The 144179-nt window shown below is 47.2% G+C and overlaps 3 protein-coding genes, 1 non-coding gene and 2 pseudogenes across 4 annotated transcripts; 2 read left to right on the forward strand and 4 right to left on the reverse strand.

Moving 5' to 3' along the window:
• Positions 1-668: 668 nt before the first annotated feature.
• On the reverse strand, positions 669-5512 carry LOC115311551 (annotated as a pseudogene).
• Positions 5513-23362: 17850 nt separating this feature from the next.
• On the forward strand, positions 23363-26007 carry LOC115311565 (annotated as a pseudogene).
• A 7754-nt stretch (positions 26008-33761) lies between these two features.
• On the reverse strand, positions 33762-103499 carry LOC120849505. The gene is made up of 9 exons (XR_006077710.1): positions 103445-103499; positions 90074-90247; positions 89872-89920; positions 87518-87544; positions 51343-51356; positions 47735-47827; positions 47363-47410; positions 47147-47265; positions 33762-34019 (listed from the first exon to the last, which is right to left on the reverse strand). It is a non-coding gene; the product is annotated as an uncharacterized LOC120849505 (transcript).
• LOC115326758 lies at positions 59839-64306 on the reverse strand. Its single transcript, XM_040221752.3, has 4 exons — positions 64136-64306; positions 63983-64054; positions 61148-61275; positions 59839-59877 (listed from the first exon to the last, which is right to left on the reverse strand). The coding sequence occupies exons 1-4, from the start codon at positions 64271-64273 to the stop codon at positions 59847-59849; spliced, it is 369 nt and encodes a 122-aa protein (XP_040077686.1). The 5' UTR covers positions 64274-64306; the 3' UTR covers positions 59839-59846.
• Positions 103500-114415: 10916 nt separating the features above from the next.
• LOC115322192 lies at positions 114416-116638 on the reverse strand. The gene has a single exon (XM_040221748.1). The coding sequence runs from the start codon at positions 116636-116638 to the stop codon at positions 114416-114418; it is 2223 nt and encodes a 740-aa protein (XP_040077682.1).
• Positions 116639-122711: 6073 nt separating this feature from the next.
• LOC120849507 (uncharacterized protein K02A2.6) lies at positions 122712-124855 on the forward strand. Its single transcript, XM_040221749.3, has one exon. The coding sequence runs from the start codon at positions 122736-122738 to the stop codon at positions 124845-124847; it is 2112 nt and encodes a 703-aa protein (XP_040077683.2). The 5' UTR covers positions 122712-122735; the 3' UTR covers positions 124848-124855.
• The last annotated feature ends 19324 nt before the right edge of the window (positions 124856-144179 follow it).

A 144179-nucleotide genomic window follows, 5' to 3' on the forward strand; every position in this document is an offset into this window, starting at 1 on the left:
TTGCCCCAGTCTCACTCACTTGGCCCTGTGTGGCGTGCCTGCCGCGTATTTGGAGATTCCCCACGGCGAAGCCTCACGAGAGAGGAAAGAAAAAAGAAAGGGAGAGGAGGAAATGGAGGAGGGAAGAACACGGCGCTTGGCTGATGTTGTCACGTGGTCCGCACGCTCGTGTCCACTTTGGGCTCTTCTCGGCTGCCCCCTAACCCCACTCGCTACTGCTGTGGAGCAGACTCTTGGTGCTTTGGAATACTGATTATTCACAAATTGTCTGCATCTTTGCTCTCCTCTTACAGAAAGAAAATAAAATTATCTGGCCGATAAGTCAGTCTATCTTTGGTACACAGTGGCAACCAGAAGCTGTAGAGGTATGAATGCCTTGACAATCTTACAGGAACCGAGAGAAAGCAACTCGAAGTAAAACAGATGGCTGCTGACTTTACCTTGTTTGAGATAAGGGGGTTCCTTCTCGGCCAGCTTTATCAGTGGATCCACTGCATCTCCAAAGGCATTCTTGCACCACACCCTGAACCAATGGTATTTAGTGTTTCCAGACGGATTCACGGCACCACTGGTCTGCAGTGTGATCTTATGCTGCCACCTTCTGGGCATGGGGTGCGATGGCTTCTGCTGGCGTGAGGCCATCTTTATAGTAGGTGTAGAAAGCAGGCTCAAATGTCGGGGGTGCTCTGCAGAAAGAGCAGACCGTGGGCACAGTTGAGCACGTGATTGTGTTCTTCTCTGAGCCTGATCACCGCAGACAGAGGGAACGCCCTCTTCAGGAACGCTTCACTCTTCTTGGTGCCTTTGGTGACCTTTATCTTGATTTCTACAAGTGAGGGACAGTGTCGAGCGCAAACCAAGATGCTGGTTGAGGTTGCTGTGTTGGCACCGCCACTTTTTGTGGCACACCACCCTGTTAGAAACAAAAACAAATCATAAATGCAACTGAAATCCCTAAATGCAACTGAAATTCGGTCCTTGGCATGCTTGCCTCCTGTGCAAGCTTGCCCCTTAAAAACAAGGGTCTTGTTTGGCAGAAGCTCAGAGTAACGCAGACTCATCCAGGTTAAAGACATTGTAAAGAGCATTCCATCAAAATTTGCTGCAGCTGCCCGTTCTGCCACCCTTCTGCGCAATCCGTGTCTGCTGCTGCACCTTCTCCAGAAATGACTCTGTTGGCGATGTTGCGTGCCCTCGATTTCGACAGCCAGCCGTTGCTGCAAACAAAGTCGTGGTGCAGCTGCGTAGCGAAGAACCGCGCTTTCTCGAGGAGAAGGGGACCACTGACTGGCAAGTTTTTTGTCCTTGCTTTCTTGAGCCTCAGCACCAACGCCTCCTTTATGTCGGGAAAAATCTATCCTTGCACGCAATACCTTTTGACATTGGTCGCTGCCACACTCCTCAGCTTCTCTCGTGCGTTCCATACACCGCAAACGGTCATTAATGGTACTCCCCTCTCGCGTGCAAGCGCCAACTTCTCTGTTCCACGCTCGATGGACTTGATAATATCCAGCTTCTCCTTGATGCTGAGAATGTGGAGCTTTTGACGTCTCGACATCGTCCCGTCTTTGCACACACAATGCACTCTGCACACTTAGATATCAAATGGCTGACGGTTTCCAGAATACAAGTGTCAAAATCTGAGTGCTTTTAGCCTGAGCACCAAGAGAAATCCCGGTCAGAAAACCGCAACTATGTGCAACCAATCGCAAGTTTGCAACCCCCTGCGCAGTCCATTAAGCGGCCAAGCCTGCGACCGTGACAAGGTCAACAACTTAATTTTGGTTCACCGCTCCTCCACTTTTCCGCTCCTCCTCTCCCCCCAGCCGGGCAAAATTGATGATTTTCGTTGGTTCGCTACTCACCAGCATCGAGACGCGGCACCACTTCGCCAAACCCTCGCCCTCGCGCTGGGTCGGCTCCCATCACCAGGATGTGTCGCTCCCATCAACACCTTTGCTCCCATCATCCCCTAGTCTTACCCGAACGGTGTGAACTTCGCGTGTTCGCTCCCTCGCTATTCTCGTGCTTAGCGGCTGGCGTGGCCGTGGTTGTTGCTGCGGGTGTGCGGCTTTAGGACTGCTGCGCGCCGCAAGCGTGGCAGCAACTTCGAACTTAGTGTGTACCAGGAAGTGAAAGCGGTGCGCGTTGACCGGTAGGTACGTGATAAGCGACTACGCATTAAGCGGACATTGAATGCATTAGGTTTAACGGGAGACTTGTCGGGGATCTGACAGCTACTTTTAAAGCGGAACTACGGCTTATGGGGGTTTGTGGTACTGAGGTTTTTCTGTAGTAAGTTAGAGCTCAAGAAGTTAGGGCGAGGGAAATAAAGGCTGGGGAGGGAAAAAGTGGATGGAACGCTGGAGAGGAGATTCGGAGGCAGCAAGATTTGTGGTCAGCTAAAGTATTTCATGTGTGTATTGTCACTCGCATCTCGGATTATTTCCACTTTTTAGCATGGATGCTAAGTTTTGCTGTGTGGTACCAACTGTGCAGTGAAGGCTACCACAGGCCATGGCCTTTAATTCTTGTTAGGATATGTTTTATCAATCATGGGAATAATCCTAAAGACACATAAAATCTGTGTCTGTCGTGGCAGTAAAGAAAAAGAAAAGTCGTGGCAATCGAAAGTTTTCTCGTCCCCCTCCCTTTTTGTTTCTATCCGATACATTACCTTTATCGACACGCTCCTCTTGGAGGAAAAGATGTTATAAAAATAAAATAAGGCAGACCTTGCTGTTTAAGAAAGCTTGTTGGTTTGAAGACTTCGAAGGAGGAAAAATAAGGCCACATTTTTTTCACGCCTACAGTATAAGACACTTCTCTACACAAATGCTTAAAGACCAACCTTGCATCTTGGAAACTATTCCCAAGTGGATAGGAATAATTTATTCATGATTTACCTCCATTCCACAAATATGCACACAAAAACTGAAGCTGGAACACTGGAAATTTCCAAGCAGTTTATTACATATTCAGATGATATCTGTTAAAATATATGCACACAAAAAAATCATATTTAGTGCAACATAATGGTGCAAAAACATTTCACTTTCAAATTGCCCCAAGGGTCGACCTGAATAAATGAGAAGTAACATCAGCATGTGCAGCATGATCCTCACAGTTGAAAATCGATAACTGGACATTACGCCATTTCGACCAGCAGGGAAAGAGCAAGTGAATAGACCTTAGTTCATTGTCCTTCACTGACGATATTGCACAGAAAAAACAAACATAACATTCAATCTCAAAAGAGGCTGCATATGAAAACTTGTACACAGCTTTGGAGCTTAAAACCGTAATCGCATATCGGAGATAAAAAATAAGCTACGGGAACAATTTTTATCAACACATCCATATGCGTGGGCAACATCACAGCAGAACAACACACAGGAGAAGAGTAGGGAATACACAGAACACTGTAGTAGCGTAGCGATAGTAGGAAGAAGGACGCGCAGCTGGTGTCTGGGTGAGGTGGATGGCCGCTGGGTGGAAACAGTTCCTCTGCCCTCCTAGGGGTGTTGCCCTGCATACCCGCATGCCCTCCTAGGGGTGTTGCTTGAACCGGCCGGTGACCTTGGAACGAGGTTTTCTTTTGACAGTATTTCTTTTGGTTGCGTCAAGTATCGTTGGTCTAATGTTTCATTCAAATTGTGCGAGTTGGAGTCTGTTCATCAGTTGTCACATCTTGTTTCTTTGTTCGCTTCTTTTTCTCTCATTCCTTCTGAAAAGTGTATTAAATAGATTCGATTGTATTTGAACGAAGTGCTGTCCAACCGTGTCAGCAGGAGGTAGTGCATCTTGCGTACCTGTGGCTCCTCGTTCCACTGCTTCACACACAGCACAAACATAAGCATTAAGAGCACGTCCCGACTTGATAACATGCACGCGTTCATGGGTTGTAGAAAACATGTAAAAAAATATAGCACAGCAAGTACTATGCAAGCATACGCTGTATGCTACACGGTCATGAAGTGCAATGTCCATTAAAACTACTTGTTTCCAGATGTGTAACAAAACATATTTTCAAATAACATATTTTGACTGCTGCCAACTTTGTTCTCACCAAGTCGACTCTGTTCTACAAAAAAAAAAAAAACATTTATTTCCGTATGTATTGATTTAAGCAATCTGAAATGAAGAAACTTTGAGTTCATCATATGAATAATTACATGGTCTCTTGAATTTCTTGCACGACTTAAAACTGTTCTGAAACACGCACGCACGCGCGCACGCACGCACGCGCGCGCGCGCGAAAAAGCAGCTTATGAGGAACGGAAGTGGTTGAGTAGGTCGCGCAGAGAAAGCTGGTGGGAGATTCCATCGAGATGCATGCGCTTGCACTGTCATCTATCTCTTGCAACTTCTGGGGTGAGCATCTGTTCACCTTCCTGATATGCTTGCTACCAAATACCAAGGAAGTCACATACACTTCGGTGACCGCAAACACTCTCGTTGTCCCATTGGGATCTTCGACAGGATTTAAGTTTCAGTTTGCAATCGGAGTGCTTCTCTGCAGTCTGCACCGACGAAGCCTCATGGCTGTGCAATCGGTTTTCTCTGGCTTCTTATGCTGTTCGTTGTGGAAGACCGGTCCAGAGGTCCGGGCTCTGTCATGCTCCACAACAGTGCACGTAGTGCATGACCGACGAGTGGGTCATGCACTACGTGCCACTTTCCCAGTAGGGCTCCTGGCTCCAGATTTGTTGTAGTGCACTGCAAGAACTTTTGCACATGGGGGCCTTGCATGCATTTACCTAGTGCCCCATCATCACTCGCGTCATCACTTGATGAGGTACATCATTCGCTGAGGTAACAAAGTTCTTCAGTCTACCCGTACTCTCCTTAAAGCAAAAGCACGAGTGCGCCCACAAAGACCCTTGTAACACCGCGCTCCTTGAGAGGTTAAGCGTTGGTGCACACTCAATGTCATTTCCTTTTCCGAGCACAAAAATTTAATGCCAACAACAAGTCGGACCAGACAGTCCGTGCTTTTGGCTACATCGGAAGGTGTAATCTTGTCCTGGAGCAGCAGGAAGACACCCCTCACAAGCAAAGCGAAGTGATCCAAGAATTACTCTGGCAAAATGCCCTTTAGACACACGAGGCTGAAATACAGAAGCCATTGCTCTCACTCAACAGCCTTCCAGTATTTCCTCAACTTAATCGATCTTGGCAGATAAGGAAGGCGATGTGGCAGCTCTCCTAGTAGTTGTGGCGATCCAATGTTATAGCTTTCACCAACACTTGGAAGCCGGAACTCCAACAGCTGCCGTGAAACACCAAGCAGAACACAATGCATATAGTCTGGAGTGAAGCTCCAAGCAATATCGCATCCCGGCAAGTTGACGAGTGCCGAGGGTTCCTTTGCGCCACGATCGTGTTGGCTTGTCCGGAGTGCCTCCACCATGTTGTCTTCAGTGTCCTCCTTTGTCCGGTTGTGCACAGTAGCTTCTCCAGTGAAGTACCAGACTGTCCCGGTCTCATATTTAAAGTGAAACATATGCATTGGCATAAACATCAGTGGTACTAAATAATAAAATATTTTACACGATGTCTTCACCACCTTAGAGACACGTATCCAAATAGTGATAATTAGGTAATCTTGCAGTGCTCACCATATTTGAATTTGAAGGTTCAAGTAGGATATAACTATGATCAGATCTGAAATGCTGTCTGTAAACCAGCAGAATGCTGTTTGGCAACTATGAATCTAAAGAGCTAGATGGCGTCTACTCGTGCATGAATCCGCAGAAATGCCGTCCCATGACTTCATTGGTGTCTTTGTTTCACATGACATAAGTTACCCTAATGACTTTGGTGCACACTCCACATGAGAACCTTTTGCACTGGTGTGTGTGCACATGTGACGCTCCACGACTCTTGGCCAGTCGAAGCATTTTGTACGCAGCTGGCATCAGTTGGAGTGGTATGTGAGATTCAAAAGGTGCTTGGGCTGATCCAGGCTGAACTAGGCACTTTGCCTTAAAGTAACTGCATAAGCTACTTTTTCTATTCGTGCTGTTTGACCAGTCCTTGAATTGAAGGCCATGAAGGCTTTTTTGTGGCCATTGGACGCAGCCACGAAGCCGGTATCACACAAGCAAAACATAACACAAAATTGAGGAAAATAAGTATTTAAAATTATGTAATATTCATCTATGCGACAGATAACCTATCGAGCATGCATTTGTTCTTTGGTGAGGCACATGGCTGCACATGATGCGAAATTTTGAGCTGCAAACCAGGACATTTTCAATGTAAATATGGACTCGACATAGGGGGCTGGTATGTGCGGGCGATGATCCTTTGACGTCGTATCTGGCATTATGTGTCATTTTGTGTTACCAAACCATTGAATAAAAGGGTATGGTACTAGACTTCTTTTTATGGCTGACATGCATCTTACAAGAGCAGCTTAGCATGCAAATCTAAAGTTTGAGTGGCCTTTCTAGTTCTCGGTTTCTGTGTTTTGTCTGTCTTTCCAAGGACATCCTTTGTTTATGATTGTGCTGCGGACAAAGTATGATGATTACACTTCTTACACTTTTAGGCACAAGTGGTAGAGGAGGTAGGCACAGTTGTCGAGGCGACGCCAGGGTTAGAAGCAGAAGAGGCCTATCAGAGCGAAGAGAAGTGGTGATTGAAGAGACAGGCTATGTCACGAGTGAGGACAGAGGAGACTCCGCTGAGCTTGAAGCAGCACTCAGCAGAGGAGCACCGCCATTGGCAGTTAACACAACTCTAGAAGAGTTTTGGATCCTTCGTCGCCTGGGCAGATATCTCTTCTATGCATTACTTGTGAGCCAGGTGGACAGCAGGACCTCCCTGGGTGTTGCTGTTAAGATTTGCCCGACTCTTTGCTGCCTCTCTTTATTGCTACCTCAGACGTGTCTTGGGCACTGCACAACACCTGTCACTCGATCTAATTTAGGGCTCCAGGTCATTTTGTTTCTCTGGAGCTGGGGGAGCTGCCAATGCACGCCCTTGTGCAGGAGTTGCTGCAGACTCTTTTGTGGCCACTTGTTGACCGCTGCTTGTGCAAAGAATCTCTGTCGAGGGCTGTTTCCAGTTGTAAGATGGTCTGGCATGGTTGTTGATTGGGCTGGCGCATGACTCCCTCTGAGACCCTCTCTACTGGTGGTTGGCAGCACTCCTTGGCCCCCACTTGAACTGGGTCCTGGGCCTCCAATTGGATAGGGCTGGACAGCGGGGAGCACTGTCATGCTGCGATTTTCTGGAAGCTAGGGCAACTTCTTTCTCAAGAGGCATTGGTGGAACAAGAGCTCAGCCTCATTGATTATGTCCTTGGGTGGTCTGGCCCCCATCAGACACTCCAAAGAGTCCATAGGGTTGTAAGCAGGGTCAAACCCATGCCTGTCCCTTTTTAATTTCGAAACATATCCAGGGGATCACCCGAACCTACCCGAGAACTAGGCTCAAGGAGAAGGTGTGGTGTACGTTGCCACACCCTCTTCTTCACAGTGCCGTCTCTGGCTTCTTGGTGTCTCTCAACGTTGTACTTGTCAACTGGTAGCTGCACAATCCACACAAAAAACTTTTACACTGGTGTGTGTGCTCATGGTGACTCGACGATTTCTGGCCTGTAGAAGCGTTTCGGACTGCTGGCATCGGTTGGAGCGGCCTGCGAAATTCAGGATGCACTTGTGCTGATCCAGGCTGAACTGATCCCTGAAGCCCTGACTACAGCATTGCTGTCTGTCGTTGGCGAAGGGCTCATATTTTGCCGTGCGGCGTCGCTGGACGTTTGTCACGACGCAGCGATGTGTGGTCATAGCAGGGGTTCAGACCGTAGCTATCCTACAAGACTTGGAATATCGGTGGCATAATGACTATGCTTAATTTGGCCTCATCGACCTTAAGCAACCCCAGTTATCCATCTTGTGGTCCTGAATGAGGTTTGAAAATATAATACAGATGTGCATATAGCTCGATTGCCCTCTTTTAATGTGTATTGAAATTACATGGTAAGATATATCTGCATTGGATGTTAGAATTAGTGTTCAAAAGTGAATAGTGTGGCTAACACCCCGAGAAAATTTTCATTGTCTTCGTTTCCTGGTTGTACTGAGCACATAAATTCTGGAGTCGGCATTCCATCTTAACCAATGCTGACTTTATCCTCTTTTTCAGCGTTGCTCCGGCCGACTCTCGAGTGGTTTTCACTAGGGTTGTTGCGAACCACCCCCAGTTCGAATTTGACAGTTTTCATACTTTTTGAAGCTCCCAGGGGTTCGATTTGGCAAGTTTCGGAACTTTCGAAACTGCCCGGATTCCAATTCGTAAAGTTTAAAGTCATTGAGGTTTTTAAAAACTTAAATTCAATGGTTTCAACTTTTTTTTTAAGATTGAGGTTCGCGAAATTCGATGGTTTATATTGTAGGATTCAGGTTCACAAGATTCAATAATTTCAAATTTTTTTTAGCTTCAGGTTCGCAAAATTTAATCAATTTGAATTTTTTTAAGCTTCAGGTTCGAAAACTTCGATAAGATCGCATTTTTCCCGAGCCTAGGCTTGCGAAGTTCGAAGTTTTCGAACCTCGCGAAGACCGGAGTTTTCGAAAATATCGTAAGCTGAGCTCCAGAAATTTTACTGCGAATCTTACACGTGTCGTAAAGTTCATTTAGTGTTCGCTACTTCGATACTACTCGATACTGTCCACAACTTCTGGGTTGTGTGAAAGATTCTCATGTTAATGCAGGCTATTTCTCTGGAGGTCCATGGATCGCGGGACAGAGAAAAATCTGGGCCACAGGCAAGAATAGAATCAACACAGAACTCGACACAGCGAGAGCGCAAGGAGCACTTAACGACTAAACCCCAAAAAATGTGTTCAACAGGCTCCCCAGAAGCATCCAGAACTTGTTTATCTTTAAGGCACTGCTTGAAACATAAAAAAGGCTTTGTATGTACACTGAATGGCATACAATCAGCCTAAATGGACATATCCAAACATTGGTTATGAAGTTCGGTTCTAAACTCGAGCCAACTTTTTTAGATTCTAAAAACTCCTAATCTAAAAACGTTGACTCGAGGTGTCTCTGCTGCTGTCTGTGCGCGTTTTCTGAGCGCCGATGGACAGCGGACTAGGCTCGAGAGTTGAAAGCCTTCTCCACAGTGTGGCTCGCGCATCGTTCATTCGGGAGAAGGGCGCCCCAGACATCTTCCATTCACCGATCCGCCTTCAGCCAATTGCTTCTGTACAATTTTTCTGCCCTTGATAACACGGACATGCACGCAGAATTAAAGCACCGCGGAAGGCAGTGAACTGGCGCTGAAGGCAGAACTTCTCAGAAGCCGTGTGACCTCCTCAAACGGCTCCAGCACTGACTATGGTACTGAGCAGCACCCACTGTTCGGGCCCAAGATGGTGACTGCTTGAGTCGTTAAAACACTGTAATGGCATGTCGCTGTTCAGTCTCTTTGCCATATAAAATTTGCTGTTCCAATGCCTGGCCACGTCCTGATTCAGCTTGTGCTGGAAAAGATTGTGTCTTCTCTGGATGTCCTTTAGCTTCATTTGGGCACTAGCCAGGTGATGGAAATGGCCACAAATGGCTCTGGCCATTCTTAATGTTTCCTCAACAAGGTCACCAGCCTTGCGCAATCAAACTTTAACTACTAGATTGAGGCAGTGGGGCACACACGGAATATGCTTGTTCTTCAACTCCCTGAGGGCCCGTGCGACATTCTGAGCATTGTCTGTTGCATTGTATCCTGTCCTCAAGCCAAAAGGTGACAGCCATTCTTCGCACACTTCTTGAAGCTTGTAGCAATGTTTGCCGTAGTATGGCTTTGTCCAAAGCCGGACATGTCCAGCACTGTGTGCACAACTCTTAAGTGCCCTCAGGCTTTTGGACGATCCAATGTCCAGTCATTGACATATAGTCATTCACCTGGCAACTTGTCCAAATGTCTTTCCTCAAATGAACCTCTTTCCCCACATAAATTGTCAGGCTCCAGGAGGTGCTCCTTGATTGTTGCTTGAAAGGCGGGAATCGCGGTGCGGGCAAAATATGTCTTTCCAGGGATAAGCCACCTTGGAACGCAGAATTTCATAAATTCTATGAAGGCAGGCTCGTCAACTATTGAAAAGGGCTTCATGCCCGTTGCAATCAGTTCAGCCAGATATCAATTGTGAGCTACTGCTTTAGATTGGCCTGGTTCCCACGTGTTACTGCGGCTCATTGCCTGCATTAGGGTCAGCTGGCTGCCTGGAGGTCTAAGATGTGTTTGGGGGGTCACTCTTGGCATTCCCTCTGGTCTTGGCAGTGGCATCCCATAATCCTTTTGCAGATGCTAGGGGGGGTTTCTTGCCATGTGCTTTTGGAGTGTAGTAATGCCAGGCCTTGCAGAGCCTCCCCTTTTAGCCATTTGCATACTTTGGTGGCAATTGTTGCACTGTGCTGCCAGCTTGGTGGTTGACTCTTTGAAATGATCCCAGACAAACGATTTCTTTCTGGGCTTGGGCAGCAAAGCACCAGAACTGTCCACTGAGCTCTCCGTTGCCATCGGACTGGAACTGTGAGACACTGCTCCTGTAGATATGGCTGATGGCCCTGTGCTCGAGCTTGTATACCAACAGGAACTGTACCAAGGATGGTGTGAAAATACGATGAAGACACAAGGAATATTTACAATTCAGGGCATACTTTAGAACTTCATAAAATGTAGCTATTATCAACTGAAAGCCCATTAAAAAATGCATATTGTTAAAACAAGCAATAAAATCTCTAAGAGTCCTTACTTAAGAAATAGAAAATTGACATACTTAGATACACCTGTAATAAATAAAAAAAAAAGTTCAACACTTGCTTTACTTTTTTAACTGCTTCCTGTCCTAGCAATGTCTTCTCTCTATTGAATATCCAGGTTCAACAACATGTCTCGGAGATATATTTTTCGCATATTTTAGTGCTTTTATTTATAACAATTATGCAGTTAATAGCCACCATCAACACTGATCATCACGGCTCTGAAAATCTTGGTCCACATTTGCAAAAAAAACTTTAAATATACAATACAATAATAAATCTTGGAAGCATGCCATGTCGGCGAAGGTGAGGAAACCACACACATGCATGGCAGGAGGCACGCCCTGTACGAAAATGTCAGATCGGAGCGGTTCCAGTTCGGATCCGGATGGGGCCGTGCAGTTCTGAACTTGTGGACAGTTCCGGTCAGCGCGAACTCGATCTCGTACTGTGCGGTTCTGGGTGTAACCAGTGGGATCCAGTGAGACGCAACGCACTGGAACCACACAGTGATAGGAGGATCCGATCCGTTCCTTTTGGTTCCAGTAGGGTCTGCTCCCAGCCAGCGGGCGCATACATGCGTGACTGGAAGAGGAGGGGGTGGGGGGGTTGGCGGGGAACTCCCGCTCTCTTCCCCGCGGTCTCTCGCAGGTCACGTGTTGGGGACAGGTGCGTCTGGTACGTAGGTGCTGCGAGCGGCGTTTTCTGCGGCCGCGCCTTGCTTTGTCTGTTGCGGTTGGCGGCAGTGCTTTGAGAGTTTGGTTCTTCTCCGCTGTGGTCGGACTGTCAGCCAGCACTCGCCCGGCGGCGACGTTCGCGCTGTGGGCGCACGGATACTGACGCGCCCATCGTTTCCCTGGATGGATACCCACCGACCTCGGTTTTATATAGTAGGAAGCTGCCGATCCAGTGCACTTTGGCTCGGCATCGGGATGCACTTGGCGCTGGTGTGCTTAATGACAATACTTGGACAACTCGGATACCGTTTTCTTGCCGGAACTTCCCGGAAATCGGGGCACCAGTTTGTGTCTCGGTTGGGACTACGCGGTACCAGTGGTTCTGCAGAACCACTGGAAACAGTTGGTTTGGCCTGTATCTTAAATTAAGGCACCAGTTTGTATCCCGTCTGGAACTGCGCAGTTCCAGGCGGGATACAAACTGATGCCCAAATTTCAGATCCAGGCGGAACCTGCAATCCATTTGACGTTCCCTCCCCTGGTGAGCGAAAAAGGCCTAGGACCTCAACCGGGTAAACTCCTGTCTTGATGGCGTAGGCGCAATGCCTTGCCTTGACCTTGGCCACCGCAATGGTGTTAATGTAGTAGATGTCCTGGTGATGACACGGCGAACATACAAAAGAGCCCCATTTAGAAGAAAGGAACTGTAGGAGCGTAGAAATCTGCGCGAGTTGGTGACTCATTGGAACGAGAAAACAGCACAAACAAACGACGGACCAGTAGAAGGGTATACACACAGACAAGGCACTGACTTACAACTGAAATTTAAGAGGAAAGACATGAAGGCCGCAAAATACCCAAACAATCCACCACACCCACTTCATCACACACCACGTTCCCATTGGCCGAGATATTCTCTCTTTTTAGTAGAGGGCCACAGAGGGAGCACTGACACACGTGCTGTCCCTACATCGTGATATATAAAATGCTTCCATTACCTACCTCGTCCTTTGGTTGTTGTGTCGCATCATTTTTGTTGTCTCTTCAAACTTAGGGGCACACCCTCACCTGTCGCAATTAATCGCCAAATGACTGGCAGGGGACGATCTCGCAGATAATGCATGCTTCCTTAGTCTATCGTTGACACATCGACCACACTGTCCAATATACTGCTTACCACACGAAAGCGGTATTCTACACAATTCCCACTTCGCACTTTACGAACAGCTTTTTTTGCTTATTTTCGCATTGCATTGCGTGTGCTGCTCCCCTATCAATTCTATCACACAGTTTTTACAGTTTGTTGGGAGCAGAGAAAAGAACCGGGACTTAGTATCTCTCCGCCACCTTCTTAATCCTGTGGCTGACCTTGTGTACGTAGGGCTGTTACGTATGCTTGTGTACGTGGGGCTGTTTCACGACAAGTCCCCGCGAAGAAGGAAGTTCCAAGAGCTTGATGAATGCTTTCAGCTGACTTACTAAGTACACTTGCACGTGGAATGAAAGCGTTGCTTAAGGTGACACCCCTCTGCTTGTAGTATCGCTTCGTGCGGGCTTACGTTGCGAATGGGCGAAAGGCGCTACAGCCGGAACAATTGGAGTTATCTTTAGTTTTTTAACTTTTTTTTGGCTTCCCTACCCACGAGGCTGGTATATGTCATGTTTGTTTCTCATTCCTAGTATAAGGTTCAGCCGAGTGGGTGGACTATCTGATGCAAGGCGCATTATGTTGAGATCTGCAACCTTATATTGGATCAAAACATCCAAGCAGTCTTTTTACTCGCAAAACTTTTTGTCGTAGCATCATCCCACTAGGGCTACGAACACCGCATTTCGTCCGATGACACCACGAAGTTTCGTTTGGCTGATTCTACCCCACTGGACCTCTCCGGACTCGCCACACAGCGCCGGAGCTGCCTCAGTCGACCGCAGCGACAAATGCTCTAAGTGCAGGCGACCGAGAACTGTTGGCGAGGTCAGACGAACGAGGACTGTTCCATTCCTTAGTTTGTGGGTGGCGAACATAACATTTGAGTCAGGCTCGAACACATCATTCCCAAATGGTGTAACCAGTCAATGGGGCAATGAACTGCAAAGTCAGCCTTTTTTTTAAATTTATGCGAGGAAATTTTTGCAGTGTCCAGCATCGTGGCCGTTTGACTGGCACACTTTGCAGCACCAAATAAAGGGGTTCCGGAGAATTCCCAGGTGCTTTTTTTACCCAAGGTCCCAGTGCTTTGCTCAGGGCACCCACCAGGATGCCCGCCAAGGCTGCCATGCCGGCACTACCGGACATATGGTACCCGTCGGCCGCCAGAAGCCCTGTCTTGACCTTCCTCTGGTGGTGGAAAAACTTGTGCTGAAAAAGAGCAAAAGAAAACAAAGACATATCTTCGGACGGAAACGCAACCGTTGCAGTGTAGAACTGAGAGGTTTGTTACTTTTTGTTAATCTTAGCTGACGGTATTTTTTAAAATAAGTGAAACGAAATAATTGAATGTTATTTCATTTTTAGCTTGCACGACCAGTTTTGTTTTTACTGGAGGAATTTCGCTACAGGCTAAACATTTAATTATCTGATGGACAGCAGATAATGGCCATAGAGGATAGTATATGGTATGCTCTGTCTATGCTGGCTGAAATAGATAAGGTAACACTAAAAAACAAAGGAGGTTCAAGCTAGCAATACACATTAACTGAAATGTGATCTGGTTTTCAACTCCCGGTTTACGCAGCCAATTCGTGAAAATTAGTGCTGGCACTACCTTTTCCTTTCGTTCAATAAAAACAATACATGTTTGCAAGTCCGGCTTCAGGGCGCTGCCATCTTGCTTGGCTGGGGTGCGCTCGGACGAGTCGTAATCCAATTACGAAGCCTTGCTAAGGCGTCGTAATCTGATTATGGCCGCGCCAAGAGCGCACCCCACTGAAGAAGATGGCGGCGCCCTGGGACCGGACTTGCAAACGTGTATACTTGCTAAAATGCAGCCGCTGCAAGTTGCAGGCAAAGTTCGAAGGAGGCCGCTTACCGCCGCAGAAGTAGTCTCGGATAGTGTTATCCTTTTTTTACTGTCTTTGATTTATGCCATAAACAAATAATAGGAAAAGAAAGGTACTGGCTTACATCCACAGTCAGGGAGATCACATTGTGGTCCGCATGGCGTTTTAGGGCACGAGGGAGTGCCCTAATGAAGTAGCGCGATTCGGGGTCTACTGCCTTGTTCTGACGTTGGGGCATTAGTTTAGATCAAAACACACACTGCGCCTGCTGCCTAAAACGCAGGAGCAGTTCCTGAAAGGCAAATTCCAGATGGTCGATGTACTCTGCAAAAACAAGCGCACTATGTTAGGCATAAAAAAGCGTATACACACAGACACTAATAGCATTTCTCGGAAATAATAGTAATAGCAAAATAATAGATCTTACTGCCAGCCTACGGATCACCACTTGGTAGGTTGTTCAAACGTTTGCTGAAAGGGTACTCACCACAGCGTCTTGGACAACTGCTGACCCCCTGCCGCCGTTCTGGAGATCGTTTCCACCTATGTAAACTACCACAAAGTCCAACTTCTTCAGCGGCAGGAGGTCTATGTTTCCTTTCCCACAGCGTGCGGACCGTTGCTCCTGAGTAGCTGAAAGTGCATACTTCAATGCTCTTTTCTAAAAACAACGGGTCTCGAGAAAGCCTCTTCAGCTGTCTACTACTGAGGATTGCTCCATGCATCTTGAAGCGTCAGGGTAGCCTCCTCGATTCAAACTCCTTCTCTAGCAAGTCACAAGCACACAGTGTTTCGAGGACCCAGTCCGAATATGCAACAAGGAAAGAGAAATCTGGACGTGTAGACAGTTTCTATCCCAAGCAGTTGGGGAGAAGGGGAAGGAAGAACTACACACCTTCCTTTGTGTATCCCAAATGGGAGTTCTTCCCTTTCTTTCTCTCTCTTGCTCTTGACTCCCACTACGCTGTGCAGAGTGGATGACACACTTTGCGCTCAGGTATAAAAAAAAAAAAAAGCTTTGTTGTGTTATCTATTTATTTCCCTGGCTAGTGCTACGAACCTCCCTAGACCTTACTTTCCGCGGGAATCTTCGTGACGACTGGGTGTTCCACAACCTCGTGTTGTGGAACACCCAGTGTTCCACAACAAACTCCGTAACTGCATTGTGCTTGTTTGTACACTTTTTTTTCTTTTAAAAATGAATTTCCATTTTTCTTTTGGATGCAATGTTTTGTTTTTGTATCTTTATTGTTATCTTTCACACAAACGTCCTTCGGCCTTGGGGTCGTGGAAATCGGGGATGAAACGTGCGCAGAGTAGATTGTTCTTTGTCAAACATCCAAAAAACGGGAACGCCGCTCGCCTTCCCGATCCTTTACGCCGTAGAAGTACACCTGGATGATCGCGTCCACCTCCGTGTCAGCCGCCTTCGTTTTTTTTTTTTTGGACTGCAGCTAGAACACCAAATACAAAACGCAGTAATGACACTAGTGAGACTAAAATTGCTGTCTCCACCATTACGCCATCCCATTAACAAAATAGCCTGTATGTTATCTGATGAAATGGTGCAATAACATGCTTGAAAAACTGGAAGATGGTTTAGTGCAAAATATGTTTGTGCTCTTATTTTCTATCTGTGACAGCAATATTCACACAAATATGGTCACTCTTCATCCAAGGACGTGCAATCACGAGGATTACAGCATAACAAAAGATGCTCATACACACTGTATGCAGTGCTTTTGCTGGTTTTTGTGCACTGCAATTCGCTTCACTGTATGAATGCCTCATAAATGTTTGCGCTAGTAAAAAAAAAATAATTGCACATTTTTACCATAGCAAATTAAACACAAAATTAGCCATCTATAAACAAAAGCTATTGAGTTCATTTTAACACATAAAATATTGGATTTGTTTCTGAGCCAACGTTACTAAAAACTCAGTTGGGAAACTCCCATAGACAGCTTTGAAAAAGTGGCCCCAATCTGTCTCCGAGCACCGAGCTAATGACGAACACGACGCCACCATTTCTCCCACAGTGGCCACTCGAGGAACTGCACGTGACTTCTATTTTGGCTTTAAGAACAGATACAGCGGAAGAGGTTACGGGGGTGCCACCCCCGTCTCCCCGGCGGACGCGCCGCGTTGAGCTAACAAAGTTAAAATGCACCTAGCGCGGGACGTGCTACCTGAAAGGCCCGCTGAGGCATGGTTGTATAAAAACAATATTAATTGTGCGGCAAAACCCTGCAAACTACAGATTTTAAAAACAACGCGCCCCTCTTTTGGTACTAAACTCCAATAAATTTCATACAAAAAGAGTCTTTTTCGTTTGTTTTTACGCAAAAACAGGCTTTCAAAAAGCTCAAGGTGAACACAGTACAGACAAATGATAAAGAGTGGCGCTGTTGTCGCATTTAGCTCGGTCTCAGTGGACGCCAGCGGCCCAGGTTTCGACGGCGAGTTTTCCAACTGAGTGTTTTAGTAACGTTGTTCTGAGCTTACCAAAGGGCTTGCATTTGTATCACAAAAAATGTACATGAACAAAAACATTATGGAGTAAGAGGTGTGGGTATAGACCAGTGTCTGCGCCAATTCCAGGGTGCCGCCATGTTTATCTACGCTCGCGCCACCACGCGGAAAGAACTGGCAGGCAGAAGGGGGGGGGGGGGGGGGGGGCTGTGTTGGCGGCAATGCTTTGGGGAGCTGGATGCGGCAGGCTGTCCGAGTGCACCGACACATTGTGAAAGATGTCTTCACCAGAAGCCTCCACAGCCAGTTCTTCGACAGGACAGGACAAGGTTATGGTTTGCACGCAAGTAGAGAGGATTGATGGTGCATATTTAATGTTCAACCTGAGCCTCCACTTGTTTTCCTGCAGTACCTGCTGTTCGTTCGTTCACAATCGACTAAACCGAAACGAAGGTACCATTCATAGCTAGCATACGTACACGACGTAAACGACCTGCCGACTGATCACGGAGAAGTGACCACCTCTGTTGTATTCATCACGCACGCCAAACGTATGCATAGAATAAAATTGTTGCTACACTGGCACTCACTCTTGAGTTCTTGCTCGGAGTGAAGTTTTTTCTTCTGAGTGCGGCTGTCCATTCTTGCCGAGAAGCTGCATGGGACGGAAACTTGTGGAAGCCGTAGACGTTCCATCCGCACTCGCTAATATCGATAATCCTGCTAGAAGTGTACTGATTTTCGCCTGGGTTCTCAAATGCTTCCCCAATCTTGGCTCTCCAAGTCGGTTTGATAAATTATTTCCACCGTTGGTGCCAATGATTGACTTCCTTGTCTCACTCTTGAATATAGCAAAAGAGAACACACAGGTACAAGAGTAAGGACAGAATTCAAAAGCGTTTATGAAAATACTCTCTTATACAAACTACTATGCCCCACCCAAAATGCTTCCCGTGCCAGCAAGGTATGAAAATGTCCTTACCTGCCATCGCGGGTTTCTGGAGAGCCAAGATCTAAGAAGCATCGAAGAAGTAGCCGAGACATGTCCTATCTCTCTTGCGGTCACCGGACAAGTCCCCGCTTCCGAAAGCGGGAAAAGAGGAGGCGAAAATTCCTCGCCTGACATTCGTGAGCTGCATCCGAGCTTGGGGCCAGGAAGAGGTCCACCCGGGAGAGTGAGAGGAGCGTCCTCCAAGACCGAGGACCCTCCGCTTCACGAGTAGGTCGGAGCTTGCGGCAAAGGAGGCAGAGCGTTCCAACCTGTGGCCTGTATCACAGCCATCAAGGAAGGGAGACCACAGGAATCCCCACAAAGCATAGAGCGACATGCTTTTCTACCTTTACCAACTTACTCTACTAATTTAATTTTTTTTAATTCTTAGTTTTTCCTCAGACAATTATAAAATTAAATGGAATTCCTTATGACAGTCATAATCACTATTCTGTAAGTGCATTTGTTTCCATTTTGTGTTCTGAATGGGTAACTCATATTTTGATGCTTCGAGTTGTAATACTTTGCCTTGCCATGACCCTGCAGATAGGATCAGTGTTGCTTGTAAATAAAGAAATACTGGATCAGCAAAGAAATAAACAAAATATCTAACTTTATGCCTACTGACCTTGAGTACTCTAGCTGAAGCTAAAAATTAAGCAATTACAGATCCAAATACATCCCTGAGACCAAAGTATGGTGCAAAATAGGAGCATCTTTTTACATTGAAAAATGGGGCACACTGCATGTTCTAGAGTAGAGGCTTTTTCTAAATGTTTGCTTTGTGTCAAAACATAAAATTCATTGGCTATAGAAAAAATGACTAGATATCTGTGTTCAATAAATAAAGCTGTAAATGACAAAAGTCATACCTTTAATGACAGAAAACAGCTTAGTTACTTGAAATGGCTGCTTTCCCTGCCGCCCCACGAACGTGAAATGCGTCTGAACTTCTTTTTTCAGGGTTCGTTCCATAATGCAGTGAACCGCGTCCTTTACTTCGGTTCCTCCCATTAGGAGAAACCGAGCTCTCTGCAATAGAAACAAAACACATAATTAAAGTTGTGCGTGCTATTTTTTCTCTATCATTTTAAGGAGCTTCACGTGCACAGTATAGCAGTAGCATAATGTAGAATCTGGCTAACAAAGTCCTAGACAAATGCTGAGATAAATTATGTTTTTTGTTTTCACTGATTTCGAGCACGTTAGTTATCCTGAGCCAGTCCACTAAAAGTGCTTTATGAACACTCACATTATAAGTGGGCTTTTATGGTGAACACAGCCCACGTCTCTACATTACCATCTAGTTTAAGAATAGAGGGCCACTGATGTTTACAAAAAGAGGCCAGCGAATAGCGAGGCGCCGGTCGCATATGATATTGCGCAGTTTGAGAACCATCAGCACTTCATCATTCACTGGTGTCTTTTTATAAATGATAATTATTTTTCTCCGTATGCCCTGGGGCAGTGGTTCTCAAACTTTTGGCCATCATGAACCCTATGACCTACTTGAAGGCTATTTGGGGACCTTCAATGCATTCTGCGTCGGAGGTCTTGTGCAATGCCATAAGATGGCTTTTTCATATAGAGTAATTTTTTTTTATTCGGCACAGACCTTTATGAACATTTTTGAGGACCCCTGGGGGTCCGCAGATTACAGCTTGAGAACCGCTGCCCTGGGTGAAAGTATACAGACAGAATAGCTCATACTATCTGTGGGAAGTGAGAGCATGGCATTACACCAATCGGAGTGGTACCACTCCCACTCATCACCTTGTTTTAAAGGCAGCTGTGGGCCAAATGAAAACTTCTCGGGGGCCAGTCATAGTTAAATTACGCGCGGCATACAAGCCTTAGGCCTCAGCTGAATGTAATGCATGTAGTTGTGATGACATAAAAGATAAAAGAAGTTTGGATTTAATTAAACTACCTCATTCAAAGTCTGACATCTCCCAACATTATATGTAAAATTATGGTGTTAATTTCTGTACAAAAATGCCACTCATATCCATGCACCCATGAACTCCAGCGGCCTCCACCTTCTCACTTTGAAATTTTATAATGTGTTATACTGTTGAAACTGCTAACATGCAATCTTCCAAGCTAATTTCATCTTATTCCAACTGCCAGCATTATGTTGGGTAGTCTGAGAACTTCAGAATGTAGTTCATTTACGCAGTGCAGAAACTGTTTGGCACTTCTCAGAAATACCCTGTGGAAATAAGGCAACATGGTTGTTGCTCCCCTTTTGCCAGATCATTTTCCATGATTTGACAAACTTCCTTAACCTGGGAAAGGGTGGAAGTAGAGGAGTTTTATACTACAATCAACATTTCACATGTTTTGTGTGGTTTAGGAATGCTCAGGCATACAATATAAAGCATACAATACCTCCGCTAAAAGAACCCAGGCGAAAATCGGTCCACTTTGAGCTGGATTATGGAACTGGTCCCAGCTGGAAATGAGGCAGTCCAGCTGGATTCCAGTTGGACTGCAATCCATCCATACCAAAGCTTTCCTTGAGGCAGCATCTTGGAGGACCTCTTCTGCAGCCTGGAATTCTTCCAGGGAGAAGAGAGACAACTGAATCGGCTCTCCAGCTGGCCTGGTCCTCGCATGTTGGCCCTCCAGCTGTGGAAGTGAAAGGGGGGGGGTTTGATTGCCTCCCTTCGCCGTATTGTTTACTGGTAGACTAGAATGTAGAAGAGCGCGGTGCCCCTCCATCGCCGACACCACTCTCCGTGCTTGCGTGCGGAGAGCTGGACCCGAAAAAAGCAGCGATTGATTGATTGAGCAAGCCCATAGCTTCTGCCGCCCAATCGTCTGCAAACGACTTCATTTTCGCGACTCGTAATCAGAAAAGAATGGCCTAAAATTGATGCCGCGGTGAATTCACCCCATGGTGAATAATGCATAGTAACCACTTCCGATCGCAAAAATTTGTGCCCTCGAAATAATATTTGACGCCGGCACTTATTCCTCGTGAAATGTCGAGCTCTAAAGATCATTTGCTGTACACGTGTTTCGTATGATCCAACGCACGTGCAACAAATTTCACGCCTCCAGAAGCATTCAGGCTGCTTCAAATGGTGAAGCATTTATTCTCTTCCTACTGGTGTTTTTTACAAGCTTCTGGGGAAATTTACAAGCAAGTCCTGAATTAAGGCAGTGTCTCGCCAGTTCTTGGTATCTATATTTTGGTAAGTGCGAGTAATACATGTTAGACGTACCTCACCCAATCCCTGTTTTTTCGTTTGGTACTTCCTTTAGCGTATGGTGTAGGTTGTAATTGTTTTTTGTTGTTGCATGATTGTAGTAAGGTGGTGAGCTGGTACTAATTAAACGCCTTCAAAAATAATTTGCAAAAAGTCAAGGAGACAAGGACGGTAACACGTAGACCTCATTCAAGCGCAGACTAAACTTGCATATATCAGAGAAGAAGGAAGAAATAAACAATGCGGAAGGAGTGGAATATGCTGATTTACCTGTTAGCAAGAGCAGATTTAAAAAGACATAATTTATATGTCAGTTAAGGTAACAGATCGATGGCTAATACATAAAGACAACTCAATCTCTCTCAAATCTACGATGGATTGTCAGCTACCTATGCACTGTTTACACTGCTCGTGTATGTCATCCTTAAGGGGGGACACTGGCTAGAGGTCAAACTTTTGAACTACTCAAGTGATTGGAATGAAATTTGCAGGGGAGATTTAGCTTCAGATGTAGGTGTACTGTGCAAACTTTCAGCTCTCTAGGACAAATTTACATACCTGCATAACATGATGTGTCACTTTTCGTTAAGAAATCTATGATATGCAAATCAAGCTATTAAGCACCATTTTGACTGCTTGAATATAAAGTGGGGGATATGGGACCTCGGGCTACCTAGTTTTAATAACTTAAATGTAAATATTTCAGGAAGAGTTATTACCTCAAACTATGAGATGCATATCTGTCATCTGTCAATTTTTGAAAACTTAGTTTTTTCTCACTGAGGACTTTAACTTAAAACAAAATAAAGTAGATGGCCCGATTCCTGAGTAAATTTCAGTTAAGAAACATCTTGATTGTGGTAACAGAATACTTTCACCTTCGAACAAAAGATTCCTTCGTATGAAATTTGCAGCAAAAAGTGGAACTGAGAAAAATGCATTCAAACATTGAACTCCTTTACTTTGCTACTGCCTCACAATGTGTTGAAAATATTTTATATCAACGTAACTATTTGGCGTATGATCATCAAATTTGGTGTAAGGGTGTATAATTAGTTTCTAAAACTGAAAACCTCAAAATTAAAAAATGAATTTTTTCGGAAAAATTTAAAATTTAGGCCCATGTCCCCCCTTAAGAAAAACATGAATAATTGGCAGATGCTATAAAAAACATACAAGAGAATTATTTTAGGCCTTTATTATTCGTAGTGTGGGCGACCAATGTGTCCGCACATCCGTCTTTTACCTGAGCTGCCAAGGGAATCGTTTTTACAGTCTTATGCAGTTTTGGGAAGTACTTAAAGTACATTGTACTTAAAGTACTACTTCAAGTAGGTTTAGAAAACTGGTACCTTACTTGAAGTATATTATATGAGTATGTACTTGTACTTAAAGTATTTTTTTCTGGTTATTTCTGAGGAAAGTACAATTCTCGACTTTAAAGTACATTCCCCAAATATAATTTTGTTAAATTAGTATTACGAAATGATGCTTTGTTAACTCCAAAGAAATACTGGGAGGGATATTCTACTTTTTCCAGAAACGTGAGTAGACGATGCATCGCTTCGTGTGTTCTGGGAGCGGCTTTCCCATAGGTTTTTGAACTCTCGCTACTTCTCGGTCGGTCAGTGCAAGCGAGAAAATTTAAAATTTTAGGGAGCAAAATCAATCATAATGTAGCACCTGAGACTGTGGTGCGGGAATATTAAACTTTCGAGTCGAAGAAAAAGACAACAGAGGAGAACGTTTAAATGTTTTGAGACATTCTCTTTTGTCTTTTCCTTCGACTTGAAAATTTCTTAATTTTTTTCGCACCCCAATCTCGGGTGTCTTATTATGATTAATTATCACCAGCTCGCTTGCACACTCACTGTTTTGTTTTTTTTTGTCATTAAAGAGAGGACACTTCTCTGTGAGAGAATTGCTTGCGGAAGCTACAGGGCTGACGTCATGCTCTCTCCTAGTACATTTAACTCCCTTGGGTTCAAAAATCCAGTGAAAGAAAATCGAGTGATTTTCAGGAACTTGGCTCAATCCACGTTTTGCGACATATGTGCTGCCACCTCTCAGAAAAAATTGGAAGCTTCCTAGAAAGCTGGGGGGCTGGGTTCGAGGCTTTTCCGGATATTCACACACAGACCCGGCAGGCGTGTTTTTCACGTTACGGCACGCTGGTTTTCTTTCCTTTGTTTAGTTTATTTCGTTCCGCGGCTATCTAGACGGTAGCGATGACTGAAGACGAGAACATCCCGTTCTCATTTCCTCCCGACGCTTGGGTCGAGAGGCCTCCGTCATGTGTGAACTTCTCGCAAGACGAAGTGTGGCGGTACATGCAAGCCAAGCCCAACACCCTGCTTCAGGCCCATCGCGGTTGGGCTTTCAAGGAGGAAGGCTACGTACGCAATGTTCGGTGGAACCTGTCGGACGATTCTCGGACGTGCCTTGTCCGATGCGTGTGCCTGCCTTCCATGAAGAAGGCACCGTATACTGTCTCCGCGTGGTTTACGAGGGACACCGTCACAGGCGGCATTTGCAGTTGTGTTGCTGGGTGAGTAATACCCCGTTACGTTTCTGAATAATAATTTATGTCTATGTAGCCCCGCACCACGTGAGAGAGCACGAACGCTTCGGTTAAGTGCTCCAGTGCCCACATAAAACGTGCGCCACAGCACTAAATAACGTTCTTATCGAACGTTTTATTGTGTGATCGATACAACTATTTCCACTCAGATTAGTTACTCGTTTTCGTAAACATCCACACACAGCTTGTAGAAGTCTCTTTGCTTTCACTTCTCGTGCACGCTGTTCGCACGCTAGCGCCCCATTAGCATAGCAACCTATCTAGTCATAAGAAGTTCATTTTGTATTTTATCGTTTTGTAGGAAAAGCGGGTGCTGCCAGCACATCGTAGCGCTACTTCTCTGTGCAGAGGAGAGCTGCAACACGACCACGGCAACCTCTTGCACCGATGTTCCCTGTTCTTGGATTGTTCCAGCTCAAGCTGTGTATGGAACAAATGCTTCCGTAAAATATGTTGCACTTGCACATTACGTATGTTTGAGTACTACATCATTAATGTTGTATTATACGAAGATTGTTTCTCTCACTGTCTCATTCAAGATATGCCTTTCTACATCATAATTTTTAAGTCAACTCTGGCCATTTTTCAGTTAATAGAGAGCCAATTCTGGTTCAGATTGAGGGTCTCTAGTGGCTTCAGAGGCCTGCAACTTCTCACATTCAGGTGTTATTTTGCATTTAATAACATGGAAGCCACAAAGAGCTGCATTGACAAAGTGTTTGTCAACACATCTTTGAAACCACATGGTACATGAATAATAAAAATGAGGGAAACTGGTACAATTATTAATACGTAACGCCTCCCCCCTCTCCTCCCAATCTCCTATTTCTCTTCCATTGCACCCAAGAAGCCCGCAGCTCCTGCACCGCTTGCAGATATTACGTTCAGCAAGTTCCTCATCAACAAGCCGACTCATCAGAAGAAAAGCCGTTCGTATGACCCTTGTGAAGGAGTGCCTGGCCCATTGCCTGAGGTATGGCAACGTCGTGCCAGTGAAAGAAGCGAGGCACACAGGAGCGATCCCTCAAATCGACGACTAACAGGATCTGTGGAGCCAGGAGGCCCGGAAGGTTGTACAGCACCACATGCAGACACTGCCACAACTGACTGCCGAGGAAAGGGCTGACATTGTGACCTCAACGATCGGTCAAGCCTGCAACCAAAGGTGGCACAGTGAGCGACTTGGGAGGATAACGGCATCACAGTTTTCTGCTGTGATTAAGTGCAGAGAGCCTGACTATCTTGTGAAACGGATCATGTATCCTAGCCCAGAAGCAAAGAGTGAGGCACTGCATTATGGAAGGATGAAGGAGCCCGTTGCTGTTGCCGCCTACGTCGCGCTCATGAACTGCAGGGACGACCCAGTACAGGTGTATGAGACCGGGCTACACATACATCCGCGCTACAGCTTCCTCGGAGCGTCGCCCAACGGGATCATCGTCAAGAACGGCGGAGTAGGGGTTCTTGAGGTGAAGTGTCCCATCTCGAAAATTGGGTTAACACCCGAGGAGGCCTGCGGCGACGAGAAGTTCTGCTGCGAGTTGATCGACGGAACCGTGCAACTGAAGCACAAGCACGCGTTTTACTACCAGGTGCAAGGACAAATGATGGTGACTGGGCACAGGTGGTGCGATTTTGTTTTCTGGACAAACAACACCACTGACGCCAATTCGACGCACATTGAGACAGTCACCCTAGACGAGGAGTTTGTCAGTAAGGAGCTGCTACCTGGCTTGCTGTATTTTGCCGAGCATGCTCTGTTCCCCGAGGTGATCACTAAACGCATCCAGCGACACAAGGACCTGGCTAGGGGAAAGTATGTCTCCTTCAAGAAGTTTCGTGAGGGAACCTACAGGGTGGAGTGCGGTCCTGGCTTAAAGAAAACATTCAGAAAACTGAAGTGAAGTGGAGACTGAATGACCACAAATGCAAAACGGCTCTTGTGTGTGTCGGAATTGTCGCGAGAGCCACAGCACGAAGAGGGCGCCACAAGCCAGACGACAAACAAGCCAGCGAGAGGGCTGAGTGCGAGAGTCTGGGTCGGAGAACGCCAACACGACGGATGCACGGAGGCTGACGTGCGGGCTCACTGCTCATGTGACCATGTAACGTATCATTAATTCGAATTAAACGCTTCGTTTACGCCAACCTCGTCCCGACATGGTGGCAGCGGTGGGATGCTGTGGAAGACAAGTCAACTAGCTACAACAGCAACCGCTCCGGGGAGGCAAGGCACGGGAACGCTCGGAATCCGAAACTTTGCACCGCCACGCCCGGAATCCGAAACTTTGCGTCGCCACGGCAAGGTACGTCGGCGGAACGCTCAGAATCCGAAACTTTGCATCGCCACGCGAAGGTACGTCTGCAACGACCACGCCGACCGGTAAGCGATGGCCACTGGGCAACAAGCTGCGCAACAACCAACGTCGCTAAATCCTTTCGTCGTTGAGTTGCCAGAAAAGTTGGATTTTCGACGTCCCGATGATTGGAAGCGTTGGTTCACCCGATGGGAGAGATACCGGGTCATTTCTGGGTTGAAAAAACAAGACGGGGAAACCCAAGTGAACACGTTAGTTTACGCTATGGGACGCGAAGCAGAAGATGTCCTGGCGTCGCTGAAACTGACTGGTGCCCAGAAACACGACTACGATGCAGTGACAACCGCCTTCGGCAGACACTTTGTCCCTCGGACGAATGTCATCTACGAACGTTCAAAGTTCAACAGGCGTGTGCAGGAAGCGCACGAAACGGTCGACGCCTTTGTGACAGATCTCCACAAGCTGGCAGAGGTATGTGCATACGGCGACTTAGAAGAAGAGCTAATAAGAGACCGACTCGTCGTGGGACTCGTCGACGTCAAGCTGAGTGAGCAGCTTCAGCTCAACCCTGAAGTAATGTTGGAGACGGCGATCTCCAAGGCTCGAAATTTGGAAACTGTGAAACAGCAACTCAAGGAACTGTGACCACATGCACAGCCGAACGCAATCTTAGACGAGCTTCACTTCTCCGCGCAGCGGGCCAAAAACAAGAAGCAGCTACCAGTCTGGAACAAAGAGCAGAACCAAGCTTGCAGATGGTGTGGTTCCACGCGCCCACACTTGCGTGCCAAGTGTCCTGCTGCCGACAAGACATGCAATGGGTGTGGTAAAAAAGGACACTTCGTGTCAGTGTGCCTGTCCACAAAGAAGAAAACTCAAGACGGCCAGAGTCAGCGCCACGCCGCACTCGAAGAGGTTTACCTGGTTAAAGTATCAAGTCAACTCGGATCAGAACCATGGAGGATCACAGCTTGCGTCAACGGCTCTCCCGTAGAGGTCAAGGTGGACACGGGAGCTGACGTCACGGCCATCCCGTCCAGGGTCTACAACAAGTCACTCATAGGACCACTCAGCAGACCTACGAAGGCACTCCTGGGGCCCGGCCGAGCCAAGATTCCCACCGTGGGACAGTTCAAGGCGACCCTGAGTTGGAATGGACGATCGTGCCAGGAGCAGGTGTTCGTAGTGGACAACCTTCACGACGCGCTTCTTGGCTGTCCAGCAATCAAGTCTCTGCAAGTCCAGTGCAGCCTGTCTATCGTCGAGGGATCCGAGGTAGACGAAGGCGACACAGCAGACATCTTCAGTGACTACCCCAAGCTGACTGCGGGTCTCGGACTACTAAACACCGAGTACAAGGTAGCTCTGCTCCCCAACGCCAAACCGTATGCGGTAACGTACCCGAGGCGCGTCCCTCTTCCAATGCTTCCAAGTGTCAAGCAGGAGCTGGAGCGGATGGCGAGGAGTCATCGCAAAGATAGACCACGCAACTGAGTGGTGTGCACCGATGGTTGTGGCCAGAAAGAAAAACCGAGAACTATGCATCTGTGTCGATTACAGTGGCCTGAACAGCTGCATCCTGAGGGAATGAGTCTTAACGCCAACTGTCGACGAATGCCTTGGAAAACTGGCTGGAGCAACCTGGTTCAGCAAACTCGATGCCAGAGCGGGCTACTGGCAAGCCCCACTGGCAGCAGAATCACGGGAGTATACAACCTTCTTGACGCCATGTGGTAGATTTCAGTTCCTCTGACTACCATTCGGTATCTCCGCTGCACCCAAGTTCTTTCAACGTGAGATGCTAAGAGTACTCGAAGGTCTCGAAGGTCAAGCTTGCCTTCAAGACGACATCATCGTGTTTGGAAGAACGAGAGAAGAATGTGACTCACACTTGCATCGGGTACTCAAGCGCCTGCAAGATGCGGGCATAACTCTCAACAAGGACAAATGCGTTCTTCGCAAACAGTCTGTAGAATTCCTCGGACATGTCGTCTCGGCCTACGGGGTCAGTGTGGATCCAGTAAAGATCAAGGCTCTCGTTCAACTGACACCGTCAGGAGATGTATCGGAGGTCAGGTCGTCCCTGGGTATGGCAAACCACCTGGCTAAATTTCTCCCTGGACTCACTCAACTCACGAAACCGCTTCGCGATTTGCTTCACCATGACGCTGATTGGTGCTGGGGAGAGCCTCAACAAAAAAGTTTCGACTCCGTCAAAGAAGCACTGACGACCACACCGGTGCTGGTGCACTACGATCCTCGAAGTCATCTCACAGTCTCAGCGGATGCATCCTCGTACGGCCTTGGGGCTGTCCTCCTTCAGGAGATGTCCGGAAAACGACTCCCTGTTGCCTATGCATCACGGTCACTCACAGAAACTGAACAACGCTACGCCCAGATAGAAAAGGAGACGCTGGGAATCGCATGGGCATGCGAGCATTTCCGCCAGTACTTGCTCAGTCTGCAATTCCACATAGAGACCGACCATAAGCCGCTCGTGCCTCTGTTGTCATCAAAGCGCATAGACGAGCTGAGTCCACGATTGCAGCGTCTGCGAATGAGACTGCTGGAATTTGACTACACAATCTCCCACATTCCCGGAAAGGAGATCCATACAGCTGACATACTCTCACGGAAGCCGCAAGCAACAACGGACAGCAGCAGTCAAAGAAGTCTCGAAGTAGCTTTGACAGAATACGAGCTACTTAGCGTAGAACTCCTACCGGCCTCCACCAACATGCTGGAGAGGATCAAAGAAGAACAAAAGCGGGATCCAACTATCGCGACTGTTGGGAACTATTGTTGAACGACGTGGCCCAAGGGCGTGTCACTGCCACTAGCAGTACAGAAATATGCTAATGTGTCCCAAGAGCTCACGGTAGTTGAAGAACTTCTCAAGGGAAGTCGCATCGTCATCCCGCCAAGCATGCAGGACGAGGTGCTGGAAAGCCTGCACACGGGTCATCAGGGCGTAGGTCGTTGCAGAGCTCGGGCCAATCAATCAGTTTGGTGGCCTGGCATCAGCAGGAGTGTTGAAGACTATGTTTCAAGATGTCCAGTGTGTCAGACACACCGAAAGCCTGGCGCAGAGCCCCTGCTACACACTCCACTCCCGAATCACCCATGAGAAGTTGTAGGCGCAGACCTCTTTTACGAAAATGGAGAGAACTACCTTGTAGTTGTAGATTATTTCTCGAGGTTCTTTGAACTTGAGAAATTAAGAAAGACAACAACCCAAGACATCACACGGAAACTCAGCGAGATGTTTGCCCGTTTTGGAGCCCCCGCCATCATTCGGTCAGACAATGGGCCCCAATTCGCTTCTGCCAAATTCGAAAGGTTTGCGAAGGAGTGGGGATCACGCCATGTAACAAGTAGCCCATATTATCCTCAGAGCAATGGGGCGGTGGAAAGGACCGTACAGACGGCGAAGCAGCTGCTTAAGAAGTCGCCGAACATCCACAAGGTGCTGCTTGCTCATCGGGATACCCCTGCAACTGAAGGATACTCCCCTGCGGAACTCATGATGGGAAGAAAGATACGGACAAATGTTCCAGCTGTGTCCAAAGTGTTCCAGCCTCGGTGGAACAGCGAGCCCTTTCGGAAAAAGAATCGTGCATACAAAGCCAAGCTGAGTGCACATTACGATGCCCGTCATAGGGTCAAAGAACGAGACCCTATACCTCCACATACAGCTGTGCGAATTCTGTCAGGAGCAGCCACAAGTGGGACAGTGCTGCAATCAACGCAGTCTCCTAGGTCATATGCGGTGAACACAGCCAATGGCATCACTCATCGCACGAGCAGACATCTGCAACCTTGGCAGCCTGGAATAACCGTTACGAGAGGTGGACGAAAATCAAGACCTCCAAGCCGCCTCAACCTGTAGGTGCTGGGAGTCTTCAAAGAAAGGGGTGTGTCGTGAGAGCCACAGCACGAAGAGGGCGCCACAAGCCAGACGACAAAGAAGCCAGCGAGAAAGCTGAGTGCGAGAGTCTGGGTCGGAGAACGCCAACACGACGGACGCACGGAGACTTGACGTGCGGGCTCGCTGCTCATGTAACCATGTAATGCATCGTTAACTCGAATTAAACGCTTCGTTTACGCCAACCTCGTCCCGACAGGAATCTGCCATGTCTTGAGGAATACGCAATAAAAGAAAACCAGGTCTCGAAGCTAGTGCTCGTATTTTATTAAAATCAACAGCCCCTAATGTGCTGGCAAACATGTATACAAGGTTAGTTGGAACAGGCTATCATACATATTTACATTTCTTTCAACTGTTTATACAACAAAAAATCACATGCCTGCTCAAGGCCAAGCTGTCCAAGTCTAGGGAACTTCCAACTCTGGCAATCAGTAACCTATTCCAACAAAGCACACATCTCCAGATAACTTCAGGCTTACATATAATCAACAATCACTTGTTAATGAGAAATATATTTGCAACAATGAGAGACCTGTAACAGTGAGCGAAATTTCGGAGAGGATAAAGCTGTTTGAGGTACGCCACGCGAGTCGGCTACTTCTACCAAGCACACAGATGCAAAGTGGTGAAGCTTTATGTGTGCGCAGAGCAGTGGTAGGAAGCTTGATGTGGCCAAACTGTCCGTTTATATTTAATTAGTTTGTTTTTCGCCTCAGATATTTCTTTTTCTTTAATACAAGGGTCGGCCTACATTCAGAAATTATGTACGTTCTAGTAAATATGATTGCTAAAATCGGGAAAGTGCCACAAGCAATAGGTCTAACGTGGTTGGACAGCAGTGATGAAGTTACAATGTAAGCAGCCAATTGATTGCCTCATAACATGATTAAGAAAAGATAAATACATCATACCGGATGGGCCTGGTGCAAAGTTGTGAAAAACTCGCACGGTAGTCGTAGATTAATGTTTAGAGAGTGGTCGGACTGGCTTTGCTGTGGTGACACTGGTCCACATCATAGAGGAACAATTTAGTGATTGCACAATGACTACTAACACGGGGTCTTTCAAGGAATGCTGAACCAAAATTCGGATTTAACAAAATAAGGCCGCAGAAGTGTTCACAGGATGCTACGAACGCCAAAACATCACTCATACAGCAATATCTCGAACCGATGGCCGTGTTTTTGGACGAAAAGGGAAGGACTGAGCAAAGAATGTGACGTAGCCATTCTCTGGGAACGGTTGAGAACGAAAGAAAACGGACGTCCTTCTCTGCTCCTCGGTTCGGTTTACCTCCTCGAGGGGGCAAAGGGGGGAGGGGGAATGAGAATCTGAACATGACAGGCCTTGCCTGCCTTCGTCGTTCAATCGCTCTCTTCTTTCCTAAAAATACGGCCATCCGTTCGAAATATTGCGGTACGAGTGATGTTATGGGGGTTTGTAGTGTCCCCGCCTATTGCACCTGGCTTGTTTTACGAGATCCAAAATCTTTTTTCGCATCCATTTAACATGCATCATTCAGCGTGCATGCTAAATAAGTCGTGCAAGTGATTTGTTTTTTCGCAAAATTTTTTATTGCCTTAAAGTGTTTACACAGGGAAGTTTACATGTTTTGACTGTGACACTACTAATCCCTAGTCAGTGGCTCGCGGAAATTGTTTAAGAAACAACAAACTTGAAAGACCTGGTTAGCAATGCCCATCATTGTGATGGGGAACGGACGATCCAAAATGTGAAACTGTTTTACCCTCCCAATCACACGCTGAACAATTACTCTGGCACTAGCCACCCGGCGGGAGTGCGCAACGTCCTCCTCTGGCATTTACGGCTCTTGCGGCTTTCTGAAAGCAGGGATGTGCACCTGAACCCCTGCTGGTATCTTATTAAGCTTGAAACCCTTATCCACCTTAATGGCGTCACCTGATTCCAATAGCCCTAACAACCCACTCTCCTCTACAATCAGCCTGTCTGAAACTGACTCTCCCCACAACTTGGAAACATGTGAAACGTAGCCATCAGCGGTTCAGCCAATGACCGCCTTATAAGTATTAAAATGCTTATAAGGTGAAAAAGTATGCCTCTGGGCAGCCAGGGAAGAGGGCCTCTGAATGCGCACCTCCGTTCCGTCGAGAACTATTCTTGTGTTTAAGAAGTAGCGAAAGGCATGAGGCAGATACATCTGAATTTCGTGCAGAGATGGAAGCCGTGTCAGTGTACTCAACTCTCGCTGCAGGAAGTTTATCCAGGTTGTAAACAGCCTGCTCACCGTCGCTTCATGTACTCCAAAATTGCGGGCCATTTCCCTGCCAGCCATTCCCGTTCTCAGCCTAGTAAGTACCATGAAGAATTCCTCAATGAGCTCCAACTCCCGAAGGCGGCCTTTCATCCCGTTACTCTTTCGACCGCTGGACCAGTATTGCATCTGGGATGCCCGAGGTGCAAAAAAATCGTATACTGCTTCAAATACAGCGAACTCGGGCAGCCCAGTGTAATAAATGCACTGCTTGGGGTCATGTCTGATAAAGTCAACCGATAGCCGCCGTGTCTCGTGGTGCTGTAGCTCCACTAGAGGCGCATGTTGTTAGCTTCCAAACTCAAGATCCGCTGCTGCATCTGTGCAATCTTGAGTCTGCTCTGCACCCGTCATGCGTCCCAGACATCACCGACTGACCAAGATTGTCCTCCCGCTCGATCTCTGTAAAATGGAAGTATGCATAAATGAATTCATAATTATAATTACAATGCAATTAAATGCAAAGGTGCAAGCGAGCTGGACAAGAATGACGAAAGTAATCCCTGGAGAAGGGGAACAAGAGGGACAAAGGACAAACATAAATCTCCAAACACAGCTAGGTGACTGGTGAGCGACCGAAAAAATCCGCCTGGTCCGGGTATCGAACCCGGGACCTCTCCATTACAAGTGGAGCGCTCTACCAACTGAGCTAACCAGGGGTTAGACGTCGGTAGAGCAAACGGGTTTTATCAGCTGCCACCAGTCGAACACCAACAAGGGTGAAGCTTGCAATTTAAGGTTATAATTACAACGCAATTAAATGCAAAGGTGCAAGCGAGCTGGACAAGAATGACGAAAGTAATCCCTGGAGAAGGGGAACAAGAGGGACAAAGGACAAACATAAATCTCCAAACACAGCTAGGTGACTGGTGAGCGACCGAAAAAATCCGCCTGGTCCGGGTATCGAACCCGGGACCTCTCCATTACAAGTGGAGCGCTCTACCAACTGAGCTAACCAGGGGTTAGACGTCGGTAGAGCAAACGGGTTTTATCAGCTGCCACCAGTCGAACACCAACAAGGGTGAAGCTTGCAATTTAAGGTTATAATTACAATGCAATTAAATGCAAAGGTGCAAGCGAGCTGGACAAGAATGACGAAAGTAATCCCTGGAGAAGGGGAACAAGAGGGACAAAGGACAAACATAAATCTCCAAACACAGCTAGGTGACTGGTGAGCGACCGAAAAAATCCGCCTGGTGACGGATACGTGAAGACGTGGATACGCGAAAACAAAATGCTAAGTCGGCAAGAAGGGATCCCATCCGTAGCCGCATCAGAGTCAACATAATTTGGTCTTCAACTGGCATCAGAAACGACGCCTTTGCGAGAGAAGTCACCAGTGATACATATTCCTCAAACACAGGCTTCGTAAGGCCTGTAAAAAACGATGGCTGTCGGGAACACTCTCATGCACTGTGGAGCTTGTTTGTGTTGCCCTGTCAGTGGCTTCAGGGGGCATGACCACAGCTGTCGAGCTGTATGTGTGATCAGGGGCAGCTGTGTCGTACTACACGCCCTGCTCTTTCATGGTTCTCTTGCAGTCGCAGGTTGAGCACATGGCCTCTACGTGGCGCAGCACACTGTATGTCACCGGTGAGGTGGCAGTGATGGAAGCCTCGGCAGTGCTTTCGTCGTCCGAGACAGCAGGTGGTGGTCCCACAGGAGACACCCCGGCACCTTGGTTCACTGCAGGAGCAGATGATGGCTTTGTGGTGAACTTGGCAGCGCTTTTGGGCACCGTCCTCCTGCCCTTGTGTGGCACCCTCTGTTTTGACAAAAAAAGTATGCATGGTTTGAAAATCACGGCGACGAGACTCTTTTCTGGGCACAAACGCTGAACAATGCACACAGAGGTAGGAAACGACGCTGGTACCGTCTTCTTGCAGAGAGACATAGCAGAATGTGAGATGCGGCTTTCCTCGGGGAGGCTTCCCTTAAATCTTTTGACGTCCAACCCCTCACACAGCGCCTTCCTGCAATAAGCCTACATAGCGTTTCGTTTTCGCATGTCCACCGCTCTGGCCAGCCAAATACATGGTTTTCACGTGTCGTCATTGTGGTCGCCATACGTCTCATGAATGAGGTGGAAGGTATGTTGCCACACTGCTCTGCGAGCACTTCATGAAGCTGGGTGGCACATGCCAAGGATGCCATTTCTGGTTACTGAGTTTCGTCAGCGAAACCTGTGTATATTTTACAGCGGTATTCGCGACTCCAGGCACATGCTTTTAGGCCCTAAAACTTCAGTTTTATGCGTTGTCTGCCATGCAATTGAAGGTTTTGATGCTGAAGTGGAAGTTAGCGCGAGACCCTCAACGATCAGGTTCGGATTGAGAATGTTTGGTGCTGTTTGCCCGTCTGCATCTGCGAATAGCTGTTATGGGCTCTTCCCACGCCCTGAAATGATGGCGTTGGGCATAGGGTATCTGTCATCAATAAACCCGAGTGCTGTAAAAAGATTTGTTACATTTGGCCGCGGTCAGTAGTAGATTCTGGGTCTGCTGGTTGTGAGGCGAGCGCTTTATTACAGAACTACTGTCACCTTAAAGGGAAGCTGAAGCGGTTTTAAATATGGGAAAAAACACGAGCCTAGATAATGAGACCTCATTCATCACGAATATCGTATTCGTTTGGTCGTGTTCCGCGCGGATTAACCGGAAAAGCGCCTTCAAAGTAGCGCTGAAGCCACGCCTCTCCGAAGCAGAGGGAAAGGGGAGGAAGGAGAAATCCCGCCTGCCGGCATCACAAAAGGACCGGCTGGGGAACCCCACCGCGGCTGGCCGCGCTTTCCTCGTAGGCTGCTCTAGTGCCTTTTCGAGCCGTCGTCGTTCTCCCGCTGCATAGCGCTTGCTTTTATCCCTTGACCGATCATGCTATTGACTCAATCGCCTGACGTGTCGATTTTTCTCGTTTGTTCACGTGTTTGTGAAATTCTCGTGGCACCGAACTAACTGACTCGTGCTGTTGCACGATGCCGTACTCATGTGTAGCCGCCAGCTTTCACGAACAGCGCTCGTCGCAGTTTTTCTTCCCACTTACCGTCTTTTCCACTTCGTCGCCGATATTTTAAAGGGGTGGGTGGGTTTAAGCAAGTACACCGGTTTTTGTTCGAAACGTCTTCGGACGTATGGGTTTGGGTCTGTAGAAGGCTCGCCTGAACCCGACGCTCTGGCGACCATCTTTGTAGGTAAGAAGACAATTCAGCGCATTAAAAGTCACATGCAAAAGGGAAACGTAACTAGGTAGGAATTGTAGGTTGACTGCTCTAGAAAAAAGCTATTACGTTATAAAAAGTGTGCAGTGTGCTAGAAAAGCCGCGATCATTTAGCCAAATAGCGGGTTTCCACGGGCTCTCTTGTGCTAAGCGCCTTATATTGGTGTTTTAGTGTTAGTTTCTTATATTGTTGAAGTGACCATATTTTCAATACCGACTCTGGTCCGGAAAATCTTGGAAAAAAAAACAATCTTGGGTAGCCCAAGGTTATTTTCTTTTGCCTTTAATCTACTCGGCTACCCAGTCACTTGGGAGAGGAGGGCTTGCTCTAGTAAGTGGCCATGCAATTCATAATGCGACTTTCATGGTGCAACTTGTTTTAGCATAAACGTTTTTACAGTTGCTGACAATATTTGAGGTGTCATATTTTTTAAACGTAAACATAAATTTTGTTAAATTTTCCTTCCAAAGGTTCATATTCTGTTCAGGAGAACTTTTTGGAAATACAAAGCCTGGGACTTTCTGTTCTGAATTGAGTTCTTTTTCTACAAGTTACGCAGTGTTTTCCGTATAAAGTTTGTGTCATGCAACAAATCTTTATGCCGTAGAAATGCGATCGGACGATGATAATGATTGGTGGTTGTGTGATGCAGTCAACAAATCTTGGTAGAAGTATGCGAATGAAGAGGCCCAGGAAGCTTTCGTGATTTCGACATCAAATTAAGGGCGGCCGGGCACATATCTCCGCTTTTCCTAAAGCTATAATGGCGTAATAGTTTGTGGCAAACAAACTAAACGCAGCAGAGGGTACCGCTATCACAAAGATGGACCTTCTGCGCAGTTATTCGCATAGTGCGCAAGGACATGGCGGTGGCAGAACGGCGACCCTGTCTTATCACCCGTCTCATCTCGGGGGAAGCTCTCCCGTCGCCCGAAGCCGATTATGCTATCCCTTCAAACCACTTCAGCCTTGATGAAGAATGCAGCCTGCACGCTCACGCGTCCAGCAGCTGGCAAATACGAAGGCCGATCTGTGTAGAATTCTTGTCCTCTGACAACCTTTTTGGGGAGGGTCACGCTAATCGGGCTTGAGGCGTCCCGTCAATAGCTCTCCGTTTATTGGCAACATTTTAGGTTACAATAAGTAGGAGTCGGTGCGTTCCTGAACGTATGAAGCCGGCCCTGTCGCGTCCGCGCAAGCGGTTCCTCGAGTCTGCGTTTATTACTGCGGGGGTCATTTTCCTACTTTGCCAACGGCTGGAATGCATACTTTGTCATGTAGACTGTAGATCAAAGGTATTTGCAAGATACCAAGATACTTCAAAAAGTATTTAAGATACAGTATCTTGAGTAGAGTATTTAAGATAGGCACAAGTCTGCCTACAGCCCATTCCACTGGTGGGAAGTGGTAGGCAAAGAAAAGTATAAGACCCTCGCATGTGCACTGCGACACTATCTGGCAATTCTTGGAACCCAGTTTGCAAGCGAGAGACTGTTCTCAACGTGCTTCAACACTGTGACAAGCCGACGAGTGTCTCTTGCTTCAGAACACGTGGAAAAGCTTATTTTATTTTTTTTTTGCATGGGAACTGTAAGTATTTTAAGGTGACGTAACAAGCTTCCTCACTTTCTTCTCTGAGAAAATAGGATGTCTAGTGTACTGTACTGTCTCACCTCCCTCACATATGGCTGGTGGAAAGAAATCTGATAAGGTGTAAGATTCCTCTTTTTACTTTCTTAGTTCCGCGCGAACTGTGATATGTTCAGCATCCGCGTGAACCTTGATGTTATGTTTAGAATTCTAATAGTTTAGTACCTTTTGCCTCTATTTAATTGCATATCGTTGAATTCTAGCTACTATCTAGTCGCATTGTTACAATAATTTAAAGACACATTTTGGAAAAATAAATAATTTCTTTAATCTGTACTCTTCTTAAGTAGCAGTCTAGTTACTATTTGAAAATTATTCGATTCATATTCGATTCAGTGATACAATTATACGATTCACTATTCGCACACCCCTACTTGTTTGTTTCATTATTAATTGTGAGTCACGGCTCCCCCCAAGCGGACTGCTTCTTACGTACAGCCGGGCAACGATTCGAAAAGGGCTTCGACATAGCCAACTCTCTGACTAAGGCGTTCCCACTCTCCTCTGATGGCCATCCAAAGATCATCTGTATCAGCCGTCCTCAAGTTCATCCTCGCAAGCCTTGACTTCAGTGTTCTCCAAACGTTCTTTATTATATTAAAACCTGCTTGTTTAGGGACCCGATCCAGGACGTGCACAGCTCGCTCCTCCAGAAGTGCTCGGACAGAGTTTGCCGTATGAATGGGGCTACATTCGTGCTGCAAGATAAAAGAGCCATCCTGAAAAGGCCTATCTAGTGCGTAGTGGATCAGGGTGTTGTCCAGCAGGTCACAGTAGGATGCCGAGTTGAACGATGGCGGGTCACCAGTGGTTCGAGTCTCGCAAGGCTCGACGCACCCCACACCTTCACGGAGCAGCGTCCACTGCTGAGGACGTTGGAAACGTATTCAGGCTGAATTTATAGCGCAGCTCTTAGGCGCCTGTTTCCGGGTTGAGCGGCGTCGGCGTCGCAGTAACCGCGCGCTGCATTATGGGTAAATTTCCCCGCTAAATTTAGTGGAAAAATTTCCCCGCTAACTTTAGCGGACAATTTCCCTGCTAAATTTAGCGAAGGTTTCCCACTATTCGGGAGAGGAGCAGGAGAGGAAGAAAGGGTACGGAGGGGCATACCTTCCCCTCCGTACCCTCCCCTCCTTTTCCTCAAGAGCTGCGCTCCAATTCGGCATTACAGAGAATTGTAAGAGTCTTTCATTTATTTAATTTACTTCTTGTATTTAGCGCTGACATAAAATGCTTGCCGTAGAGAACAATTTGGCACAAATGCAGACAAAACCAAATAAATAACAAACGTTTGTTTTGTAAATGAAAACATTATGACCGCCGAATAAATTGAAAGTGCGAGATCACAAAGTTGAATTCAACTTCAGAAGCGGGTCGAAGTATCAATTGGACGATGCAAGAATTAATTTGTTTAGTTATTTGCTATAAGATAAATGTGTTGTGTTTCCACAAATACCTCAAGTTGTATGGCCTCCGAACGCGGCGCCGCTGGTCCCACCTCGAGCTGAACGTAGACTCATCTGTGAAGATAACTTCACCCCACTCACTGAGGGTCCAGTCTTCGTGCGCTTGAGCAAAGTCTAGTCGCTGCCGCCGTTGTCTATCGGTGAGGTAAGGTTTCTGAGCAGCCACGCCACCTTGAAGTCCAGCCTCTCGCAATCATCTCCGAATCGTTGCAAAGCTAACATACATGTCCAGAGCGTCCCGAAGTTCTTGAGCGCTCTGGAAGGGATCCGCTACTACTGCCGCAACGATCAGCTGGTCGACCTCCTCTGACGTGCATCGATATCGGCCGGAGCGCGCAGCATCTCGTTGTCGGCCGCCCTCGTCCCTATATGCCTGAATTATCCTATTTACGGCTGTCGTCGAACGTCCCGTTGTGCTATATATATTTCGTTGCGAGACTCCTTCAAGAGACAGATGAAGAATATCTCGCCTGAGTTCCATTGGCACGACTCAGTTCACCATCTCGGCTTGCGACTGGCAACAGGAGCTTTCCGGACGTCCCCCGTCCTCATGTTGTATGCAGAATCCAATGAGCTGTCCCTGAACAAACGACGTACATATCTTAGTCTAACATATGCTTACAAGATTCTGGCCGACCCTCAGCATCCAACTTACTCCTCCTTCACAAGGTCAAGGTTCTATCGCATTTTTGAAAATAAATCAAGCATTGTAAGACCATTAAGCTTCCGCATTGAACATCTTCGCTCCTCGCTGGACCTTTCTCTGGACCAAGTCGTCCTCGTTCGGAAAGTCAACGGTATTCCACCTTGGAAAACACAGCGAGTTGAATCTGACGTCTCTCGCGAAGTTCAACAAGCACGGCATTTCCCATGCTGTAATTATAAGCAAGAGTTTGCTGAACTGCAAAATAAGTATGATGGCTATCTTCATGCTTATACAAATGGCGCCAAGACTTTATCTTTCGTCGGTTGCGCTGTATACTCTCAGCTTCTCCAAGGTTCAACGAGTTGATTGTATCGTCAGCATTTTTACTGCGGAGCTCTATGCGGTATCAATGGCGATTGACTATATTATCAGTAGGAAAATACTGAGGGCGGTCCTGTTTGTTGACTCTCAAAGTGTGATTCTTGCAGTTCGCTCTCTTAAAGATACTAAAAATATGCTTGTACAACAAATTCGATATAAACTTAACTCTGCTTTGCATGGGGGTCAAAATATAAAATTTTGTTGGGTACCCAGTCATATTGGCATTCAAGGCAATGAAGAAGCCGACAAGCTTGCAGGATCTGCTGGGAATCTTCCACAATCGCTGTCCTGTTTACCCTATCAAGATATTAAGCCCTTGGTGAAGTCCTCGATTCTTCATTCTTGGCAGTTGGAATGGGACATGGAGTGTGATAACAAGCTCCATGTTACCAAACCTGCATTGGGAGTTTGGGAAAGCTCTTCATGCAAGAGCCGACTTCATTCCCCGCAGGGGGCACCTGTGAGAGCAGGTGTTATGAGAGTGGCGTCTCCACGGACCCCGAGCCCCGCAGGGGGCGCCTGCACCTTAGGTGCTAGGTGCTTGGTGAGTAGCGTCACCACGGACCCCAGCCACATTGGCGACACCACAGACCCTGAGTAAAAAGTGGCTAAAACCCACCCACGTCTGGCTGTGCGTGGCGAGCCCGTGTCCGAGGAAAAGGGCATCCTGGTGGTTGAGCCGAGCCCGGGGTAGGTTTGGACCCTTCGGGGCCCCCCGGGTGAGGCGATACACCACTTCGGCCCCCGCTCCTCGTAGACGGGAGTTCTGGTAAGGCCCGGCCAGGATGATTCAGTCTAGTCGCCTTTTCTTCTACTATCCCCTCTTTCTCTTTTCTCCCCTTCCCTCTCCCTCACTTTCACCTTCTTTGGCGGCAAGGACCAACCTTGTGTGGTGGCAGATACCCTTATCTGAACCACACTTGGGTATAGCACCTGGGCAAGTGCTAGTAGATCAGCGGTTCCAGCAAAGCCCATTTTGTTATGGGCTGCTGACAACTCCCTAAGTTGGGCTCGATGGTGGGCGGCACACCGCAGGTGCCGAAATCCTTTTCCCATTCATATGGTTACTAAAGCTAAATCTTTCCTTGATCGGGCCCCGAAAAGGGTCCGGACCGAAGAGACAACATTAACAAGCCCTACCTTGCCAGTAATGAATTTTCCCAAATTTATAGTAATGCACTCGGAGAACGAAGATCAACCACTTGCAAAGCTTTCCCTGTTCTTAGTCACAAAGACCCTAGAAACTGTAATTGGAAAATCTTTTAAAGCCAAAAAACTTCCATCTGGCGACCTGCTTGTGGAGGTCACAAATGCCGAGGAAAGCAAAGCACTTCTTGCACTCAACCAAGTAAGAGACTACAAAGTAAAAGTGACTCCACATCGCTCACTGAACAGCATGCAAGGTGTCATCTCTGAAGATGATCTACTTGGAATATCTACCGATGAGATACTTGAGGGACTTCAAGATCAAGGGGTGGTCGCTGTGCGACGTATCACTATCCGTCGCGACGGTGAAGTCAAGACACAAAGCACATTGTGCTAACGTTCAACTCGACAACGCTTCCCTCCACAGTTAAAGCCGGGTATCTCAACTGCAAAGTTCGCCCCTACGTCCCCAATCCAAGGCGTTGCTTCCGCTGCCAGCGCTTAGGACATGGGTCACTAACCTGCTGAGAAAAAGCCACCTGTGCAAAATGTGCAATCACTGACCACCCTTCCGACAACTGTGGCAACAATACCTATTTTTGTGTCAACTGCCAGGGAACACACCCAGCATATTCTCGCAGCTGCCCCCTGTGGAAGAGAGAGAAGGAAATTCTGTCACTAAAGGCCAAAAAAAAATATTTCTTACCCAGAGGCATGGAAAAGATGCTCTTTTATTTCTCAAGGCTCTTATGCCGAGGCCACGCGCAGGGGACCGGCGCCGTCGACGGCATCAACGGGAACACAGACGTCAACGGACGACGTGCGTCTCCCCCCTCAGTCCCCCTCAACCCCATCCGGAGTGGCACAAACCACTTCAACCCCAAAACGAAATGTGGATCCTATCGCTTTAGGGTCCATTCAAGCGCAGGATTCTTCAATCCCTGCGCCATCCAAAACCCAGGTGCCTCGAGGTCAGGGACTTCCTTCTCGTCCCTCTGAAGGCGCCCGAAAACCTGGTGAGCCGTCGGGGTCACAGGCCCTTAGAGGTCAGCCCGAGGCGGCCCCAGACGAGCCGATGGACGAGAGCGGGCCCAAGTCCAAGGACGACAGGCCCCACTCAAGCTCTGAGTCCTTAGCTTCGACCTTCTGTGGTAACACAGATAGGCCGAAGAACACATCTAAAAAGAAAAATGCACCCCGCATCAAAATTAATTTTTAGGTCTAGATGAATGATCTTCCTTCTAATTCATGCATAATGGCAGCATTCCTGCAGTGGAACTGTCGAGGGTTGCTTCGAAGCTACGACGACGTGCGCTCTCTGTTAGACCAGCATCACCCTATAGCATTTTGTCTCCAGGAAACGCAACAATTGTCACTCTAATATCCTAAGGCGCTTTCAGGTTTTTCGCAGGGACAGACCTCTTCTGTCGCACAGCTCTGGTGGAGTAGCTATAGTTGTCCAGACGTCTACCCCATGTGTTGAGGTTTCTTTGAAAACTACTCTGGAAGCCGTGGCAGTTCGTGTTCTGTCTGACCGTTTAATAACCGTCTGTTCGCTTTATATTCCCCCAAGTTATCCTGTATCCCGCGAAGAGCTTGAATCATTTCACGACCAATTACCCCAACCTGCCCTAATTCTCGGTGACTTCAACGCTCATAATCCTCTTTGGGGTAGTAGAAGACGAGATACACGTGGCTCGATGATAGTGTTTTCTTTCCTCGACAGCTATATGCTTGCTGAACAAAGCAGAGTCTACGTATTTCAGTGCCCCAACTCATTCTTTTACATCTATTGATCTGTCTCTTTGCGATCCAACATTATTTCCTTTATTTTCCTGGGCTGTCGATCCTAACCCCTATGGGAGTGATCACTTTCCTATCATTCTGAACCGACTAAATCCACCTGTTACATGCCTACACAAACTCCCCGTTGGAGGTTTGAGGAAGCAAACTGGTCTGTCTTCAGCCAGGCAACCCAGCTTGCTTGTACATCGCTTAACAAACTGTCTATCGATGAAGTCACCAATTTGCTTAGTGCCCACATCCTCAATGCTGCAATTTTAGCTATCCCTATGACTTGGTCTCGAGAAGCGCTCGATGCGTACCAAAGTGCTCACATCGAGTCTCGTTCCCAGCTACGATTTCGCCCAGTTCCCGGCCTCGGAACCCGCTCAACTTTTCCTTGGAGGCCCCGCAGGGGGCACCTGTGAAAGCAGGTGTTTGGAGAGTGGCGTCTCCACGGACCCCGAGCCATGCGGGTTCGCCCGCCCACGTCTGGCTGTGCGTGGCTTTTCCGTGTCCGGGGAAAAGGGCATCCTGGTGGTTGAGCCGAGCCCGGGGTAGGTTTGGACCCTTCGGGGCCCCCCGGGTGAGGCAATACACCACTTCGGCCCCTGCTTCTCGTAGACGGGAGTCCTGGTAAGGCCCGGCCAGGATGATTCAGTCTAGTCGCCACTTCTACTATCCCCTCCCTACTTTCACCCTTGTCTTCCCCTCCTTTTCACTCTTCTCATTTCTCTTCTTTACTTTTTCAACTTCTTTGGCGGCAAGGGCTAACCTTGGGTGGTGACAGACCCCTTGTCCAGAACCGCACTTGGTTATAGTTCCTGGGCAGTGCTAATAGCATAATGTCTCCAGCAAAGCCCTTTTTGTTATGGTGCGTTATCTATTCCCTTGTTGGGCTCCGTGGTGGGCGGCACACCAAGCCGCCCCAATGCCGTCCGCGTGCTCACCGGTGAATTGGCCATAAAAGAAAGATGGTCGAGAGTGCACATCGATTTTGCAGGACCAGTTGAGGGAAGGATGTTGCTGATAGTCGTTGATTCCCGTTCCAAATGGATTGAAGCTTGCATCATGCGATCAACAACGGTAGAGGCGACTGTAAATCAACTCCGAGAACTGTTCAGCAAGTTCGGTCTACCCAGAACAATTGTTTCTGATAGTGGACCTGAGTTCATTAGTCAGCATTTTGAAGACTTTGTGAAAAGAAACAATGTGTGTCACCTCCGCTGTGCACCCTATCATCCTCAGTCTAACGGGTTGGCTGAACGGGCAGTCAGGACGATCAAGTTCGGCCTCGCTAAGTTAACTGGGGGAGATTTGGGAAAAAGGCTGGCGCAGCTTCTGATAAATTATCGTCCGACGCCTTTAGCGTGTGGCGAATCCCCAGGGGAAATACTTCTCGGGTACCGCGTTCGTTCGCGCCTGGACATGAGTGTACCGTTCCGGCCTGCGTTATTGTCCGACGATGTGCAGGTTCAAGGAGACTCCTGGGACCTTGGAGCACTGGTGTGGGTCCACAACTTCGGCCAAGGTGAAAGATGGTCACCGGGGACCGTCCAGAACAAGCTCGGGTCAAGGATGCTGGTCATCGAGACTCCGGAGGGAACAGTCCGTCGACACATGGACCAGGTCCGCGGCAGACAAGGTCCGACTGAAAGTCTGGGTGGCACTAAAGACGGTTCGGACAACGTCGGGCCGCCAGTGACACTAGGACAGCCAGGGGCCACCGAGCGAGCAAGACGTGCCAGCCCCCGACGGTCAAGACCAACCAGCCTTACGACGCTCAACGCGGACACGGAAACCGATCGATCGTTTGCAATATTAAGAGAAGAAGAAATGTTGCGTTGTCATTGCTTACATCCTTCTATTCGCTGTTATCAAGCCGATAGAAGTTTCCCTGTTGACGTCACCAGTCGTGGCGTTCTGTATATATCTGTGTTCGAAGCAATAAAGGGGGCGTTTCCCATACTGGCTACCACCACCACCGGAGCGTGTCATACTCGCTTCGCGCCTGGCCGAACGGCGGATGGCAGCTAAGACGTAACAGATCACGCATCACCACTTCGCGGGTGAAGCCACTGGAAGTTCTCAAAAGACCCTTTTCAAAAATCCCAAAAGCCCGCGCGCGCGACAAATAATGGGAGTCTTTGGTATGCCCCTCCTCCCGCTACCACGTGGCCACGTGGCACACGCGAGCAGGCGCAGGTCACCGCAACAACGACTTTTGAGCAGTTGAGTCAGGCGAGCGACGAGCCAACAGCTGCCCCTTTCTTATCCCTCTCCTTTGTGCCGGCTCTGTCGTCTGCTGCACCAACGCTTTGTCGAACCGGGTCGAAACCTGCCACGGTTGCGGTGCAAAATAAGTGGATTCGGTGACACTGCAATACGTGAAGGTAAATTACGACGAATAACATATTCAAATAAGTTTACCTGTCGCAATGCCTTTAATCTGCCAAAGATACGGTAAATCGCCAACGACGTACAACTTGGCAGATGGGCGGGATGGCGTATGGCTGCAAGGGCTGCCGCCGGGCCGTGCGCGCAGTTGTGGAGGCGCAGCGAGAAATCGCGTTTGTGAAGCCTATAATTTATTGGCAATTCTTGGAAACTTTTCAATTATGACTCTGATGAAGCTCAAAATGGGGTTTTCCATGGATGTACGCACTAGTCTTTACGGAACTTCACCCGGCTGACTTTTGCATGGCATATGACGGCCGATTGAGAACTTCCGGTGGGTTCACCTGCGCTACAAGGAGGAAGAAGCGATCCAGAAAATCATCGTAGAGATCAGTGGTGACACCAGAAAGTTTGTGTAATAAAGAAACAAGGTATTGCTGTTCTATACACGTATTAAGGTGGCGATGCAAGCGAGTTGGTTCATGAAATTGGAAACGGCGCGCAAAAAGACGAAGACAGCGAGAGAAGAGCACAGAACAAGCGCTGACTATCAACTGAAGTTTTATTAAAAACGGCTCAAACAAGAAAACACCACACAGCCAACCGACGCCGAAACCACCAGTGGCGTGTCGCTTACCATGCATCTATAAAATCGGTCTCTTTTTGTGCAGATAAGCCGAAGGCCGGCTTACGCAGTGGCCCGAGCCAGCTTTTTCGATAGAATGTGCCTCCAGCACCTCTCTTTGCACTTTTGTGTGCCCCCTGCCAATGATTAAGGTATCTTGGAAGACGGGGTGACACTGGCAGTCTCTGCAGTGTACGTATAAGTGACCTCCTGTCATTGACCGCAGGGAAAGGGCATGCTCACGCATTCTCATTGACGCAGCGTCCCGATTGTCCTATATAAACTCGTCCGCATGACAATGGAATTTTGTAGATGACACCCACAACGCATTCCACAAACTTGTTGACATGCTTAAGGGGAGACACTGCCCAGAAAAAAAAATTTCTGCAAAAAAAGTTGATTTTGAAAAATGACATCTTTACATCCACCAACATCTAGAGAGTATTCCAAAAAAGTTTCATTACTTTTCACTGTATAGTTAATTTTTTATAAATTATTTTCTGTCCACCAAAGCTATAGAAAAGGTAGGGTTTGGAGCACTTTGAACACATTTTTCTCCGTTCCACTTTTTGGTATAAATTCCATTTTAGTCAATCTATCATTTGATAATGGCAATACACGGAAAGCTCATTCTTCCCTTTTCCTGACTGAAATTTAATAAGGAGTGCGGCTATGGAACTTTTTTGTCACTTTACGGATGTCTTTTGTAAAAATTTTGTCGAAGGCACAGAAGACCAAAAAGTTGACCAATTTTGCAGAAGAGAAAATTTATAGAAATGAATTACTTTTTAGAAAACATTTTCCATAGCCGCACCCTCTAGGCATTCTGCTACATATCTAGCAAATAAAAATCTTTAATATCGCAATAGTTTTCTGACGATAGATTAACTAAACAATGTAGGCGTGTTGCTGGTAAAAGCTACTCTAATTTCCTTCTCATCTACCTGAGAGACGTGAAATTTTGTTATACACCCTCTAGCATGACCACCAGCCTACCCTGTAAATTTCATTAATTTTAAGACAAGGGTTCAAAAGTTGACCCCCCTAGGGGGTGTGCCCCCTTAAACGTACATGACATCTTGTTACTGCTTGCCTAGTTTACGCGCAGGCAAAGTTGTGCTAATTTTCGAGGCGCCGAAAAAAGCATTGGCACATTGAACCGGTTAGCCACTTTTTTTAAATTATGTGAAACCTTATGTATATATGGGATAACCTGAGGCCTTTGTTTAGGCTGAACTTTTGGTTCCTGAGAACCGCTCTTGACTTTTTTCAGGAGTCTGAGAGACACCAAGCAAAGCGGACAGAGGAAATCCTGCTTCTAAAAGTCGCTTGACCTGAGCTTCATGGCTGTCAAGCATGGCATGGTGAAAGGACCTGTACAGTGAAGCTTGGAGGCATGACGTGGCAATGTTTCGTTTCACAAGTTTAGAGTGGGCGGTATCGTATGGCACAGGACAGCGCTTGTCCTGTGCTCTTCTCTTGTTGTCTTCGTCTTTTTGCGCGCTGTTTCCAATTTCCAAAGTCTATACAAGTGCCTTTTTATTCATAATATTTTGAAACAATTTCTCCGTTCTGAAAACATACATTAAGTTTGTAAGCTTTTAGAGCCACCATCTGTTCGTGCAGTTCCACAAGCCTATCCAAGCGGGCTGTGATAGCCTGTTGTCCCTCAATGATCTTTCATGTGGGGTCTTCCTTGATCCCTGCAGACGACGAAAAAAATGTTTGCACGGTTCAAAGCGGTCACACCACTTCATTGTCACATTTCCATTATATAGCTATGAAACCAGCGCCACGCACCAATCACATAGCTGCTGTTGGAGATTTGTGTTTGTCCTTTGTCCCCTTCAGGAAATATTTATTGTTTCTTATTATCCAGCTTGCGTGCACCCCTGCATTTATTGCATTAACTATGTGGGCCATATCTAACTACAGGAAGCATTCACAAATGATCATCACAAGTTGCTAATGAGAGAACTTGCACCTTAATAGTTATAAGCAGCACAAATTTCTACTCTGTTCCTTTTGACAGTGGAGATTTTTTTTTATGGACTTGAACACTCGTTTTAATCAAATGCTGCTACACGTCTATTCTGGTTCTACAGTAAGTGTTATGTTTGTATTGCTGCATGGTGTGGTCTGCATCTAGCAGCATTTAGGATTGCTACTCACTTTCTTGGCGTGACTTCGGATTGCCCGAAGAGTGGGCCAACATATCACCCAATTCTGGTTGCCCACTTGTGCTCGTGCTTGCTTCTTGGCTATCTAAATAGAAAAGTCAACAGCCTTGAGTACTGAAATATTTGCTGTTAGGAAATACAGGATCCGCCTAAAAAAATGCTCACTAACACAGGACTGAGAGATTGCAGGAAGTTGTACCAACTAAGCTTGATTGCTCAACTAGCAACACCTGCACCTAGCGGCCACCACAGTGGTTTACTACCAACCAGGTTGAATGATCCCCCGCAGGGGGCACCTGTGAAAGCAGGTGTTTGGAGAGTGGCGTCTCCACGGACCCCGAGCCATGCGGGTTCGCCCGCCCACGTATGGCTGTGCGTGGCTTTCCCGTGTCCGGGGAAAAGGGCATCCTGGTGGTTGAGCCGAGCCCGGGGTAGGTTTGGACCCTTCGGGGCCCCCCGGGTGAGGCAATACACCACTTCGGCCCCTGCTTCTCGTAGACGGGAGTCCTGGCTTGGCCCGACCAGGATGATACAGTCTAGTCGCTTTTTCTTCTACTATCCCCTCCGATCCTTTACCTTTGTCTTCTCCTTCTTTTCACTCTTCTCATTTCTCTTCTTTCTTCTTCAACTCCTTTGGCGGCAAGGGCTAACCTTGGGTGGCGACAGACCCTTGTCCAGAACCACACTCGGTTATAGAAACTGGGCAGCACTAATAGAGTAACGTCTTCAGCCAAGCCATTCTTGTTATGAAGCGCTACCTATTCCCTTGTTGGGCTCGGTGGTGGGCGGTGCACCACAGTTTCCGAAAACCATTCCCCTCTTATGGGTTCTAAGCAAAAACAACCTGATCGGCCTCCGAAAAGAAGCGGGACCGAAGCACTATCCACATTTCTGAAACAAGACAACTCAAATGATCACTTCACAAGATTTTTCGCACTGATGGATCAAAAACATCAACTTTCGTGGGGTGTGCGGTTTACTCCACTGCCTTCAAAAAAGTTAGACAACTCCATACTCTTGCAAATATTTTAACTGCTGAATTGTATGCCATTTCAATGGCTGTTGAGTACTTACTGGAGAACAATATCATGAAAGCAATTCTGTTTGTCGACTCCCAGAGCGTTCTTCTAGCTATTTCGTCCTTAACAGACAGTAAGAACCTTCTCGTACAATATCTTCGGGTACAGTTAAACCGAGCACTTCAGCTAGGACACTTGATCAAATTCTGTTGGGTTCCTAGCCACGTAGGTATTTCCGGCAATAAGAAAGCAGACTTGCTTGCTGGCTCTGCAAAAGAGTCCCCAAAACTGCCTCTTGGCTTGCCACACCAAGACCTGAAACCAATCATCCAGAAATCAATTATGAAGTCATGGCAGTTGGATTGGGATATGGAAAAAGAGAACAAGCTTCATGTTATCAAGCCCCAACTGGGAGTGTGGGAGAGTTCCTCCCATAAAGACCGTCAGGTTGAAGTTCTCCTTTGCCGCTTACGAATCGGTCATACCCGTTTGACTCATTTGCATCTGCTCTGTGGTGAGGACGTTAAACTCTGCGACAACTGTGGGAAACCTATGACTGTTTTGCACATCCTGTGGCATTGCAAATCTTTAAACCAAGAGCGGCGATCATGTTTTCCAGAACTTTTTCAAGGTCACCTTCCCTTTCACCCATATTTTCTGCTCGGCGATCAACCATTGGTACCATTCAATCGAGTTTTAAATTTCCTTCATAAAACTGGCTTTTTACACCAGCTGTAGCTTCCAGTTCTTATAGATTATACTTTTAAGCCTCTTGGAAAAACCTTTGTTTGGCGCAATATGGCCTAAGCTGCTCTTGCGCCAAAAAACCCCAATCATCATCAACAAGATTTTTCGTTCTACATTCCGATGACTCTTCTATGCCACTCTCAAGACTGTCTCCATTCCTTGTTGCTAAAGTTCTTCAAAACACACTCGGGGCAAAATATGAAGCGAAAAAGCTTTTTTCCGGTGATCTTCTTGTCAAGATTTATGAAAGGTATCAGGCAACTGCCCTCCTCAATCTGAATATGATTCATGATCTCAAAGTGACCGTATCTGCACACCGTACGCTCAACACCATTCGCGGTGTGATATCGGAGGATGATCTCATAACCAGTTCCGAAGAGGAAATCGTGGAGGGTCTAAGCACTCAAGGTGTTGTGGCCGCAAAACGAATTAAAATCCGTAAGGACGGCGAGGAACGACCTACGAAACATGTCATACTGACATTCGAGAAAAACTCGTTGCCCTTTGCCGTAAAGGCGGGTTACATTAACTGCAAAGTGCGGCCATATGTCCCGAACCCGCTTCGCTGCTTTCGCTGCCAGCGGTACGGTCACGGTTCACGAGCTTGCCGTGGTCGTGAAACTTGTGCCAGGTGCAGCGGCTCTGACCATACTGCTGACGACTGCAACCTCGACTATAAATGTGCAAACTGCAACGCCGACCATCCTGCCTACTCTCGATCATGTAACCACTTTAAAAAGGAAAAAGAAATACTTGCTCTCAAGGTGAAAGAAAACATTTCCTACCAGGATGCAAAGCGCCGCCTCTCTGCTTTCCAGAGAGGATCTTTTGCCGAGGCGGTGTCCAGCAGAGGACCTGCACCGTCTAAGGTATCGGTGGCGACTTAGGTGTCTTTTTCAGACCACGGGAAGCCACTGCAGTCCTCTACGCCCAGGCTGAAGCTTGCACTTCCTGGGCATTCTATCTCAGCTGGGAAAGCAGCAGATCCACATAGTCGCACCAAGGACATAGGTGCCGCAGCAGCGACGGAGGTTACACCTTCGTCCCCGCCTCCTGGTCCCTCCCCTCAGGCAACGGAGCGAGTGTCTCGCTCCTCCTCCCTGGGGAGAACTTCCCCGTCTAGGAGGCAGCACGTGCCACGTGCAACAGACGATACCGGCGGGACAACGGGCCGACCTAGCACGTCGACCGCTGGCCCATCAGGTCAATGCAGGGGCCGTGGGTTGCCCCTACGATCCCTAGACAACTCTAAGGCCTCCAGTAGGCCTGCCAGGAAGTCCCTAGAAGCAGAAAAGACTGCAGAGGCAGGCGACCTTTCTGCCCCAGAACCAGATTCAGAGGATATGGAGTGGCAGACCCAGAAACCAAAACATAAAGGGAAAACACCAGTTTTCCCTCCTAAATGAAGCATCACATACATCACCCCTTTTTCCATCGCTCCTCTGATAGTTAAATTTTTATAAAGAATGACGGCGATCATTCAGTGGAATTGCCGAGGTCTACTGAGGAATTTTGATGATATTGAGTTCCTCCTGGAGCAGCACCGCCCACATGCTTTATGTTTACAAGAAACGCATCTCAGTTCAAAGCATACTAACTTTCTTAGACGCTACCATATTTTTAGGAAAGACCGAGAGGATGCGTGTATTTCTGCAGGAGGAGTTGCAGTGGTTGTCCCAAGGCACCTTCCCTGTTCCGAAATCGCTCTTAATACTGCACTAGAGGCAGTAGCGGTGCCGCCGGTGCGTCTCCTCCTTCACAAAGTAGTGCTGTTTGTTCTTTGTACATTCCTCCTTTTACATTTTCGACAAATGATTTTAATAATCTTTTACACCAACTTCCGGAGCCCTTTCTTTTACTTGGAGATTTTAATGCCCACAACTCTCTATGGGGTAGCGACCACGTTGACGCCCGTGGTCGAATGATAGAATCAATTTTAATGTCTCACTTTGCCTTTTTAACACGGGAGAACCAACTTATTTTAGCCCATCCTCATTATCATCCTCGTGTATTGATCTTTCCATCGGTAGCGCTTCCATTTTTACTTCTTTTACGTGGGTCGCAGATACTAACCCACATGGAAGCGATCACTTTCCAATTTTCTTGCCCGCAGGGGGCACCTGTGAAAGCAGGTGTTTGGAGAGTGGCGTCTCCACGGACCCCGAGCCATGCGGGTTCGCCCGCCCACGTCTGACTGTGCGTGGCTTTCCCGTGTCTGGGGAAAAGGGCATCCTGGTGGTTGAGCTGAGCCCGGGGCAGGGTTGGACCCTTCGGGGCCCCCCGGGCGAGGCAATACACCACTTCGGCCCCCGCTTCTCATAGACGGGAGTCCTGGTAAGGCCCGGCCAGGATGATTCAGTCTAGTCGCCTTTTCTTCTACTATCCCCTCCGATCTTTCGCTTTTACCTTTCCTGTTTCTTTCACTTCCTTCTCATTTCTTTTGCTCCTTTTTCACCCCTCTTTGGCGGCAAGGGCTAACCTTGGGTGGCAATAGACCTCTGTCTTGACCCACACTTGGGTATAGTTTCCCGGCAGCACTGTTAGCGTAACGTCTCCAGCCAAGCCCTTCTTGTTATGGTGCGTTACCTAACCCCTTGTTGGGCTCGGTGGTGGGTGGTGCACCGCGGATTCCGAACACTCTTTGCCCTTTTATGGCGCCCCACCCCTCCAAACCCCGTTCAGGGCACGCCCTTAAAAGGCGCTGCCCCGAACAAAAAACCATCGACAAAGAATATGAAGCAGAACCGTTCAATAAGTTTTTCATCGTTCATTCGCTGGATGAACAAAGACCTGTTTCCAAGCTGTCACCTTTTATTGTAGCAAAGGTGCTAGAAAACCTTGTAGGGTTTTCCTACAAGGCTAAAAAACAGCACACTGGAGACCTTCTCGTGGAAGTGAATACAAAAAAACAAAGTGACGCACTTCTTAAACTGACTACCATCGTTGACGTGAAGGTGTCGGTGAGTCCTCATCGCACACTAAATACTGTCCGTGGAGTCCTCTCTGAGGACGACTTCTTGCACACAAGTGAGGAAGAACTCCTCGAGGGACTCCAGGGTGCCGGTGTCGTCGCCGTGAAACGCATTATGTTTAGGAAAGATGGCGAACAAATTCCTTCGAGACATGTTATCCTGACGTTTGAAAGACATACCCTCCCCGAGACAGTCAAGGCAGGATACTTGAACTGCCGCATTCGCCCGTACGTCCCCAACCCCCAGCGGTGCTTCCGTTGCCAGCGTTTTGGTCATGGAACACGCAGCTGTCGAGGGAAGGAGACGTGTGCGAAGTGCGGTAGTCAAGGTCACGTTTCCGATACTTGCGAGGCGGCTGCGGCCCTCTGCGCTAACTGCGGTGGACCACATCCTGCTTATTATCGTGCATGTCCCTCTTGGAAGCTAGAAAAGGAAATTCTTACCATCAAAGTTAAAGAAAACATATCATACCCAGAAGCCAAGAAGCGGTTGTCCTTTTTGTCAAAGGGGAGTTCTGCCGAGGTGGTGCGCAGGGGCCCTGCACCACGCTCGGAGTCAAGGGCCACCCAGGTCTCTCCCGAGATCTTGGCGGCCGACTGCAGGGCCCCAGCTCCCCGACAGGAGCAGCGGCTGCTTCCTCCAGCCCCTGGTGGTAGCAAGCGTGCTGCTCCTCCTTCCAGGGACAGGCCGGCAGCAGCCACGCCTGCCCCCTCTCCTAGGTCGCCCCCTGGGGAGACGGAGCGAGTTTCTCGCTCTTGCTCGCTAGAGAGGGCCCCCCTACCGAAGGAGCAGCATGGTGCCCATGCAGCTTCTGTGAAAGGAGGGGACCAGACGAGCTCAGACGACCCGTCGCCCAGTTCGTCTGCAACCCCCCCAGCCGGTCGTGGTCGGGGTTTGCCCCCCCGCACACCTGGCCGGACAAGTGCTGTTCTAAAAACAACGGACACCTCTCAGGAGGTGGAGATGTCAACAGATGCTGACAATCTGTCCACTCCTGGGTCCGACCAGGACAATATGGAGTGGGAAACGCCCTCCAGTAAACATAAAAAGAATAAGAAGCCTGTTGTCCCACCCAAATGATGATCCCAATGTCTTCCACCTAGTTTATGTTGACCTTACGGTCTTAATTATTTTACTAAGTTTATTTTTAACTTTTATATTTACATACCTTTTATAGATGACTAAGTTACATTTTATGCAATGGAACTGTCGCGGTATTTTAAGAAATATTGATGATGTCAACTATTTTATGGATCAGCTTCGACCCATCGCTCTCGCCTTGCAAGAAACCCATCTTAACACAAATTCTTTTAATATTTTAAGACGTCATCAGGTTTTTAGAAAAGATCGCCCCTCTTCCACCCCTTCTGGTGGTGTTGCAGTGGTCGTACAGAGGGGAGTTGCTTGTTCTCAAGTCCCCCTCTGCACGCCCCTGGAAGCTGTTGCAGTATGTCTCCTTCTAGACCGCCTTGTAACAATTGTTTCCTTATACTTGCCACCTAATGCTCCTTTAAACCTTCAAGAGCTTCAGGGACTTATAGGACAGCTCCCACAACCGTTTTTAATTTTGGGGGATTTTAACGCTCATCATCCTATGTGGGGTAGTACCCATCAAGACTCCCGTGGTGGTGTGATTGAACGTCTTTTATTGTCTTCGGGGTTATGCCTTCTTAATGGGAGAGAGCCAACGTTTTTTAGTGCGTCACACAACTCATTTACATCCATCGATCTTTCTATTGCTTCACCTTCATTGCTTCCTTGCTTTTCCTGGAAGGTTCTTCATAACCCTTTTGGGAGTGATCACTATCCAGTTGTTTTAGAGAGTACCGTTCCATTGCCTAATCTTTTAAAAAGGGTCCCTAGGTGGAAATTAGACAAGGCAGACTGGGCGCTTTTTAATCTTCACTCCACTTTAGATCCTTCGCTTCTTTCGTCTATGTCCCCTGAGAACGCTACACTTTATGTTACTGAGCAGATACTAAAGGCTGCTCAGCAGTCCATTCCACAAACATCTGGTAATATACCCAAGAAATGTAAACATTGGTGGAATAAGGAGTGTGCGACAACCCGGGCGGACCAAAATAGGGCATGGGGCCGATTTCGTAGATACCCCACTCCAAGCAACCTTGTTGAATTCAAGCGACGAAAAGCCAAGGCTCGTTGGACTAGGAAGCAGGCAAAGCGGAAGTCATGGATGAAGTATCTCTCTTCTTTAACCAGCTTTGTCCCAGCTAAAGAGGCCTGGGACCGATACCGGAAAGTAAATGGGGATTACAGGTGCTTTGCCATTCCAACATTTAATGCTCCTTCTTCATCACTAAAAGATATTGGTAACATACTCGGGGAACATTTTTATAATTCGTCTAGTTCGGCCAACTACAGTGTTACCTTCAGACAGTTAAAAGCTCGTGCAGAACGACAAAAGCTTCTCATATCATGAGAAAATTCAGCATCCTATAACCAACCATTTACGAGATGCGAGCTTGAGATGGCTCTTAATGTGACAAAGCTCTCGGCCCCTGGTCCTGATGGAATTCATTATGAAATGCTGCACCGCCTTTCTCCGGAGTTCCTTGAAAATCTTCTCCTGTTTTTTAATCTTTTGTGGGAAAAGGCATGTTTCCCTCAGGCTTGGAAACATGCACACATCATCCCCCTCCTAAAGCCTAACAAAGACCCCTCACAACCATCAAGCTACCGCCCAATTACACTGACAAGCTGCCTTGGGAAAACATATGAAAGGCTTATAAACAGGCGACTGGTCTACATGTTAGAAAGCCAGAGGGTCTTTGATAAAAATCAATGTGGATTCCGCCTAGGTCGATCTACCCTTGACCACTTAGTTCGCCTAGAAACTGTGATACGTGAAGCATTTGTAAACAGGCAGCACTGTGTTGCAGTTTTTTTCGACTTAGAAAGGGCATATGACACAGCATGGAGGTATGGGATTCTCCGAAACCTGTATGCCTGTAATATTCGTGGCCGTATGCTGCGAAGCATAAAGGAATATCTGACAGACAGGACTTTCCAAGTTCGTCTCGGCTCAGCCCTATCTGATTCCTTTGTTCAAGAAAATGGAGTCCCCCAAGGGGGTGTTTTAAGTGTGACTTTGTTTTTGCTAACAATGAATTCACTCGCACAACTGCTGCCACCCTCTATATCATATTCTCTTTATGCTGATGATATACAGATTTCATCATCGTCTTGTAACCTTTCTAGTTGTGAGCGCCAGTTGCAGTTAGCCATAAACAAACTGTCCAAGTGGGCCGACGAAAATGGGTTCAAGTTCTCTGCTTCAAAAACAGTCTGTGTCCCTTTTTCTCTGCGACGCGGGCTGTCTTTGGATCCATCCCTGGAATTGAATGGAACTCCTATACCTGTTAAGAAGGAGCACAAATTTCTTGGTGTAATATTTGATAGAAAGCTTAATTTTATTTCCCACCTTAAAGCGCTCAAGCAAAAATGCCTTCAGTCAACAAACCTTCTGAAAGTTTTATCTCACAAGTCTTGGGGGTCTGATAGAAAATGTATCCTACAGCTATACAATGCCCTTGTACGATCCCGTCTTGACTATGGTGCAGTAGTGTATGGATCGGCTCGGCTCTCTGCCCTTAAGATCCCAGTCGAAAATTCTCATTAGATTCCAATTGGAATTTCCAATTGGTACCAGTTAGGTTTTCGGACAACCAATTGGTCACTGTAATGGGAACCAATGGAAACCAACGGGAACCATTTGAAACCCATTAAGTTTCCAACTGGAAAATTTTTTCCAACTGGTGAGACCCATTGGCCAGAGTGCTTCCAATTGGAACCCATTAAATCCAATTGGTTCCAATTAAAACCAGTTAGAATTCTAATTGGATCAAATGATAATTTTTAGCTGGGATGTTGGACTCGGTTCATCATCTTGGCTTGCGACTGGCAACAGGAGCTTTCCGGACATCCCCCGTCCTTAGTTTGTATGCAGAATCCAATGAGCTGTCCCTGAACAAACGACGTACATATCTTAGTCTAACATATGCTTACAAGATTCTGGCCGATCCTCAGCATCCGACTTACTCTTCCCTCACAAGGTCAAGGTTCTATCGCCTTTTTGAAAATAAATCAAGCATTGTAAGACCGTTGAGCTTCCGCATTGAACATCTTCGCTCCTCGCTGCATCTTTCTCTGGACCAGGTCAGCCTTGTTCGGAAAGTGAACGGTATTCCACCTTGGAAAACACAGCGAGTTGAATCCGACTGGTCTCTCGCAAAGTTCAACAAGCATGGCATTTCCCATGCTGTAATTAAGCAAGAGTTTGGAGAACTGCAAAATAAGTATGATGGTTATCTTCATGTTTATACAGATGGTGCCAAGACTTCATCTTTCGTCGGTTGCGCCGTATACTCTGAAAGCTTCTCCAAGGTTCAACGACTTGATTGTATCGCCAGCATTTTTACTGCGGAGCTCTATGCGGTATCAATGGCGATTGAATATATTATCAATAGTAAAATACTGAGGGCAGTCCTGTTTGTTGACTCTCAAAGTGTGATTCTTGCAGTTTGCTCTCTTAAAGATACTAAAAATATGCTTGTACAACAAATTCGATATAAACTTAACTCTGCTTTGCATGGGGGTCAAAACATAAAATTTTGTTGGGTGCCCAGTCATACTGGCATTGATGGCAATGAAGAAGCCGACAAACTTGCAGGGTCTGCCGGGAACCTTCCACAATCGCTCTCCTGTCTACCCTATCAAGATATTAAACCCTTGGTGAAGTCCTCAATTCTTCATTCTTGGCAATTGGAATGGGACATGGAGTGCGATAACAAGCTTCATGTTACCAAACCTACATTGGGAGTCTGGGAAAGTTCTTCATGCAAGAGCCGACTTCATGAAACGTTGTTGTGCCGCCTGAGAATTGGACACTCATTTATAACTCATAGGTATCTGCTTTCGGGAAAAGATCCACCTGTGTGTGATCAGTGTGGTGACAGGCTCACTGTTTTGCATATCTTGTGGCAGTGTCCCGGCCTTCAGTCCAAGCGCCACATTCATTTCCCTGAATTTTTCCAATATCATATCCCATTTCATCCTGCTCTCCTTGTGGGAGAGAATCCTCTAGTCTCTTTTGAACGGGTAATGGAATTTCTTAGCAGTATTGGCCTTTTACACCGACTCTAGCCTTTTGGTCAATCTTTTGTAAAACTTCTCCTTTAATACAATGGTCTTTACAATTAGTTTGGCGCAGATGGCCTCGTAGCTTTTGCGCCATTAACCCCCAAAATCTCTCTCTCCAATTTTCTTGAAAAACAACTTTTCCCCCAAGTCCGTGCCGATGCGGACTGCCCGTTGGAAGTTCGAGAAAGCAGATTGGTCTGTTTTTACCAAGTCAATGCAGCTTGCCTGTACATCATTTGATAAAATCTCGGTGGACCAAGTTACAGAACTGTTAAGTGAGTCTATTCTTTATGCAGCATCTCTTGCTATTCCTATGACTTCTACGCATCTCCCTCGGAGACCCAAGCCATGGTGGAATGAAGAGTGCACTGAATCGAGAAAAAAACAAAACAGAGCGTGGGGTATTTTTCGACGTTGCCCCACGCAGAGTAATCTCCTCGCATTTAAACAAATGAAAGCTCGGGCAAGATACCCAAGTAGCACAAAATGTAGCTACAACGTTACGGGAATGTTGTCAGGTAACGTTGCCGAACGCTGCTAACGACCGCGAATTCTACACTCCAGTAACGTTACACCACAATGTTACAGTAACGTAACTGCATACGTTACCTGGACATTACCCAAATAATGTTACTGGAACGTTGTTAGATAACGTTGCCAAACGTTTCTAATGGCCACCAGTTCTACCTTCCAGTAACGTCACATCAAAATGTTTCAGTAACATAGCTCTCTATGTTACCTGGATGCTAGATCAGTGATGTTACTCGGACGTCGTCGCTAACGTTGCTAGTTGTTGTTAATGGCCACGAATTCTACCATCCAGTAATGTTACACCAAAATGTTGCACTGACAGTACGGCTTACTTAAGAGTGAGGGAATAAAAATGTGAAGAACATACACAAACGACCACTCTTTCATTTCGCAACAACGTTTATTTTTTGAGGAGCAAAGAGTTGCACACAGGTCGAGATCAACTAGATACTGAAGGCGGAGTGTTACTGACTCATCCTTATCTCCCTAAAGTTCCTTTGATCAAGCCTTCCTTTTGCAGTTAATCTTGACCTGTGCGCGAGTCTTTGCTTCCAAGAAACGAGCGTCGTAACTAAATGAAAGAGCGGTCATCTGTTCTTCCTCAGTGCTTTTATTCTGTTACCTTTCAGTAAACATTTTTACAATATGTGGCACTGGCCAGATATTACTGCATGTGTTACTTGGACATTACTGAACAATGTTATCCGAAAATACATTGACAAGCGCTGCCAGGAAGCTGGATTTATGGTTGTCATGAAGTCATTTTTTGAGCTGGTGCCTGATATGAGTAAATAGATGTGCATTACAGGCCATTAATGAATCAGCATTTTGAAATCCTAGAAGCAGGACTCCGGAAGAAAACAAGAAGTTATTGGAATAAATTTATTTCAAAAAAGAAACCAACATTACAAGTACCAGAGAATTCTTCTGTTTCTTACAAGCTATTAGATCTACAAAATTGTAAAGAATAGACTAAATTACAAGGGTGATCTGCATAAAAATAAAAATGTAAAATATTAAAACTCCCAGCAACATAAAGCAAGTAGCTTAAAATAAAATTCTAAATATATCTCAAATTACACCCGATCTTGGGCTAGGACATATAAATAAATAACAGAGGCAATAAACCAAAAATGACTAGAAAAAGAACCTAAATTTTAAATCTTCTAAAAATACCACACTAATGTGTACATAAATTAAATAAAAGAAACCACTAGCTGGGGCTAAAATGTATGCATGAATAGAAATTAAAGGTAACGTATGCATATTACAAATTGACACAAAAAAGTCAAATAACAGGGACTCTACTCATGGGATGGCTGTAAAAAAAGAGAAAGAAATCATTAGAAAAAAAAGCATTTTAAAAGATTTAGGTAGCATGAATTTTATTTTTCAATTCTATGCATTTAGCACGGTTAACCAATTCCATGCTTCCAACTGGGATCAAAGTAACCAACTTCTAACATTTAAAACTAACAGAAAAATCAAAGCAGAAACATGCTGACAGCGCAAAATGAACGGATAAGAAAACACACAGGACAAGACACTGTGTGTTCTTTTTCCTTTGTCTGGTTTTCGCACCGTTTTTCAACATGAATTCTTACCAACTAGCCCAGCCCAACTGTCCATCCTTGTAATCAGAAACATGCTTGCCTTCTCCCCTTGTGGCAGCCCCTCAGTCACTCCTGAGAAGAGGCACACTGCTCCTGCAAAAAAATAACAAAAAAGTTGGTTGCATTCAGAAAATGGGTGCCTATTTCAGGGCAGAGAGTGCCATCAAGATAAAAAAAGAAATGCCTACATCTGTCCTAGCAGTTTCACCACAGTTTCTTTGCATGCACAAGCCATTCTTTTCATCCAGTTTAGACTTTTACCGCAAAGTGTGACCTACCCACAGAAGACAGTGGATACGCGACTTATTCTTTTCTGGCAAGGTAGGCGGCTGTTCTCGGCCACTCACTTTTTCCCACTTCAACCTTCTATTTATTCATGCGTGAAAGGCACTTTCTTAAGAGGGAAACAGCTATTTTCCGCAGCGCCTTTTTTATTTTGTATTTATAGATTAAACTTTGTTTTCATTTTATCCTAAGAGAATAGCTTTCTTTTTAAGAACATAGATGTTCTTAAAAAAGACGTGCCTGACCTCTTCGTCAATTTTTTGCAACCGACAGAACCGTGGACCTGTCGGATCTTTGACATGCAGTATATTACTGTATGTCGAATATCCGGCAGGTCCACGGTTCTGTCGGTTATAATAAATTAACAAAGAGAGGAGACACGTCTTTTCTTTTCCCCGTATCATGGGCCACGGAGACAGATCACTGCCTCAAGGACGGCTTCGTCTTGAAGCAGAATAGGTCTCTTCAAGGACGAAGATATATATACGCTTCTGAATGGACGTGCATTCATCACTGCACCTGATGATCACAGCTTTTAAAAGTGTCGTTAGTATTACCATGTCTTATTGACGTCATTAACAGAAGTCATCATTTACTAAAAAAAGAATAGAAGGTGACAAAAAAAGGTTCCTTTCTTTTATATATATATATAAGTTTACAAGTTACAATAAATATTAAAACACTGCTATCCTCCCGGCACTAAAAAGAAAAATATTTCTACTGCTCAAATAGGCTACGTTCGATGAAACAACTTCGATGAAATGGCGTTCAATGAAACAGCGTTCGATAAAACTGCGTTCAATGAAACAGCTTCGATGAAACCATGTTCAATGAAACGGTATTTGATGAACTGTCCGGACCCAGGGGCAATGTCAATGAGCCTCATATTTTCTACAATGTCAAGCTCATTGCAGACAATGTCATAACATGGTGTTCTTTCATTGGCTAAATAAATTTCTTAATACTTAAAAATGTCTTTATGTAAAGCAGACTAATGCCTTTGTTTGAAATCTGGGCTTGTTTTAGGATGCAAAAGTATTTTTCGGGAGTTTAAGCAAAATTAGAAATATCATATTACCATTTTCTTGGTCCTAGCTGGTGCATGCCCGACTGATTCAGCAGCAGCCCATTTGGCGTCGGCTTCCTGCACGATGATGGCTGGCTCATTGTTTTCTGCCTTCTGTTTAAAGCAGGTGCGCACAGCTCCTGTTTCAAAAGTATATAATTACAACACAACGTCAGCTACCACAGTGAAATATCGACGATTTCATGCCCTACTTCAGCATAACTTGGCAGACATCGGTAACTATGAAATCAGCCAGGGTGTCTAGCAAATTCCTCCTTTTAAGTTCCCCAGCTTTTCCAGGTTTTAAATTCCCTGTCCATTACAGAAGTTTGGAGATGTGGTACGAACTGCTACTAAACACCTCATAAATGAACACCACTCACACTTTAAAACAATTTATTGAAATCGGTCTTTATGTTGCTCAAGAAGTCAAAGACTTACAAAGTTTCGGGCAATGTTATTTAGCACAGCCACGTCAATGCACGACTCTCCTGGCTTCGACCAACACCACCGCATTATTCGCCCTGGCCATTTTCCCTGATTTGGCTAACTTTTTGATTATCTCCCTGACCCTGACTTTTCCAGATGATCCGAAATTTCCTGACAATTCCAGCTTTTCCAAGGTGCTAGACACCCTGTCAATGAGCCAGATAGCTCGGGAGCGAGGCATGGGACAAAACTCCACTGTAGTGAGCTTATGTGGGCTGCTGTCACATGCTTCACCAGGACAGTTTCCTTTCATCTAAAAGAGCCAAATCCAGAAAACTGAAACCAAGCAAATTTTTGTATGAATTCAAACTATATTCGTTGGCCCATCGATCTCAAATGCTACTACAGTGAAATCGGTCAGGGTACGCTATAGAAACCACAGCAGAGGTGGCTGCGGCACATGGCTCAAAGCTATACTGATAAGCAAACATACCAATTTATCTGTTTTGCTTCATGTGGATTTCGCCTTTTTAGAAAAAAAAGCTCCTCACTTGTGTGCCCTGTTTAGCTATAGCCATTTGTTGTTAAAAGGCAACTGTGCTTAATTCCAAAACTTTTGGAATTATAAGACTTCAAATAAAAATAAAAAATAAATTTAAAAAGAAATATAAAAATAACTATTTTATTTCATGCACTGGTGGAATATTTCCTATGCAATTTTGCTTTAAACATAGCCCAAATAAAACCCGAAACATCGGCTTCTACAGGCAACGATGGCCGAGACAGAGGAGACATGACCAATCCCATGGTACAAATGATGATGTGCTACCCCTGCGAGGACGACGCAAACAGACGGGCCTGAGTGTTGTCTGCTCCGTGTCGGACGACATCTGCACCACTGCAACCTATGCTAAAGCCAAGTTTTCTCAAAGGAATAAATATCTCAGGAACATTAGTATGCAGCGAGGTCTACTAAATAGTACATAAATAAGCCATTGAGTATGTGAACATTGTGCAAACAATGCCATTATTATTTAACAGAGGTGAACCATGAGAAACGTGCACATCCAGGTCTGTGCCAATCGTGTGGACACCGCTGAACCAACTTTTGGAGAAGACATTGCTCAAGTCAAGGACTGACTGTGCATGGAAAAAACAAAGAAAACGTAACAATGCACCTGACATAGTAAATTGATGTTCGGTGCACTGAAGCCGTAGTAGCAACTGCGCTGTCGTTTGCGCCTACATTGTCAGCTAGGGTTAGCAGTTTGCTGATCCATTTCATAAAGATTTAAATGGAGATAATATTGGACATGTGGTTTTCCTAGATGATACTGAAGAAGCCTTTGTTTTCTCTCACTAACAAAAATGAGACAGAGTCTGAATGACGGGCCCTTGCGCGCTGCCATCTTCCAGCTCGGGTGCACCCCAGATAATCCGATTATGAAGGCTTGCTAAAGCGTCACTAAGCTAATTGACAGATTGGTACCCTGAGAGCACGTTTCCCTACCCATGGTGGCTAGACTACTTTTGGAAACATGACTGCTTGCAAACTTGTATAGCTGATTGTGTCATTCAGCTATGTGGTAATGTACCTTACACCAAAGAGTGCTCGGTGGTGTAAAACAAAATGTACCACCTTTCTTTAAGAAGTGGTCAATCCTAACGCTGCCCAAACCATTCCACATATAAAGCAGAGGACAGGTTCATAAAAAGTGCTAGGGTTAGAGTGCACAAACAGCAAGCATTCTAATGTATCCTTTGACCAGAAAGCGTAGATAAATAAACAAAATGAATTAAATTGTAAAATAAAAATGACTAGCACAGCAGAATTATGCAAACATGAGGTTGCAGCAATACAAAGCAAACATATGCACCGTCAAATTAAAAATATCTACTTCACCATCCCTTAGGCTATAACTGTCCTTGTGCGAGGAAGCATACCACAACTAGCAGCTTTGTAAATTAAAAATGACTAGATAAAAAAAATGAAAGCCGTTTACAACTCCCTGTAACGCTAAATTAGAGTGCAGCTCTAGAGGAGGAGGGAAGGGTCCCGAGGAAAGGGTATACCCCTCCTCCCTGCCACACCTCCCTCTGAGCGGCGTCGCCGTAAACGTGAGGTCACGTGACCCTCCTGACGGGGGTCACGTGACCCCCCGAAGACAATTTGGCATGGTGCCGAAACGTCACCTTGCCGAAACGTCGCCGCGGTTACGGCGACACCACTCAAGCCGGAAACGGGCGCCTAAGAGCTGCGCTCTAAAAGAAACACCAAAACAGCAGGTGCTCAACAAACAATATGGATACCATTCATTATCACAATTGTGGCGAACCAAGCTGAGGCTAATCACATAAAATATAAAATCTAAATGCTGGAAAGCGTTAAGAAATTGCAGCAACAAAAAGCAAACATACACGTGTGCGTTTTTGCTTGGGCTCTGGTGCACGTTCTGGAAGTTGAGGGGCTGGCTGAGTGTTACGTCGTTCCTGCAGAAGAAGCAAGCTTGATGAAAAAGGAGGGCAAATGAATCCCGAATACAAAGGTGTTGCAGAAATTTAGGTGCATACATCTTGGTCATAGAAGTCCTCATCCTCAAATGAAGAAAGAGTATGCTGCAGTCTCTTCCTTTTTCTCTTCTCCCGCTCTTCATTATTCAATGTTAGGTCGGACGTCGCTTCCGAATTTTTTTTCTTTGTACTTTGCATCTTTATATGTCACTGAAACAAGAAAGCCAAGCACACCGGTCAAATGTTTAACCACCACAAGCTTGTTTTCACCCTAAACTTTTTTTCATTAAATCAAATATGCTCGCTTTATGGTTAGACAGCTTTTAGGTTAAAGCCTGCCAACTTTTTCGGGCTCATGTATATAATCTGTGAGGATTGGGCCAGCACAGGTTTATATTAAAGAAAACAAAAATTTTGTCGGGCTCGTGCCGGGCTCAAGCTTCTGTCTAAAATTCTGTCGGGTCCGGGCCGGGCCCGAGGCGTGTCTCTTCAAGGCCAAGTCTGGCCGGGCCCGGAAATTAAATATTCTATTAGGCTCGGGCCAAACCCGGGCCGTGCCTCTACCGGGCCGGGTCTCGAAATTCTGGCTCGTGCAGTGCTCTAGCACACTCTACATTGGGTGAGCAGAGTCCGCGCTCCGCTCTAAGCAGAATTTATTGCCTATTTCTCTGCCCCAAGGTTCTCAACTCTTTGCTCAGGGCACTCAATGGCATTTCCGGCTCATTTTCAATGACTGGGCTTGATATTTGACAATATCCCTGATTTTTCCCGGTAATTAAAATTTCCCTGACAATTCCCGGTTTTCCCGGTTACTAGACACCCTGCTATACTTACAACATGATGCCATCACCTGACAGGAGAATGTGGCCCAGTCAGTCCAGGGCTCTTCACGCTCTCTAATTGCCATCATCAACCGATTTGATTTGTAGGGTGGCCATGCCGTGCAGCCATTGCACACCCAACAGGTAGGGACAACTGCGACATCATTTTCCGCCAAAAAATGGACAAGAGAGTACATTTCCTGCAATCAACAAATAAAGCCGTTATTACCTTAAAGACCAGTCATAAGTCACCAAAAATACAGTTTTCGAATTAAGCACAACCAATGTACAATAGTTGCAAACATAGATCACACTTGCAAGTGAAGTAGATAAAAAAACAGCATAGCCCTGGTTATCGAAAAAATAGTCAGAGTGCAGGCGAGCTGGTGTAAGTTGAACATGATTGTAAACCTGAGACTGGGGCAGAAAAGAGAACACAGCAGAAGGTAGAAAAAGGGGAGGCAACGTCTCAAACTCGGCTGCAAAGTTTATTTCGTACACGCCTTATATACCACAACTCCAACGCCGAATGGCAGTGGTTATGCTAGAATGTGACCCTTTGTGTGAGTGTTTCGCAGGAGAGGTCAAGGGAGATAAGAGAAGGTTTACCCAAATTTCATTGTCCCCTTGTCATATATATTTTTTTTTTGTAGAGACAGCGTTGGAGTTGTGGTAAAAAAGGCGTGTACGAAATAAACTTTGCAGCTGAGTTTGAGACATTGCCTCCTCTTTTTCTACCTTCTGCTGTGTTCTCCTTTCTGCCCCAGTCTCAGGTTTACAATCATGTCCCTGGTTATATTGCAAGCAGACGCACTTCCACCTGATGTCCTGCACACTCCCCACTGAATACTGCATGGAGAGCCCTGTAGCTCTAAAAATTCCTAGCTCTGATGATGGCAGCTTTGAAGTATAAATGTTGCCGAGATTTCGGAAAAACTGTCCGCAGATGCTACGGTTCCCATCTGACTCAATGAAGTTCCTAACAACAGCAATGTTGCCATACTTCAGTTGAACACAGTTGTCGGACGCCTTCAGAGAGAAATGTGCTCCGTCTAAAACAAGCTCACTGCACTGGGTTTTCTTGAAGCTTGGCGGCTCAGGTTGTTGCTTGAGCAGAGCATACTTCTGTTGCACAGAACTTGACACGGTGGTGGGATTCACTTCTGAGTGCCTCTTGATAACCTGCTGCAGTGCCAAGGAAGGACCCCTCACCAACTTCTTGAGCTTCCCAAGGAAGTTCTCAAAGGGAAAGACCGAGAAGGTGTTGACAGGGCCGAACCGTCGAACGTCTTGTCAGGTGGATCAGGGAGTGCATGTTGTAGACATAAACCCCCTCATACAAGGTACCAGCTCCAGAAACAAACTCTCTCAAGAGAGATTCTGCAAGATCACAATGTGTCAAAGAAAATTTGGGGCTGGCTAGGATGGTCATAACACAGCTCAGCTTTATGAAGTGTCCATAAAAGCGCTTTTCCAAATGGTTTCTAAGGACCACTGGCCCGGGGTAACTGATAAGGGGATAAAGGAAAGGGGGTTTTGAGTGCCGGGGATTTTGAGGAGGGGAAGGTAACGCGGGGAATTCGCAGCGGGGATTTTGACACAGGTGTTCTGAGATTAGGTTATTTCGTGCACCACTCGTATCACTCGACTCAGATTCACACTCGGAAGCTCGTTGGTATTCAAACTCTCCGGAAAAACTTGCATGTGCTGCCACGGCCTGTTGTCCAGGTGAAAGAGGGTATGCTTCCTCAGTGTCCACCGACTCCTCACTGCTCGTACCGCAACTTTCAAGTTCCTTGCAAACACTTTCGGCTACTCTACGTCTTTTTTGGCGATCGGATGGCTCTGATAGCGAACGCTTCGCCCGCTCCATTGTTCAGCACAAGTAGTAACAACGAAAATGAAACATACCTTTGTTTACGTTTCCTCCACGCCGAGAGATCAGCAGAGCGGTCCGATGAAACAGGCCTTGACGGTCCGTTGACATGCGGTCACGTGGTCAACCTGGCTTCGACCTTGCTTGGCTTGAGCTACTTGCACTCTTGGCATCTTGGCTTGTCAACAGTGCGCGTAAACGAGTAAACGACTAAACATCAAGTTTCAAGTAGGAATAAACTGGAAATTTATCTGACAGTACTAAAATAAGTTTTTAGAGCGCAGCTCTTAGGGGCCCGTTCCCGGCTTGAGCGGCGTCGCCGTCGGCGTTACCAAGGTCATCCCAAGGTCACGTGACCCCTCCAGGTCACGTGACCCCTCCCAAGGTCATCTCAAGGTCACGTGACCCCACGTGACTCCCAAGGTCACGTGACCCCTCGAGGTCACGTGACCCCTCCCAAGGTCATCTCAAGGTCACGTGACCCCAAGACCCCACGTGACCCTTTGAAGGTCACGTGACCCCCAAGTCACGTGACCCCTCTGAGGTCACGTGACCCCCGAGGTCACGTGGTCTCCTCCCCAAGGTCACGTGACCCCTCCCAAGGTCATCTCAAGGTCACGTGACCCCAAGGTGACCCCCACGTGACCCCTCTGAGGTCACGTGACCCCCCTCCCCGAAGTCACGTGACACCCCCCCCCCCCCCGAGGTCACGTGACCGCCCCCCGGAGCATATTAAAGAATGAGGGGAGGAGGAGGGGTCTACCCTCCCCTCAGTACCCTTCACTCCTCCTCCTCAAGAGCTGCGCTCCAATTTGGCGTTACAGGGATTTGTAAACGGCTTTCACTTTTTTTTAAGAGTTATACAACATTACATCGATTGGAGAAATTGGAAATTGGTATAAGCCGTACAGCGATAACCGTAATGCCGTACTAGTGTGCAATCATGGCGGACGATGGCGATCTTGCAACGTCTGGCAGTGATCAGTGGATGACCTCGACCGTAATATCGGTGACCATAGTGAACTGTTAACATCGATTCGGTAGTACCGTAGCTATGCGACTGTGCTGTGCCATTGTGATGTGTCCAGATAACAAATGTAGGCAAAGAGTGGTCCACGGAGAGCGAGCTTCGAAGCCTCAAGCTCAAATATGTTCTCGTGTCGACGGCTCTTTGGCAAGAAGTGAACGGGGGCTAACAATGTGTGTGCGATTATACTCGTTTCATTATAATTAGGGTCCATATTAGATGAGCGAATGACGTTTTAGCAAACAGCGGCATTTGAGTGAATCGACGTTTTAGCGAATAACGGGGGCGCGCGTTAACCCATCCGCCGCGCGGCGAGTCTGCGGCGGCTCATTACAAAAATGTGAACCCACTTGGCCCTCCCGAAAACGCCGCTTCGCAGCGTCCGAATTTTCGCTAGCTAAGGTGTCATTCGGTGAAATGTGGACATTCGCTAACACGTCACTCGATAAAGTGAGTGCCTCCCCCCTTGGGGCCCTTCATTTTGAGTGGTCGGCGGAGTGCGTCCTTGTATCCGTGGCCCTTGATGCTAGATCTCCTTCCTACCTGCCCCCCCCCCCCTCTCACTCACTTTTCTTTAATCTCACCCCATTCCCGTCCCATCTCTCGTATGTTCCCTTTTCTAACATTTCACTCCTCATTTCCTCGCATGATTTAATGTTTGTGGCCCCCCCTTCCCCACCTTTATAGGATTATATGTTCGTTGCCTTTCCCCGCAGGGGGCGCCTACACCTTCGGTGTTAGGTGCTTGGTGAGTAGCGCCACCACGGACCCCAGCCACGCGGGCCACCATACCCGCACGCAGGGGGCACCTGCCTTGGTAGGTGCTTGGTGAGTGGCGCCACCGCGAACCCCGAGCCATGTGGGTTTACCCACCCACGCCTGGCTGTGCGTGGCTTAACCCGTGTCCGGGGAAAAGGGGACCCTGGTGGTTGAGCTGAGCCCGGGGTATGTTTGGACCCTTCGGGGCCCCCCGGGCGAGGCAATACACCGCTTCGACCTCTGTGTGGGGGGCCGCGAGGCCCTGCCACGTTATTTAAAGTGAGGACATAGAACGAGACAAGCGAACGACGTGTCTGCCTGTGATGGCGGCTTCAGAGCATTCTCTTGCACGCGCTCCCCGAGGCGCGTGCGCGTGCTGCGCCTCGAGCCATCTCTTTTATTTTCATGAGAAGAATGGATCTGTGGGTGCGCTGCACCCTACAGATATGCCCCCCCCTTAGCGAGGAGCCCCGACGAGCGATTAAAGAAAACGAAAAGAACAACGACAACACACAATTAGGGCGCTAGCTCTGGCCATGAGTTTGTCCAATGAACTTGAACAGACTTCCTGCGAGACTTCGGACTTTCCTCGCGCGTCTCACATGTGATGAGGTTCACGGGTGCGTGCTCGAGATGGGCTGGCTTTAGACGCTCGAGAGCGATGGTGTCTCGTCGTCCATTGATCTGTACAACGAAGCCACTTGGCTTCTTTTCCAGAACCAGGAACGGTCCCATATAGTGTGGTTGGAGCGGTTTCCGTCTGGCTGTTTGGCGCACGAACACATGCGTTGCACTGTACAAGTCCTGAGAGACGTAAGGAGTCTTGGCAGATACCGCGCGCGTAGGAACTGGTCGTAGGTCTGCAAAAACCTCCTTCAGCTTTGTGGCGTAGTCTTCTGGCCTCGTGTTTGGAGACGGGTCGACCTCGAAAAAGTCCGATGGTAATCGGAGGGTCGTCCCATAGACGAGTTCAGAGGTTGCACAGCCGAGGTCCTGCTTCAACGCCGTTCGAACTCCGAGTAAGACGAGTGGAAGCTGTTGTACCCATTCCTTGGAGTTCGCGTGGGCCATGAGCGCGGACTTGAGGTGTCGATGGAAACGTTCCACCAGGCCGTTAGACTGCGGAGGGTACGCAGTTGTCCGAGATCTCGTCATGCCTAGGATTCGGGACAACTCGGTGAACAAGTTGGATTCGAATTGACGCCCTCTGTCGGTGACGATTTCAGATGGGCATCCGAAGCGCGCCACCCAGGACGAGACGAATGCCTCGGCGACGGTGGCTGCAGTCATGTCGGGCAATGGTGTAGCTTCCGGCCACCTTGTGAAGCGGTCGATACAGGTCAGGATGTATCGTTGCCCTTGAGATGTCGGAAGGGGCCCGACCAGGTCGATGTGGACCTTGTCGAAACGGGCATCTGGTGGCAGGAAGTTCGTGGATGAAGGCACGGAATGACGGTGAACCTTGGCTCGTTGACATGCCAAGCAGGTCCGCACCCAGTCACGCACGTCGGACTTCAGCCGAGGCCAAACGTAGCGATTGGCCACTAGCTTCTGTGTTGCCTTCACGCCGGGATGCGACAACGAATGAATGGCATCAAAAAGCGGCCTTCGTAGCGCCATCGGAACGAATGGGCGATGCGTTCCTGTGGACGTGTCGCAGACGATGGTGATGCCTCCTGGGAACTCAACATCCTCTAGCTGGAGAGAGTTGTTTGATGTGCGGAGCTGCTGTAGCTCCTCGTCGGATGCCTGATGACGAGCCAGCAACGTGATGTCGAGTTGCGGAGCAGGCGAAGGTACGGCGTCAATTCGGCTCAGTACATCAGCGGGGACGTTTGATTTCCCTTTGATATGCCGGATGTCCGTCGTAAACTCCGACAAGAAGGCCAGCTGTCGGATCTCTCGAGGGGTATAGACAGAGCTTGAGTTGCGGATGGCGTAGGTGAGTGGTTTATGGTCCGTCCAGATGACGAAGGGGCGACCTTCGACAAAGTGTCGAAAGTGCCGGACGGCCAAGTACGCTGCGAGCAGTTCTCTTCCAGAGACGCTGTAGCGGGTCTGGGCGGGCTTTAACTTCTTGGAAAAGAAAGCTAGGGGCTGCCATTCACCGTCCACCTGTTGTTGAAGGACCGCCCCAACAGCCGTAGCTGAAGCATCTGTCATGATCGAGGTTCTGGCATCGTGTTGTGGATGTCGCAGAAGTACAGCGTCTGCAAGTACAGTCTTTACTTCGCAGAAGGCTTGCTCCGCGTCTTCACTCCAAGGCAGGTTGGTAGTGGCACGTGCAGTCTTTGCTAGTAGAAAATCAAGAGGCTGGAGTAGCCTCGCGCAGTTCGGAATGAACCGGCGGTAAAAATTTACCAGGCCGAGGAACTGGCGAAGCTTTGTGATCGAGCTAGGTCTTGGAAAGTCCCTGATCACTTGCACTTTCGACGGCAAAGGTCTGATGCCGTGTCGGTCCAGTCGATGTCCCAGAAACTCGAGTTCTGATCTCCCAAACTCACTTTTTGCGGCGTTGATGATGATGCCGTGGTCTGAGAGTCTTTGGAAAAGAAGACGGAGGTGGTTGGTGTGCTCCTCCTTTGTCGAGCTAGCGACCAACAAGTCGTCAACGTAGGCAAATACGAAGGGAAGCCCGCGCGTGACAGCGTCGATGAATCTCTGGAATGTTTGAGCCGCATTACTGAGGCCAAAGGGCATGCGGAGAAACTCAAACAGTAATAGCTGTCTTTGGGATGTCTTCGTCAGCGACGGGGATCTGGTGGTACGCGCGGGTAAGGTCAACCTTCGAAAAAATGGTCGCGCCTTGGAGGTTGACAGTAAAGTCCTGAATGTTTGGGAGGGGGTATCTATCGGGCACTGTGCTCTTGTTCAGTGCGCGATAGTCGCCACACGGTCTCCAATCTCCGTTCTTCTTGGACACCATGTGTAGGGGAGACGCCCAGCTGCTTGACGAAGGTCGGATAATTCCAAGCTCGAGCATGTGCTCAAATTCTTCGCGAGCGATGCGGAGTTTCTCTGGAGCCAGACGACGGGGTCGGAAGTGAACCGGTGCGCCCGTTGTTTCAATGTGATGGTGGACATCGTGCGAAACCGGTCTGGTCCAGTCAGGAGCTCGCGTGAGGCTTGGAAAATCCTGGAGAGGAGGTCGGAATGGCCCGTCGATGTTAGAGCAGACTGACGCAAATCCTGCGGTGTCAGTTGTTGAGACGCCTTGCACGGAGAGTCGCGTTGTGGAGTCGAGCAGGCGTCTCTCCTTGACGTCTACAAGGAGGCTGTGGTGTTGTAGGAAGTCAGCGCCGATGATCGCGTTGCCTACGTCTGCGACCAGGAATACCCATCGGTAGACTCGTCTGAGGCCAAGATTTATGGTGATGGACCGTTCCTTGTAGACGGGGATCGACGAGTTGTTCACAGCCCGAAGGTAGTAGATGGGCGTCTGTGATCGATCCGCGCGTTTTGCAGGAACAGCGCTTACCTCGGCCCCGGTATCGACGAGATAACGGGTTCCCGTAGTCCTGTCGGCGATGTAAAATAGGCGACTTCCTGGTAGGTTCTGACTACTCGTTGCCTCTATCGGTTTGCGCCAGGAGCAGGGACGAAGGCAGTGCCGGGCGTCGGTGCCAAAGCGACGATGGTATACGCAGACGTCCGCTGAACTTGCGGAGCGGGAACGGTCAGCATTTCTGCAACGAGATGTTGAACGTCCACGTTGTTGTTGAGTGCGTGGACGATCTCGCCGGTGAGTTGCCGCGGTAACACTCTCTTCCAGCCGCTGGCAAAGCCGCTCGAGGTTGCCGTCAAACGATGGAGTGCCTGGCGGGGCAGGCATAGCTTCACTTCCGTCTTCTGCCGCCAATGTAACGCTGGCGACGGGTGGAGTGGCAACTTCAATAACGGCGTCTGCCAGGGCTGCGAAGCCTGTGAGGTCGAGAGCCGTAGCAGTGGCCAACACCATCTGGACGTTGGTTGGGAGGCGCTGAATAAATAGCTCCCGCAGCAGAGCGTCACCGATCGTGTTGGCGCGATCTCCAAGGAGCTGAGTCATCCGCCTTAGCAGCTGAGACGGACGTCGATCGCCGAGTTCTTCCGCCGAAAGAAGTTCTTGAAGGCGGGAGCGATCTGATGCCTCGGTTCTCTGCAGGAGAGCCGCCTTCAGCTGGTCGTAGGAAGCTGTGGCCGACGGTTGCGCAAGGATGTCGTATACTTCGTCGGCTGCTGCCAGCGACAGCGCCGAGACGACATGATGATACTTGCTCTCCTGGCTCGTCACACCGCTGAGATGAAACTGGGACTCAGCCTGCAGGAACCAGACCCTCGGGTTTCTGTCATAGTACGGCGGAAGTCGGACGGCAACCGATGAGATGGAAGCCGGGGATCCGGCCGCTGCTCTTTGGGGTTCGCCGTTGTCCATGGTCCTCGACCGGGTCACCAAATATGTGGGGGGCCGCGAGGCCCTGCCACGTTATTTAAAGTGAGGACATAGAACGAGACAAGCGAACGACGTGTCTGCCTGTGATGGCGGCTTCAGAGCATTCTCTTGCACGCGCTCCCCGAGGCGCGTGCGCGTGCTGCGCCTCGAGCCATCTCTTTTATTTTCATGAGAAGAATGGATCTGTGGGTGCGCTGCACCCTACATCTGCTTCTCGTAGACGGGTGTCCTGGCTTGGCCCGACCAGGATGATTCAGTCAGTCGCCTCTTCTACCCTCTTCTTCCTTCTTTCACTTTTCCTCCCACCTCTTTCTCTTTTCTTCTACACTCTCTTCCTTCCTTTTTCACCTTCTTAGGCGGCAAGGGCCAACCTTGAGTGGAAACAGGACCTATCCCTGCAACCACACTATACTCCGTTCCACCTTCAGTCCGAGCGCAGTGGACGCCACGAGCCATCCCAGCCGATCCAGCGCCGGGAGATAATCGCGTGACCTGCCGGTGGGGCGGGGCGACACAGGGAGCTCAAGGTCGCATGACACTCCCTCAACGCCGCATTGGCTGGGATGCCTCCTAGCGTCCGCTGTGCTCGGACGGAAGGTGAAACGGAGTATAGGGTATAGTGCCCGGGCAGCACTGGTAGCGTAATTGTGTCAGCCAAGCCCTCTTGCTATGGCACATTACCTACCCCCTTGTTGGGCTCCGTGGTGGGCGGTGCACCCGGGCACTGAACTTTCCTCCCATCTTTATGGGTTCCAGGCAAAAACCTACTGATCGGGCCCTGAAAAGGGTCCGCACCGAAGCAAAAGACATTCCCGCAAAACGTGTTGAATTTCTAAAATTCCCGAAGTTTCTTGTACTACATTCAGAAGACGAAAAGCCACTTGCAAAGTTATCCCCTTTTCTGGTATCAAAAGTTCTTGAAGGTATGATTGGAATGAATTTTAATGCAAAAAAGATGGCATCGGGTGACCTTCTTGTGGAAATTAATACAAAACAACAAAGTGAAGCTCTCCTAGCTTTGAATGCCGTCGCAGACTACAAAGTTAGCGTAACGCCTCATCGCAAGCTAAGCACCGTACAGGGAGTCATCTCTGAGGATGACCTGCTTGAAATATCCGAGGCAGAAATTGTTGAGGGCCTTTCTGGTCAAGGGGTTGTAGCTGCGCGCCGCATCACCATCCGCCGAGATGGTGTTGAAAGAAAAACCAAACACGTCATCCTGACCTTTGACTCTACCACACTACCTGAAACTCTGAAGGCAGGATATCTACAGTGCCGTGTACGGCCCTATGTGCCGAACCCTCAGAGATGCTTCAAATGCCAACGGTTTGGCCATGGGTCGCGGAGCTGTCGGGGAGCCGACACTTGCGCCAAGTGCTCCAGCAGAGAGCATGCCGCTGACACCTGCGATAACCATCCGAAATGTGCCAACTGTGACGGTCCTCACCCGGCATACTCTCGCTCCTGTCCATTATGGAAGCAAGAGAAAGAAATTCTCACTTTAAAGGCAAAGGAAAATATTCCCTACCATGAGGCCAAAACACGTTTTTCTTTCTTGGCAAAAGGCGGATATGCCGAGGTCGTGCGTAGGGGACATGCACGGCCAGTAATGGCATCGGCGGGAACACAGACGTCTCCGGACGATCTGCAGGTCTCGTCGGAGTCCCCACCGAAACCCGCAGGGACGGTGCCAGCGGCACGATGTCCCAAGCCCAGGGAGGGTGCTGGCTCGCCAGCATCCACCCCCGAGCAGGGGATGGCCCCCCCTGCCCTGTTGGGCCGGGGCCAACCACCCCGAACCACTGCCCCGAGGAAGCCCGGTGAAACGTCGAAGCAGTTGGCCCCTAAGGGTCAGCTGACGACACCACCGGAAGAGCCCATGGAAGAGTGTGGGCTCAGATCCGACGACGAGGCTATCCTCTCGGGATCGGAGTCCTCCCTCGCTGCTCCCACTACCTCTAGTGGGAAGCAGAATGACTGCGCGAAAAAGAAAAACGCTCCGCGCATAAAAATTGATTTTAAACCCTAGTAACGTGTTTTTTACCCATTTTTGCAGTTTATAACTTAAAGTTTATTTTAATTTTAGCACTGCTATGACTAAGCAATTAGGTATCATGCAGTGGAACTGTCGCGGCCTTCTTCGTAATATTGATGACGTTAATTTTTTTCTCGATGAGCTTTGTCCCTGTTTGCAGGAAACCCATCTGACCGACAAACACACACAGGTCTTACGCCGGCACCAGGTTTTTAGGAAGGATCGCCTTTCTCCTAGCCCTTCTGGAGGTGTCGCAGTTGTAGTGCAGAGCGGGGTTGTGTGTGCTCAGGTTCCTCTACAAACACCACTCGAGGCAGTAGCAGTTCGCGTTCTCCTTGACCGACTCGTCACCCTCGTCTCTCTCTACCTGCCACCCAACGTTCCACTGCAGCTCCACGAGCTACAAGGACTCATAGATCAGCTGCCTGAGCCTTTTTTAATTCTAGGTGATTTTAACGCTCACCACCCTTTGTGGGGTAGTGTTCGTCAGGATTCCCGTGGTGGAGTTTTAGAACGACTTTTATTATCCTTCGGGCTCTGTCTTCTGAATAAAAAGGAGCCAACGTTTTTTAGCGCTGCTCATAACACCTTTACATCAATAGACCTTTCCATATCATCATCAGCTTTACTTCCATGCTTTTCATGGAAGGTTTTAGATAATCCATTTGGCAGCGATCATTTCCCCATAATTTTAGAAAGTTCAATACCCCTTCCTTCGCTTTCGACCCGCCTTCCAAAGTGGAAATTAGAGAAGGCTGACTGGGCTCTTTTTGGTTTAAATGATCGCTTTTTTGCAGTATGTCCCCCGAGGAGGCGACGGTGTTTGTCACTGAATGTCTAATTAATGCTGCTGCATCTTCTATTCCGCAAACATCCGGCGTCCTACCCCGGAGATGCAAACCCTGGTGGAATGAGGACTGCACAGTCACTCGCAGGAAACAGAACAAGGCATGGGGTATATTTCGCCGTTATCCCACTGCATTGAACCTGATTGAATTTAAAAAATGTAAGGCCAAGGCACGTTGGACACGGAAACAGGCAAAGAGGACATCATGGGAAAAATATATATCTTCTCTAAATAGCTTTGTCCCAGCTAAAGAAGTTTGGGATCGCCTGCGGAAAGTTCGAGGAGATTACCAATCTTTCCGAACTCCTCTGTTTTCTTCCCCCTCTGCATCGCTGAAAGATCAAGCAAATGTTCTTGGGGAGCATTTCCATCTTATTAGTAGCTCCTCTAATTTTAGCGAAAAATTCAAGAAGTTCCAGTCGACTGTTGAAAAGCAGCCCATCTCGATGTCGGAGGGTGGTTCCTTTTTTTTACAATAGACCATTCACATTGTGTGAACTCGAAGTCGCTCTTGGTGCAAGGAAGCAGTCTGCACCAGGGCCAGACAGACTCCACTATGAAATGTTGAGGAAACTGTCCCCTGAATCTATGAACGGTCTGTTAACTTTCTTTAATGATCTATGGCAAGCTGCTGCCTTTCCTCGTTGCTGGAAACATGCCCACATAATCCCTTTTTTGAAACCTGGGAAAGACCCTTCCATTCCTACAAGCTATCGTCCCATCGCACTCACAAGTTGCTTAGGGAAGACTTATGAGCGGCTTGTGAATCGTCGTCTTGTTCATTTCTTAGAGACTGAGAATTTTTTTGATAAAAACCAGTGCGGCTTCCGGGAGGGACGAGCGACCACCGATCATTTGGTTCGCCTAGAGACCGCTATACGTGAGGCATTTGTACACCGGCAGCATTGTGTCTCGGTGTTTTTTGATTTACACAAAGCATATGATACCACATGGAGGTATGGAATACTTCGTGACTTGTACAACTGTGGTGTACGGGGCCGCATGCTTCAGTGCATACAGAACTTTCTCAGCGAAAGAACCTTTCAAGTTCGATTGGGCTCCACACTTTCAGATGTTTTTTCTCAAGAAAATGGTGTTCCTCAAGGAGGAGTGTTGAGCGTTACCCTCTATGCTGTAAAGATTAACAGTCAAGCTAAGGTTATGCCATCATCAGTAACTTACTCTCTATATGTGGATGATGTGCAAATCTCTGTGTCTTCCTGTAACCTCTCCAGTTGTGAAAGACAATTGCAGCTTACAATCAATAGAATGTGTAAGTGGGCAGACGAAAACGGCTTCAAATTTTCTCCTGAAAAAACAGTCTGTGTTCCTTTTTCATTACGCCGGGGATTGTCTCTTGATCCTTCCTTGCATCTTAATAGCATTGAGATATCAGTCCAACGAGAACACAAATTTTTGGGTGTTATTTTTGACAAGAAACTTACCTTTGTACCCCATCTGAAGAATTTGAAACGGAAATGCTTGATGTCATCAAGCATCCTAAAAGTGCTATCGCATATGTCGTGGGGTGCTGATAGGCGCTGTCTTCTACGACTGTATAACTCCTTAGTTCGATCCCGCCTCGACTATGGTGCAGTAGCATATGGGTCAGCGCGGCCATCCGCTCTTAAGATGCTTGACCCAGTACACCACCTTGGACTACGACTTTCTACAGGTGCATTTCGCACATCTCCTGTGAAGAGTTTGTATGCTGATACGCATCAAATGTCCCTTGAGGAACGGAGGCAGTACCTCAGCGTCTCTTATGCTTACAAAGTACTTTCGAACCCAAAGCATCCCTCCTACAGTGCCCTTCATGCTTGCAGAAGTTCACAGCTTTTCGAAAACAAGCCGAGCATTGTTAGACCATTAAGCCTCCGTTTGCAAAGTACTTGTCAATCCCTTAATATCCCCCTCCATGAGATTCCCTTGCTTAAAAACACTCATAGGGTTGCTCCATGGGATGTTCTGCCGATTTTCTGTGACTGGTCACTTGCAAAATACAGTAAGAGGGTCATTTCACCACAAATCCTCCGGCAGGAGTTCCTCTCCTTGCAACAAAAATATGCAGACTACCTGGAGTTTTATACAGATGGGTCCAAATCGTCGTCTTTTGTAGGGTGTGCTTTCTATTCCGCCTCCTACAGTAAAGCCACACAAGTTGACTCTAGGGCAAGCATTTTCACTGCAGAGCTTTATGTTATTTTACTAGCGGTCGAACATATACTCGACAATAGTATTATGAAAGCTGTAATTTTTGTCGACTCACAAAGCGCCTTATTGGCTGTGTCCTCCCTGATGCCCACAAAGAATTGCCTTGCACAACAGCTACATAGTAAGATCAATAGCTCCCTGCGACGCGGTCGGGACATTAAGTTTTGCTGGGTGCCAAGCCACGTTGGGATTTTGGGCAATGAAGAGGCGGATAAATTGGCCGTGTCTGCCCAAGGCTCGTCTATAACATTCAATTGCTTACCTTACCAAGTCTTGAAACCACTTCTGAGGAAATCTATTTTTCTCAAATGGCAGCTGGAATGGGATACACAGAGCAACAACAAACTTCACATTATCAAGCCCGTTCTGGGCGTTTGGGAGAGCTCTTACAACAGGGAACGTCGTGTGGAGGTTCTTCTATGCCGTCTAAGAATAGGTCACTCCCGTGTGACAAATCAGTATCTGCTTCGTGGTGAGGATGTTGCACTATGTGAACATTGTGGAGAGCTTCTGACCGTGTTGCACATTTTGTGGCATTGTTCGTCCCATCAACCACTCCGTCAATCATGTTTTCTCGAACTTTTTAGGGATCATCTCCCATTTCATCCCTCTTTTTTGCTTGGTGATAAACCTTTAGTTCCATTCAGCCGTGTCTTAGACTTTTTAAAACAAACTGGGTATTTATACCATTTGTAAATATGTAGCCTCAAAGTAAACTTTTGTTCTAATATGCTCTAAATACGTTAAGTTTGGCGCAGTATGGCCCTCGTTGCTGCTGCGCCAATAAACTCCTAATCATCATCATCATCATCATCATCATGTTCGTTGCCTTTGACCTTTGATCTCGACTTCGGACCCTTGACTGCTCCTCCTCGCCATCTCCCCTTCCATCTCCTCGGTCTCCTTATTCCTCCTTCCCCTCTTCCTCTACTCTTTTGTCCACCTTCCTCTTCCCGCTACCCATCCTACTCATCTTTCCTCCCCTCTTCCCCCTACTCTCTCGTTGGAGTGATTCTCTGTTCATGGCCTTTGACCTTTTCTTTTTGGTGGCAGCTGCATATGGCTCTTCATTTTGAGTGGTCGAGGAGGTGTGATTTTGTGTCCATGCAACCGAGGCCTATGATCTGCGATGTTTTACGTCTTACCTGGCCCCACCCCGTCCCATCTCCTCATTCCCCTCCACTCCTTCTCCCCCATTGGTCTCATATTCCCTCTGTGTGCTCTTCTTCCCCTCTTTCCTCTCTCCTCCGTCTGATCTTGGTCCTCCCTGCCCCACTTCTCTTCATCTTTCTCTTCATGCTCCCTCAGCCTCTCATCCTCATTCCCCGTTTTCTTTTGTCTCCTCTCTTCCTTGTGTGAGCATGTGTTTTTGGCCTTCGACCTTCATACTTGACCTCTTTCTTCCTGCCTCTATTCTCCTTCCCCCCTCATCGCTCACCTTCCCCCTCAACCGTCTCCCTTTTCCCCTCCTCTGTCTATGAGACAATGGCTACCGCCAGTCGTCTCACTTGCAGTGTGCTGCAATGAGCCGCCACTTTTTGAGTTGTCCGAATAGAGTGCTGAGCTGTAAATTGGACTGAAATATGAGCTTCTGCATGTAACTATTTCAAATTTTCAACCAGGGTGTATCTTATACTGCACGCTCCAAGATTTCTCTAAATCTCTATGGCAAGCACTGGCGCAGACAACCGAGACAGGGCGAAAGTAAAAAAACCCAGTCGCTCGATTTGACCTGAGTTCGTCGTGAAATTAGTCCTCGCTTCTATTTTAAATACTAGAAATCATTTTGCAGCAAGCTCGGGTCGGATAGAGCAGTCGGTCGACCCCAAGAGCTCTCTGCGACCTGGCTGTAGGGTAATCATGTTCGTATTTTTCACAGAAACAGAGCTACGCTTCGAAAATAACGCAATAGAGCACACAACTAAAATACACTTTTGGTGATAATTTCAGCTAGCTACGTGTTCCAAATCAATTTACAGGCTACGACTCTCATGCCATCCTATACATGTTCGGGAGGTCTTTGGGTCGTCGCGTCACCAGCGTGAGTTTTCCACCTTTGATAACACAATAACACCCCATGACTTCACCCTCTTGTTATCTTTAGCATGCGTTCCAAAAGCTGGACATTCGAATGACCTTAACCTAAAAGCTATGATGAGGGTGCATGCTAGCTCGTGAATTTTGAGCAGACTCGCCAACCCGTTAAGGGGCAGGAAGGAAGCAAGGAAATGCCATACACACAAATGAATTCAATTTTATCATAAACCTTTTGGACAGATATTTTTTTAATTTTCTGAAATCTTTCCAGGGTACATTTTGAACATTTGTTTCAAACACGCCCGTCACAAGCATTAGAGCGGTCTTTCTGTTTGTAAAAAAATAAAAATGTTTGAACAAGAGAATCAACATTGAACTATTATAAGTTTGGTATCTTCGTGTATCCTTGACCAGCCTCTGTGTGATGTGGTGATGCGTCACATTTCGTCACATTAGGCCAACATTGCTGCATAACATTGCCCGTATGTCAGGATGGAAATGTTACCAAGAGGTTATTTCTAAACGTTGCTCCAGTGTTGCTTCTCTAACATTCCTGGAACGTTTGCCTATGTGATGTAACGTTACATGACGTTCAGTGACAGTCAAACAATGTTACAGGAGAACGTTTCTGTTACGTTAGTTTTCAAACATTGCTATAACATACCCAAATGTGCCCCAACGTTACATTACATTTCTGACATTCCAGTCACGTTATGGCAACATATGGTGCTACTAGGGTACATTCGCCGCCAGTCTAAGCGAGACAATTTCCAGGGGTATGCCTCTTCAATTAATAGCACTGCAACATTAAAAGAAGTCTGGGATAAAGTTCATCGGATCGAGGGGCGATACCATGCTTTCGCAGTCCCACTTCTTTCCCATAATGGGATCTGTCCAGAGAGCCTAGAGGGTCAGGCCAATCTTCTTGGTCAGCATTTCGCTCATGTATCAAGTTCCAAAAACTCTTCCTCTGCATTTCTTCGATACAAAGAGCAAGCGGAAGCGCATGCCGTGAAGACCTCAGGTGGTGTTCGCGAGGCTTACAATCAACCCCTCACACAGCACGAGCTCGAAATGGTCCTTCGCTCAACTAAGCCTTCAGCTCCTGGACCTGATGGTATCCACTACCGGATGCTTACTCACCTTCATCCTTCTACGCTACTCCTTATTTTGTACCTCTTCAATCGCGTCTGGCAAGAGGGTAGATTCCCACTGGCATGGAAGGTAGCCACAGTCATACCACTTCTGAAACCCGGGAAGGACGCTTCGTCCGCATCTAGCTACCGCCCAATTGCCCTCACCTAAGCAAGACATTTGAACGCATCATTAATAAAACGCTCATGTACTTCTTAGAAAAACAAAACATTTCAGATAAAAATCAGTGTGGTTTCCGTTCCTGCCATTCCACTGTTGACCACTTGGTGCGTCTTGAAACCACAATTCGTGAGGCTTTTGTTAATAAACAACACTGCATATCAGTGTTTTTCGACTTGGAGAAGGCATACGACACAGCATGGCGCTATGGAATCCTTCGTGACTTGTATGAAGTAGGGGTACGTGGCAGGTTGCTTGCTATCATAAAGAGCTATTTATCTGAGCGAACCTTTTTTGTGAAGTTGGGCACTGCTCTCTCCAGAGAATTTGTTCAGGAGGCTGGAGTTCCGCAAGGCGGTGTCTTGAGTGTTACTCTCTTTATAGTCAAGATGAACTCAATAGCCCGGTCTATACCTCCATGTGTGCAATACTCTCTTTATGTGGACGATCTCCAGATATCCGTTTCATCATGCAATCTTTCCATTTGTGAACGTAGACTCCAAGTTGCAGTCAACAACCTCTTGAAGTGGGCAGACGAAAATGGTTTTAGGTTTTCTCCTGATAAGACTGTGTGTGTCTGCTACTCTCGGAGAAGGGGAATCTCCGTAGAGCCTTCCTTACGAAAGCACCAGACTCCCATCCCGGTAAAGAAGGAGCATAAGTTTCTGGGTCTTATTTTCGACCGTCAACTGTCCTTCATATCTCACATAAAGAATCTGAAGATAAAATGTCAGAAATCACTGAACCTCCTTAAAGTTCTGTCCCACAAGACATGGGGCTCTCATCGTCTATGTCTTTTACAAATTTATCGCTCTGTGATTCGCTCACGTCTGGACTACGGTAGCTTTGTATACGGATCTGCTAGGCAATCAGCTCTTAAGGCACTAGACCCCATCCATCATCACAAACTTCGTTTAGCACTTGGAGCCTTCAGAACGTCGCCTGTGCTCAGTCTCTATGCTGAAGGAAATGAGATGTCTCTTGACAGACGGCGTTTCTCCCTAGGGTTTATGTATTCGTTAAGGATACGTTCAGTCGCTCAGCATCCAGCCCGGAAGGTTGTGGAGAGCACTGGATACCAGAAGACATTCGAAAACAAGCCTAGCATTATCCCTCCATTCGTGATGAGAAACAGGAATTTGGCAGAATCTATTGGGATAGACAGTAAGCTCCCAGTTAATACAGTTGCAAGGACGGTGGCTCCATGGGATTTTAACTGCGTACGTTGTGATTTTTCATTAACAAAGTTCAATAAGAAGGATACCCCAACTGAGGTCATGCGACAAGAATTTTTCGAACTCCACAAGGAACACGATTCTCATTCCCACTACTACACAGACGGCACAAAAACTGAATCATTTGTTGGCTGTGCCATGATTGGCCCTTCAGTAAGAAGTGTTCGTAGGCTTAATTCGTCCGCTACTGTTTTCACTGCTGAACTGCATGTCCTTCTGCTTGCGGTAGATCACATCATCCAAACAAGTAATTCTCGGTCAGTTGTATATACAGATTCGCTGAGTGCTTTACGGGCTCTGACATCGCTTGAAACCCCAAAGAATGCCCTCGTTGTTTTATTACAAAACAAAATAATAACGGCAACCAGAAAAGGATGTAATGTTCTATTCTGCTGGGTACCGAGCCATGTTGGAATCCCAGGGAACGAAGAGGTAGATCGTGCTGCGGGCACTTCTGGCTCCCGTGCTGTAGACATTAGGAGCATCCCGTACAGAGATTACTGTGCCCTAATTAAATACCATGTTAAAGCCCAGTGGCAAGCAGAATGGAGCCTACAGGTGTCAAACAAACTGCACATGATTAAGCCTTTTCTTAGTGAGTGGCAGAGTGCTAGGCACAGAGACAGGTTTTATGAGGTAGTCCTTTGTCGACTACGCCTAGGACACACGCGGCTCACGCACGGACACCTCTTACGTGGGGAGGACCCTCCTGGATGTGAACATTGCCAGGAACCGCTGAGTGTCTCACATATCCTTCTAGAATGTCCTGCGTGTGAAGAAAAACGCCTCCACTACTTTTTCCAACTGTACAAAGAGCATGTTCCTTTACACCTATGTGTGTTACTTGGAAATGAGCCACTGCTCCCACCCACCCAGGTTTTTAAGTTTTTAAAAAGCGTTGATCTTTTACACAAATTGTAGCATTATTTATAATGTATGGTCCTACTCTTATTTTATACATTCTGCAAATTACCAGCTACTAGAGCTCTTTCTTCTCCAAAATCCTCTTCTGCAATAGTATAATTTCTTGGCACATCATAGCCTCAGCTGCTTTTGCGCCACAAAACCCCAATCTACTACTACTACAGGTTGAATGATCGACCGAAAAGGTTGTGATTAGGTAATGTAATTATAACCTTACTGTCTTCCCAAACAGTGTTTTCCCCGCAGGGGGCACCTGTGAAAGCAGGTGTTTGGAGAGTGGCGTCTCCACGGACCCCGAGCCATGCGGATTCGCCCGCCCACGTATGGCTGTGCGTGGCTTTCCCGTGTCCGAGGAAAAGGGCATCTTGGTGGTTGAGTCGAGCTCGGGGTAGGTTTGGACCCTTCGGGGCCCCCCGGGTGAGGCAATACACCACTTCGGCCCCTGCTTCTCGTAGACGGGAGTCCTGGTAAAGCCCGGCCAGGATGATTCAGTCTAGTCGCCTTTTCTTCTACTATCCCCTCCGATCTTTCACTTTTACTTGTCCTGTTTCCTTCTATTCTTTCTCATTTCTATTGCTTCTTTTTTCCCTTCTTTGGCGGCAAGGGCTAACCTTGGGTGGCGATAGATACTCTCGTCTAAACCACACTTGGTTATAGCGTCTTGGTAGCACTGGCAGAGCAGCATTCTCAGACAAGCCCGTACTGTTATGAGGTGTTGCCTGTCCCCTCGTTGGACTCCGTGGTGGGTGGTGCGCCACAGGTGCCGAAGTTTTTTGCCTTTTTTATGGCTGCCCCTCCTAAACCAAAACCCGGTTCGTGGTGACTTGGCAAGCGCCTGCGCCCCGAACCTCTTGTCATAGCTAAAGAGTCTAAATCAGACATGTTTACGAAGTTCTTTGTACTCCATTCAGAAAATGACCAGCGTCCAATGTCCAAGCTCTCGCCTTTTGCTGTTGCAAAGGTCCTTGACTCGTGCCTTGGAGACGATTATAATGCGAAAAAACTGTATTCCGGAGACCTGCTTGTGGAAGTAAACTCGAAGAAACAAAGCATTGCTTTGCTCACCTTGAACACCATTGGAGACGTAAAAGTCACAGTGTCTCCTCACCGCACCCTAAACACCATTCGTGGGGTCATTTCTGAGGACGACCTCCTGCACAGCAGCGAAGAAGAGATCCTTGAAGGCCTCCACTCTTCTGGAGTAGTTGCCGTAAAGAGGATCATGTTCCGGAAAGATGGATCAGAAACTCCCACAAAACATCTCATAGTCACCTTTGAGCGTCACTGTCTCCCTGCTTCTGTAAAGGCTGGCTACATAAACTGTCGCGTCCGTCCATATATCCCAAACCCCCAAAGGTGCTTTAGGTGCCAGCGGTTTGGGCACAGCTCGCACAGCTCGCGCAGCTGCCGTGGAAGAGAGACATGCGCAAAATGTGGGAGCACGGATCATGTATCTGATGTGTGCGAGAGCTCACTGTGTTGTGCAAACTGTAAAGGACCCCATCCAGCATACTCACGTGCATGCCTTCTGTGGAAGCAGGAGAAAGAGATCTTGACCATCAAAACGAAAGAAAACGTCAGCTACCCAGAGGCCAACAAACGCTACTCGTTTCAATCTTTGGGCTCCTATGCTGATGCCGTGCGCCGGGGACCTGCACGGCTAAGAGCTACAACGGGAACACAGACGTCCTTGGACGGTTTGTGTGACCCTTTTTTGTCCCCCTCAACCTCAGCAGGAGCGGTGCTAACAGCTCCGCCCTCGGACCGAAAGGTGGATGCCGGTCCGTCGGGATCCACTAAAAACCAACCACAGGGGACTGTGCCTTGTGCACCCCCTGCCTCCCAGCCACCTAAAGGCCGTGGTCTCTATCGTGCCACTGGTGGCTCCCGTATACCTGGCCAGCCGCCTGGCCTGGGGGACCCGAAGGGTCTTCCAGCAGCGGCTCCAGACGAACCGATGGACGAGAGCGGGCCCCAGTCCCTAGAGGACAGGCCCCACTCTAGTTCAGAGTCCTTACCCTCGGCCACCTGTGATACTGCAGGTAGGCCGAAAGATACGTCCAAAAAGAAAAATGCACCTCGAATTAAAATCGACTACAAAGTTTAGCTAGATCATTTTCTGAAAAATACCACCTTACATATGATGGAAGAAGTCCTCCTCCAATGGAACTGTCGAGGATTGCTACATAACTATGATGATGTGTGCTATTTGTTAGACCATCATCATCCATTAATCTTTTGCCTTCAAGAAACCCATTTGAATCACAACCATTCTGGATTTTTAAGGCACTTCCATGTTTTTCGAAAAGACCGTTTCCATTCTTCCCACACCTCAGGTGGGGTAGCAATAATAGTTCAGCGATCTACTCCATGTATTGAGGTACCCCTTAATACTACATTGGAGGCTGTGGCAGTTCGTGTTTTGTCTGACCGCTTGATGACGGTTTGCTCCATTTACATACCTCCTAATCATCCTCTAACTTGGGACGAACTTCAATGTCTGTATGACCAACTCCCACGACCAGTTTTAATCCTTGGAGATTTTAATGCTCATAACCCTATATGGGGTAGTGGAAGATGTGATACACGAGGATCAATGATTGAACGATTTATTTCTTCTACGGGATTATGCTTGCTCAACAACTCGCAGGCTACATATTTTAGTGCTCCAACCCGCTCATTCACCTCCATTGACCTGTCACTTTGTGACCCAACATTGTTCTTTCTCTTCTCATGGGGGGTCAATCCTAACCCATTTGGAAGTGACCATTTTCCCATAATTTTAAATCGCATTGGGCGACCGGTTACACTTCCAATGCGAACTCCTCGTTGGAAGTTGGAAAAACTGACCAGTTTGACGAAGCAAACTGGTCAGTTTTTAAACAAGCATCCCTTTTAGCGTGTACATCTCTCCATGAGCTCTCCATTGATCGCATAACTGAGCATATCACCAAGCATATTTTAGAAGCATCAATCATGGCCATACCCATGACATCAACACATCTTCCCAAAAAACCAAAACCGTGGTGGAATAACGACTGCCGCATGGCAAAAAAGAAACAGAACAAAGCATGGGGAATTTTCCGCCGATACCCTACACAAACTAATCTCATCACCTTTAGGATAATGAAATCTCGCGCTCGGTCGATTCGCAGGAAGTCTAAGCGAGATAGCTTCAAGGGATACGCGTCTTCCATAAACAGCAGTGTTTCGTGCAAAGAGGTATGGGACCGAGTGCATAAGATCAATGGCTGCTACCGTGCATATTCTATCCCTCTTTTGACTATAGGAATCTGCCCCGAAAGTATTGAGGAGCAAGCTAATCTACTAGGAGAGCATTTTGGGTCTGTCTCAAGCTCTGATCATTATACGCCAGCTTTCATTCGGCACAAACTCCATGCTGAGAAAATATCCATAAATACCTCAGGAGGCAATCAAGAACCTTATAATGTACCATTTACACTACATGAACTTGAGGCTGTACTGCATAGTCCCAAGCAGACTGCCCCTGGCCCTGATGGTATTCACTACACTATGCTATGTCACCTACATCCCTCAACGCTTGATCTCATTTTGTACTTATTCAACCGTGTTTGGTCGGAGGGTCATTTCCCGTCGTCTTGGAAGGTGGCCACTGTCATTCCTTTGCTTAAGCCAGGCAAGGATGCTTCATGTGCTTCCAGTTACAGACCGATAGCACTAACGAGTTGTCTCTCAAAAACACTGGAGAGAATGATAAACAAAAGACTTATGTATTACCTAGAAAAAAGCAACCTTCTAGACAAATATCAGTGCGGCTTCCGTTCGTTTCGATCCACCCTCGACCACCTGGTTCGATTTGAGACCACTGTGCGGGAAGCATTTGTAAATAAGCAACACTGTGTTTCTGTCTTTTTTGGATTTAGAGAAGGCATATGATACGGCCTGGTGTTTTGGAATTTTGCAGGACTTGTTTAGTCTTGGTGTCCGAGGTAGAATGCTAAGTGCTATTCAAAGTTACTTGCAATGTCGCACTTTTTATGTAAGATTGGGAACAACCCTCTCCAAGGAGTTTTTTTTCAAGAAAATGGAGTTCCCCAGGGAGGTGTCCTTAGCGTAACCCTTTTCATTGTAAAGATGAATTCTATTGCCCGTGCTATACCTCCTTTTGTGCAATATTCTACATATGTAGACGATATTCAAATTTCTGTCGCGTCCTGCAACCCTTTAATATGTGAACGTCGGGTCCAACCGGCAATTAACAAGTTACAAAAATGGGCTGACACAAACGGTTTTAAATTTTCGCCAGAAAAAACTGCCTGTGTGTGTTTTTCTCGCCGGCGTGGAGTTCTGCAAGAGCCTTGTTTACAAATGTATGGAATACCAATAACGACAAAAAGTGAACATAAGTCTCTGGGACTCGTATTTGATTCGAAATTGACTTTTGTTTCACATATTAGGAACTTAAAACTTAAATGTCTCAAATCGCTGAATATACTGAAGGTCCTATCACGTGTATCATGGGGCTCTGATAGACTATGTCTGTTACGCATATACCGGGCGGTTGTTCGCTCCAGGCTTGATTATGGGAGCATTGTGTACGGCTCTGCCCGAGCATCAGTCCTAAAAATGTTGGACCCCATTCACCACCAGGGACTGCGATTGGCTACTGGAGCATTTCGCACCTCCCCGGTTCTTAGTCCGTATGTAGAAGCTAATGAGCCATCCCTTGAAAATAGGAGGTTTGCTCTGGGGTTTATGTATTCTATTCGAGTTCGCTCTGTCCCTCAGCACCCTACCCGCGATAACCTCGAAAACGTCAGGTTCCAGAGAACGTTTGAAAACAAACCAACCGTTGTTCCTCCTTTTGCAATTAGGAATATGAATTATGCTGCGTCTGTAGAACTAGATCCCAGGCCTCCAGTAGTTCAATACTTAAGCACCATAGCCCCGTGGGATTACCATACCATTAATTGTGAGCTTACACTGACTAAACACTCCAAAAAAGCTACACCAAATGAAGTCATGAGGCAGGAATTCTTTCAGCTACAAAATCAATATGAACAGTACGTAGGTCTGTATACAGATGGGACTAAAACAGACTCTGTGGTTGGCTGTGCTATGATAGGGCCATCTGTGAAACAAATCAAGAGAATCCAAAATGCAGCCACCATGTTGACAGCTGAGCTCTATGGACTGCTGTTAGCTGTTGATTATGCAACGAAAAAAAGGCTTCGCCACTCGATTATTTACACAGATTCCTTGAGCTCATTAAGAGCACTTACATCACTGAAGTGCATTAGACATCCACTCGTTCTAGAATTACAAAATAAAGTTATCGCTGCCTCGTACAAGCAGATTGAGATAATTTTCTGCTGGGTCCCAAGCCACGTCGGTATCCCAGGTAATGAAAAGGCCGATAGTGCTGCAAATTCTGCAATTTTGCAGGTCTATTTGTCTGAGAGACAAATAGACCTGCAAAAAATACCATACAAAGACTACCACATCCCTTCGAAGTGTTGCATTCGAGCTAAGTGGCAACGCGAATGGAATAATGAAACGCATAATAAACTGCGTGCTGTAAAACCTTTTCTAAATGAGTGGGAGAGTGCCCGGCATCGCGAACGCTTTTATGAGGTGGTATTGTGCCGCCTACGGATTGGTCATACGCATCTCACCCATGGGCATCTCTTGCGTGGAAGAGGATGCTCCAGAGTGTGAACGTTGCAACATTCCTCTATCAATATCACACATTCTACTTGAGTGCCCGAAATATGACCAAGATCGTTTCAAAAATTTTTCGCAAATATATCAAGAACATACTCCACTGCACTTAGTTATTTTACTTGGCGAACAGCCGCTGATTCCGCATGCTTGTGTGTTTAATTTTCTTAAGGGCATCGGCCTTATACACCGACTATGATTTTAATTAGTAATCCGAACTCGCCTTCATCCTGTATACACTTATGCAATCTCATATACATAGTTTTATTACATCGTCAGCTACTATAGCTCTTTCTTCCAAACCTTTGCTTATACAATAGTTCCACTCTTGGCGCATTTTGGCCTTAGTAGCCCTTGCGCCATGAAACCCCAATCAATCCATCAATCAACCAAACAGTGTTTTGGGAAGACAGTAAGATACTGCTTGTCCATACAATGTGGCTCCCAGTCCAAATCACTTGGATAACCAGCTATCCGATTGATCATTCAAAACTGATAGTTACGGGGATTGTTTGAAGAGCAGTAATAAAGAGGAACATTAACCATGCAACTAATCAGCCCACGTCCTTAACTCACCAAGTGAGGGAACTGGCCTTGCTGAGCTCGGCCTGGCAGGAGTACCTTAAAAATTTGTATTTAAAGATTAGTTTGATCAAGAAAAGCAACAAACATGACACGCACATGCTAGGCTGCAAATAATATTTTGAAAACATAATTCTAGGCAAACCAATAATGAAGAAAGATAGTGTTTAATCCAGGCTTGTGCAAACCTACCCGAGAGTAGCAGCGAGAAGGGCACACCCACAAACACCTCTTGAATCGGGGCAACGCCAATGTCAAAGGCGCCTGGGATGCCCTCCACCGACTCCTCTTTGAGTAGCACCACTATTCTCTCCTCCATCTCGCGGGGCTCGTCGCCTACGCCGCCTCCAGTGGCACGCTGACTTTTTTTTCACGGCTGCACCTGCGTATTGTGTCAGTATTAAAGGGACACAGACACCTTCCCCAAATTATTTTGTTTTTATTTTTTGTTGTGCGCTTCATTATGGTGTCGGAGGACTACCCAATTAATATTTTGCAACAGAGTAGCGCATTTTTTAAATAAAGCTTAAAGACGCAACTGCTCGAAACCAAAACCGAAACCCGCGCACGGAGATCGGAGAAGTGGAGAGAAGAGTGTGGTGTGGCGGAAGTCACGGGGCTACAATCGACCGTGCGCTTTTTTTCCCTCTGCCTAGCAGACGACATGCATCGGAGACATGCGTGGCGACGTAGCGGGAACTGTTTGCGTGCGATTCTTTTGCAGTTATGTTTGTTCCGCTCGCTGTTCTGTACTCCAAGATAAGTTGTTTTGTACATTCAGGAGTTGGAGATGAGTGGTGAGTGCCCGTGGTGAACTTCCATGATTGGCTCCGAAAAGAATACACTCAAGATGTTTGCGTGAAGAGCTGGCTCACATGTCCTGCGTCCGAAAAAAATGGCATTGTGAGACAGAGTTTCCGAAAGATCAACGGGATCGGGACCAATGGCTGGCTGCAATTCCTGTAGAACATGTACGGGCACCACGGAAAGCGGACGCTACCTGATTTATATGCTCCTTGCACTTTACGGAAAGTGATTACATTGAGTTCGCAGGTGTCAAAAAGAAAATCTTATACCATTTAATTCAGCGACGTGTCGTCCACAACATTTGTTTGTTTCTTCAGTGATAATTGTAAAAAAAAAAAAAAAAAACAATGTAGACATTCAAAAATGTTTGGAAAAAAGCTTCACTGGGGACCCCACTGAGCTACTGGGGCTTTTTTTTTTCCGCCAGTTTATTTAAAATAATTTACAGGGTATGAGCCGTATGATCATCAGAGTTGGGCAAATCGGTTAGCGGTTGGAACGGAAAGGGGAAAAGGGGAGGGGGTGCTGGTTGCTATGTATGTGCCTGAAAGGGGTGACAGTCTTTGGATGTGGCCGCCGGCGCGTCATCCCCTAGATGGTGTGACGGTTGCTAGCAGCGGTGGGCGCGGCTCCGACGCTCGCCGAATCGAATGCGTTGATGTCGGAGTCGCCGAGCCTCCAGCCTTTCCTCAATTGCTCTCCACTCCTGGCATACCTGGTTCATGCCACGGGCCGTGATGGATAGAAGCCATCTCAACCGGGAGGTAAGATAGTCCCACCTCGGCCTGGCATCGGTGTGGCATTCCACCATGGCCGAGCGGGCTAGCCAGATGGCGTGGAGTCCCAGGAACACGATGGACGGGAGCACCATGGATGAAGCCGTATCTGTCCCCTCAACGTCCAGGAATCTAAAGACGTGCCAGTCTATGGGAAAGTCCACGCCGAGATCCTTCCTCATCTCGTCCCAGAAGAGATAGGCGTTGGAGCACTCCTCAAACACATGTGGAAGTGTCTCATTCGCGCCACATAAGTCGCAGATGGTTGACCATGGCACAAAAAGCCCCCTGTCGTCCAGCCACACCTTGACCGGCAGTACTCCGAGGTGAAGCCGGACGAAGAAAGTCTTTGCCTGTCGCCGGGACTGGGAGCTCGCGGACCTCCTTGAAGAGTCCGGACGCACACTGAGGGGCTGGAACCGTCCTGTAGAGGGGCGCTGGGAGGAGGACCTACAGCGTATCCGAGTACAGTTTCTTGCGACTCGCCGTCATCAGATACTCCCAAGAGAAATGAACCTAAAAAAAAACTCAATGGAACTGGCAATTTCGGCGTAGAAACGCAGACCTGCTCCCTTGATTGTACGCCCCGTGGTGCTTGCCATCCACTTTCCAAGGTACGGAAGGCCGAGGTGATGAAGGGCGCAAAAAAAAAGGGTCGCGCCTGTCTCTAAACAGCAGCACGTGTAGCTCGACTGTCACGTTCACCAGGCCCATACCTCCCGCTGTCAAGCTCAGAAAACGGTTGCTGCGCCGAGTCCTTTCCATGGACGACCTCCGTATGAAACGCGCCCAGCCTCGGTGAATTTGGTTGGCAGTGAAGCTGGGACAGCAGGCAGCCTGAGCCCAATACAAAATGGCTGGGTACGATACGGCGTTGCAAACGTACGCCCTGGTAAAAAAAGGATAGGCACCGGCCAAGCCAAGAAGACAGCTTGGGCTGGATGGCATTGGTTTTCTGACACCAGACCTCCACGCTTGGTCCAAGTTCTCTAATTGGAGCTCCACCGTACGATTACAGAGTTTCGCTCCTTGCAATTCCCGCGAATTCTGTTGGTTTCGTGACCCATTGTCCGAGCCAGGCTCCAACGGACTTTTGTCAATTGATTGCCGCTCCCGAGACACGGCAGAAGAGCTCGACGTGCCCAAGAGCAACTTCGACCTGTATCAGGCTGATGTTGTCGGCGTAGACGACAAGCTTCGCCCGCTGCTCACCAAGTTGCAGGCCTTATATAGCTTCATCCCTGTTGATGGCCTGGCACAGGGGTTCGAGCTGCAGGGCGAACAAAATTGGCGACAGCGGGCAGCCCTGTCTGACGGAGCGGCCTATCCCTCTGGAGCTCCCTCTTTCGCCGTTGACCAAGAGCCTCGTCGAAATGTTCCTGTAGCACAGCGCCACCCAGTCACACATGGTGTCACCCACGCCGCATCCCCTCAACACAGCCTGGAGGAAGCAGTGGGACACTGTCGAACGCTTGGCTGAGATCGAGCTGAAGGACAGCCAAGGGGTGGTGCCCTTCACCTGTTGCCTCCCTGACTATGCGCATTGCGTGTAGGTTTCGTGCAATTGAGCGGCGTCGGAGTCCATACGCTTGATGTTCTCCAATCACGCCACCTAGAGCGAGATCCAGCCTTCTCGCTAAAAGTTTGGCCAGTATTTTATAATTCGTGCAGAGAAGACTTATGGGCCTGTAGTCGGTCACTGCCTGGTTTGATTTGTTCACCTTCTTTTTAGCTATCAGCGCCGTTAAACTTTCTCTCATTGATGGGGGGAGTAGCTTGCACTCGAAGATATCTCGAAAAACCTCCACCAGGGTGGGGCAGAGCAGGTCCACATACTTTTTGTAGAATTCGGCGCCAATGCCGCCGGGTCCCGGCGCTTTGTTGCTGGAGATTTTCTGAATTGCTTGCCGGATTTCCGACTCTCTGATGGGTGCGCTAGTGATTTCCCTCAATTCCTCTGAGATGACTGGAAGTCCCCGGAGGAGCGTTGGATAAGAGCTGGAAACGCCTTCCTCTTTCCGGAAGAGATCCGAGTAGTGCCGCTGGAACGCCGCGGCGACCTCCTCTTGGCCGTTTGCGTGATGACCCTCGAGGCTGACGCTGGAGATGTGGTTGGCTTCGGTACGTTTCCTCTCGAAAGTGCGAAAAATCTTCGTGGGCTGCGTCTCGCCCTCGAGATTCCGCTCTCGGCTCCTCACCTGCGCTTCCTTTAGCCTTTCCTTATGGAGCTCCAGGAGGCGCTTCTTGCAGTACTTCACGTCCTCGGCGAACACTCCGGGTCTTCGCTCCTCCTCCTCCAGGATAGCGCGGAGTGTGTTGGTGAGATCACGCTCCTTTTGCCTAGCCGCCGCTGCCCTGGCCCTTGAGAAGCACTCGGCGCGGTTACGAATCTCACCCTTAAGTTCCTCCCATGCGCAGGCATCCACCGCGTCACCAAGATGTTCGAGAGGCCGCCGCACTTCCGTAGAAAAACCTTCATCGTCCAGAATGGCCATATTCATTTTCCAGGGACCCCTTGGCCGTCGCCCCTTTTGATCTCCGTAGTGACGAGGCCGTGGTCCGAGAACGGGACCATCTTGACGTAGTACGAGCCGACACGTGGGATGAGATCACCGGAGACGTAAAGTCGGTCGGGCCTTGCGCGGGAGCCTCCTTGCCATCCGGTGTATCTCGGCGCGAAGCCCGGGATACACCGGATGTAACGTAACGTCCAAGATTGTTGTCCCGAATGACATCACGAAGGGTGGCGGCGATGGAGTCCTTATTCGCATTGGTGGTTCTGTCTGAGGGGGCGAGAACACAGTTAAAATCACTCCGAGCACGTCGTCTCCGGGGTGTCCAATGCAGTGCTTAAAGTCTGGGAGGTCTCAGGGGGTCCGGGACCCCCCTCCAATTTCGGCGGGGCCTTTTAGTATGAGAAATGCAGCTGCAGCTGATTCGGTTGGACTGAGCACTACAATGCCCGTGACCCCTGTACCTCAAGCAATAGCTCCGTGGGAATATAGCCTCATTTTGTGTGACTTTTCACTGACTAAGTTCAGAAAGAGAGACACCCCACCAGAATGCATCAAACAGGAATTTTATGAAATCCAAAGTAGATACGCTGGTCACAGCTCGTATTACACAGATGGCACCAAGACAGAAACGTTCGTTGGATGTGCTATGATTGGCCCCTCTGTTCGCTATGTTCAACGAATTGCATATACAGCTACTATTTTAACAACTGAACTATGTGGTATCCGCCTGGCAGTTAATCATATTATAGAAACGAAGAGCATGAAGTCAGTTGTGTATACTGATTCACTCAGTTCATTGAGAGCGCTCTCATCACTAAATACCTCTAAACACCCAATAATCATAGAGTTGCAGAATAAAATCATTGATGCTTCCAAAAGGAACATTAAAATAGTCTTTTGCTGGGTCCCTAGCCATGTTGGTATACCGGGTAATGAGGAAGTAGACCCTGCAGCCAGTTCTGCTGGTAACAAAGAAGTCGAACTGCATGACATTCCACATAAAGACTATCACAGACTTTTAAGGCATCGTATAAGAGAGAAGTGGCAGCAAGAATGGGATGAAGAAGTAAATAAAAAGCTGCATACTGTAAAGCCACTGCTTAGTGAGTGGGAGAGTGCAAGACACCGTGAACGCTTTTATGAGGTTGTCCTGTGTCGGCTAAGGATAGGGCATACGCACCTCACCCATGGCCACCTTCTGCGCAGGGAGGAAGCCCCAGAGTGCGAGCACTGCAATAATCCTTTAGCTGTCGCACACAAATTATTACAATGCCCTGCTTATGACCTAGACCGACGGAAACATTTTTCTCAGCTATATAAAGAACATTCGCCTTTAAACCTCCCTATTTTGCTTGGCAACGAACCATTAGTTCCGCATCACAGCGTTTTTAGCTTCTTGAAAGCTATCGGCCTTTTACACCGACTATGATTTTACACCCAACTTCATGTCCATAACTACATACAAGTCATACACATAGTGTTAACCTATCATCAACTACTAAAGTTCTATCCTCTTCGAAACCCTATCTGCAATAGTGTATGTACATGGCGCATCATAGCCTAAGATGCTTTTGCGCCATAAAACCCCAACCAACCAACCAATTTCGGCGGGGGGCCTGAGACCCCCCGTTTTACCTATGTTCCCTCTGTCTTAGTCCTGTGCTTGGGGAACAGAGATAAACCCAGGCGAAAATTCCTAACTGGGAGCAGTTGGCACCTCAAGTGGTTTTAACTGGGACTAACTGGTACCAACTGGGAATGAACTGGGACCAATAGGAATCCAACTGGGACCAGCTGGGGGGTCAACTGGTTTGAACCATTCCCAGTTGGGAGTCAACTGGTTTGACTCCCAGTTGGGAATGGAGTGAACCGGAACCAGTTAGGAAAGTAACTGGTTGCAGCGATTCCCAGTCGGACTTCAAATGCCTTTCCCGTTCCCAGACAAGTGGGGGTGTATTGACTTTTGCTAATAAAGAAAACTAAAAACACTTACATTTTTAGATTTATACATATAGGAAAATGTTTAGTTACTAGCTGGGTACATTTATATATTTATAAAAATAATATAAAAATTTCAATTAACTAAATAATTTTTTAATTGGAAAATATAATTAGTGACAAAATGTGTTCACCTAAATGAACATTTAATGCAGCATTAAATATATTAAAACATTTATTTAAACACCTACAGTATTTTTTTCTTTTAATAAGTAAATTTATTTTTTGGCCAATCAGAGCTAGTCGGTCGCCGTGGCACGCGGGTGCGGATTAGTGGTACGCGCTGTCGATAGATGGCGCTGCCTATGCTGACGCCGATACTCATGTCACACAAAATATATGGTACTCATGTCACACAAAATATATGGTAAGTTACAAGTAATGAAAATAGATGAAGAAGGTTCCAAAAGTCTTGGTAGTGATCACAAACGTATTAAGCTGAATTTTGCCAGAGAAGTAAATGCTGAAACTAGACAACATAATTCAAAGCAAACTTTCTGCAGCGACAAAGAGTTGGAAATAGTTGTTGAAAGAATAGAGGCAGCAGTTTCAGGGAAACGGTATACAGATTGGAACTATGAGAGCCTAACTAGACTTTTTGCTCTAGAACTAGACAAAGTTAAGAGTAAACGAAAGGGGAAGCAAGGACATAAACCAAAAAGCTGGTGGGACAAACAAGTGAAGCAAGCGATACAAAAACGTCAGGAAGCCTCTAGAGAACACAGGTATTCCAAGCGTAGTGGGGAGTCCAAAACGGAAGTAAAAAGAAAATGGGACAATTTTATAACATGTCGCCGAGAGGCATCCAGTTTGATCAATGCGAAAATTCAGAGAAAGGGTGAGGAATGAATGAGTAATGTAAGCAAGAAAGATAGAAACGCTGCCAAGAAGTTTTGGGAGCACTTGAACTCACTCGGTGAAACAACGCAAGCTAGACAGAGGTTTATACTCTTGCATCAGGGAGATCAATTAGAGGGAGATGATGCGATACAATATATAGGAGCAGTGATGGAGAAGAAATTTCGGGAACGGGTACATGTGGAAGATAGGAGAACCGAAGGAAGTAGCAGTCCAGTTTGTGACATCGCGGATTTTGGACAAAGAGAATGGGAAATGGCGGAACGAAGAGTCCCTAGTGGCACGTCGACAGGCACAGATGGTATCCCTATCAAGCTGGTGAAGAATTTGGGTTTTAAATCTAAGGCAAAACTAAGGGAAGTAGTGAGTACCATGATAACAAAAGGAAATATTCCAGATGAATGAAGGCTTAGTCGGATGAGTATGATATATAAGGGAAAGGGAGATAAGTCTGATATTAGGAATTATCGTCCTATAACCGTGACACCGGTTATTTACAGGTTGGTAATGCAGTTTTTTAAAGAACAGACTGGAGGAATGGGTAGATTGCGAGGGCATACTGGACGAGTTACAGAACGGGTTTCGGAAACAGAGAAGGTTGGAGGACAATTTATTTTCTCTAACACAGTGTATAGAAATAGCGCAAAAAGAAAACAGACAGCTCTAGCTGGCATTTCTGGATATCAAGGGTGCCTATGACAATGTGAACCAAAGAAACCTGTGGGACATAATGGAGAACTTAAACCTAGATGAAGGACTAACAGCACTATTAAGGAACATTTACAAAGATAACAAGGTGATTATAACATGGGAAGAAAAGGCGACAGGGAAAATAGAGATAAGACGAGGCCTAAGGCAGGGATGCCCGTTATTGCCTTTGCTGTTTATGTTGTATCTGAGAGGATTCGAGGATAGACTAGAGAAGAGCGGGCTTGGATTCAACCTTTCTTACAGTAAGCTTAGCCTAAAAAATTCAGCAATCCTTACCGGGATTGATGTATGCGGATGATGTTGTACTAATGGCTAACAACAGGACAGAGTTGCAGGAATTAATGAGCATCTGTGGTAGGGAAGGAGAGGAATTAGGTTTAGAATTCAGTAGCGAAAAATCAGCAGTCATGATTTTTAACGAGGATGAAGTTGAGAGGCTGAAGATACAAAATATTACAGTTGAGAGAGCTAGTAAATACAAGTATCTAGGAGTATGGATATGTGATGGTGCAGAATATCTCACAGAGCATGAAAAGTATATAATAGGTAAGGGCAACAGAAATGCAGCTGTAATGAAAAATAGAGCACTTTGGAATTACAACAGGTACGAGGTGGTGAGAGAGATTTGGAAAGGGGTCATGGTGCCTGGCTTGACTTTTGGAAACGCAGTGCTATGCATGAAATCCGAAGTTCATGCGAGACTAGAAATAAAACAGCGTGGAGTAGGTAGACTGGCTTTGGGGGCACATTGCAAAACGCCAAACCAGGGAGTACAAGGAGACATGGGATGGGCATCATTTGAGAGCAGGGAAGCGGTGAGCAAGATAGAATTTGAGGATAGGTTGTGGCAAATGGATGGGGAGCAATGGGCACGAAAGGTTATCAGCTATTTATACATGAGGAGTGTAGACACAAAGTGGAGACAGCGCACTAGGAAATTTAGAGGAAAGTTTTTGGGCTATAGCGAAGATACGGAAGGGCAAGTCTCAGTTAAGAAGAAAGTTAAGGCCACAGAAAGAGATCGGTGGCTAGAGGGAATGCAGACAAAGACGGCTCTGGAAAGCTATAGATTAAACAAAAGAGTTATTGCCAAAGAAAGCATTTATGACAATTCTAGGGGAAGCTCATTGCTGTTTGATGCGAGGACGGGTGTTCTGCGAACCAGAACATACAGAGTGAAGTACAAGGGAATTGATACAGTGTGCACTGCTTGTGGAGAGGAGGACGAGACGGCTGAGCACTTGATACTCTACTGTAAAGCGCTTCACCCTATGCCTACCGAAGACAACATAAATTTAATAAAGTCATTGGGTTTTAGAGACAGCGAAGGGAGAGTGGATTTCAAGACTGTTGAGATTATTAAGCAAAGATTAAGTGAATGGTGGCAGAAATCGAGAGAAAACTAGGTATTTTCTTATTCACTGATGGCAAGGGGGTTTCATAGCCTCACTTTCTTTGCACTGCGGAGTGAATATAGATTTCACATTTAAATATTCTAAGCTTAAATGGTAAAACAAAATGGCTAGGTGGCGTAAGCTACCGCCCGATCCAAAGGGCTCAGTCGTATTCATTCATCCATCCGGAGTCGGACGGACGCGGTAGAGAAGGGTCGCCATCGCCCAAGTTGGCGTCGTTATGAAAATGTCAAAACTACAGCTGCGCTTCTTTGGACCTAACTGTACATACACCATGGTGGCGGCGGTGAACTTCGAGGATGGAAAGATGCAGTTCAGCGATCGGAGCTAGGGCACCCAAGAAAGATCGGACGCACATAGACCGGACGGAAGAAAACGCCGCGGAGAGCACAATGGCGAAAATGGCGGGAGGTCTACCTCAAAATGTTCGACTGTTGTGACAGAGATTGCAAGGTGGGAGCGCTACTGCATCCTATCAGGACTTCACCTGCGCAGCGCGGGATCACGGGTGAGCACGTTTCTTCACGCGATGGGGAGAGAAGCTGAGGACGTCTTCATTAACAGACACCAGCGGTCGATCTTCCTTCATCTTACGAATACTACCTCTGAAAAAGCGATTCAACCGTCGCAAGCAAGTGGCTAAACCCGGAGCGTGTACGTCACCGAACCTATTATTTAGTTCCATTCCCCACGTTTTTGACAATAAAGCCTTGTCAACCTTCCATTTTGTGCCGTGTTTCATTGTTGCTGGAGTTGTACCAGCGGTAACTGGAACCAACTCCAACTGGGACCTGTTGTAACTGGACCAATTCCAGCTGGGACCATCTTCAACTGGGACCAGGTGCAACTGGGACCAATTGGTCTCAGTTGAAAATTTTCGCCTGGAAAAAGTTCTGGATAAATTGAAAGGATACGTAGCTGTAGAAAGAAGCTGTAGAAGTGTCGGTTTAACATTATCGAAGAAGCGCACAAATAAAGCCTTTCCCCCCTCCCTTTTCCGGGGGCCTCTACCTGTGCTCGAGATAGGGGGGACCCCCCCCAGACTGGAGGCAGACTTTAAGCCCTGGTCCAATGTGCCCCTCAGCGTCTCAAAGAAGGCCCGGCGCTCTCTTGGGTTGTTGGGAGCGTACACAGAGACGAATCTGATCAGGCGATCGCCGACCAGGCAGTCCGCTGTGGCGGCGCGCCCGTCGTCGCTCAAGTCCCGTGCCACCACTATGACGTCTTTGCGCTTTCGGACAAAGACCGCGATGCCGCCAGAGAGCCTTCTGGTGAGCGTGTGCACTCTGAAAAGGTCATGCCCAAAAACCCCAACAAAAAGGATTTGGCCATCTTTGGTGTGGATAACATAGTTTCCTGAATGAAGGCAATGTCGATCTTCTCTTCGTTGAGGAGGTCAAGAAGCCATTGCTTCCTCTTCCAAGCAACAAGGCTGACCGTGTTTAGTGTGCCAACTTTTAAATTTTCCGCGGTGATCGCTTGGTGCATGATGGAGGCGGAAAGGAGGTCAGCGCGATTCGGGGAGCGGGTCCTCCGCAGTTCTGGGGAGGGTGACGGGGCCAGCTGGGAGATCCGGTTGACGCGGTTGGTGAGAGGGGTCTTCATTTTTACTTCCTCTCAGCTTCATCCCGCTCCTGCCGTTTGACTCATCGTCCGAGGACTGGAGCGCTTTTTTGTTGTTTTTCCTTTTTGCAAAACTCACCGTTTGCCACGGCGGAGTGTCCTCTGTCTCCCCGCCCTTGGCAGCGGATTCCGTGCTTTCGCTCTCGACCGCTTCGGGAACGGAGAAGTCCGGTTCCCCGCTCGTCGCCTCTGGTGCAATGGCGTCGGGAGTTGGGAAGGCTGTGGCCTCTTCGGCTGTTGCTGGCAGCGCTGGTTCGCCGCTCATACCGCCATGACTGCTCGGCTCGCGGGATCGGTTCCGGTTGCATTCCCCGGAGCTCTGAGGCCGCGCGATCTCCTCCATGTCCGCGTTGTCGAGCTGCTCCTCCACGTGCTCGGGGGCCCTGGCACGGTCGGTCATAGCGGCGTACGACCTTGGGCACTGCGCGGCTTCGTGGCCGAAAGCACGACACACACTGCACCACGGGGCCGTGCACTGGCGCCTCGTGTGCCCGACCCTCTTGCAGCGCAGGCACAGGGGAGGCCTCTCCGGCACGGAAAACAGGACTTGCGTCCCGTCGATGCTCCCCTGATGAGGCAGCGAGTCGAGAGCGACGTCGTTTCCGAGGATCAGGGTGACGCTCCTCGTCGTGGTCTCCAGGTTGCCGAAGCCTTCCCGTCTCCGCATTTCTCGCTGCACGGCTTTCACGCGGCCAAACGGCTGCACCAGCTTCCGGACAACGTCTTCCAGTGTCGGGATGGGGACCCAGTGCACCTTGACCGTCAGCTCTCTGACGCTTCAGTCGATGATGAGTCAGCGCTTTCCCTTGACGGTGAGCTCCGCCTTCACAGCCGGCAGGTCCCGGGCCTCTGCGTTGTGGAGGGTCACCATCAACACGTAATTGAATTGCAGTGGCCCCAGGCCCACGACAGACTCCAAGTTTACCGCACCTCTCAGGGGGTCGCCGAAGTCCTCGATCTGGTAAGGGCGTGCCGAAGGGTCTCCGTGGAGGATGACGGTGTTCACAGCATTCGGACCGTTCGGCAGTTGCGGCAGGATGACCTTATACTTCGGAGACAAGGTTGAGGCGGAAAAAACCCCACTCTCAGAAAAAAAAGGTGTATTATTACACCCCTTGTCCCATATAATACACCCCAAAATTTCAATTCGACGTACAGCGCCCCATAATCGAACAGGCGGCCCCAAAGTTTACGAGGGGCTTGATAGCCGTGTGGTACAACTTATTAAGATAGCTGATGTACGTATTATTGAATACAAAAAAGATTATCGGAGTTTTCTTGGCCGCACTGCAAAAGCTTCATGTTTTCTTTCTTTGGTCTTTGATACGTGCTTTAGCAATTTAATAAGTTATATTGCACCGTTATCAAGCCCCTGGTAAAATTTCGTGCCGACTGTTCGACTCTAGGGCGCTGTACGTCGAAATGAAGTTTTGGGGTGTATTATATGGGACAAAAGGGTGTAAGGTGATACCCTTTTTTTTAGAGTGGGGCCCGGCCGACACCGGCCGTATCCGCTGCTCCGCGGGAGCCCATTTTTGTGCGTCCTCCTTGTACGAGAGCGCGCGCGGGAAATGCTACTGGGGCACCTCTCTCTGGGGGGATCTCTAGTAATAATTCAGCCGGTAAACTGTGAGTTGGAAAGTTTGCTGCCGATTTTTCTCCAGCAAAAGCACTCTTGGGCGAAGTCGGGAAGCACGACGCATTGGCGACATTCGCACCTATAAAGAAATCGTACGCGTGCATATTCAACTCGAAGTAAACACTTCGTGCGGTGCTTGACATTTGCGCGAGCGATGTCTTCAGCCAGGAGGAGGGAGCGACGGCTCGGCGACGTCTTCGTGCAAATCGGCTTGGTGGTCGGGCGTGTACGGAATGAATACCAATTGTTTTGATCAGTCCCAAATTTCTTTCTTAAGGGCAGACAGCATTCGCCGGTACCGCGAACGACAGTTCTGAAGTAGAGGTCCCACGCCCGTCGTCCGCTGCCATCGCCGTCCCCGCGAGTCCCACGATACGCGAAACGACGCATGCACAGAATGCTTCCGGTTCTCTGTGGAACTTTTTTTTTTCAATCAGCGTATTTGCAGCTTTTTATAAGCCACAAAAAATGGGTTTTATGTTTTTTTCTATTTTTAATACTGAGTGTGTGCTTTCAGTGACCAACGACTTTGATTAAATTTGGTGGTATCTTCGATACCTTAGAAAACGACCTTTGACCACAGAAAAGAGAGTGAGCGAAACTCGAACTGGCCAGTTCTTTATCGGCGGTTTTTGGGCGGAAAGAAACCGAATTTCGAGTTCTGGGTAGTTGGCCTCTCATGTGTCATGTACAACTAAAAACCTCGGCGAGCATAAATACCCTGTCAGTGTCCCTTTAAATAACGTAGCAGACAAAGCAGGCTGTTGTAAGCGCGACTGCTCGGTCACCGGTTTTCATTGCCTGGCAAAGGCTTGTGGGCAACACGTACGCCTTTCGAACGTGCGTAAGGATGACCTCAAACTTCGCGACATTTTTCTGTGTCGGACACCACCTAATACCTCGAGCAAAATTGAACTGGTTTAACACTGTTGGTTGTCACTACACGCTTGCTAAAACGTCCTTCGTTGCTGATAGAAGCCGGGAGCCCTCCGCAGTGAATGACTTTGTAAAATAAATGCTCGCAAAAGACCGCATCTAGCTAAGTCTTCTCCGCTAGCGCGTCTAATGTCGACAACATTATTAAAAGCACTAATTTGAAGGAGTAAAATATGCTCGTGCGTTGACTCAGCGCTAGCGCCAAACATTTTGCCTTTTACATTAGTACAAAGCATATCGTATCATTTAAGTTCGCGAACTCCAAAACCTGAGGATTGACTTACCTCGCTTCTTGTTGATGCTCTTGGCATCGGCCCATTTCTTTTTTATGTCGGCCATTTCCCTTCGGATGCCGGAAACTGCGAACACATTGCGAGTAATTTGTTCCCAAGCCCGCTGCTTGGCAATCGAGCCATGCGCGCTGTTCCCTTTTCCCTCAATTGCCACTTTGCGCTGCTCGTATCAGTCTACCAGAGCCGACAGCTCGTTGTCCGAAAAATTGGCCTTTCGGCTCTTTTTTGACAGGTGGTGGAGACCCCTGCTGGAAATGGGCGAAGTGAAATTAGGCCAAAATTCACATTGAACCAATGTGCAACTGTAGGTCCAGACACACTGAGCAATATGCATTTTTGAAACAAAAACCTATGTGCACCAATTGGTAATCTTTTAGGGAATTCACATTGGGCTGATGGCATTTATGAAACAAAAACCAATGAGCAGCAATTGGCAACAGGTACCCCGGTGCACATTGCATTGAGGGAATTTATGGGGCAAAAACCAATGAGCAGCGATTGGCAACAGATGCTCCTGCGCACATTGGGTTGATGGTATTTATGGGGAAAAAAGTAATGAGCGGCTATTGGCAACAGGCCCCCTTGTACACATAGGATTGATTGTATTTATGGGGCGAAAACCAATAAGCGGCAATTGACGACAGACACCCCTGTGCACATTGAGTTGATGGCATTTAGGGGGCGAAAACCAATGGCGGTAATTGGCAACAGGTGCCCCGGTGCACATTGGTTTGATGGTACCCAGTCAACCAGCAACCGTCTATTAAACATCCGAGAGATGTGTTGTCTGGACATTTAACATATCCAGTGGATATCTGCTATGATCCATCTAACACTGAAAGTATGTACTGTGCAGTGCAAAATGATTCCCCAGAAACCGTACCACTAACGCTACCTGGATGATGAAGCTGGACATTCAGGACCATTGTAGGATGTTCAGCGTGATCATGTGGATGTACAATGTGCATACCTCAGAAATATTACTCTCCCTGGTATAGGGACCAGCCCTATGCCAGAAGGCAACACACAATAGTACTGCCAGTGTCTAAGCAGCCTCCTTTTTATGCTAGCATATCGCGTGTGAACTGCCCTACAGAAAAATTTAAACAGATATGAGTCCAATTTTTTACAAAACAAGAGCTCAGAGGGCAGATTTGCTGTATAGCCCGTGCATGCTCTCAATGTATACCCAAATGGCGCATTACAGGTGTATAATGTAGCAATCAGGCCCGCAGCAGGCATTCTCTATATTGAAGTTTTGTTTTCACCATCAAGCTAAGAAGCTTTATTGCAGGATCAATGCAGATGACACTGACAAGGAAGGCGACGCTGCTGGTACTGACTCTTTTTAGTGAGGTGGACCCCGCCACATGCGAGAGAACTGTGAAATACTGGACACAAACATTGTCACATGCTATGACAACGACCCTGAGGAATTTACTCAAGTCTAAGGCGAGGACATGTGCTCTAGTGACGAGGACACCAGAATCCCATGACAGCTATAGCACCGACTGCATGGCGAAAGATGCCGCTGCAGTCTTTGCAGCGTAACTTTGAACGTGAGTAGAGCACTAAATTTCTGCCCAGCCTGTCACGCATGCACATCCATTCTGTAAAAAAAAGTCGTAGTGCCAAACAAATTGCCATTAACTCTTTATTATTACTGTTAGACATACGAGCAGTGCTTGATGTTTTTAAAATAAAGTATAATATTTGAACAATGCTGCATACATAGCATAAGGTTTTCAGGATAAAGTATACTTACTGAACAATGCAGGATACTTTGCTTAAAAAAAATATTTCTGATAAACATAATAAAAAGCTCAGCGCATTCAAGGCTCACTTAAGGCAGTTCACATCACTCTCTCCTGTGGTGCAGAATGTTCCTGAAAAAACAACGAAAAATGTTATGTTAAAAATATGTGAGCAGTGGTTTACCATGCTTTGAAGCAAAACTAATAAAACAGTGAAGTTCAAAGTAAAGTGACTCAAATATGCAAGAATTGGAACTGATGTAAATAAACCACAATTATTTTACGCCTTGTTTTTTAAAGCACATTCATGCTGGATGTGTGTACTGTATTGCCAACTTTTGTTTGTTAGATTTACATCAAATATCACAGTGTTCTTGAAATTCGTTTTCTATGCATTCTTTTTAATCCATAATAAGGTACTATTATATAATTAAATTTTTCCTCTTAGAGAAACACTCCAAAGAAAATTTTTCTATTTAAAATTATTCAATGCTGTTCACACCTGTAGTATTTGATATCAAATTAAACCAAGAGGTGTCACTAGCTCAGTGATGTGATTGGCCTAAGCATTTTGGAGCACCTCTTGGAGCAGCCAAAACAGTGTTTTGGAGCAGCAAAAGTGGCCTTTGGAGCCCTTGAACACGAATAGACCAGGAGATAAGTGTCTAAATTTGGTTGTCGTATCCCTTTAAAGGGAAATTTTTGTAGTAGAGTATGATTTAAACAAGAACAGGAATGTCAATGAAGAAGTTTAGAAAGCACCATATCTGCAGCGACGTGGGGACGGCAACACCCGACGTCGCACGACCAGAGTTTCAGCTCACAAAGCCACTCCTGTCGCGCAAAAACGTGGTTTTGTTTCACAGCATGACGGCATGTCTGGCACCCGGCACACTAGCGTCGGAGCGTCCGCACATGCCCGCGTCTATCGTTGAAAAAGTTTAAAAAAGAGGAGAGACGAGATTCGCGAGACGACGAGGCGCGAAACGGGAAACGGTGGCAAAAACATTGCAAGACCGGATGGAGGCAGGGCACTTTGTGTCGGGCGGCCGCTTGCACCACCTAGCTCATGCATGCTCAATTACGTTCTTAGTTTAGTTTCAGTTTTGAAAGGCGACCGAAATTAGTCATTGGGCGCAGGCTTGGCACAGATTACCCACATTTTGGCAAAATGTAGCAGAATGTAGCAGGGTTAACCCCTTGGCACTGTTTGGCGCAGCAATCACATCACTGCTGGCTTTAACATTTAAAGCATTAAAATACTCTCACATAGAAATTATGCTTTGAATAAATTGCGCACCATACTCTACTGTTTTAGAAAAGTTAGAATTATGCGCTGACGTCGGCTTACCTTTTGAGATGACCGATGTGAGGCGGGTGCGTGGCAAAGTTAATTTGTGACTGGTTTCTACCTTGAAGTCTTCACATTTATGGCAGCTCCGCACCGCATCTGATAAAAGAAAAGCAACAGACACATGACAGCAAGACTTCCATAAATCTGAAGCGATCTGCAGTACTTTTCCAGAGATTACTCACTTATGATGCACTCAGCAAGGTGAAGATTCCTGAATGTCAACTTTCCTTTACGTCCTTCCCACAAAACTTTTTGCCCCAACTGGTCAGTCAGGAACCGCTTTGTGATCCGTCTCGTACAGGAGGCATAACCAGATCCGGCAACTTTGCCGAGCTGTCGAACATAAAAAAACATTCACATAGCAGCCGCTTAGTTCAACCATAACTAGGGGTTGGATGTTTCTGTTTATTTTTAGTCAAATTTGGCAGGTGTTTATCAGCATTTATATCTTCATTAAATTTGCTATTAATAATTATACCTGCTCTTATTGAGGCACTTCCGACATTTAAACTGAGGAATGTTGACGTCTTTAACTCAATATGGCGATTGGATTAAAGATTAGACCACTAGGCACGGACTCGGGCCAGCACGTTGGTTGGCCTGGTTCGGGCTCACGCCTGCTGTTACTGACCGTGATGCCGAAGGAGGCCATCGTAGAAATCGGCGTCTCGGTTATCTCAGCAACATCAGCTCCAGAACCACTAGACAGGTACCCATGAACGTAGGCCCACCTCAAGACAGAGGACGGCAGCGTCGTTAATCATGAGGTGAGCTTCAGGTTAATCCCAGTGGCGTGATGTTTTTGCTTGTGGTGATAAATAGCGGCAAACCAAAAATAAAGGGACATTGAAGCGCTCTGTTAGGAATTTAAAATGGGGGACTCACAAACATTAACGCTAAACAATCTCAATCTAATTGATCATGAGAAACACAATAGCTGGGGAGCGCTAACATGGCGGCAATGATGTAGTGGGGAAGCTTACAGACCTAGTAAACAATCATACACATACTGGGGAATGCCTGGTGAAACGTCGACCAGACTCGCCGGTGGCCGGGACATGAAAACCGTAGTTTATTGGCAAGCGCTCTCTTTTTACCTCCCGCGCCGGTGACGTATGTCCGGCACGGGCATGCGCTGGAACGCGCCGCTCCTGGTTGCGGTGACGCAGCCGTACGGCGATACAGCATCCCCTCCCCCCTATAAGTTCAAACGGTCCGGCGGCTTCCGCAGGCGCGTAGAGCGCCTGAGAGGAACCGGGTCTGCTGTGGGCGTCACCTCGGGATCGCCGTTGGTGGCGACCTCTCTTTCGTTGGTGCTGGGCGGCCTTGCTCCCACCTCCGACCGGCCGGCGACTCGACGTGCCTTGTCAGCGCCTTCCGGGGACCCTGAAGCGTCTCGAGGTCGCAGCTGGTCCAGGTGCCGTCTCTGTTGGCCGTCCGGTGTGCGTAGCGTGACCATGCGCCGACCCTCACTGGAGACCACAGTCCCCGGTAGCCATCTCCGCCTCGGCTGGAACTGGCGTGACCAGACCGGCATTCCTGGCGAAAATGGCGGTGGTGTCGTGGCCGGGGCTTGCGGCTCGACCACGCTGTGCTGCGCTTCCTCGCCCCTCGAGAAGAAGCCGGTTAGCCTTGTCCTGGGCCTGAAGCCTAACAACAACTCGGCTGGCGACTTGCCCTCTTTCATAGGGGTAGATCTGCGGCTGAAGTACGGTAGGAACTGGTGCTGCTCCGGGCGCAGGTGCGACGGCCATCCGGCGTAAATCCAGGCTTTTACTTGGCGAAGCAGGCTGTCCCGCGTAGTCAGGGTGGCCATCTGCTGGGCGGACATAGGTTGGTCGTCCCACCCCCGCGTGTACAGCACATATTCAGTGAGCACTTCACTGCTGCCCTCCTCCTGCGCCGGCAACGGGAGACGACTAAGAGCGTCTGCATTCCCATTGTGGTTTCCTTTTCGGTACTCGAGATCGTACTGGTAGGCTGCGAGTAGTAACGCCCAACGCTGTACTCTAGCCGCCGCCATTTGTGGAACTGCTCTTTCAGGGTGGAACAGCGCTGTCAGCGGCTTGTGGTCTGTGACGAGCGTAAAGCGGTTGCCGAACAGATAATCTCGAAACTTGGTAACTCCAAAAACCAGCGCCAACGCCTCCTTCTCGAGCTGTGAATAATTACGCTCTGCCTTCGTCAGCGTTCTCGACCGGAACGCTATGGGGTAGTCTTTCCCATGCATGCGATGTGACAACACTGCACCCAAGCCGTCTGGCGACGCGTCGCATTCTAGCCGTAACTGTTGCCGGGGGTTGTAGTGAACCAGGAACTTAGCTTCGGCCATAGCCTGCTTAGTCTTCCGGAAAGCCCTTTCCTGATCCCCGTCCCACTGCCATTGCGCTCCTTTTGCCAATAATCTATACAAAGGGGCCAAGGTGGTTGACAAGTTGGGCAAAAATTTGGCGTAATAGGTGACAAACCCAAGAAAAGACTTGAGCTGGCTTACCGAGGTCGGTCTTGGAGCTTCGGTCACTGCCTCGAGGTTGGTCCGCTCCGGATGAAGACCTTGGGCATCGATTCTGTGGCCCAAAAAGGACACTTGCTTCTCCCGGATACGGCACTTGGCTCGGTTTAACTTCAGGCCGTTTTCCCGTAGCCGCTGCAGCACCTGCCGGAGTGTCGACATGTCGTGTTTCTTTTCTGCGATGACGATGTCATCCAAGTAGACTTGCACCCTTGGGAGGCCTGGCAGGAGGGACTCGATGCGCCGTTGAAACAGAGCCGACGATTGTAACAGTACAAGCCTTGGTGTGTGTTCAGCACAGTCATCTTTCGAGCCTCTTCGTCAAGGGGAAGCTGATTGTACGCGTTGCGTAAGTCCAGCGTGGTGAAGAGTTCCCCCCCATATAACGCCGCAAAAATGTCGTCAATTTTAGGCAAGGGGTATCGCTCCAGGTGTGTAGCTGGATTTACCGTCAACTTAAAATCCCCGCACAGTCATATCTCGCCGTTTTTCTTTGCCACCGGAACAACAGGTGTAGCCCATTCCGACACGCTGACCGGCGAGAGCACGCCGTCCTTCTCCAGGCGGTTGATTTCCGCCGACACCTTGTCGCGAAGCGCGTAGGGCACCGGCCTCGCCTTACAAAAACGGGGTCGCGCATCTTCCTTCCTGTACAGCTTTACTGGTGGGCCCTGGCAGCACCCCAGCTTCTCTTCGAAAACGTCTGCAAATTCTTCCAGTAGGTCCTGCCCCTCTGCGCCGGCCTGCACCATGTTCACCCCAAGCGGTGCCCCAGTTTCTAGAAGCGGTGCCCCTGCGTCGTAAAACGCCCGCAGCGTATTCCTACCGCAAAGCAGCGGCCCTGGGCAGTTCACCACAATCAACGAGCTGCGCACCTGCGTCTGTCCGTACTGTACACTCATGGTGATCTTGCCGACAACGGGCAGCGGCCCCAGGAAGCACGACAAGCGTAGGGGGGTCGTTTCCAGGGCCGGCCACCGTTTACGGTGTCTTTTGAAAGCGCTCTCGGGAATTACGCTGACTGGGGAGCCCGTATCCAGAATCATTCGCAGCTTCCTGCCTTCCCATAGCAAATCCCGCTCTATCGGCGGCGTCGTGTCTTTGTTGGCTGTACTGTGAGCCACCAGGGCGTGATGCATTTCCTCGCCACTCTCTTCCTCGGTGTTGATGTCCGCCAGCGCATACGCACCTGGCTGGCTGGGCCGACTGTACTTGCACACCCTCGCCAGATGTCCCTTGGTGCCGCACCTGTGGCATATGGTCTTGCGGTGCCGGCAGTCGTCCTCGGAGTGGTTCGCGTCGCACCTCCAGCACCAGGCGCGTCGATTCGCACCGCTGGTTTCTTGTCTTGGGGGCCTCCGGTTACCCCGCCGACCTTGGACGAAATGCGTACCGCCGGCTGAGTCCTGGGGGGCCGTTCCCATTGCCCTGACGTTGTTATCGGCCATCTCAGACGCGATTACGAATTCCTCCGCCTCTTCCCGGCTCAACTTTTTACGCGTCAGCAAAACCCGTCGCGCTTCGTCATCCCGTATGCCGCAGACGATTCGGTCTCGCAGCATCCGGTCCAGGGTGTCGCCGAACTTGCAATGCTTCGCGAGCCGCCGCAACTCTGCCACAAAGTCTTGTACTTTCTCCCCCTCTTCCTGTTTCCGCACGAAGAACGAGTAGCTAGCTGCAATCTCGTTGGCTTGCGGGTCGTAGTGTTCTTCTAGGTAGCCAACCACGTCTGCGTAGGACAGGCTGTTGATGGACGCCGATTGACAGCGGCCTTGCAGAATTCGGACCACGTTGTCACTTAGGGAAGACACCAGCAACGCGCGACGTTTCGCCGCGTCCGTGATACCGTGACCCTCGAAGTACGCCTCCAACCGGACCCGGTATGTGCCCCAGGTGCCTGCCGTCTCGTCGAACTGCGGCGGGCGTGCCGCCATATCGGTTTACCCTCTACGCCACTGAAACGTCGACCAGACTCGCCGGTGGCCGGGACATGAAAACCGTAGTTTATTGGCAAGCGCTCCCTTTTTACCTCCCGCGCCGGTGACGTATGTCCGGCACGGGCATGCGCTGGAACGCGCCGCTCCTGGTTGCGGTGACGCAGCCGTACGGCGATACAGCACCTGGCACATATTCAAGTATGAATACATGCTCACTAGATCTACAAAATATTTTAGGAGAAGATACAAACTGCAAATTAGTAGCCTTTCTTACGAAACACATTGCTGTATTTTAATCACAGTGCTGAAACGCATAAAAACACTTTTGACTACATTTATTTTAATAAAAGGTTCTCAATATGTACATGACACCAGCAGTCATAACTTTGATTTAGTTTATCGAAAGCTATATTGGCTCTGGCAGCAACGAAGACAAATCTTTTAAATGTGCAGTGAACCAAAATTAATAGAATATGATGAAGTTTCCGTATACCACTTCAAAATAACCAAAAACAACGCTTTTCAGATCAGTATGTTTTGCTATAAAAGGCTATAAAGCTATAGCCTTTATAGTATATTATAAAGCTTTTAGTCTTGCCACATCCAGTTGTAGCTTTGCTTAGCCTTTGTGCGGTTTGAAAGTCTGCCAGTTACAATTCGCCAAGGGCCATCTATGGTGAAGATCATTACTGCACCTTAGTTGATGAACATTGATTCCCTCTTCTATTTGAGAACTTTCTTGTGTGAAGTCTTGTTGAGCCACATGCCATTACCAATGCACACATAGAAGACATAAACTTCAGTTCATCTTCGAAGCAGCACTATGTACAGGAAATTTACCAGCGGAATATAACCTGTACTGGGATTTAAAACAGGGTCCTATTTGTCAACGGCATGCCTCAAAACTAATTTTGTTGATGAACAAAAATTGTAGCAATATTTACGCGGCAAAACACAATTTGAGTTTGGCACAAAACCGAACCGGTGTAACTAGCAGTTATCCTTCTTACCTTATAACTGCCGGAGTTAACGATTTAAATGATTCGACAGAATCCTCATCCTCCAATTCTTCTTCCTCTCCTCTCTCTTTCTCTTTACCCCCCTCCCCGCCACCCACCCCACACACCCATACCCCCCCTTCCCCACACACACACACCTCTTCTCCAAATAGACACAGACCGCGCCACACCTTGACACATATAATTCATTCTAAGCTTAAGCTTATCAGCACAGAAAAAATGATAAAACACATAAACTTCACCTAGTTTCTGAGCATATGAAAACAAACACACGGCACCCCATCAATGAAGTTCCTTGTACTTGTGGCGGTATAACTAAAGAAAATCTCAAATTTAAAATACGTCTTATGAATTGCTTCGCAAACGCGAAAATGAAATGACGATTACCTATTTCATACAAGCTTCCTCCAGCCCTCCCGGGCAGTCACGTCATCTCGTCGGAGGAAATTTTCGGTACTAGCACCCACTTGCTGTCACTGGGTTTCCGCGTCACTCGGCGACCCTGAAACGACCGGCGCCGAGAGTTACTCCCACATATTGTGCTTAAAGCTGCAACTTTTAGCTTAAAGGAGATGGTCACTAGACTGGGCCTAACGCGTAGGGAGACTAGAACTTACCAAAGAGCTTTAGGATCCGCGCCTTGAAGTCCGATTCCGTTTCGTCACATCAGCTTGACGGGCAGAAATTCTCCACATCAGAAATGGAGATGATATGTGGCTCATGGTCGTCCTCAAGACGTACGCTTGCATAATCGTTCGTAAAATTCCGGTAGCTCGACTGGTCTCGAGCAGAGCCGTATATGAAGAGAGTTTGGTCAATGGGAGGCGCGGGCAGAGCCAGGGCGTGCGGCAGACTCGGAAAGAGGGCTTGGCATGCTCTCTTGACCAACCAGAAGCCGAAAAGAATCTTCTAGCGGTGGTAGCGAGAAACAGTTCTGAGCCGATCGGTCATCGAAGGTCTCTGTTCGTATATGGTTTTAATAACTGCGTAAGAGTGAAGTGTAGTAACTTTTTCTGGGTGAAAATAGGGTGCACGTGTTGCTTCATCATGATCATGCAGAAAGATGTAAGAAACGAATGCGCCGCTCAACTCTGTTTTGCGCGGACAGATTGTGACCGCTCTGACGGCAGATTCCCGGCGCTCGGCGTTTGGCGTAAGGATTATGTCGATCTTTCCGCTAGTTGCACTCTTCCACCATCATTTTGGATGAGCGTGATTGAAACATCACGTGTACCATATTTTCAGCCATCGAGAGTTACTCCAATGCAGTTATCAGGTTTGTTTCTCGCGACCACCGCCAGGGTATTATTTCCGGCTTCTGGTTGGTCACATTCGAATTTCTGAAGACGCCCTGGAACACGCCCAGCCAGAGCCTCCTATATAAGTGTACAATGCCCGTCAGCTCGTGGCTCCGGCAATGCAAAGGCGGCCGGCAAAAAGTGCGTGTGGTTCCCGCGTGGCGGCGCCAGCTAGGCGTACATGTTGTGTTGTGCGGTGAAGCCCATGGCCCTTCCCGAAGGGAGCAGAAGATTCGCCGGACGTGCTCGGCGGCCAAATGGCCAAATATCGGCGTGCACGGCGGCAACTCGGTGAGAACCCCATGAGCCGCTGTGATTGGACTCGAACCCCGGATGAGGAGCAGTATCTGGGTTACAACGCAATCTTAACCTGAGTTGTGCGTAAGTAGGAAAAGCGCTGCGGTATTAATAATTTCCGCCAGCAGGGTTTGCAAGCTCGAACGTCAGATAAGAGCAAAATTAAGGTCAGGCAAGGCAGTGAAACGTCGGTCGAGAGTTCGGCTTTCTATATTACGCAGTCGCGCTGGTCAAAGGCTTTCCATATGATAATATTGCATCGTGTCTAAATTTTCAGCATGTTGAATTACCTAAATGAAAAAAAAAAAAATGTTACGTCGTGAGCAGTGATAAGCAAGAATCGAACTGTGTCTAAATAAGGGACAGCAGTTCTGCTGAAAGAAGTTTTGCAACAACATTTTGTCTCCCTTTTTTATAATTGATGCGTTTCAACGCATTAAAACAAACCCTAGCAACACAAAACATTGCTGCAGTGTTGTGCTATGTTACCGGTGGAACGTGATCGAGTCACGTTGCAGTGACGAGTGCTGGAAATCCGACCAAATTTAAGGGAAAACCGACTTGTAGCAGGTGCTGGATTTATTAGCGGGAGTAAAGGCACCCAGTAAACTCATTGGAAACAAATATAATCTTTATACATATATCATATAATTTGCGCAGAAAGACCAACTCGGACACAAAATCACTAAATGCCAAGGCCAAATAAAATACATATGAACAGAGTTCCGCTTGACTAAAAATAGAAAAAAAAAAACAAAAAAACACTGCTCTAATTTACCTTTGCGTGCACTCTACCTCACCTTCTGAAACTTCCGAGATAGAGGCTTTCGTGCAAACATCTTAAATCTATCGTTCCTGTCTGTGTGACAGAAGGCATAGTTAACAAGGAGCGGTCTCAAGAACTTTGTGCAGACAAGATGGATCAGTTCACGGCGATGAGGCTTGTTGTTCGTTGGGCAGAGCAGCAAAGGAGAGTCATACACTGCTGGCAGTGCAAACTTCACAAGAGTTTCGAGGGGCTGCCAGTTCCTGAGGTTGTACGACAACACATCCGCTGCAAACATCCTGAGGACATTGAGAAGGTGGGCAAGTTCATCTGAGGGATACAAAAGGCCTCCCCGGTCCAGGTGGTTTGTGATATCTTGCAAGGCACTGTTTGTCTTCGGCTTTGTAAGAAGAGGTATGCAGAAGAAGCATGAAAAGTGTTCTTGTACAACACGGGCAATGTAGCCCCCAACGTGCGCTGTCGCCGACAGCTCGAGGCTTGGCAGGTATTGTACATTGGGATCTGACAGCTTTTCTAAGATTTCCGCTGCACTCTGTGGAAGTTGGAATGGCGTGGCAGCTGACACTGCTGGTGGTATGCACAGAATTGCTGAAGTCATACCCGATGAGGTCGAGGCAGCATGTGACACATTGCTCTGCTGGGAAGCTGTGATGAGACCAGTCTTCAGGATCTTTTCAATTCCTGAGATTGCAGCCCGAACGCTAAGCTGGTCATTGCACCCTTGAGATCGTCTCAATGAGCCAAACAGGGACTCAATGGCGTCGCTGCTGAACTTCCTGGTCAGTACAAATCCAAACTCCTCCTTGGTGAGAAGGTGTTGTACACATGCAACTGTCGAGTATGTTGTCAAGAGAAGGGCTTCGTAGGTTTCTGTCGTCAGGAACTGTGACGGGCTTGCCGTGCTCTTGATCTGCTCGAGATAGGCTGGGAATGAAAACTCGAGCCATTCCAGACGAGGGTCGTCTGGGTGATCATACTGGCGCACATCTGGGTAGCGTTGGTGTATGTGTTGTGTGCAGTTACTGGTATCATGCAAAATGAACCAGCGGTACACAGAGTCCATGAAGAAGATGGTTGGTCCTGCGTCCGCATACAGTAGGTCACTCGTATGGCCAGCTTGTTCCTGGAGGTGCTTGAGCACAGCTGTCACTTCAGGGGAGAAGAGCTGGACTGCTCTCTTGGCATTCATTTTCTCTATGTTGCTAGGGAAAAGATGTTTGCGACTCAGGAACCTGACTGGCTTGACAGCCGCCTCTCTCTGGAGCTCGTACAACTTCTTGAGGTAGAAGGACTTGATCTCATTGTCCTTTCCAAAGTTGCGTTCCAGGAATTGGGACCGTATATTCTTCAAGATGTGAACATAGTCAAAGCTAAGGAACAGAATCCTGTCCGGGTCATTTGGGTGCAGGATATGATGTGTAAGGAGTCCCCCACAAAGCTGCTTCATTGCATTGACATTCACTCGGTGACTGTCAGTTACAATCCGGAGTACTTTGAAGCCAACGTCTTCCACCTTGCCCAAGACATGAAGCAGAAGCTTGGCCAGTTCGGTCCCTGTTAACCCTTTGGTAAAAAAGTAGGCAACAGGGATCCGGTATGGAATGCTGAGCCCATTCATGAGAAAGTACAGCAGCGAATTTGCCAGGATGGGCTGCTTGGTCTTTTCAGTCAATGGTCCCAGGTCCACTTGGCCCACAAAGACGTCCTGCTGCTTGTTGTACTGCAAGCTCTGTTTGATCTGCATTTCATCAATAATGAGAGAGCATGTCCTTGATTGTGTGTTTGCCAGGTTGTGTAGTTCTGTTTGAAGCCGAGCCTTCGCTAAGTCGCTGAAGCCAGTTTGACCTGAGGCAGCTCCAATGTAGCTTTGCAGAGTGTTCCTGCTGGGAAGTTTAAAAAGCTCTTCAGACCTTATGTGTTCATAGGCCTTCGTAGAAATGTGTCTCAGCAAAATGCAGTGACGGATGGTATGTTCTGTCCACCTTGGGCTTTTCTTGTGGTAGTTCTTTACTTGGTCGACTAGAAACATAGCCGATATGTTCTTTTCCTTTGCTTGTTCTCGGATGTTAAGAAAATTTGTGACATCATCTTCTTCCCTCAGGTTTCGCAACTTTTCCAAGTCTTTTTTGTATCTGTCAACCGTGTTCTTGAGTCTCTCCACTTGGTTTCGCAGGGTGGTGACTCGTCGGGTCCATCTACGTTTCTCTACGGTTAGTTGTGCTGACATTTTTCGAACGTTTGCCTGTGTTCCTTAATGGGTGAACAGCACTGGCTGTTGGCATGGCCTGCTGTCTGGCACTTCTGATGCCTGCCTGTTTTGAGGCTCCAAGGTGCTCGCTGGAGATGTCCAGATGATTTGGATTCGTTCAGCACCTTCATTGCACAGAAAGGAGGTCGGTGGAGTGTCCAGTGTAGAGCTTGATGTCGCATCAGTCACTTGCGAACTGCCTGTGTCCAGGCATTGCCTCTTCTTGGGAACTTCTGATGAATATGGAGTGCTGCACTTCCTTCTGATAGCGTCCTTCATCTTAGTGATATTTGAAGGCGGCATGCTCCAAAAGATGCTTGGGATAGCGCCTTTCTTCAGCTTTCGGCGTTTGCCCTCAACATAGTCGGATGGCACAAAGTGCCGACTGCAAACCATGGAGTAGGTTGATGGCAGCCAGTCATCTCTCTTGATTGCTTGTAGCCAGCTCGCTCGTTCATCCGGGTCTGATGGTATTTCGTAGAGTGCAAAGTTCCTTTCTTGACCTGGCTTCCGTCTGCTTGAACCACAATGTGGTATGCAGCAGGTCATGCCTGAAATAGGACGTCATGATTAGGGCCAAACCATCCTTTTCTCTTCCTTATCTGAATATAATAGTGATCACTCGTGTATCTGCAATTAAATGCTTTGTTATCTTCTGTGTGTAACATTCTTTACATATGTGAACTTCGACTGATAAACTGAGCGCATTGTCGTAAAAGGAGTGTGTTCAGTGTTTATTTGTAACATATTTGGGGTTCTGCGTATTGGATTTCATTTCTGAGCAAAATGCATGCAGAGTTTTTCGGAGTTTTAGTTTGTGGTACATGAAATTCAGAGTGGCTTTTCTAGCCGAAGTGAATGAAAGGTAGAAAGCAGCAGTTTCCAAATTTAGTAAAGGAGCCTTTTCATGTGTGAAACATATTCGATTGTGGTTGTAGGGAGGCTAGCTTATTTTTATTACAAAAGACTAAACAGCAATTTTTTGACACCTACAATTGGAAATTGACACTAAAAACGAAGTGAATCGTAAGCTGGCTCGCGGAACCACGGTGATATAAAGGCCTGTTGGGTTTATTAAAGCTGGCAGACCCAAAAAATTTCGAGTTTTTACGACAAATCTAAATTGACAAAATTTATAAATAACAAAATTTTTTATCGGCAAGTGTTTTCTGGTTTTTATTGGCTTTATTCAAAAACGCAGAACCTATTACAGGTTTAAAGGGACACTGACAGTGTATTTATGCTTGCCAAGGTTTTTATTTGTACATTACATATGAGAGCCCAACTACCCGGAAAACGATTCGCTGCTCAAAATTTGTTTTCTTTCCGATCGAGAACTGGCCGGTTTGAGTCGCGCTTTTACTCTCTTCTCTGTGGCCATATGCCGTTTTTTATGGTTTAGACACAACCACCAAAGATCAGAGTCGTACGTCATCGAAGGCAGGCACACAATATTAGAAATGGAAAAGACATATGATGCCCATTATTTGTGGCTTCTAAAAAGCTGCAAATATGTTGTTTTGGGGGGAAAGAAGTATCACAGCCACCTCTCTCCTCTTCCTATATTTCTTCTTCCTCCCCAGTCCATTAAAACTTGTTGGCCTAGTTGCTTCATGGTGCAGTCTAGTAGTGTTGCGCAACAGAAGGAAGTAGAGGGGCTTGTCCGTGTCTACTCACTTATTGTCCCTTGTGTCGCACAAAAACTTCTAGACTCCCCAGTCCAGTTTCGGTTTCGGTTTCAAGCTGTTGCGTTTTTTTTTTAAACTTTATTAAAAATATACGTGACGCTGTAGCAACATATTGATTCGATAGTCTTCTGATACCATAATAAATCGCCTGGCAAAAAAAAAAAAAAATTTGGGGGGGGGGTGTTAGTGTTCTTTTGTTTTATAATGGTTTATTTAACACCACTTGCGAAGTACACAAATGTTTGTGAATAAATGCTTCGAAACTCAAGCTGGATTTTCTCGGTTGATTTCTTAGAATGGTAACGTGTTAGCTACTGGACCACTTCCTTAAACTATCTCCCAGGAGTTTGTTTTTCGGCACGTATATGTGTTTGTAGTCATATATATATTAGCAAGTATGCTAGCGCTAAATGACGCTGATTTATTTCAATATGATGACCTGCCTATGGAGATAGTATGTAAATGATGCCTAGCACGTACCAGTGCTGATATATGCACTATTTTCGCTCCAAACAGGCTTCTAAAATTACGAAATGTCACCACATCTGTAATAAAGCTAAATTAATCCTCATACTGATATGTGGTCTACGTGTCAGATGAGACCTAAATAAATCGCAAAAAATTCGTATTTGCGAGCTACAACACCGTAATTTATCACGCAAGTTCGGCTAGGTGGTGAATTTAGTTACTTAAAATATCAAGAAAAATACTTCCCTCCGTCAAAAGTTACAAGGGAAAATCTATAAATTACCACGTATCTCGATCTAAAAAAAAAAAAAAAAGAAAAGAAACCGTGGTTGTAGGCCATTGGGGTGCTTGATTTAACAAAAGCGTGGACGGGACAGCCTTGATATCGTCCCCCGTTTTTGTCTACCAAACCTCCCAGTGGCCCACAAGATTGTGGCTTCACCTTATGTCGGCCCATAGAACTTTGCTTGTTTTTTTGAGTGGGTCAAGTCTTTCCTTTTTTTTTTTTATTTTCAGAAATAAAATACACTACCGAGCCGAACTTCCGCGGGCAATTACACTGTCGTAGCTTGCAAATCCGATTTTTTAAAGATTTATCTAGGTCTCGTCTGACATCTGGACCACGTACGCTGTATAAATTTCGGTAATGTACGAAGCGCAAGAAAATGATTTCTTTTTTTATGTGCTACTGGCAACTGATGAAAGCAGGCGAGACATAGACATGAAACCGATATAAGACATGAGATGTTTTGACGAGGGGAGAGTATGGCAGATTTTATATTTTCTCAAGAGCCGAGCTGGTATATGTGCAATCTTAAAATGACAGTTGAACCACCAAAATATAGCATTCCGTAGTTTTCTTATACAGGCGTGCTATAAAATTATTTGAGACATACGCTACTTCTCTGGAAAATTGTTTGACGGAACATTAGGACGTTTTCGCGTCTAGAATGCTCTGTTTTGGGGTCGCGCATGCAGTTGCGCCGCTATTTACCGGGCTTGTGAGAGCACTAAATGGTAGCTTCGCGGTGATTATTTGCGTTAATGTTCATTATATTATTTAGAGTTATTCTGTCACTCACCTGCATACAGTCGTTGCACGCCGTTTCCGTCCCCGCCCGAGAAAGCGCCGAAATTCCGTTTTAGCAGACGAAGCGTTCGGCGGTCGCGCCGCACCAGCGCCTCCTGGCTACACTTACCTTGGTTTAGCACAGAAGTCGTTTGATGGCGCCACTTACCCGTACACGGCACGCGTACCGCCCTGAAGGCGGAGCTGACAGGCATAGTACACTTATCTAGGAGGCTCTGGCCCAGCCCGCTTTCGGCCAATGGCGCCGCTTTATTTGTCTCCTATACTTCCCAACGAATGGCCAAACTCTCTACATATACGGCTCTGGTCTCGAGTCTCTCGACCACTGATCTGGATCGCGCTTGCCGCTCCCGCAAGTGAAGCCACCGGACTTCACTCGCTTGGGATACGATTTGCCGTTTTTGCTAGCCTTTGCTGCGGTTTTCCAGCGTGCTGTGGACACGTTTTCTACTCGTTCGTCGTCATTCGCCGAAGAAGTTTGTTGAAGACTCTGTGTATTGTTGAGACTTGCCGTCGTGAACACGTGGAAAATTTTACGAAAGTGCAGTGTCGCAGGAAAAAGGCACAACGCGTCGAAAGGAAGGGCTGGCGGCGTGTTCAAAGCTTCCTTGGCACGCCGAAGTGCCGTGTCTCTGTGCCTTCGCACGCTTGGATACCGACCAAGAATCGACGCCGTGTGGATGTGTTTTGCGAGTGCAATGAGCGTGAAGCCGTATCAAAAGGTACGACTCGTCGAAAACAAGTGTCGCCGGTGTCGCGGCGTGATCAAAGCTTCCTTGGCACGCCGAGTGATGCATCTTTGTGCCTTCGCACGCTTGGATACCGGTCAAGAATTGACGCCGCGCCAAAATTCTGAACGTGTGTCGCGCGTAGAAGCCTTTAGATCATTTATATATATCGGGCACGGAGTTCTGGATCGTCCAGCTGTTCCGGTGAGTTGCTATCAATAAAAGGGAGAGATCTGTACGTGTTCTTATGTACTATATTAACCATGGCTATGTCCCAAATCTACTCTAATAGATTCCGTGGGAGCACGAATAGGGCAACGTTGTGGAGCCAGGGGGTTTTCGAAAGCAAAAGTACAAGACGGCGAGAATGAAAATCTTTGAAGCGCGGCCGATATGGTCGTGTGCAATCTGCTGACCAATTACAATTAGGCGAGCCGCGCTCAAACGTCAAGTGCAATTAAGTAGGTTGATAATAAGCCAGCACTGATCAGTGATGAGGAGCTGTTGTGCACGGTATTGTGTAAATCGTCTAAGGACGAAAAAAAGACGTACCTTCCCCCCATCTTCCGTCGCTAGTGGACGCTGGATTAAGCTCGTTCCTAAACCGCGAGGGGAAAAGACGCTGATCCAGAGGCACGAACAGCTTCACGCACATTGCACTCGCTAGACACATACACACGGCGTCGGTTCTTGGTCGGTATCCAAGCGTGCGAAGGCACAGAGACACGGCACTTCGGCGTGCCATGGAAGCTTTGAACACGCCGCCAGCCCTTCCTTTCGACGCGTTGTGCCTTTTTCCTGCGACACTGCACTTTCGTAAAATTTTCCACGTGTTCACAACGGCAAGTCTCAACAATACACAGAGTCTTCAAAAAACTTCTTCGGCGAATGACGACGAACGAGTAGAAAACGTGTCCACAGCACGCTGGAAAACCGCAGCAAAGGCTAGCAAAAACGGCAAATCGTATCCCAAGCGAGTGAAGTCCGGTGGCTTCACTTGCGCTGCAGCGAACAAGCGGGGAAGCGCGATCCAGCAATTGTCATAGAGATCAGTGCTCTCGACTCTGCAACGTGCTTCGGGCGGTTAGACTTCCCGCGAACGTTGCTTCGGCCGCTTCGGTTCATCCACGTGCTTCCACGCTTCCTTATCCTCCGGCTGGAACGTTCGGTTTATCACGTCGGACTTCCTGACGCAGGGGATGTATCACGTGACTATATTACTTCGTATTTTAACCCTTGTTTTTGTTTGCTGAAGTAAAAAAATAGTTAAAAGATTTATTTATTTATTTTAATATAGCAAAATATTTGCATAAATTGCGCTTTGAAAACTTATTTTGACCCCACCTGCTCACTCCACAGACTCCAGCTCACACTATATTGTCACGTGGTGTAACCCGCAAGCCCGCAAGTCCCGCAAGGGTGACTCGGACCGATGCACTTAAGAAAATAATAAACGTTTCTAAACATTATAGTATTAATTAATTGTCAAATTTAAATACTAAATATACATTAAACTTATAACGAAGTAATTTTTTGTTTGTCATTTTAAGTAGAAACTTGCATTTGCTGCGGGATGACGTCGGCGCGAATTCTAAAATTTCAATTTGAGACATGTAGGGTGTCGCGCTGTGCGATCATGAACCCAAACAAAATAAACATTTGGAGCCAAGAAGTATACCCAGCTTGCCAAGGACAACAGTCCTGAGACGAAGTTGTGTCCTGAAAAATGCTACAACAGGTCTGTAGCAGCGTGGCGCTGCAAGTCACGGCGCACCACGGCGCATCGGCTGTGCGCACCCCGGTCACGAATGTCACGTGACAAGCGCCTATAAGTATAGCACGGTCAATAAAGAAGCCCTCTTTGCCCGTTGGAATGTCGTCTGCTCAAGTTATCACATTGGCGACGAGAATGACAACGCACCCGCGCTGCCCAGCGGAAGCGTCGCAGACGGCAGCAGACGAGCACCATACGAGCGGGGCCAACTGAACGGACAGCGACAGCCAAAGCAGCGCAGTCATCGCATCTCAAGCGGGCGACGGACGGAGCGGACACGACGGACGGAAGCCAGCAACCGATAAGTACGCCGTCGGTTTGCCGAAATATGGCACCTCTTGGAAAGCTTGACGAATACGACGAAAAACAACAGAATTTTGACTCGTATTTAGAGCGTTTCGAGCACTTCGTTAGCGCAAACGACATCAAACCAGAAAAGAAGCTAGCGGTGTTCTTGACCGTTATAGGACCTCGAGCTTACGAAGTTCTGAAAAGCTTGGTCGTACCGGCAGTACCGGGAGATAAGTCGTTCGAAGAAGTGAAAGTTTTGCTGAAAAACCACTATAGCCCGAAGAGCTCGGTCATAGCGGAAAGGTGCAAATTCAACAGACGTGTACAAGAGGAACAGGAGAGCGTTGAAGATTTCATTGTAGCGCTAAAGCATTTGGCAAGGAAGTGTGACTTTGGCCAGTTTCTGCAAGATGCTCTGAGGGACAGGCTTGTGGCGGGAATACGGCGCGAAGAAACGCAACGTGCGCTATTCGCCGAAGAAAGCTTAACCTTCGAAAGGGCATGCAAGATCGCATTGGATCAAGAGCAGGCGGCACGACAGACAGCGTTACTACACGCCGGAAGCAAAGACGCGTCGTTGAACGAGATAAGAGCGAACCAGAAAGATAACGTCAATAAGCGTGACGTTCGAAAACACAAGCAAAGCAAGAAGTCTTGCGAAAGATGTGGAAGGGCGCATGCGGCAAGCAAATGTTGGTACAAGAATGCTACGTGTCACAAGTGTGGCAAGTTAGGCCATTTGCAAAAAGTGTGCTCGAACGAGAAAAAGGGACTCAAGAACGCGAATGCAGTGGACTGCTCGGAGGACGATTCAGAACTGGACGTCTATCACTGCCTTAACACGGTGCGTTCGGGTTATGAAGTGAAAGTCAATGTTGAAGGGGCGGACGTTTTCATGCAAATTGATACAGGAGCGGCTGTAACAATTGTTCCTGAAAGTGTTGCGAAAACCGTGTTCCCTCATGTCAAGTGTGAGCCATCTCGGGTAAACCTAAAAACGTACACGGGTGAACGAATCCCGGTAAAAGGGCAATGTGACGTTTCCGTCACATACGAAAACCAGACTTTGAAACTGCCCGTTATCGTCGTCGATAACCAAGGCAAGAAATTGCCGTTGCTCATGGGGCGGAACTGGCTTGAGAGGCTCAGACTTGATTGGAAAAGCGTCATGTCACTGGAGCATGTAACTGATTCACACCGAATAGAAGCGCTGCGTAACAAGTTCCCGACAGTATTTTCTAATCAGTCTAGTGTCACGAACAACTATCAAGCGAAGATAGTTCTAAAACAAGATTGTACGCCGGTTTTTTGCAAGGCGAGACCGGTGCCTTACGCGTTACGCGATAAGGTTGGAGAAGAGCTGGACAGGCTAGAGAAGAGCGGGGTTTTACGCCGCGTAAGTCACAGTGAGTGGGCGACTCCGGTAGTTGTAATTCACAAGAAAGATGGATCACTCAGGTTGTGCGGGGATTACAAAGTAACGATCAACCCTGTACTAAAAACCGACCATTACCCACTGCCGCGACCTGAAGATCTGTACACTGCCATCGCAGGTGGCAAAGTGTTTTGCGTGCTGGATCTTTCTGCTGCGTATCAGCAGGTACCGCTGGCTGCCGAGTCCAAACCACTTTTGACTATAAACACGCACATGGGGTTGTTTCAGTTCCAACGCCTACCGTTTGGTGTGGCCAGTGCGCCAGCCATTTTTCAGTCCTTCATGGACGAGGTGCTTAAAGGCATACCTCATGTGGGATGCTACATTGATGACGTCATCGTGTCTGGAAAGGACACCCAGGACTGTCAAAAGACGCTGGAATGCGTCTTGCGTCGACTTCGTGACTACAATGTCACTTTGAAAACGGACAAGTGCCGTTTTTTCCAAAGCTCGGTGACCTACCTGGGTCACACGGTGAGTGCCGATGACATTTACCCGACAGAAGCAATGACAAAGGCTATCACAGAAGCGCCCGAGCCCACCTGCGTAACGGAACTGAAGGCGTATTTGGGGATGCTAAACTTTTACGCTAAGTTTCTCAAGAATGTTTCGTGCGTAGCTGAACCGCTTTATCGGTTGTTGAAAAAGGTGAAAAGTGGTCGTGGACTCGGAAGTGCAGCGAGGCCTTTGCTGCTACGAAGCAGTTGCTCGTAAACAGCCAGGTTCTTACGTTCTACGACGTAGACAAGCCAATTGCATTGCTGTGTGATGCTTCATCGTACGGGATTGGTGCTGTCATTTTTCATGTAACACCAGAAGGGGAAGAGCGCCCAGTGGCGTTCGCGTCGCGAACGCTCACGTCAGCGGAAAAGAACTATGCGCAGTGCGAGCGAGAAGCGCTAGCTCTGATGTTTGGTCTGAAAAAGTTCCATCGCTACCTGTATGGTAGGGAGTTCACTCTCTATACAGACCATCAGCCACTGCTTGGGATACTGGGGCACGATAAGCCTGTACCTACGCTAGCGGCAGCTCGAATGCAAAGATGGGCAATGATTCTTGCAGCCTATAGGTACAAACTCAAGTACCGTAAAGGAAAAGATGTCGAGGTGGCTGATGCTCTGTCTAGACTCCCACGACCGATGACAACAGCTGACGACCCTGCTGAGTGTCTTTTGTTGTTTGACAGTACTCCCTTGACCGCGGAAGATGTAGCTAGAGCTACAAAACGTGACTTGACCTTGTCTCGCGTAGCTAACTACGTTCTGAATGGATGGCCTGCCCAAAGTAGCGAAGAGCTAAAACCGTACCATGTACGACGTGACGAGTTGTCATTTGAGCAAGGCTGCGTCACCTGGGGCTCAAGGGTGATTGTACCTGAAAAGCTGCAGTCACAGGTTTTGGCACTGTTGCATGAGGACCATCCAGGTGCTAGCCGCATGAAAATGCTTGCCAGAAGTTTTGTATGGTGGCCAGGGCTAGACCTAGAAATCGAGAGCTACGTACGACAGTGTCGCGTATGTCAGTCTGTTCAGAACGCTGCTCCACCTGTACCGTTACAGCCATGGAGCTATCCAACTAAGCCGTGGCAACGAGTACACGTGGATTTTGCTGCTAAAGAAGGCCATGTCTTCCTAGTACTGGTGGATGCTTTCTCGAAATGGATCGAAGTGTGGTCCATGTCTTCCACCACTACTGGTAAAACACTCGACAAATTGCGAAGTGTATTTGCGGCTTATGGGCTACCAGAGGTACTGGTGAGTGATAACGGACCTCAGTTTGTTTCAGATGAGTTCTCTGAGTTTATGAGGGTGAATGGCATCAAGCACGTTAAGACGCCACCCTATCATGCTGCCTCCAACGGCGCAGCAGAGCGTCTCGTGCAGACCACAAAAAAAACTCTGCTGAAGCAATTGTTAGACGAGAAACAGAGTGGCAAGAAACACTCTTTGCTCGAACGTTTGGATAGCTTTTTACTGAGCTATCGAAACACCCCAAACAGTACCACTGGTCGCACTCCAGCCGAGCTGTTTTTGAAGCGACAGCCACGAGTGAAACTTTCTTTGCTTAAACCCGATTTTGTAAAAGCCATGCAAAACAAACAGCAGCACCTGAAGGAACAGAGTGATGCGTCGCGAGGTGCTAACCGGTCTTTTGTTGTGGGTGATACTGTGTTGGTCAAAACGGTGCGAGGCGAGCTAGTGTCATGGGAAGAAGGTGTGGTGACTCAAGTCGTCAGTCCTGTGACATATTTAGTGAAAGTGGCGCAGGTTGTGCGGTTCACACACGCCGACCACATCCGAGACCGCCTTGCAAGCCCGACGTCCCTTGCTGCACCGCCTACGCCGGAGGAGCCTACGCTCCCAGATGTTCCGGTGCCTCGAGAAACTCAGCCGATGGTGCCACAAGTTGCTTCTGCTGCTATGCCAGCGGACTCTCAAGCCGGCAGTCAACAAGCTACACGGACGCGTCAGCAGCCGCTTCCACCACCGAGTTCCACAAGTGCGCCAGTGACGACACCGGAGCCTTGTACTGAGGCACCGACTTCCAGAAGAAGTACGCGAGTGCGGCGTCCACCGGACAGGTACAAACCGGAGGACTTCCGAAGCTGATGTGAGGGGGAAGGAATGTAGCAGCGTGGCGCTGCAAGTCACGGCGCACCACGGCGCATCGGCTGTGCGCACCCCGGTCACGGATGTCACGTGACAAGCGCCTATAAGTATAGCACGGTCAATAAAGAAGCCCTCTTTGCCCGTTGGAATGTCGTCTGCTCAAGTTATCACAAGGTCAGGGACCCGAACCGACGACGCCGACAGCAGTTTCTGTAAGCTCGGTTGTCTCGGAGCACGGTGAGACAAAAAGTCCCCGTGAACTAAGTAGAACCAATGAAATCGGAAGCGGTCACAGTGCTGGGCCAGTTAGTGGAGACACAAGTGATAAAATTGTGAAAGGCGACGGGAGATTTGAAGACAATTTCCTGTCCAAGTTTCCTGAAACGGCTACTGCCAAAGACGAATGTAACGAGTCAGACGTACCCTGTTTCGGCTGACCTTAATTTTAATTGGACGCAGGTTGAAGGGCTTTTGAATCTTCATTGCTGGAGTGTACACTTTTCCCGGCACCAAGGAAAAGTACAGCATTGGGAAGCCAGAAGCCAAACTAAAGGCCCAAACGGCCAACAAGCGCGTAAATTGCCTTTCAAAAAGGAACTTCCTTGCTCGACTACGAAGTGGAAAGCGCTGCCTGACACTTACTCTGCGTGAAACAAGGTGCAATCATAATTTCGGGAAAGTCATCCTCATTTCGTGTGTGTGTGTGCATTTTATGTGCTTTTTTTATGACGTCCATGGTGTTAATAGTTATTCGATGTTATTCGGCACTAGCGGCTTTTCTTTTCTGTTAATAAAAAGCATGTCCGTGATAGAATGTGCACGTGATCTGCCGCCCCCGAACGGGCGCGTAGCCTTTGCTGGGGCTCAAACAGGATACGTTCACATGGAAGCCTGAAGTATCGCATTTTTTCGCCAACTCCGCCAAAGTTATAAAGTTCTGACGTCGGAAGTCGGAGAGCTTTGGACCAATCGTGGAAGATGCTAATAGGATTTTTGAGTCAGTGTTATTCTGTTTTTGACCCTGTTTTATTCTGACTTACTCGGTTCTGGAGCGAAATTTATACAAAAACGAGAAGGTTCCATTCCTGAACCAGGTGGAACTGAATAAAACGGAGCAAAGTCGAATGTGAATACATAATCCAGTTGGTGCAATCGTTTACGCTATTACTGTTACTGAGACATCCTGGAAAACAAGAGAACAGAATACACCGCTAAAACTGCAGAGATGATACCTGAATTTCGTGGTTTGCCTATATATAATTATTCATGAATCTTGTGCATACTATGTGCACACACAATGTTCCCGTTCCCCATAGTCTTTTTTTTTTAATGTTCTACTGGCAGCCGCATGTTTTATAATACGAAAGAGGACAATACATAAGTAATCAGGAAATTCTAAAACACGTGCCAAAAAGAGTTCATCTTCACTTTATTTACTGAAAGTTTGATTTAATTAGTGTCTATATGGCCCAACTCAAGTTATATAGCTAAAAAGAAAATGTTCATTTGGCAGAGAGGAACCCATCGGGCCGGCACGGCACGTATCTACAGGGGGGGGGGGGAGGACCCATGGGGCCTGCCCTCCTCCTCCCAAACCTTCCATTTGGTGGGGCCTCCTCTCCCCCCTCCCCCTCATAAAGCATTTTGTCATGGGCTAATCAAAATCCTGGCTGTGTGCCTGCCATCGGCTATGTTTGCGGAAAAAAAGTATTTTCCTGTGCTCGAAACATAAAACTTTAGTATATAACACCTTTAATTTCTCCACTAAGCATACTATTTAACCTGATAGATGTTCACTTCATAGATTTCATGTTCTCTATGATCCTCATCTCAAATGGTCCAATAGAAATTCCCAGTCGACCATTAAAAGTTCTCGATCTGAAATGCATTTCATTTGACCGTTGAAGGTTTCAGTTTAACCAGTACAACTTCTTATTGATCCTATTGAAGGACCAATAGGCACTTGTATTGGACCGGAAGATATTCGTGTTGTTCCCATAAAAGTTCCTAATGGTACAAGAGAACTTTGTATTGGTACGATATAACTTTTTACCGGCCCAGTAGAAATGCCATTGGTACGATGAAATCCTATTGATCCCACAAAAATCTCTATCGATCCCATAGAAACTTTTTGCTAGTGTGTGCTAATTTGGCAATTGAGCATTGTCACTGCCATACTGCACCGAGTTCGCTTCTCTGCAGTGCAAGGCTCATTGCTATCTCCCGCACAGTGGCTCTGCCACATAGCGCCACTGGCTGCAATGAGCGGCAATGAGCAAACTGATTGTCGTGCACATTGACACAATTGGCATCGTGGCGCTTGCCCCTTAAAGTTGACTTTCCCTCGACCTATTCTTTTAGCCTTCCCCCGTGCTGCGGCTTCTCTGCAGCATTTCCAGTTGCACCAATGTGCAAAACATCGGATATTCTCATCGGCGCCAATTGCACATTCATGCTCATAGGTTTTGGGTGTGCATTTCAATTGGAAAAGGCCTGCCATTTCCAGCAGGGACGCCATGAGATATGAACTACACGCGGTACTATCAAACCAAACGCACTATTGTCGTCAGAATCGTCATAGCAACATACCCCTGTCGCTTGTTCTCGTCGGTTACGAGACACCGGAAGCTTCCCTTTCTCTCGCTCCCTGTCGTTCCCTGGTCGTTCTCTAGTTCGCAGCTAAGAAGCCTTTCGAGCATACCGATTCCGGCTGATCTTACGAACTTCTTAAGTTACGAACTTCTTGGCTAAGATTTCGTAAGATAATATGTTTTTTGAGCATCCGGCCTCAGAACTTTTCGCAGCCTAAGAAAACGTCGAAGTTCGTTGTCCAACCCAAGCGACGGCTTATTAACTGTGTTCCCGTGACCTAATGTTGTTAATGACTCTTGTATCAACCGCTTATGGTCATTTTTTTCACGCAACTCTACTGAAGTTAAAAGTCACAACGGTACACATTTCCTACATTCGATCAGATATTTTGACACTTCGGAGTACGGGTCTTTTTTCTTTATACAACGTTTGTGTTCCGTCAACCGCTCATTTATACACCGTTCAGTTTGTCCAATATAACAAAGATTACAATCAAAGGGTATCTTGTAAATGACACCCGACGAACGTTCCACATCCCTTTCTCTGTGTTTTATGGCGCAACCTGAAACAGTCGAGGCAAAAAAGGTCAAACGGCTCAATTTATAATCTGTAGAAATACGGAAGGACTACTCGCTTTGAAGGTCTAGGATTCTTCTGAATTGACTTCTTTGGAAATATCATATACACCAACTGCCTTAACATATGTTCCTGAGGATATCCAGCAACCTCAAAACGTTCTGTCAGACGACAAAGAGAAGAGCCAATAAGATGTGAGCATTACTTCTGTACTGTTGAATTGATGAGATTCCGAATTATCTCCAGTTTGACATGTTTAGAATGACAGCTATTGAAAGGAAGAAGAGGTTTTGCTGCGAACTTTCCGTACTCACAACAAAGGCCTGAACTAGTCCTAAGTTGAAGATCGAGATATTGTAAACGGTCGTCATTCGGTCTCTCTATCGAAAACTTTAATTTGGGCTTTGCTTCAAACACTACTTTCTCCAAAGAATCCGCTAAGGAGCCGTCTGTAGAACGATCCAAAATATCGTCTACGTACCTCCTCACCAGAATTTCCTGAGGGGACCTATGTCTAAAAGACTAGAAGACGCAGATCTAGGTCTCTTAGATAAATATCAGAAAGAGCTGGGAGCTACCACCGATCCAATGCATACACCCTGTTGCTGGATGTATCTTTGATCGTTATGTTGCACCACCGTAGAACCTAGGTACACCTTATAAAATCCTAAGAACATCCTGAACAGATATCCCCGACTGCGACTGGAGACCGACCACATGTTCTTCCAAAAAGCTGCTTACTCTAGCCGATAAACTCTTAGGTTCTAAAGAATAGTACAGATCTTTTATGTCAAGTGAAAAGATTATATGCACCTTTTTCCGTGGAAAGGTTGCAAGTCAGCCACTAAATCGTCAGAACACCACAGCGACAACGGGGATCTTGTATTCAAGATCGTGAGAGTCTTCTGAAGAAATGGGGACACTATTTTCTGCTGAGCCATTCTCGTTTACGACTACTCTGAGAGGAAGATCCACTTTATGATCTTTAAAGAAAAATTTAATGCCAAACGTGTCTTTAGAAACATTACTAATTCTGGTGGTCAGAGCGGCTAGATCGGCGTCCTTACAAACCCTCACCATTTCCCTTTTGGACTTTTTCAAACAACCATCAAAAGGTCTAAACAACCCCGCCATGGATTCGTCTGATTTCCTCCGGAACTCTAACATTGGTAACACTGAGAACACACCCGACTTATCGGTTTCTAAGAGTACTATTTCTTTCTCATCTAACTCCTTCTTGACTGATACGATCTTGCTGAAGTCCCTACTGTCGCTTTTGTACGAATCGTCAACCAGATCCTGACATCTTTTTTAAAGAAGACGCCATCAATGCATTTTTTTCCACCGGGTCAGAGACGGCGCTTGACACAATGTGAATTGCAGATACAATATCCATCCTGGACGGTTTTATATTTACACAAAATTTAGGGCCGTTAGCAAGAATGCGTTCTGTCGGTTTTGGTAGTTGAACATCACATGGGTTGACGATCTTCTTTAGCACAGACAATGCGGAAGACAGAACCGGATTCTATCCCCTCCGGGTATATATCCTAAGTCTTAACGTTCTAAAGAATACGTCGTAGTCCATCTTCTTTAGCGCAAGCCACTGTGTGAACATCGATAAAGTGCGAAAGTTCCCACCTAGAAGGGCTGTCCTTAGCTGATCGCAGAGAAGACTCACGGTTCGAAGTGAATCTCTTGTGCCGTCCCGGTAGTCGTTGAGGATTCTTTTCTTTCGATGCCACCCGACTTGCATGGATGCCAGATGACCGAATCGTGTTGGGTCGACGTACTTGGGTCGGAGGCACATTCCAATGTACGACACCTCCGCTTCCATCTGGGCCATCCGTTGTCCGAGTTTGCAGAGAACCCACAATGAGTGGGAAAACGCTCGTGGAAAGTGGCCTGAATTCACAGAAATAATCGAATGGGGGGCGAAGTTTGCATCTTGTAGGATTAATGAACAAAATGTAAGGGCGCAAACGAGCTGGTGTACATTGCACATGGTTGAAAAAGAGACTTTTTAGTTTTGTTTCGTTTACCCGCCGTCTCGGGGTTTTTTCAACCATGCAGTTGGATATAATGTCTTTGGGCGACTTGATGGGATGGTTGCCAATGGAAAAACAGGGTTGCTGTCGACTGGACTGAAGTCCATTGAAGAACGGATAGAACAGTTTAGGGTCTTTTTTCGCATTAACGAAAATGGTGTAGACGTAGTTTTTGTGGGCCGGTTAGATTGTGGCCTTGAATGAACGCTGCAAATCTTTGGCTTTATGGAGGTTTTGTGTTACAGTTTAGGCGAGCAGCACGCTTGAAGAGATCGCGTTTGCGCCTGTTCATTTTTCTGATTTCAGGAGAAATCCGTGGGAACCTCTTCCTGAACAGCGGGACTTACTTAGCACACATTCCTTCTGGATAGCATCCACAAAGTTGCACCACAGTTCGTAATTATCAGAACAATCCTCACCCACCGTGAGACACGAAGGGGCAAGGTGCGCTAACTGTGCCTCACCCACCGTGAAACACCAGGGGGCAGAGTGGGCTAACTGTGCCTCATCCACCGTGAGACACCAGAAGGCATGGTCTATTATAGTCGGTTACAAGTTAAGAAGGTAGTAGAAGCCCCTCCCCATAAGCGTGATGCGCCCGCTTCAGACGCCTCCGCAGTCGAGAAAATAGTTCGCCCAAAACGCCCCTTCTCCTTCAATGGATGGATATTGACTACAGACATACCTTGTAGCGGGCGGCAGCTTGCGCTACCTAGCCGAGGCCAATTACTCACTCCGGAAGGTTGACATAAAAAGAAGGCTTCAGTGCAACGCAAATTGCAACTTTTATAAGTAATGCATACATGGTTGTTGGTTTTAGCTTGATAACCTTCCTACCCGAATCAGGTACAAGAGAGTCATGCGTAGCCTCGCCGCCTTAAGCCAAGGCGCTTCTGCAAGAAGCATAAGCGGCGAGGGTCACTGGGAGGATTCCAATGATGATTCAACATCAGGTGATGAAAACAGTTCCAGGGGTAATGAATTCCACTCGTTTATTGTCCTTGGAAATTATGAAAACTTAAATGGTGTTTGTACGTGCGAAATAGGGCGTTAAAGAGTAGCGGTGATTGTGCCTTGTTTGCCTGGTTGAAAGTGGACTAACGTAAGAAGAGCAATTTAAGGAAACCTTAGAATTGACAAGTTGGTGTAAAAACTTTAAACGGCAATCTTACGTCGGTGTTGGAGGGTAGGTATCTTGTTTGTCTGCATTAGTAATGATGGGGAATCGGTGCGTCTGAATTTCCCATAAACAAAGCGAACAGCGAGTCTTTGAACTTTTTTCTAGAACGTCGGAATGTTTTTTTGTAGATGGATCCCACACTATAGAACAATATTTGAGTTTGGGTCGAATAAGGGAAGTGTAGGCTAACAATTTAACGTTTGGGGGGGCGTTCTTAAGTTTATGCCGTAGAAGACCAAGCTTGCGGAAGGCTCCCGAGGAAACATTATTCACGTGATCGGACCAACTAAGGGTTCTATTGATGGTAACACCAAGGTATTTAAAGTGATCAACTTCAGAACTGAGAAAGTCATCAATTGAATAGGAAAACAACAGAGGATTTCTTTTATTCGTAATACGTAAAAAAAAACGGTTTTATCCAGATTTAACTTCATATCCCACAGGTTACACCAATCTTGTATTGCACCAAGACCTGAGTTAAGCAAGCACTGATCAGATGATGAAGCTATACTTTTAAATAACACACAGTCATCCGCAATAACCTTATACTTAACGAAGAATCTACTGCGTCAGCAATATCATTTACATAGATCAGGGGTGGCCAAGTTGCGGCTCGGGAGCCGCATGCGGCTCTTCGCGTGTTAAATTGCAGCTCGCGGCTCGCTCCCCTATCCCCCCCCCCCCCCCCCCCGTCCCCTAGCCATAGAGTAATATAGTGGAACGTAAAGAGTGGCCACTCGAACCCTATCGCGGCCCAGGAAGTAGGTTTCACGGCAGCCGCCAGCTGGCGCCAAGGTGCCAAATTATTTATACATTTGTTATATTTTCACCGTTCATAAATTGTTCTATCTTAATTTAAAAGATTTTAAAATTATTAGTAGCTTCGAAGGTTAGAGAAAAATATTCCAATAATTGCAACTTCCGCTTGGGCAAAACGCCGCCATATCGGCAGCCTGGGTGTTGGGCTCGGCGGCTCGGGCGGTCTGCCGCTGTTCCTGTCGTCACGTGGATTTCTCGGTGTTCGCTTCGTGGAAAAGGTGAGCCATTTCAAAACACTATTACGCAACCACTTGAGGAGTGTTTCACGGGTCTATTGGGCGTCAGCGTTTTTCGGGCTTGCCGCTTTCTCTGTAACATAGCGTGAAATGCAGCAGGGCAGAAGCGTCTGACGCTGCAAACACGTACGCGTTGTCTTCAGCGACGCTGACTACAGCTTTCACTTCTTAATCGCGCGTGCATTACATGCTCATTTAAAGCGTCGAGCTCTCTCTCTCGTAGTTGTTTTCTTCCTGGCACTTACGGTGAAATGGAGCACACAGTTTCTGCGGGGGCCGAGAGTCGGTGCCCCCTAAGAGAGGTCCTGAGACACTTCGCTCAATGTGGTGTGGTTTCACCTACTCGCACGGGTTTTTCGCTCTTTGCGTGAGGTTTCCTTCTTATTAATGTTGAAAGTACATGCCGCAGCACCATGCTTTTAATTTGATCTGGTCGAGAAGAGCCAGCTCAGAGAATTTAAATCACAGGTGAGCAAGGCATCCGATCATCTGCGTAATTCGGTGCACCCTGCGCTATGGTGTATGCTGGAGTACCATAGGGAACCATAGTATCAAAAGGCGCCGAAGCATTGGTTTCACGTCGTCCGAGTTGGTCTATACTAACATGCAATTCATCTTTTTATTTCGCGGCGCTGTTCGTGCACCGTGGTTACCTCGTGATTTATACAGGACGAACTTGACCTTGTGTTTTGTATATTAGTACAGTTTATTGTGTCCTGACCAGCTCCCTTTTCGCAGGCATATCGAAATCTCACGGCGCCAATTCTGTAAATTTTCCTCTGCAGCGCATGCCGTCGAAATGCCCAGCTACGGTACCTACTGCTGCGTAGCGTGGTGCGGTAACAACGGAAGAACGTGCAAGAAACCGGGAACAAAGTTTTTCCGGGTTCCGCGGGACAGCAAGTAGCCATGGTTTCCAACTGTCTTTGTTTTAAAAACTTACTGGATGACTGTTCAGCTATCAAAGCGAAAAAACGGAAAGTTTGTTTCTTCAAAACTAGTTTCAAAGCTGTAGTAAGGGGAAAACTTGGGCGAGTTCTTTTGCATAGTGATGATTAAAAACAGTGCAGGCGAGACGAAGGACCAGAGCTCTGGAGTACTCGCAGAACCTTTGCTCAAACTACACTAAGGTGGTTAAATAACACAGTCACTTACCAGCCGTAGAACTGTTATGTATTTCATTTTTCTTAAAACTGTACTTCGTAATCTCACACATAGACTGTACTTACGAGAAACTAATGTATAGGACACTACTGTGTGTTTGCCTTCACATCAGCACAGACGTAACACTTCACTGAATATATCATGAATAAAAATAGTTGTCATTGAAAATTTCTGTTCTTTTTGTGACATCCTGTAACTATGAAGGAACAAATAAAATTATATATCTGTGATGAAGGAACAGAGGCATTCCTGTTAAACAGCGATTGCCTATGTATTAACCGCCACTGGCACTTTAATGTCCAAGTCATCTTCAGGCATTTATATACCTGTACTACATGTCACAGGTCTAAAGCGTGGGTCGAGTACGCCAAGAGACATGACCTCATGGACAAACCGGCGGCGCGCCTATATGCAAGCTACTACGTGTGCAGCGACCACTTCGCTGTACACGACTTCATGGACCCTGGACGAACGAGGCTCACAAAAACAGCAGTGCCCAGTGCTCGTCCACTAGAACACTGGCAGTCTGTGATACGTCGTGGTAATGCTTTATTCACTTCCCGATGTATGCAAAATATACAAGTAGAAAAACTTGACTTAATTGTAGCTCTACTTTTACTGCTTCGTAAGCTCTGACATTACTCTTATTTCTATCTAGCATCCGTGGTATGGTCACGTTTAGGCGATGCTGTCATGTTTGCGCATCTGCATCACAATAGCGTGTGTTTCCTTAGTCTCAGTATCATTGGTTTGGAGCTTCATTAGCTCCGAACCTTCCCATAATCTAGAAATGTTTTGTTTCAATGTCCAGAACGTGTTGACTGCAGTGTTACACCCCCAACACTGCTGCTGTCGTGTCCAACATTTTGTTAATTGCAGGTGACTTCATCTTGTTTCTAATAGCCAAATTTTTGCAGACCTCGTGGAGGCCAGCACCTCGCACAGCACGCCTTCGGACAGCCAACCGGTCACCCTGTCCAGGGCAGCTCATGGTGAGGAAGCAACTCTGTTTGAAGCAACAACTTGTTTCTGATAACAAACTTCTTGCAGATCTCGCGGAGGCCAGCACCTGGCACGGCACGCCTTCGTACAGCCAGCTGGTCACCCTGTCAAGGGCAGCTCCTGGTGTGGAAGCGACTCTGTTTGAAGCAATAACTTATTTCTGATAACCAACTTATGGCAGATCTCGTGCAGGCCAGTGCCTCGTACGGCGCGCCTTCAGACCTCAGCCCAGTGACACCATTCTCCTCTGCCAGCTCTGAATCAGCCGAGGCTTGTGTCTAATTTTTTTTTTGCTTTTATGGATGCCTCTATGCTTTTCGTCAGTAAGATTCTTCTGTGCAAATGGGAAGTTGGTGTTGCTTCTGGATATCTTTAGTTAACAGGCATTATTGAAGTAAAAGTTTAAGACTAAAAAAATATAAGGTGGTGTTTATATTTCATATTATATAAATATAATGCAGAGTTGAGTGTACAAGCTCAACTCTATGGCCACATATATTGTTTGTCAGCTGGCTAATATCCTGTTTCTTGGTTCTAGCTATTTCACGCGCTTCCACGCCCAGTTTCCGCAAGTCAGCAGTGAGACCTAAGGACGTAATAAAGCGTCTTCAAGCCAAGGTCTCGCGCTACAGGAAGGCCGCCCCAAGACTGCGGAAGCAAAAGCAGAAGGTGCCTCAGACAGCTACGGAAGCCCTCGCCATGATTTGCCTTCATGTCACTGAGGAGGTATTCCAGCTGGTGTCAAGTCATGTGAAACTGAGGTCGAAGGGCAGGGGAAAAAGATTTCCGCTGTGGCTAAAAGAGTTTGCCTTGCACTTAAACTTTTGTGGGCCGCAAGCGTACCGATTTTTGTCCGCACATTTCACTCTGCCTTCTCAGCGCTCCCTGAGAAGGTGGCTGTGTAATATCAAAATGACACCCGGAATTATTCCAGGAATTATTTCGTCCATCTCGACCAAGACGCAGTCGTGGAATGAACGGGACCGAGTCTGTACCCTCGTCTTTGACGAGAGGGTCCTAAAAAAGTGCTTGGCCTATGATGTAACTCAGGATGTCGTTCAAGGATTTACGGACGATGGCATCGAACGCACTTCCACAATCGCAGACCGAGCCTTGGTTGTCCTACTCTCTGGTATTTCTAAGAGGTGGGTTCAGCCTGTCGCCTACACTATTGGGCATACATCGACGCCATCAACCGTACTCCGTAACTTGCGGACATCGCTGATCGAACAGCTAAAGGACATCAGAATTACTGTAAAGGCCGTCACATGCGACCAAGGGGCCTCCAACGTCAGTTTGGCAAATCACTTGGGTGTGTCGGTCAGTCAGCCATATTTTACTGTAACAAATGAACGTGTCTACTTTATTTTCGACGTTCCAGACCTGATAAAAACAACTCGCAACAATGTGCAAGCGCACAGGCTTCACATCGAAAATGAAGTTGTGGATTAGTCGTACATAGTACAGTTATACCATTCAACATATGAGATGCGGCTGCGATTGGCACCAAAGCTGACTGACTGGCACATTTACCAAAAGCCTTTTAATAACATGAAAGTCAAACGGGCCACGCAGGTTCTGAGCGCCTCAGTATGCGTCGTACTGTTGTCTCTTGTGTACGCAAAAGAACTTCCAGAGGCAGCCATGTCTACGGCATACTTTTGCGATTGGATGGACAAGGTTTTTGACTGTTTAAACAGTTCTAGGTGCAAAGAAAAAACAGAGAAAAAGTTGCGACATGGAATTCGGAAGGAAAATTCGGAGTTAGTTGAGTTCCTTTAGAAGCAGCTTTCTTGGATTGCAGCGTGGAGGTTTGAGGGGAGACGCCAGCCACAAACCATCATAGGCTGGCAAGTCACTATTAAAGTCATTCTGATGCTCTGGGAAGATGTTTCTCATAACTATGACTTCAAGTTTCTGCTGACCCGGCGCCTTCAGCAAGATCCGCTTAAAAACATGTTTGGGCGTATTAGGCAGAAGCAAGGCTGCAATACAAATCTCGATGTGTCTCGGTTCACTTCTGGGCTGAAGCACATTGGGATTCAGAAGCTTTTCAAGCTTTCAGATAAGGGTAATGTTGAAGACGATGGGTCTGGGCTCCTTCATGAGTTGTCGCCATTCGCGCTTCAAAGTGAATCACTTGCAGACATTGTTGATTGTGTACAACCTAATAACTTTCCTCCGCTAGACAACATTGCGGAACTGGCGGCACATGACGACTCGCACATCATTGATGGATCTGCAACATACTATGTCGCGGGATTTTTGATAAAACGTTTTGCTGAGAAGACTGCGCCAGGTTGTTCATGTTCAGAATTGCTGAAGAATGAGCATGACACCCTGTACGGTCCTCATCAGTATTTTACCATGCTTAAAGCGTACCACATCCCCGGCAAGCTTTTTGGAAACCTGACCGTGCCATCGGAAGCTGCATTCAGATACATCCAGCAGCTTGAGTTGCACTTCCTTTCTGTCATTGAAAGAGTGGCGCATCTTCGTAATGTCTGTGGTGTTTTGTATGCCAAACTCGTGGGCGTTAGCAGTTTTATGTTTTGCACTAAGGAGTGCCATACAAAGTTTTTAAATATGTTTTGCAGAGTACGTCTGGGCTGGCATATACGCTTTATTAACCGGAATTCAGACAGAGTTAGGCTCCAAACTTGCGTCTCTGGGGCACAACTGGTGAAGTTTAAAGGGTAGCATAAATTTAAACATGCGTTTAGCATTAATTTTGCATTTTATTACATATGTGTTACAGGTGCGAAGAAAGTTTTATTTGTGCAGTGCAAACCGAGTGTCAAGCATTTTTGGTATTACTTTTTTAAGGCTGGGTCGCAGGTCACCGGGCTATATTGGTGAATGTCTAATTTCAAAATCATTTGTCTTTGTATTTTTATGTATGGTCATGTTGAATGGGAGCGTTGTCATTTTTCTATTATGCATAGTCCTGTCCATTGGTCACGCAACTTAGGTGTCATTGGGCCTTTCTTGGTCCTGTTCACGATTGCTGCTTTAGTTTGATGTGCAGCTTGTACATAGGCCAGAAGAGTCATATTGTTTGGACAAGAGCCGCGGGCTAGTCATGTTTTGAATTGCAATTTTATTTTGTGGGGGCAATCTGAAGGTGTGGAATATACAACGATTTGTTTTTGCAAGATTGTTCCTTATGATAGATTCGACGGAATTTGTGGATAACAGATTGTTAAATAATGTTTTGTTATGCTAAGAGTCTTTTTGTGCCCTAATAATTGATACTAGAAGTTTTTGTGCGCTAACAAGGCAGGCATTTTACACGGCGAGCTACTTAGGAGAATATGTTTGTGTGGGCACACAAACAAATTTGTGTGGACTCTGAAGACTATACCACTACCCTGTGTGTGGACTATAGTCCGGAAAATACGGTACTTAACAGAACGGTGCACACTGCACGCCGAGCATTTCCAGGTATAATTTTTAATGACCAGGTCGCAGGCCACCAGTCGACCAGTCTTTACTAGCGACTGCAGAACCACTTTATGTGTGTTTTTTTCTAGTGTGTTCGTGTTGAATGTTTCTTTATGGGTATGGATCTTCGCATTGGGTCACCCGGCTTTGGTGTCAGTTGTGAACTTTTAGATGTTTCCTCCCTCAAACCTGTACAAAAAGGCTGATGAGGTTTTTCTGAAAAAATATTCTTTGTAACACGTCCTAAAACAATTAAGTGCAAAAATAATTTTCACGGTCTTTTGTTTATTTTTTATGTAAAGTAGCTATTTTTTATGGTTATCTTCGTGGCCAAAATAAAAATTTTAATATTTGTTAATTGCTGCCTTCTGTTGGTTGTCCTGTTTTTCCTGTTCCGTGACATAGTTTTATAATTCATATTGGGATTGTACATGGTTACCTCGTTACCTGTCTGTCCTGAAATTGTAAATGAATTTAACCGTGCTTTTGAGTTGTTGAATACACAGCTCAAACGCCCAAGTAAATTCTAAATTAGCAACCGTAACTAAAATTAAAATTGGAATTAAACTTGAGGAAGAAAACGAGAAGGACTGACAACCAAACCATAGTTGGAAGTTTGTGAAACAGGCTGTCCGTCCTTCTCGTTTTCTTCCTGAAGTTTAATTATCTCTTACCAACCCGCTCATTCTGGCCTTAAAATTGTAGTTAGTCCCGACAGCCTAGGTGGCGCAAGCTACCGCACAATACAGTTGGGAGCACTAATATTAGTTATCCATCCATTTGACTAATAGTATTCTGTGACTCTATCCATGTTGAAAAACGAAACCGAAAGCATCCAAACAGGAAGTCGAGAAACATTTCACGGCGGCCGCTAGGAACGCTGGTAGTCGAGTGGGCCGCTTGGGTCTATTGGAGTGGCCACTCTTTACGTTCTACTATATTACTCTATGCCCTAGCCACCACTTCCCCGCCTCCCTCCCGGTCACGCGAGCACTTATCGAAAAAGAGAAATGAAAACTCGTTTTAAATCAAAATACAAATTGCGGCTTGGTAGTCCTGTACTATTGCTACCCTTACGTACAGTTGGACAGCTTTTGACTCGAATAGATTCAAAGTAGGTCGAGTTTCGGTTATTCGCGACTCCAGCAAAACAGACGCCACCAAGCGGGAAAACCGGGAACCAGCCGGTCCAGGTCGCTCCGCGCCCCTCCGCGTCTCTGGTGGCTTTCGCGGACACGTGTTGTCGGCGCGATGGTGAGCGATGTAATTTAACGATGGTCCGGGAATTTCTTAAGTTTGCCTGAGTGTTCATTAGTGCGACGAAGCCTCAGTAGATTGTTTCCTTACATCACGTGTTTTCGATGTCTTGGATGGGGAGGAATCGCGGGAAAAACGTTTTGATTTCTTGTTTGTCTCGAATCACATTCAAAATGACGACTACTTGGTAACTGATAAGGGGTTTCTTTATGAGGATGTAGAACAGTTGGAGGACGACAGACGAGGCATTTCACTGGAGGGAACACCAATGCTGCGGTCAAGTGAATGGGAAGGTTCAATAGCTGCTTTTCTTGAGTTTGGTTGTGTTCGATTTGCTTCGAGTTTGAACCACCCACGCCGGTCGGTGCGTTGGCTATTCATCTTGGCTGCTTTTCGCCGAAAAATCCTCTGGACCACTTTGAAGGAGTTGGGCTGATTTCGCAATTACTTGATTCAGGAAACCCTGCTCGCTGCAAATGATGAATGAGGGAAATTATATTTTCAAAAGGTGGGGGACGCGTCTCGCAACGTTAGAAGCTGTCACGGCATTATGATCTATCGCGCCTCCAATATTTATATTATACCCCCGTCGAATTAAGTCAGCAGCAATATACGTCTAAATTGCTCAGGTTGACCGGCCACAAAACAATACTCATTTTATCCGTTCAGGATCATCAATTTCAATGCCAGAGAGGTTCTGCGTGAATCTCCAATGAAGACTCTCTTCAGTTTGTCCGCATTCGTCTCCGTGCTACCGGCTAGAACCATTTGGTTAAGTTTAACTTAGTATCTCTCTGTCTGTCAAATATATTTTTATTCAGCAGTTCACCTAATAGCTAGTTAACTAAGCTCATATTTCAAACCGAAGAATATACTAATATCGCTTTAGTGGGACATAGTACGTAATATAATACATAACCTGCTCGTCAAAATGACTTCTCGATTGCTACTAAAACCTGAATTGAAATACGAGTATCAGCTGCCTAGTGGGGTGCAGGCGGGTTAACATGCCCCTTGGGTCAAGAAGCGCATGCTTAATTTTCATAATTTTTCTGCAGCCGGTGTTGTTGACCGAGCATACGACTGAAGCTGTTTACGCGGATACGCACAAAAGCTCGATTTCGTGGACAGATAAGTCACATGGTCGAGGCATGCGAGTTGGCTGAAAATTACTGTCGGTGGGAGAATTCTGCATTCATTGCCGCTTTCCTTGGATGATCAAAACTGATTTGTACATTACCGTCTCTCCAGAGCCCATAGTTTCGGTTTCGAACGAAATCTCCGAAACGAAAGTTTGGCATGAAAAGAGCAAAAAGCACAATTGGAAAACAAAACTATGCTCTGCAAGTTTATGTGCACCGGCTACACTTAACCGTCTCAGTTCAAATACCTATAAAATTGGGCATTAAACAAAAGAAAATCTGTTAAATTGAACGCGCCACCTGCTCAGGCGGCCCGGCCGAGCCGACGCGACCTGGACTCAGCCGCCATGTTTGTTTGGTGGTGGCGCCCCCTATAGGTCGCTGGAGTCGCGAAGCGCGAATTGCTGTAAACAAAAGTTTGACCCCCCCCCCCCCCCCCCCCCCCCTTGCGGCTCTTGGAATTTTCGTGGCTTTGATTGCGGCTCTCAAGACGGGTCAGCCTGGCCACCCCTGACATAGATTAAAAACAGTAATGGCCCCAATACGCTGCCCTGTGGTACCCCTGACGTTACATCCAGCGTTTCGGAACAACAACCCCCTACGTCGACGAATTGTTTGCGACGTAATAAGTATGAGCGAACCCAGTTGACGATTGGCAAAGGAAGACCTATACTATAGAGTTTTGATATTAGTTTGCCGTGGGGAACCCTGTCAAACGCTTTACTGAAGTCTAAAAAGATAACATCTACCTGGCCTGCCTTATCCAGTATTTGTGCAAACTCATGAATGGTAGTTAGTAATTGGGTTGTGGTTGAAAGGCCTTTCCTAAAATCATGTTGAAACTGGGTTAGTAAATTATTTTCACATAAATGATCTCTAATTACGTTACTGATGATGTGCTCTAAGAATTTAGAACTTGTGCATGTTAAAGAGATAGGTCGGTAATTACTTGGTGATAGCGGGTCCCCTTTCTTGAAAACCGGTATTACACGTGCCGTAAGCCAGTCATTTGGCAGCACACTCGAGGAAAAAGAAGCACGAAAGATTATAGTAAAAGCTTTGCCGTTATTTCTGCGTACCGGCGCAAAAATGAATTTGGTATGCCATCCGGGCCGCACGACTTTTTTACTTTTAGGTTTAACAACATTGAAAGTACGCCTTGATAAGATATAAAGTCAGCAATAAAAAAAGAAGAAATGTCATCATACTCAGGCCCGCCAGGGGCAGAAAAGACCGACTGAAAGTACCTATTAAACTGCTCAGCAATTTTACCATGATCGGAAATCAAAACGTCATTTACTTTAATCTTATCAATTGACTTTTGTTTGTTGCCAAGGTACCTCCAAAATTTATCTGGATCGTTTTTAATGAAGTTAGGGAGCGTGAATGAAAAGTAACGTTGTCTCGCCTGTTGTACGTTCGTCCGTAATTCATTTTGAAGTTCAGGAATTTGAGCTTTATTGCGGTTCCCCTTTTCCGAGCCGCTTGATTCTATGCTTTAAGTGGATTATAGTTCGATTAATCCATGGGTTGCAACGCTTAACAGGTTTACGTACATTAGAAACAAATGTATCAATGCAGTAAATACATGCTCGTTTAAACTTATTCCAGAGAATATTAACATCAGAGTCATTAAAGTCGTCTAATATGTCTTCTAGGTGAATAATAATAGAATTATCATCAGAACGAGAAAAACCTTTGACAATCTTAACTTTAGCTTTTTTGTTGGTCGACTGGATGGGTAATGAGCAACGAAAGTGAACAAGCCTGTGGTCAGAAATACCCTGCTCAACCGAAACTGTATATTCTGTAATACCTCGACTAATAAAAACTAAGTCCAGAATAGAACCGCTAAATCCGTGCTCATGTGTTACCTCATTGACAACTTGCAAGAGGTCGAAAGCAAACATGGTGTCAAAAATAATGTCGGTGTTTTCACAACAGCCAGGTGACAGTTTCACCGAATCAACATTGGGT

The sequence above is a fragment of the Ixodes scapularis genome, unplaced genomic scaffold (assembly GCF_016920785.2).
Source record: "Ixodes scapularis isolate PalLabHiFi unplaced genomic scaffold, ASM1692078v2 PGA_scaffold1__304_contigs__length_218370807, whole genome shotgun sequence".
NCBI lineage: Eukaryota > Metazoa > Arthropoda > Arachnida > Ixodida > Ixodidae > Ixodes > Ixodes scapularis.

Coding starts and splice junctions, on each gene's coding strand:
- LOC115326758 (XM_040221752.3), bottom strand. CDS start 64,273: ATGCAAAGTACAAAGAAAAAAAATTCGGAAGCGACGTCCGACCTAACA. Junction 61,276..63,982: donor CCAAGCAAAAACGCACACGT/GTATGTTTGCTT, acceptor CTTTTGAAACAG/GAGCTGTGCGCACCTGCTTT. Junction 59,878..61,147: donor CAGCTAGGACCAAGAAAATG/GTAATATGATAT, acceptor ATTTTTTTGCAG/GAGCAGTGTGCCTCTTCTCA.
- LOC115322192 (XM_040221748.1), bottom strand. CDS start 116,638: ATGTCAGCACAACTAACCGTAGAGAAACGTAGATGGACCCGACGAGTC.
- LOC120849507 (XM_040221749.3), top strand. CDS start 122,736: ATGGCACCTCTTGGAAAGCTTGACGAATACGACGAAAAACAACAGAAT.